The following is a 144,179-nucleotide window of genomic DNA, read 5'->3' as shown; positions in this document are numbered from 1 at the left end:
TACATTAACCCATGCTTATGCTAATCTTAGATGATGTTTGGAGAGATTTAATGTTATTCAAAAAAAATATCACAGCTGGAAACTCAACCCCCATTAAGCACTACTGTGTGGTGGTAATGCAGTGGGAAATACACTACTGCATGCCATAACATAGTCTAGGGTTAATGGACATCAAGCACACTGGATTAGGAAGAAATAATTTAATAACATGCAGCAATGAAGATTCCTCTGACATAAACTCACAGTTTAAAAGGAAATGTACAGGGTGAATATATATACATGCCAATGCTTGTGGGCAGACGGCCTTATTCCAACTGGGCATGACTGTTTGCCTGCATTCCTGCTGGAATCTCAAATGATGAATGGAATTATATAATTATAAATTAAGTGATTTTATCACAGAGTTGCCTTCATCTGTTGATATAGATCTATACAAGATTTAGGCCTCTGCTACACTTTCAGATCTGTGTGTCAGCATATGATGTCATACATTGGTGGTAATGACTTGTAATATGGCATAAAAATGAATCAAGTATATGTGGCACAGATAAAGGATCTCATACTCCATACCACATATAAAGACATCATCATTTTTAGATGATCTCTCACACTCCCTTCTTGCACGCTGTCTGATCCAGCATGAAGGAAGGGACATCTCATTAATTTCTCATCAATCACTCTGCATGGAGGGAGAAAGACATATACAAACTGTTTGGAGTCAAAGATAGAACAGGCAAGCTGTTTGGGGCTAAGATGGCACAGACAGGCTGTTTGGGGACAAAGTTGGCACAAACAAAGCTGGTACTGTGGGTCATATTGCTCAGTAAAAATTTACTAAGGCCCCGGAGCAATTTTTTTCAACTGGTCATCGTGGTTTCTAATTACGTCCCTGAGCGGTTTTAATCGGAATAAACAAGAGAAGAGATTAAGTAGGAAGAGAAGGGAAAATATGAAATGAAAGGTGGTGTTATTACTTGGAATCAAAATATGGGAAGGATATACTCGATATCATTTTGAGTAGTTATTAGTCCTATGCACAAAGTGAAAATTGTGACAAGGATTAATATAATTAACTTCACTTGTAGCTCCAATTGTACATTAAAAATGCTGACAGAATTTGGTTATCTAATTTTATGGCCACATACCTGAAGACACTTAGAAACAACTATTATATTTGAATTTATGTCAGTAGTTTCTACTTTATTTACTAATTTGAACACACTAATATGTGAGGTTAACACAAACAGGTGGTGTAACTGGTTATTCTTTAATATGTATCCCTCAAAAGGAAAAAAAAAACAACCAACAGAAGCTGCAGCCCTGCTGCTGCATAGTTTGATGATTCTTGCCACTGATTTGCTGTTATTTTTTCACCATTTTTCCAGTGCTCATTAATTCTTCATAGACATTATTCAATGTCCAAACAAAGGTTTTTGCATTGGAATTAGACTGTTTTCATTTACAGATGATAATATAATATTATAATATTTTTCTTAAAGTAGAGTACTAGGTTGCTTCCATCAACACATGAAACAATGTGTTTGTTCTTGGAAACTTGTAAGCAACATGAGAATATTGTTTAAATTCTAAGCTGGTTTATTCACTAAACTGAAGGTTTGTAGCGGCAACATCCAAAGTCTAACTCACATTAGTAGCTGTAAAAAACTAACTCTCAGTTCACATACAATCTCCTGGGGGAGATTCATTAACTTGTTGACTGAATTGCCTGTGGATTGGATCCCACGCGGTTGTATTCTCAAGCATCAGAAAATGAAATACCCTTCTGGGTGTTAAACTCAGCGGAACCCTTGAGCGCATATTGATGCTTACCATCAGAATATAATTCATATAGTGCATATTTGAGAGGAGGTACATATCCTGCAGTTAATATTTTAGTGATTTCAATGCCTACCCTATGATTATTTTCCTAGGGTATATTGCCTGATCCTCGACTTTGCTTTGGATGCCAGATTCATATAAATTGATATTGTATATGTGTATGTGTTATGATTAATAAGGCACTGAATCTTACTGGTAAAAAAAAGAATAACAATATTTCAGTTGGCTGGAACACTTTCCACTATCATAAACTTAATCCAGAAAGATGGTAAATGTGATGCCTTTTCATAGATCTGCTCTTGGCAGCAGATAAAAAAGGCATACTCCCAGCCCAACAGTCCATGATGTTAGAAATAACTGTTCTGGTGAAAGATGCTAACTAATGATATGTGCATTAAAAGTATTCACTATCATGTTTCTTCATATGACAGTAGCTGGAAATTGGTGATGCAGGGGTGTAACTAGAAACTACAGGGACCCGGTACGGAAATTACCCCCAGCCCCCCAACTTGACCAAGTAACATGTTCCACAGTACCACTTTTGCTCCCAAACAGCTTGTGAGTGCCACCTTTGTCCCAATCAGCTTATTAGTACCATCCTACTGCCCAAACAGCCTGCCTGTGCCATCTTTGCTCCAGCTTATCAGTGTCCCAAACAGCTTACTTGTGCCATATTTCCCCCAAACAACTTGTCTGTGCCATCATTGCCATAGATAATCTATGAATATTTGGCATGAATCATTAGTGGTGAAATAGTGAGTAGTGAAATAGTGGGCTAGAATTGTCATTCTATTTAAATATACACTATATTGACAAAAGTATTGGGACACCTGACCATCACACCAACAGGGACTTTTTCAATAAAAATACTAAATACATAGACATTAATATGTAGGTGGTCCAACCTTTGCCGCTATAACCAATTCCACTCTTCTGGGAAGCTGTCTTTCCACAAGATTTTGCAGTATTTCTGTGGGAGTTTTTGCCCACTGAGTTTTTGGGGTTGAGATTTGTGCTCTGTGCAGGCCAAGTTCTTCCACACTAAACTCATCCAAACATGTCTTTATGGACATTGTTTGCACACTGGGGCATAGTTATGCTGGAACAGAAAAGGCCTTCCCCAAATTGTTCCCACAATTTGGAAGCATAGCATTGTCCAGCCCCTGAAAAACAGTCCCATTATCCCTCTTCCACCAAACTTTACAGTTGGCAAATGTAGTCAGGCAGGTAATGTTCTCCTGGCATTCGCCACACCATGACTCTCCTATCAGACTGCCAAACACAGAAGCTTTATTCATTACTCCACAGAACATGTCTCCACTGCTCCAGAGTTGGCATGCTTTACACCACTGGATCCGACGCTTGGAATTGTACTTGGTGATGTGAAGCTTACATGCAGCTGCTCATCCATGGAACTCCATTCAATAAAGCTCCCGCTGCACAGTTTTTGTGCTGATTTTAATGCCAGTGGAAGTTTGGTACTCTTCAGCTATGGAATCCGCAGAACATTGGAATTCTTTATGCATCATGCGCCTCAGCACTCGGTTACACGGTCTTCTGCTTCATGGCTGCCATTAATAATAGCTTCCACTTTCCAATAATACCACTTACAGTTGACCGTGGAATATCTTATTGCAAAGGTAGCATCCTCTCACAGTACCATGCTTGCATTCACTGAGCTCTTTAGAATGAAGTGCAGACCACGTGGCTAGGTGCTTCATTTTGTATGCTGTGCCAATGGGTCTGAAACACCTGAATTCAATAATTAGGTGTGTCCCAATACTTTTGTCTATATATATATTGTGTGTATATATATCTATATATATATATATATCTATCTATATATAGATATACATATAGATATCTATATAGATATAGATATATGTTGTGTGTTTCTTTAAATGAGAAAAATTTATATGGCCCAAGAGAAAATGGTCTCAAAAACTTTATGCAACTAAAGCAAATTTAGCCAAGTGGTCTAGTAATAAAGCGACCTTCCAAGTGTTTTACCATGTTAAACACTAACCCATAAAAATTAAATCTCCACATTTCTTTTATGGCCGTTACACTCTCCTAGATATCAACTATGACATAAAGAACACAACTGTGCTAAAATACAGTACCGATTTCCACAGTGCCCTTTCATTGTGGGACCTGCTTGCTTCTTACTCCTGGGGGAAAAAATAAAAGATACATCAAATAATCAAGATATGAAATACAACATATATTTTGTGGGAGTTTTTTGTTAATGAAAAAGAATGATTGTTCTATTTTACTAGTTGTATTATTTTTCCTTGTTTCTGTGGTGCAAACGTATAAAAGAAACTGAAAGTAAAATGACTTCATCTAAAGAATTGACAGAAAAATCAGACACATCTACATTTGTTGTCGAATTATACAAACATGGTATTAAATCAGCATTTTCTATTGATTGCCACTTTTCTGCGTAAAAATGCAAATCAATTTAGCCAATGCATGGCTGTTAGGACAAATTGATCTTCAAGCTTACCTATGTTGGGTTATTTCATGAGACAACGAACCTGATGGATTTCTGTCTCACTCATCCACATCAAGTGTCTTGTTTAAGTTTTTAACCCTTTCTGTGTAAATTATATGCTATTACTAGGTACTTTACATTTTCTGAAGACATTTGAGTAGTGCAGAATTTCCCACACACAAACTCTCTGTAAGGGCATGGCAAAGCTGGAGGCAACGTTATTTTTTTTTAGAACACAGGAACAGGCAAGTCAAAAAATGATTCCTTTTGAAAGTATGGATTTACTGTTCTGTTCTTGTCATGATTTGAACATGCATGGGAAAGGCATTACGCTATGCTACATTTAAGACATGGCCAAGGATTGATTAAGGTCTGAGTCTCTACATCAAGAAAACGGTACAGACTGGATGGCTGAATGATTCTTATCTGTCGTCAAATTCTATGTTTTTATAAAAGTTTTCACTTTCGGTAGTTCTGTTCCGAAAGCCATTTACATTATTACCAGAAAAAAAAACATTTTTTAATTTTCTCACCAAAAAAAACTTAAACTATCTATTACCAGTTATTTGAGTTGGCTATTAAGTTGAGTTAAAAAGAAAGTGATGAAAACCAGTAAGAAATGGGATATTCAGAGAAAAACTTAGTAGAAATAGTTGAGTTACCCAGATGAACGATGCTAAAATTGGTTGGAATGGTACAAGTTGTCTATTCTCTGAAGTGAGTCAAATACAGTGAAAGTGAATCACCCCACAACTCCCAGTGAAAAGCTTAAAAAGAAAGGCAACTCATCTGCTCAACCTAAGTTAACAGTAAATGTAATTGTTCAATTTCACAGTGTTAACTACTTATAAGAACTTGAGTTGACCCAAAACTCATTAAACTCAACAGGACAATAGGATGAAACACCACCCCCAATGACAAACCTGGCAACAGCTGTTGACTTAAATTTTATCTAAAATATACTCAACTTAAGGTTAGACTGGCAATACCTAACTTGACCGTAACTCGAATGTTGCTGAATAGAGAAGTTGCTGTTTGAATTGGTTTCTTTGAGTGGCTTCACATTAAATCATTTGAGATACCCCTGTAATGAGTGACTATTCCCGGCTTTACCTCCAACACATATAAGTGGATCTTTCACTTTCCCAAATATTACATTTTGCAGTGTAGTATACTGGATTTACTAATGTTATGGTGTTCACAAGATTTGAGTGATTACTCTTCCTTTTTGTTAAACTGCTGTCCCTTTCTGGTGTCATCTGATTTGTTCTGCTCCCGATCTAAGTGTGGCAGTATGTAAATGAGATGAAATCAGGACAGGAAATTGATAGTTTTAGTCTTTTGTCACAGATTGCAACTTCCATAAGGTGAAATAGTCCTAAAATGTTAAACCAAATGTCACCAAAACCATTTCAATGAGTCAGCAAATGAAAAGCATTCAATAAGGTAGGTAATACACAAATAAAAAATAAAGATTGAATATAAATATGTTAAAATCAGTGCATATGACAGATTTAATGTCATAGTATGACTTAATCTTATAAATTACTCCGTGAGACATGAGGAAACAGTGTTAATATTTGCTTACAACAGTAAAGGATACAAATCTTTTTCCAATAATCACAAAGGGTAGGTCTATCATCTAAATACCATAATAACTAAAATCAGTAAATGAAAATTAATGTCGACACCCTGTCAGCATTACTGACTCAGATTATTTTAATTTTATGATTTTATTGATGAATCCATAGCTCGTTCCATATTCAAGCTCAAGATGTTAAGACATGAGCAAAGATATGTGCCCTTGATATGTCTGTGTTGAGGAGGAGTTGAAAATATATGATTGCTTTAGTTAATAAATGTCCTAGATATTCATACCTGAATTCAAACTTAAACCACTGCCATATATTCAACCTTTTTAGTTCATCCTTCTCCATTTCTTTTTTAGCTAACCAATCACATGGGTTTGACATTAGGACATCCCGGGATATTGCACAAGGTTCTCAGCAATGTGAATAAATTAGTGTAGTATTATGTCCACACGGGTGGCAACGTTTCAACCCAGTAGGGTTTTTGCCAAGCTTGTATCTTAACAGCAGCAGCATCTCTAGCAATCATATTTTAGAAGGGGCACATGGGGGGACAGGGACAAAAGTAGGGGGCAATTATGAAATGCTCACACATATACACAAAGACACAAATATTTGCAAAACTGAATAACTTAAAAAATAAAGCTCATCATCCCAGTTCTTTTATTCAGTCGCATTAGCATTATCCCCCTATCAAGTCCCCAATCACACCAACAATTATTGTGGATGGGGGATATTAATGCTAATGTGACTTAATGATGGGCATTATTTTCAGAAAATAAAACAGGATATTTATTATATTTGCTTATTTATTAGGTGGGAATTAAATTAATCAGTATAGGCTCACGTTGTGTTTTAAGTACCTTCAAACTATAGGTTTACTGGGATATGCTCAAGAGTATTAGTCTGCCAATTACCCTGATATATTCAGTGCTTTATTCCTATTTTATGTATGCAGACTGCTATCCTAATTGCAGAGTAAAAGAACAGGTAGAGTCAATGCTGGAGACAGATGCAGAATAGAGTAGAAACCAGAGTGAGCGATCTTCTAACAAAGCAATTGTTGGTTACAGAATTATCTAAATTCATTCAATTGTGTATTATTTGCAAGACATAAATGGGATTAAGAGAATGGAATATTTTATGCAGCTAGAATCAAATAAAACAAATGCTTAATAATTAATACATGAAATATAGTTAATCACTTTACTTGGAAAAAAATGTTCACTTGATGTATATTGAATTTTTAATGACTCAATGTTGAAATGATTATTTTTTTGTGAACCTCTGTGTGTATTAACATCATGTGTAGACACACCACTCACTTTCCATGACTTGGATGGAGGGGGCTCACAATTCTGTGTGTGGATCTGCTTTTTGCCTGAAGTTAGCAAAACTCAACATAGCTTGAAGATTGTTCAATAGTTATTGATTTCAGCTGTTTTGCCTTGATAAGTTTGCTGGTACAGTTTGTGCTACCACAGTAGGGAGGAGGGGAATGGAAGGAAGAGAGGGGGTGAACGTGCATAAAGCAGGGTTTGGCATGAAGATGAAAGATGAACCCGTATATATATATATATATATATATATATATATATATATATATATATATATACACACACATATATGTACAGGCAGATTTTTTAGAAACTGACTCCCAAATGCATGTATGTATATATATATATATATATATATATACACCTTTGGGATTGTTTCTTAACTACATTTCTCACGCAAGCACAGTAACCCTGGGCTCTACCTCTTTCAAAGTGTGTCAGATGAAACTCCTTCCTTACAGTATCACCCATCCCTCCCTAACACACAAGGTCCATAATCCATCCCTCACTCACAGTGCTCACCAATCTTTTTTTTTTTTTGTAGTCATAATGTCTAAATCTATCTTCTTTATTTTCCCAGTTCCTCATCTCTCTTTAATTGTTCCTTGCATTCTGTGCTCCCATGTGTTCATCAATATGTATTTCCCCTTTTTAACAACTCCTTAAAAATGGAAAAAGCAGCATTAAGACCCCTTCTTTTGACAAACTTTTTTGATGACCTAATCAAGGGAAGCAAAATTCTGTGCGCCTATCAGCACTGGTCTGCATGTCAACTCTCCACTACACCCAGGAATGCTGAAGTCAGAACCCTGAGAATGACGGCAACTCAAGGGAGAGATATCATAGAGCTTTGTACCAACATCTGCACTTATCTCGCCCTACCTTGCTGTTTACTTCACTGGGCTGGTGAGAGATCTTCCTACCAGGTATACTTCTTGGCATTCTGCATAGTGATTTTCAGCTTGTGTGCAGTTGATTGACCAGAGAAAGCCTTTTCATGAAGCTCCTGATGCACAGGGCTTCCAGAGGTAGTTTGGAACTCTGAAGTAAATAATTTTTTATGTGCTATGCTCTTCAGCAATGCTGCTCTGTGAATGTGTGTGGTCTTCCGCTTTGAGGCTGAGCTGTTACTCCTAGACTGCTGCATTTCACAATAATAGCAGTAACAGTGGACTTGGGCAATTATAGCAGGGCAGAAATTTCACGAACTGACTTGTGGCAAGGGTGAAATCCTGTCAGTGGTGTTGGCAAGAGGGCAGAGGGGGGTGTGCAAGCTGTGCAGCCACAGCCAGGCGGTCATCCCATAACCAAGGCCACTACGCTGAGGGACAGAATGCAGCACCCCTCAGTCTCCTCCACGAGACCTCGGACTCGGTGAGGGCGCTTCATGCTGATCGTCAGAATATGACCAGTCATATCCCAGCGCTCAGTAGTGGAGCCGTGCGCACCGAGGCAGAGCAGCGAGACAGAGGCCTCGCCCTCCCACCATAGGACTTAAGCAGGGTAAGTGAACTACAAAGGGCTGAGGGGGAAGAAAGGGTAGATAGTGAGAAGTGGGGGTAGATAGTGAGAAGGGGAAGTGGGGGTAGATAGTGAGAAGAGGGGAAGAGGGGGTAGATAGTGAGAAGTAGAGAAGAGGGGGTAGATAGTGAGAAGGGGGGAGAGTTAGCTAGTGAGAAAGGGGGGAGTAAGAATATTGAAATAAATAAAGAGTGAGAATGAGTGAGAGAATTAATTACTGTGTGAATGAAGGAGAGAATGAATGAATTATGTGCGGATGAATTGCTGGAATGATTTATGAGAATGCAGTAATCAATATGTGTCAATGATTTGTGTGAATGAGTGAGAAAATAAATGATTGTGTGAATGAATAGTGTGAATGAATGTGTGAATTAACGACTAACTGTATAAGTGTTTGTGTGTATTATAGATGTTTAAAATGATTTCTGGAAAGGCAAAGATGGCACAGGCAGGGTGTTTGAGCCTTGGGAACCAAGATGACAAAGGGCAGGGTGTTTATAGGACAAAGATGGCAAAGGGTGGGCTGTATGGGGACAAAGGTGGCTCACACTGGGCTGTTTGGGGGAAAAGATGGCAAGTCCTATTTGGGTGCTGGTCTGGTTCTATGTGGTCAACGTGGATGCAAGTGCTGGCCTTTGGGGTGTGCAACCTGTGATCTATAAGTTAGGTTTTTTAATCTTTACCTTTAATGCTGAGTTTTTATGTGAATTCCACTTGATTTATACCTGCAATGCTGGGTTTTTGTGTTATTCTGTTGGATCTATTTCTGCTATGCTGTTTCCATACATTATTTTAGTATATCTGCAAATACAGGGTTTGTATGTCTTATTCAGTTGATCAATACCCGAAGTGCTGTTTCCATGTGTTATTTATTTGATCTATACCTTCAGTGCTGGGTTAACATGTGATTTCCAGTTGATCTATACCAGCAATGCTGGGTTTGTGTGTTCTGATGATCTATACCTGCTATGCTATGCTTCCATACATTATTATTGTATACCTGCAAAAATAGGATCTGTATATGTGATTCTGTTTATTTCATCTAGACTTTCAATACTGAGTTCTCATGTGAATTTCAATTGATCTATACATGCAAAGCTGGTTTGTGTGTTATTCTGTTGATCTATACTTGTTATGCTATTTTTCATACATTATTTATATATACCTGCAAATGTAAGGTTTGTATGTCTTATTCAGTTGATCTATACATGCAAGTGATGTTTACATGTGTTGTTTATTTGATCTATACCTGAACTACAGGGAGGAAGGAAAAGAGAGGTGTAGTTTCGTGAATGAGGGGACAAAGGGACTCTGAGGATGATTACAGGGGGAGAGGACCTCTCAAAGTCAAGGTAGGGTCAGAAGGACGGAAGGAGGGAAGACTGCACTGACTCTCACAGTCCTCCCCTAATCTGCAGTCAGTGTGGCAAATATTTTTGGTATGTAAGTGGAGGAATTGATTGCATGCTAGGGAGAGTGGAGGGGTGCCCCAAGGAAATGCTTGCGTAGGGTGCAATTTTGAATATGAAAGCTGGAGACGCCACTGCATCCTATGGTGCCACATTTAAGTCACTAAGCTCCTCAGTACAACCCATTTTACTGCCAATGTTTGTCTCTGGAGAAGGCATGTTTATGTGCTTGAATTTATACACCTTATACTACAACGGGTGTGGCTGAATAAATACAGTTCAAATTACTGGTCAAATAATAGCAGTATATACATTAAAAAATTACATTTTCCTGATGGGTGCTCCATGAGTAACATAGACAAATGTCAAGGAGTGGAGAAATGATAGGGGAGGCATGAAAGGTGTGATTTTGCCTACCAGGAGAGGAGGTGTACCAGGATCAACATTGGGTGGCCACATACAATAAAGATTGAGCAGAGGTCAATTTGATCATATCATCTAATTTGCTTTAAGTGAAAACACTTTTTCACTTTCCTTTGAAAAACCTTTTACTCATCTACAAAAGCTAATGGAAAAGTACAAGTAGTGTTTTCAAAATGATTTTTTTCCAAATCTGGTCATTCTGCCCCATGTGCTATTTGGGACATCTTTGAATCTGGCCAATGCAATTTACCCCCATCAAAAAATGTATCCCCATACTTTTAAAAACTAGACATCCCAACGTATTTCTAATGCTGACATTTTTACCCATTCCATGCACCAATTCTACTACCAACCTTTGTCAAACTTTGTGGTAGTAATTTATTTTGTGTCTTTTATCACATAAATTGTAGTTCAGGTGTGAATTTACAGCTCCTGGTATATGTCACTGTAAAATAGAGCCCTGCGCGGGACTGCTTTTTTAATCCTGCTCCCGCCCGCTCCCGCTGATTTTTTGCCCAATCCCGCCCCCGCTCCTGCAATGTGAGTGTTCCACTCCCGCCCGCTCCCACCACATTTGGGGCCAATCCTGCCCGCTCCTGCCACATTTGTGGCCAATTAAGCCCACCTCCTTACCTGAACTGCAGATTTCCCGCGCAGTCCTGCAAGGCTGCCCTCGAGTTGCTCCCTCACAGCATCTCTTCTCTTGCTCCGCCCAGGAACAAGGCGGAGTCAAGGGAAGTGATGTCACATCACGTGACTCTGTTTTGTTCCTGGGCGGAGCAACAGAGGAGACACTGTAAGGGAGCAGCGAGAAGGCAGCCTTGCAGGACTGCGCGGGATTACCGGGACCAGCAGGTACAGTGCCTGACTGCTCGCTCCCGCCCGCAACCCCAGCAAGACCGCCCGCGCCCACGGGACCCGACCCCCAATGCAGTCCTCTACTGTAAAACACCCCAATGAATGGGTTTGTTGGGTTGTTTGAGGCTAAAAGGCCACATTTAGCAAGTATGGTTTTTTTCATTTTGGTCAGTCTGTGCCTATGCCCTATTTGGGACATCTTTGAACCCGGCCACTCCAATTTACCCCATCATTGGGTGTTTGAAATGCTTTTACTTTAACTATTTCCTTGTCAGGATTTTTGGGAAGATGCAGTGCTAACTTTGGCACTTGCTCATAAAAAGAAACGTAAAAAAAATGTTTTAACGTTTTTGGACTTTTTTTTACATTTTGTTGCAACTGGATGGTTCCCCTTATGGTGACATCACTGCATAATAATTTTTTTTGCTATTTTTTTCCATTTTTAAATGATTCTTTAAAATATTTTTCTAATCGATGTAGGAGAGAGAGGTGCCGAGTGGTTTTCGCTTATCAAGTTTTCAGTACCCACTCCGCGCCCCTCTCTCTCCTCTGAGAGCCCTCTATGAAGTCATTTCCGGCGCTCAGCAGTGAAGCAGCGCGCACCGTGGCAGAGCAGGGAGACTCTTGCCGCAGGACTGCTGGAAGGTAAGTGAGCTACAAAGGGGGAGATAGGGTAGATAATAGGGAGGGAGGGAGGGAGAGGGTAGATAATAGGGAGGGAGGGAGGGAGGGAGGGAGGGAGGGAGGGAGAGGAAGGGTAGATAATGAGCAGTGGCGTCGGCGGGGGGGGGCGGCATTTCAAACTTCGCCCCAGGCGGCACTATGTCTTGGGCCGGCCCTGGATGGACATGTCGCTCTTCAAGGCTACTGAAAGATATGATGTAATATATTATAAAACACCATTAATTGGTCAAGATGATCTCTGGAAATGATAGAAAACCACCCAAAAAGCATCAAGTATCCAGAACTGTACCAATATTGTACTCATTCCTTAATACAAACTAAATCTAGCTTGGTGTACTGTACATCATAGCTGGGGCTAGCTGGAAGAGGACAGTTATAATTGACTGTTATGTTGTTAAGATCAAGGTGATCAATACATCAGTGAAGACTTATGACTTTACCTGTCCTGGATGGGAGATTAAGTCTGAATTAAGCTTTTTACCAAGTTCTCATTGATATAGTTGCTTAATTTTGGGTTATAATAGGTTATATATTAGAAAAAATATACTGTAATACCTGGTAACAGATTAATAGGACAGAAGTGATAGTGGTTATCTTTACTTCATTACAAATATATGCATCATGTTTAACAGAGAAAATGAGTCGGTAGCTGAAAATGAAATTCTATTCTATTTTGAATTCCTTAGGTAGTGGTACCTGGGGTTCAGGTTTAGTATCACACTTTACCATGACCAAAGAAGGGGATGGAGCAGGACGTTTTTACAGGGATTTTGAGGCTACTTGATTGTTTAGATTTTTCTCCCTGGTCTGCAAATCGTTGAAAAATTAGGTACAAAAAGATAAGGCAATAGTAAGAGTGAGATAGGTCTGTGGTCAGGGCAGACGGCAAATTATATTAAGCATTAGACTTGTGCATTTGGATTCGTACAAACTTCCTTTTTAACAAATGTTGCCAATTTTATGCGTTTCTATGAATCTCAATGGCCAGGAGGACCACTAACGAAAAAAAAAAAAAAAAACCGATCATCAAAACCTCCAAAATTGTTTAAGATCCATTCATTCTTATGGTTCTTAAGGTTCAAAGTGGGTACACCTATGCAAAAGTTTTAGGCAGGTGTGAAAAGATGCTGGAAGGTAAGAATACTTTCAAAAATAGACATGTCAAGATTTATTTTTCTCATTTAACAAGAAGTGAGTGAACAGAAGAAAAATCTAAATTTAAATTAATATTTGGTTTGCCCACCATTTGCCTGCCAAACAGCATCAATTCACCTAGGAACAAGAATTAGACTAAAATATTCACAAAAACACAGGGAAATTGGGTGCAGAAAAATGGCAGCAGGTGCTTTGGACTGGAAGTCAAAATGTGCCTGTAGCAGAAGGGCTGAAGATCGGTTCAAGAATGAGTTTCTACAAGCAACAGTGAAGCATGGTCGACAAACATTGATAGTGAAATGGGCCATGCTAGAGAGCTCAGTGACTTTAAATGTTGCATTATCATAGAATGCCACCTTTGCCACAGGTCAGTTTGTGACATGTATGCACAGCTAGATCTACCCTGGTCCACTGTAAGCGTAATTATTACACGTACAGTGTAAACTCAGTGACTGCAGAGTAGTCAGTGAGTAGTCAGTGACTACAGAGTTTCAAAGTGCCTCAGAACGCAACATGAGCACAAGCACTGTGTGTCGGGAACTGCCTAAAAATGGGTTTCCATGGCCAAGCCGCTGTGCACAAGCCGAACATCACTGTGCTTCCAAATTTTGGGTCCGATTTTAGGAAGGTCATTGTGCACAAAAAATGGCCAAAGAGGACATGTTTGGTGTAGAGGAACTCGAGAGCACCATTTAACACCTTTAAGATGAATTAGAACAGCGATTGCGAACCAGGCCATTCTCATCCGACATCAGTGCATAACCTCACAAATGCTGTTTTGACTGAATGACCACAAATTCCCGCACACCACCATCTTGTGGAAAGCCTTCCCAAAAGAGTGGAGCCTGTTATAGTTGCAGCTCCATTTTAATGCCCATGATTTTGGAACGGTATGTCCAACAAGCTAAAATAGGTGTGATGGTCAGGTTTCAACATACTTTTGGTCATATAGTTTATGCTGGAACGGTCTCTACATGATTCAACTCTGTAGTGGAGGTCTGACATAGTGAACATGATATAGAAAAAGGAATGGGAACATCTGTATTATTGGCACTTAAAGATCTTATGACATTTGGAGACACTGTCAGGGTTAAAGTGGAATCATTTTACCAACACACACACAAATATCTCCTTGGGGAGTATACAATGACTCTACATAGATCTATCATAATGCATTGAGGGAAGGCTAAATTTCTGAAGGAATATGGTTTACTTTGTACTGGTACATAGTGTTTAGCAGACTAGTAAACCAGTTCAGTTGAATGTTTATTGCTAATATCTGCTCTGCATGTTGTAATATGTTTAGAAAATAAATCCCATTCGTTCTGGTCCTGCAGTAAGATGGTCTTACATTATACAAGAGCACAGTACTGTGTGATTTATTTTCTTGGTCTTCAATATTTTCTTTCATTTGAATTCTGAGCATCATTCGCTTCTTTAATTTAAGAATCATCAAAATGTTACAGCTTTCTTTATATTCACCATAGATTGCTTCCCAATATCTTCAAATTGATTTGGCTGTGGAAATGCATTGGGATACTTTGTTACTTTCAAGCCTTATGTCCGTCACTTTAAAACAAAATACTTTTTTCCTATTTTCCTATGTTTTTAGAATTTTTTCTCTTGTCCAAACTGTTCACCCAAAGCCTAAGACTGCCTTGATTGTCTGCTTTCTGCTGTAACCCCTATAATTTAGATAAAGTCTGCACTGTTTGTGTCTTGATAATTTACTGTGCCAAACATGATGACCTGGATTCACATTATTAAAAAACAATTTCAGCATTAGAATGAGGTTGCCACAGTACTGAAACCGTCATTCTCCTTTGGCAAATGGTCCTGATGATGTCCATAAATTGGACTTTGCTTGCGCACCAGTTCTACAAACGGGACCAGGGTCTAATTTATTTCTGTCTTTAACTTGGCTAGTGCATCGCGTTTGCTAGCTTGCCCACCTTTATTTGCATTAAATATAAAACCAGTATAGTCTGAGCACCACCTGAGTCTCGCAAGTACATGCAAAAACATGCTACTCAGCACAAAAATAGTTAAAGATGCTTTTCACAAATGAGCTGTGTTAGGCATTTACTATTTTAGTGCAACCCTTGAAAAAAAAAAGTTTTCGGTCTCATATTAATAAGACATTTAGACTAACAGGGAACTTATATTCTATATAACGTTTGAAGATAACGACTGATATTTCATCGTCAGGAGCTCACCGTACAAGCCTCTGACCAAACCAATCCTGTCAACCTTGCATTAGACTGAAAAGTCTGCACTGTCTGAGCCCATCCTGACAATCAGTAGTCAAGAGTTTACCCTACATTAGCTGTAGGGTTATTGAGGTTTGGGAAGATATTTCAGAAGCGTTGTGGCTGTTGGAGCTGATTTGCTAGGTCTAGCAGGGCTGGATCAATATAATGCCAGGGGAGAGGCTTTTACTCGGCCACTGCGGTCCTTGTTCTTCCATTGATCCGTCCTCTCTGCTTCTATCTGAAATCCATCTCTCTCCTCGCGGACTGTTGTTACCAAGCAACAAGGAAGGGTGCTGGGGGGGATGCATGTGAAGAGGGGGTTGCGGCCTGTGATTGGTTCTTACATCCTGTGTCCAGCTAAGTGACCAGTTGGCTGGACTGCTGTGTGTCCTCGGACACTGGCTCTAGGGTCACAGCTTAAAACCAAGAAATCAATGTAATCTTTAGGTTAACCTTTATCAAAGTATTGAACGGCTGCTTATCGTGCCTGACCACCGTTTCCTTGTCACTGGGCTGTGTGGCATTGGGGTTTGTTTTTTTTTTGGATTGGGTAAAGAAAAATAGATGAAAACAGTGAAGTATTGAGATTTGCTTGCGAATCGAGGGGGGTGAATTTGATGTGTGTGAGATAAAAAAAACAAATGAGAAGGATAGAGGGAGAACTACTGACTAAGCTATAAATTTTAAAGCGCCATGATGCCACAAAAGTAACATCGTTTTAAATGTGGCTCAGATTATAGTCTACATCATTATCAAATAACCCCGCAGAAATCATTTTCTTCTTTGTACAGCGCTGCGGAATCTGTCGGCGCTTTATAAATAAAGTATAATAATAATAATAATTAAGTAAAATAAGATTTAATAACGTATTAAAATCATGGCGAAGAAGGTTGGATATGCAGCCATAGGATTTCTATGTGCAAAGCAGTGTGAAATTAAACTGGCAAGTCTATATGGATAACCCTGTAGACTAATAATGCCAGAGGGGGCTATGCATGGATATTTAATAAATTAACTTTACATTTAATAATATTTGCATAGATGATTCTAGGAAGAAAACTACATATTACCAAAAATGCAATTTAGTAAAAAAAAAAAGTAATCTTTGTTTTATAATTTTTTAAATTTAAGCCAACATTAAGCGTTTTTTTAAAAAAAAATTCATAGTTAAATCAAAAATGAACACTTTACTGAAGGGTGAGTTCAAGTTCTCAAGACGAGATACCAAAGTGGCAGTAAATAATAAAGCTCACCCTAATATTGTGTCTAATAGTATAAATAAATAATACAAAAACAAAGAAAAGGAGATACAGAAACTAATGATCAAAATAAATCATAAACATTGCCCAAGAGGGATGCCGGGACATTGTTCGTTTCCATGCTGGGATACAAAAAAGGATGGAAGTGGTTTTACTTGATCCTTGGAGTTGAAAATTGCAGATCAATTTTGCGATTGTATTGGTGGAATGGTCCCACTGGTGAGCATGTCCCGGACCACGCTTAGAGTCTTAGAGACCTTCTGGATCACCCGGGTGAGATCCTTCCTTCTGTTATATCTAAAAATTTAGACTGATGGAGTACGTTATGAACTGTGTATACTATGTAATTATCTTGAGGACATTGTATGGGGAAACCATGTGACTATAAGAGGAGACAAGCGAATTTGAGACTAAATCATAATGAATGAACCTTGCTATGAGATACTTTTTGTTTTTTGCACCTTTTTTGATTACGAATTATGTGTATCTAAGACTATGATTTTTTTCTAATGAATTCTAATATCTAGTATTTATACTGAAGGACTCTATGGACTTTAATTTGCTGTTTATGATTTATTTTGATTCTTTGTTTTCTCTCAAAAAATTTTTTTGCTTTTTGTATTTATTTACATAATGAAGAACAATATTAGGGTGAGCTTTATTATTAGAGAAACTCACTATTCAGTACTTTATTTTAAAAAGATAGAAATTGTTACCCCTTTTTTGGATAGCTAACAGGAGTTCTAGCGACTTCTTGAACACACTTATATTGTAGGTCTAACACTAGGAGTTAAACTCGTCCAGTAGCACCCCTTGCATGTAGCTAAGTTCTAGGGATACTCTATTGTGACATATTTTTATTATTAGAAACAGTTTATTGTAAATGAGAACAAAATGATGATTTGACCTTTTCCCTAATCATATAGGATCTGTGGCTTCAAACAATGTAAGTTTTAACAACTGTCAGAAACACAGGATTCCTTGGTAGGCAATGACGACTGAGCATATGGTGAAGTCAGCTTCTGTGTTCTTGCCCCTAGAGATGGATTTCCAACGCAGCAGACAAGCAGATGACTAAAGTGCTGTGTTTTTAGGGGAATCAAAGTAACATGCAGCCATTAAATACATTAAAGAACGTGTATGGTGCCCTTTTAACCAACCATCCACTGTTTGCTTACACAGGTCCCATTGGCATGCATGCACGGACCTCATCAGGCCCGTACCATCTGGCACACGAGGCAAATGTCCAGAGGGTCACTGCCCAACATTACTTCATACATTCTGGATGGGTATATCGGGTGCTGTAGTGTGCGACCTCTAGCTTGATAATCTCGGCCATGCTCTACATGAGCATAAAAACTGCAGTAATTGTGTTCATACTCATGTTAACCTTTGAATGCCAGAGGATTGTTCAGCGTGCTTAAAACACTGATGATATATGTACACTTATGCATTAAAAATAAAACTCTTGCGACATGAGCTACAATATTGCTATACATTCATAGGCTATTAATTTATGATTTATTACTGGCGAGCTAAAAATAGGGATATGTAGAATAATGACTAGCATGAGTTATGGATTTGGTTTCTCACCCGAGGGGTGGGGTGACCTCTTCGCTTCAGAGCTTTTTAAGGTCATATCACAAAGGGTGTAAAAACGAAAGTGAAAAAAAAATCCATATGTAAAAAACATGCCTCTAATTTTTCATAATTAGCGATGCTCAAAAAAGGGGTCTGCAGAAATTATATATACAAGTTACTTCATCTGAGAGGTCTATTACATTGAGTTACAGAATTGAGTTACAAGTCAGAAGACAAGGTTGTTTCACAATATAGGTTAGATGAAGCTATACACTTCATATCAGTTCCACTTTTATACAGTAATTCCAGTAACATGTATGCAGTCATGCAAAATGAATTGGAAATATTTGTGTGTGTATATATATATATATATATATATATATATATATGTCGATTTGATTTTATATATATATATATATCATGATTGTTAGTACTCTCGCCAGCCAGTCACGCAATCCCCTCGACTGAGAGAGGCTGGAGGTGCCCCAGTGATATGTGGCAGAATCCAGAACTGCTTTGTACTTATACCCTAGTGTGGTCCTGATATTGCGTTTACTGATTTGAATTTGTGTTAGCTATTGTTGACCCTTGGCTGGTGCTACAGACTACAGCACCATAACTGGCTTGTCTAACTACCTGTTCCGTGAACTGACCTCTGGCTTGTATGCAGGGGCGGGCTGGATCCGGGCTGGCCAGGCGGCCAGCAGACGAACATTCATGGCAGCCACAAAGTTAAAAACGAAGCGTCTGCCACCGGGACTGGCCGCCGTGCCGGTAGCGTACCAGGCGGGGGGGGGCGGTCCGCCTGGAGTGCCGCTCACTGAGGGGTGCCGGCATGCCTCCAAAAACGATGCGCGCGGTAACTGTGGCTGTGCGTCAGGACTTGATGTCAAATCCTGGTGCACAAGACTGAAGCCACGCCCACCATCTTCCGCGCTCTCTGCACCGGAAGGACGGCACACAGAAGAGGAAGAAGAAGAGGAAGAATGAAGAGGAGGAGGAAAAGTGACGGTGCCAGAGGAAAGGTAGGCAAAAAAAGTGTGTGAGAGTGATGGGTGTTATGCTGTAGTTTATGATGAATGTTTGTGAATGAGGGTTTCAGATTGCATAGAAGTGTGGGGGGATAGCATGGCATAGGGAGGCTGTCTAGGCATGATAGGAGTGTGATTGCTGTTATCAATTAATTTTTTTTTTGTCCAACTGTGGTGTGTTAACAACACTTATATTAAAAGTAAATTACATACCAAAATTGGACAGAAAAATTCAATAACAGTATTAATAGATATATATGATTGCAAACAACAATCACACGCCTATCATGCCAAGTCAGCCAGTACATGCTAGAATCTGGGCATGATAGGATTGTGATTGCTGTTAATTATATATATGTATATATATGTATATATATATATATATTAATATTGTTATTGATTTATTTTTTTGTCTAATTTTGGTGTGTTACTTTTAATAAAGTATTTTAAAAGGGCTTTTTTCGGTTTTGACCAAATGAATGCTGAATTTTCAGTTTCGGTCCAGAATTTTCATTTCGGTGCATCCCTACTATGTACTAAGCCAGTCACTGAAGTGTTAGGCCTACACCACATCAATGTTTGGCTTAGTATATAGTGATAGGGGTTGTACTGCAGTATTGTCAGTGTCTGGCTCAAAGTATAGGCACACATTGACGGTGGTACAGCGTAATCCCTAAGTATATAATGATAGCAGTTATGCTGTACCACCGTCAATGTGTGCCTCAGTATATAATGATAACAATTTTGCTGTACCCCTGTCAATGTTTGCCTAACCATAGAAACTATGCAGTTTTAAAGTGTGTGTGTGGGTGCAACATACAGGATCTGCCACAGGTGCCAAATACTCTAGGTACGCCCCTGCATCATGCAGCAGTCAGGCCTAATGGCCATTCCTCAGCTCTTTGTCCCACGTCTTAAAAGGGGTGGGATAAAGAGCTGAGGCACGTCTATTGGGCGGCGCGGTGCGTGCACGCTGGCCTCTTTAATTTCGTTAGGCGCCGGTGGAGTGACTGCCGCAATGTCACTCGCAGCCGCTTTGGTGGCGCAATGGGCCACTTGACTAGACTTGCCCCACAGGCCTTAGGCTGCCAGCCCTCCCCTGCTTGTATGACTGCCTTTATTGTGTATCGAACCCGGCTGTGTCTGACCATCCGTCCAATGGTCCATCTGACCATTAAACCCTGGTATCCTGTATTACCTGACTAAGACTTCTGCCTCCAGTTTACCTGTATAGGTATCTAGCTCAATTACTGCTTTGCCTATAACACTCTTTTTCGAACTTTACCTGCCTACAACTGAGCGCCTCACTGTTGGGATCGTCCTTGTACTCTTCTGGGTCAACCCCTTGTTAGGTGAGTCAGAGCTGAAGAATTTCTGCAGTGAGACAGAGATAGATATATATATATAGATAGATAGATAGATAGATAGATAGATAGATAGATAGATAGATAGATAGATAGATAGATAGATATAGAGAGAGAGATAGAGAGAGAGAGCCCTTACTTGAGGGATGTCTCCTTATGTCAAGCTCTCAAAGAAGATTTTGGAACTGAAGTACCGATGGCCTGTTTATACTGTTATTGTTTATTTGATTAACTGCATTTGTGGCCTTCAGTACATTGAAAACACTTTATTTTCCCCATTTAAACATACTCTATCAGTTCAGTAAAGATCATTATTGATGCCTTCATCCCTAGGCATTGAAAACCCTATTGTGCAGGTAATCCTATAAATCTCTATTTGGTGTGGATTGAGACATGTTTTTAGCCTTCAATCTGAAGTTACTTCAACAAGATTCCTTTTGGATCCATAAAATTGGCATGCTGTTTCCTCAATGAAGACTTTAACTACGCACCCCTTTTGAAAGAATAAAATAGGGACCATATGGTGATCGCTCCTTCAGTCGAAAAAGGTCATGTGTGTTCCATACTTATTTGGTTAGGTATAACTAATCTATATTTTCAGACAATTGTATATATATATTTATAGGTTTGGGACTTTTTTGCCTATTTTTGGCAGTGTTAACTATTTGCTTATTTAAGAACAGTTAATTGTCTTGGTTTCAGGACAGAAATATATCTAGCAATGCAACCAATCATTTCTGCAAATAAATAAATAAATTACTCACCTTAAAGTTCTGCATCCCCCTCTGCTTGATCACTGACAGGCTCCGCTGTAAATCTCACACCCTGGAACTGGCTGTCGATGAGTATACTGTGCATGCATACTGGTAAGCTGGTAAGCTGGTAAATGCCTTTTAACCCCCTATATGCCACTCTGCCTCCAGAAATACATTGTACCCCCTACATGCCACTCTGTCCCATGATATGCCTTTTAACCAAGACAGAGTGGCATATAGGGGTATAAGGCATTTCTGGAGCCAGAGTGGCATAAAGGGGTATAAGCCATTTCTGGAGGCAGAGTGGCTTATAGGGGGTATAAGGCATTTCTGGGGGCAGAGTGGCAAGCCTGGAGGCAGATGTGCATAACTGGGGGGGGGGCAGACGTTGGCAAATAAAAGGAAATAAAAACCAAAAAATCTTTTTCTCAATCATAGCTTTTATTAAATATGAAAAAATAGTTTACATAAATTAATATTTACCAGTAAAACATTTTTCCTGTAGGTTTATGTTATATTCAGGCTTTTCTTCCTAAATTAATATTCAGATTTGGGGGGTCGTCTTATAATCAGGGTTGTCTTATAATCGAGCAAATACGGTAAAAAAACATGCACAAATTGTATTTTGTTCCAAACTTGGTGTCCTGAGGCTCTAACTTCAATAGTGCTCACAGATCTTAAAACCCCTACATAAAACTATATTTTCCTGAAAGGTAGACAGCCCAGGTTATTGCACTATGGTGCTTTTGACATGTTTTGTGCATGAATTTCCCAATCAATCTCATTCAAAGTTAGCGTTAGAAAAAAAAATCTGCTTTTCTAACACACTTTGCTGTGTTGGATTCCTTGCCCAAATAATGTTTTTTTTTTCAGCAACATCCCTGAATATAGAAGACAGCAGTGGACCATAACCCACGTGTGGTCTTTTCAGACTTCATGGAACTCTTTTGAACAGAGGAAAGCCTTGTGATGTCATGATGGCATCACTAAAAGGGTTTTCCTCTGCCTCCAAATTGCACAGTGTTTATACAGCACTGTACCCTTTTTTGTTTTGTTTTGTTGGTGTAGTTCTATGTCCATTGTTGGGAAAGGATTAAAGTACATACAATGCCTGGCATGTCCCTTTAAAAGGGAAAGAACATCTGATAAATATTTGTTCAATTTAATAACTCTAAAGTGGTTAATGGGGCACTGATACTTTTCTGGCTGGAAATGTATCAAACGGCTTTTAATTAACAGTATCAAGGGACAAGATATAATGACTGATGCAAACACGGTAAAATATGTTTTACAAATTAACTTTATCAATGCAGGTGCATGTTTAATTTATTTGCTATGGTTTTAAATAGTTAATTTGTCCATGTTATGCTATCTTTAAACTTTTCTGCACACGTTGACTGGTACATTTGTTTAGCCCAATCTAAACATTTCTAGCTTTTGCTTGTAGGTTTTTTTTTTTTTAGAGTATGTATAAACTAGACTTGTGCATTCGGATTTGTACAAATTGCAAAGTTACCCAAGTTTGGCAAATTCTGCGATTTGTATGAAGCCATAAAAACCAGGCAAGATCCCCTATGAAGTGGATGAAAATGAACAGTGGCGGAACTACCGGGGTCGCAGGGGTCGCGACTGGGCCCTGGAGTTCTGCCAGTCAGGGGGTCCCAAGGGGTGCCAAGCGGTTGCTGAAAACGACCGCTCGGCAACTCTTGGGCCCCCCTGACTGACAGAAATCCAGGATGCCTCCGCTGCCCGCCGCTGCTGCTGCTGCCGCCGCCGCCGCCGCTGCCGCCGCCTACATCAGCGCTGCCCAGAGTGCAGTGTTGGGAGCGTGAGGCGTTTGTCTCGGGTGCCGGCGCTTCACGCTGAGCACCGGCATATGACGTCAAACGCCTCACGCTCCCAACACAGGAGTTGACCTACAAAGGGGGGGTAGTGAGGGAGTGGGTAGATCGTGAGAAGGGGGGTAGGGAGGGAGTGGGTAGATCGTGAGAAGGGGGGTAGGGAGGGAATGAGTAGATGGTGAGAAGGGGGGTAAGGAGGGAGTGGGTAGATCATGAGAAGGGGGGTAGGGAGGGAGAGGGTAGATCGTGAGAAGGGGGTAGGGAGGGAGAGGGTAGATCGTGAGAAGGGGGGTAGGGAGGGAGAGGGTAGATCGTGAGAAGGGGGGGTAGGGAGGGAGAGGGTAGATTGTGAGAAAGGGATAGATGGGTTGGGGGGGCCCTTAACAGATTCTCGCACCGGGGCCCTGAGGTTTCTAGTTACGCCCCTGAAAATGAACAAAAAAGAGAGGAATGAAGAACAAGAAAATGCACAAGAGGAAGTGGTCGCCAAAGAAGGTAGGGTAAGGACTTTTTCTTTTTTGTGTCTTGCTTACAGATTCCTATATGTACTTTATTCTTTGCTGTACTGTGTACCATTACCTTTATGTGCTGTGTGTGCAACCTACTGTACATCTATGTAACATTTACTAAGGGGATGGGGGCTTTTAAGAAAATGATTTGGTTACTATGGAATTTCTGGAAACATAATGGGGGGGTTGCATATTTTTTCACTTTTATTATTCATCTAATAAGATGCATAGTTCACCCTAAACTAGATAGCTATGAATAGCTTCATTTATACTAAAATAAAGTATATACAGATTTCTCGAGTTAAAGTATATGCCAGTAACGCTGGATCCTTTATACATTTCTTGTGTCAACCCATGGGAATATATGCTTAAAATCTAATAAAAACTGTTTTTGCAGGGAGCACGCAGATCATGTTTTCTGATGTTTTAAGCCAACCTCGTGTCGTTTGTATTAGAGCCCTGCGCGGGACGGCTTTTTTAATCCCGCTCCTGCCTGCTCCCGCTGATTTTTTGCCCGATCCTGCAATGTGGGTGTTCCACTCCCGCCCGCTCCCGCCACATTTGTGGCCAATCCCGCCCACTTCCTTACCTGAACATCACGTGACTCCGTTTTGTTCCTGGGCGGAGCAAGAGATGAGACACCGCAAGGGAGCAGCGAGAAGGCAGCCTTGCGGGACTGCATGGGATTACCGGGACCCGCAGGTACAGTGCCTGACCGCCCGCTCCCGCCCGCAGCACCAGCAAGACCCGCCTCCCAATGCAGTCCTCTAGTTTGTATGTAGTTGGGTGTTCCTAAATGCTGCTCTCGCATCAGGGAGACAGAGAAGCAGCAATTCACCTGGAGAGCTCCTAGGCATGACACTGTAGATGACTAGGGTTTTTTTACCCAGGCGTTACCATTTTGTGTCATTATTTAATTGCTGAATTCATACTGAATGTTGATGAAAGGGACACTTGTCACTGTGATCATACTGTATGTGTGGAAGGTCTGAACAAGTACATTCCAAAACCATTCATAATAGATTTGTTTCTTTTCAGTATGGTAAACATGTTAAGGTGCCCTTCAAACAAGTTTCTCCATTCCCTTGTCTCCTTTCCCTTGTCTCCTTTCCCTTGTCTCCTTTCCACCCCTCTTCTGACATAAAGTTTATATGCTGTTGGCGTGTTTTCTGGTTCTCTTTCCCTCTCCATTTGATGCTGACCTCAGACCTACAAGATCTGTGCTAATCAGATTCCCATGGAGCTCCCAGATAGGAAAGGTATTGACATCATTCTCCTTCACGCACTTGTCAATTTTACTGTCGACTTCATTAAAACTCAAAATGGATCCAAATTGGATGAAGCGTCTGGGGCATTATTCTTTTCAAAATATTTATATATTAAGTAACCCAACCATCTGAACATTTTAGTATAGTGAGGTGTTTTTCATGAACGGTAGCTTACCCAGCCTTCTCTCTGCTTGCCACCCAAGCAGATGCAATCCCTTGCTAAACTCCTAGGAACTTACTAGGGAAGCATGAGTGGGCCATGACCATTGAGAGTCATTCGGGCCTTTTAATCTCTGAAAGCTTAATTTAGAGGTATGACTCTTTGCATGACAGTTTATGTATATTAGTTCTGTAAAGTCCACCGTGAATATATATTAATTGGATACCCTATAGTGGCATAAAACCAACATGGGGAAACGGTTGTGTGCATCATATCTTTGTTTTCAACTATGTGAACTGGACTTTGAAATAGCAATGGGATAAACAAGTTCCAGTCAAAATAATAATAAATAATTGCACCCCTGTAATATTACTGGGCTTTCATTTATCCCAGCTGGTTACTGTTTAAAAAAAATATATTTCTATAAATGAAACTACCCTATGCAAAGTGTTATTCATTGTGATATATTTCAAATGATGACCTTCTTCCTTGTTAGACAGACAGAACTCTGGACGTCTGACACCAGCGTGGATTTTCCTGGAAGAGACAACATTCTCAAGGCTTTTTATTTTGGTAAATGCAGTTACTGGACTGCATTAACCATATGGGTGCCTGGGACCTGCACTTGTCTTGTGGAAGATAAAGTGAATAATATATTTGAGTTTTTTTTTTTTTTTTTTTACCAGCCACCACAGACTTCTTTCCCCACAGCTCTTTCAAGGCTTCCAGGAACAACCCTCCCCTGCTAGAAACATAAACTCAAGATAAATCCGGCCACTCAAAACATTATCAGCCACAAGCTCCAGTGATAAGCATAACAATTAATTACATTAACCCATGTGGTGCAATGTATTTATTGCTGTGACTTCATCTTTAACTTACATTAACATAGTAGTTATGGTGCTGATTTTTTTTACTTTGTAGCTCGGTTATTCTCATAGAATGTGGGTGAGCATCCTGTGCCAAATGCTTTACAGAGCAACTCTTTAATTTCGTCATCTCCCTTGCTTGACAGTAGGGAAGAATCTTCACCACCACCAACTTGTAAATATCTATATTTTTTATTGGTGCCCCAGGTGCATTGATCCAATATCAAAAACAATAGCTTGACCTATGCCTAACTATGCAAGTTGCGTGTCAGCACGGCGAAGCCTGGAGAGATCCCAGGTATGCTCATGTTCCTGTTTAGGTAGATAAGCCACAATGGCCTGAGCCCAACTGCAAAAGTGGGTGAAATCTTTGGTTCCCACAAAAGTTTTCTCCCCTCTTCAGCCAAAAGGCTAGGTGGGAAATTAAGATTTTACCTGGAGACCCAGGCAGGCCACTTTGGAGCCCTGGAACTTGACTGACCTTCCACCTAGGAGGAATAGCCCAGAACTTACAGAGGGTGATGGCAACCAGAAGGCCAGAACCTGCCTAACCAAAAAAAAGTCATTATGTTCATGCTTTATGTCATAAGACTCAATTCTTACAGAAAGATTACTTAGTAATCTAATTTAAATTTAACAAATTACATCACATACATAGGAGATGGAATTAGACAGTCTGATGTATTTCTGTGTAACTATGGGAAAAGATATGTGTTCTATATTTTTAAGAATAATGCATTTTAAACAGATTTTACTCTTGTTTTCAAATTTATATTCAATTTGCAACTCATGACATGCATACTGCATGAGCAAAATCCCTGATGGCTGGGATATCTAGAATAGAATTGCCTCTGAATTAGAGTTACCGTCTCTGTTTTAGGGAAAATAATATGGTAAGCAAGCATTTTGTTTCCATTAGTTTTAATATCAGCTTGATGGCGACCCTACATAGGATCTATTAATATATTAATCCATGTTTCTGATGCTGAAATAAATGTGTTGTTGCCATTTTATTTACTCATTTACGTTGAAGCTGTTTGCCAGCATCTATACATCCTAATTGTAGCAATTAACACCCACAACTAAGCAGTCACCGGGGAATCACGGGCAGCGCAAACATCCATGAAATTTAGAAATGATAGCAGTTATAGAAATCAATGAAACCAAAACAGATTAAAACGCACTTAGAAAAAAAAAAAAAAACCTTAGTCATACACAGTAAACATACAAAAAAATGTAAAGATTTACTCTTTTTTTTTTATCTCCCAGGAACTTTCTTCTAAAGTGTATTGGTTCTCTAAGGAAATGACAACATCTATCATATATAAAAGTAAACTAGGCAAAGGGGGGAAAAAAAAGGCTATAAAACAGTCTGGTCCCACATTTTTTTTAGCTTTTAGTACAAACTGACATTCATTTTCTGTGGTCTCCAATGCATTTTACTGCATGCAAATTACTGCAGGCATTATTTGATTATTTGAGCTATAACATAAGACTAAGTTGTTGTCTAATTTAATTCCTCCCTTAGCTGCTTGCACTGGAACCAGTAAGCAGCGCATGTACAGTATGGTAGTAGAACATCAGTGCTGAGCTAGCATATATATATGCATCTGAATGCCGCTACAACCATTGATTTTCCTTAAACTTCAATGGTAAGGCTGCTGTGCAAGATATGTACATGCAATATACTGTACATGCAATATACAGTACATCTCATGTGTGCGATTTTAAGGTACTCTACCCCACTGTCCAGCTTTTGCGGGCAGTGGGGATAAATGTCTGGTTGGGGGTGATCTTCTGATCTCCCCTGACTGGTCTAATGATCTGTAAAATCAATGAAGGTAGAGACAAAGAAACACAGAATTCAGCAGCAGAGAAGAACTGTTCAGTCTATATAGTCTGCCTGTTTTTCCTGATGTAAAGACTTAATCCTTAATCTGTCCTTAACCATGTTTTAGATTCGGGATAGCCATTAGTCTGTCCCATGTATGTTTAAATTCCCTTGCTGTATTAGCCTCTATAACTTCTGCTAGGAGGCTGTCCCACTTATCTACAATCCTCTGAGTAAATAAAAACATCCTTACATTACACCTCTTGATAGAGACATAGACCTCCATTGCGGCACCCATGTTGCCAGCTCTCCATGCCCCAGGCTGCATTTGAAGGATGTGCAGCACAAAGTATGTTTGTTATAGAGTAAATGGGCCAGTTAAAAGATCTCATCTCCTCAATCAACCCAAGGAACAGCAGTGTTCCAGGGAAAATGATCACCCAACAGGAAGATATACCCGGGCCTGACTAATGGACACAATGCTGCCCTGGCACTTTAAGGCTAGTGGCCATGACATGCTAGGTGCGACTGATAGATATGTGTGGATAGATATATTTCTGGTGTAGCTTTAGGTGGGTATAGGGTGTTGATGGACAGTGGCCCACCAGGTTTTTGCCTAGTGAGTCATATGGCCAGTAGGGACCTGTCTGGTTATGCAGAAGAGGGGCTTCTGTCCCCTGGAACTGCCACATCAAGTCTAGTCTGCCTGGGCATTCTAAATGTATAGAAAAAGACATAAATTATAGTAGGTTTCTTGCCTGGGGAACTCTTTGGTTAAACACTGGTCCTGTTTAAAATCTACTTTTCCCAACTTTTGCACATTAATGCTTAATCACCCTTCCCTGTGTGCCCAATTATATCTCTGGGTAGATAAAAAAAGGTAATCACAAATTATACAGTGTCTGGCCTCTTGTAAAACTGAATTTTCTACCTCATTGATATATTTCCATTTTTATTAAAATGCCCAAAATAATTTGAAGTACAAAAATATAAATGCATACCTACCTGTCAATGTATATATGAAATCGAAATAAAAATCCATGCGTTCTTTTTCTGTCGATGTTTCTATACAGTAAATGCATCTATTTGAACAAGTTACAACAAATCTTTAGTTTGAAACCTAAAGTACGGGCTGGTTCACAGCTCAATAAAGCGCTTATTGGAGTTTAAAGCTAATGCCGATGTGGCTTCTGCAGATGTATGTAGCAAACTTTCGAGAAGGAAGCTGAAGCGTGAAACGTTTTAATTAGTATGCAATGGGGTATTGCTGAGTGGTCAGAAAATGCAGCTTAACCCTCTCTGCTTCCACGAGATCAGGGCGAGCAGGCGATCGTTGACCCTGTAAGCTTGCAATCTAATCGATATGGTGAGTAGAGCACAGGCAGGGAGGGGCTGGTCCCAGAAAACTAAGAATATGAAATGTATGGTGGCTGATGAAGGGGCAACTTTAACTGCAAGACACATTAAGTGTTTAGATATTACACTCATTGTATGGCTCCCATAAACCGATCTTTGGATTCAGACCTTGCCAACAACACATACCGTATTTACCTCTCAATTGCTATGGAAGATAGTTGGCTGTAGGTTATTGGCCCTGTCTTGATGGTGATAAATGGAACCATATATACATCATTTGCTATAGACGAAGCTGTTGGTTCCCTAACACCCCAACCCTCCCCATCTATACAGTTTTATGACAGGAACACGGTGTTTCAGGCAATCATAAATCTTTTCAGTCCCCTGACACGCACATCCCCGTGTCCACTCTTCTGTCAGGAATCGCACACAGGATATTACAGACCGGTCCTGTAACTCTGTAACTATAGAAATACATTTAACAACAGGGCACACCGAGAAAGCTTGAAATGAATTCAAACAGATGAATCAATTTATATCAACCCAATTTCACCGATTTGGTCACCTTACCAATCCTATTCTGAATCTGTGGTAATATTACTTAAAGAATAGTTGAGCAGGAAACCAGGAAATAATACCAGTTAATGTCTATTTCCTACTTCCAAATATTTGTAACCCGAAATAGCCATCTTCTATCCCATTACAGCCAAGCGACCATCACTTTCAGACGCAAATCTGTGAAAGGTTAAAAGAAGAAACAGTGCCTACAAGTTATAACTGATCTGTAACAATACAATAGAAACATTTTTCGTGTGTAAAAAGAACAGAACACACACTCTCTCTCTCTCACACACACACACACACACACACACATATATATATATATATATATATATATATATATATATATATATATATATATATACATATATACAGAATTTGGTCTGTTACAAACGTCCCAAATATCCCGAAATGTAGATCGAAAACTGTTCACTGCTAACTAAGCATTAAAATGAAAATAGTTGTGTTGCGGGGATTACAGGGTTAAAAGTCACTCCACGATATGTGCTGCTATTGCGCAGAGTCTAATATACGTGCGCCATAAATCCCATTTAGAATACGGTTTACGGAGCTGCATCCCGATGTGTCCCGATTTTTCTGTTAACCCTTTCGTATCTCTCGCATCATAGTACAATGGGCTGAAGAAATTACAGATGTTTACGCTATGTCTAAATATCTATCTATCTATCTATCTATCTATCTATCTATCCATATAGATTCCATTGTATATGGGATTTCTTTATTTTCCTAACAATTGACGATTGGGAGCTATTTTCGTGTTAGAGAAAAATCTCCATAGCACAAGACTAACTGTACAATGTATATTTTAGTGTGACTATATATATATATATATATATATATATATATATATATATATATATATATATATATATACATATATAATTTAATATTCTGGAGTTTGCTGATATTGAAACTGGATCCTTATTTACTCATGAAGTCCAGGAAACCGTGTAAAGCAGTGTAAAGTTCACTCATAGGGGTGTGCTTTTGTTAACTTTTCAAATAAATTGCAAATTAAATAAGGTTGCAAAGTCTACCATTGATTTTTTTCAACCTCACAACAATTTTCCTTTTGTGAAGCTCCTTTGTGGAAAAACAAAAGATCTCGAATTCCGAAAACTACGACTCTTTATGATTGAATTTGTTACTTGTCGGGGTGGATGTTTTTAACATTTTACAAATTCAATGTATCGCTTGAATCGCCACTTTTTATCCTGCCGTGGAAAGGAGAGAGGTGCAGAAAGGTTTGTGATTTTATCCTACTGGTTAATAGTTCAAATTTTATTAACGGGGAGAATGATCGCATTTAATATATATATATGTATATATATATATATATATATATATATATATATATATATATATATATATATATATATATACATATATATATATATATATATATATATATATATATATATACATATACGTATATATATATATATATATATATATATATATATACAATATGTATATTGTATATGTATTTGCATTAAATTAAATGATTGCTTCCAGTAGAATATGCACAAAAATTGATGGAAAACAACACGTTATCGAGTGAAGCGATTTTATTAAATATGAATAATATTTATTAAAATGTCGGGATATGAATATACGCATGCAAGTTTTGAAAGCCTTCAAAGCAAATATTAAAGAAGTTAAGAAAAAAATATACGGAAGGTATGGAAATAAAATCTATGATCCGCATTGTTGTTATACTGTCATTTTACTTGAACGGGCTTGATCTTACCTTCAAAGCATCCCTAAATATTTAGTGGATAATTTCCGATCAAAATGTCCAGTCCTCTCTCCATTTCCATCCCTTTCCCTCTCCATCACTTTCCATCCCTACACATTGATCTCTGAAGTCTTATTTAAAGCACACGTTACTTTCTCACATTTTAAAGCCTTGTCTGGGGCCCTGAGAGTCGATCAGTAGAAATTGCTTGGTTATTCGCGTCAGCCCTGATTGCTGCAAAATCGAAATAATCCATAGGGGAGGGGGGGACAGGTAAATATAGGGAGAAAGAAGGGATCTTAAGGAAAGATAAACCACCTTTTGTTAATCCTTTTTTCTTTCTTTCTTTGCATGAACTGCCTGGTAGAATTGTCATGACTTCTAATGATTTAACCCCCCCCCCATTCATTATATCTAGATACCTTGTTACCTTTAATTTTCGAATGGCTTAAAGTGAAAAAAGTTTCTAATGCTACAATATTACGCTTAGGATAGCTTTAATAGTAGCCACAGGTGATCAGAAGGTTACGTCATAATGTAACATTTAGATTCCAACAATAATGCATGTTCTGAGGAAATGGAGATGAAGAAAACCAGTATAAAATAATACACAATTTACTACGACTTTATTTTATAGGGCATATACAAGTTATACCTGTGTATATCCTTCAATAAACATAGCACCAAAATAATTTCTTCCCTCTAGCCTTACAAGCAATATGGGTATTTTCTTCTTTTCTTTTTTTTTTTAATTGTCAATTTCGTTCAGCAAACCTAAAGGTTTTATGGTCTATTGGTGATGAAGATGGTTACAAATGTGGAATTATTAGATTAACTCTGCCTTCTTATGCCAGGGAGATCTTGGGTTTTTAAAGTGTAACTGGTGGAGGTGTGATGGTGAATTGATGGTGATGGGGACAATGCGAGTGAAGTGAATGAACTCTGGCAAGTGAAGAAAGCTGAAGTAGCGCTGATTTGAATAAGGGGTAAGAATGAGTGTGAATTATAAAAATAGGGATAGTGGAGGCCAGAAGATAAGATGATGGTGAGAAAGAGGGAGATAGAGAAGGGGGTGGGGGAATCGATAGGTGGCAGCTGTCAAGTGGAATAGAAAAAAAAATAAGGACTCGCACCTCACATTTTAAAACAACTATATGACTTTAGAATATGTGGAGCCATATAGCGATTTTTTACTTTAATTAGCGCCTTTGTTGCTAAGGGGCTGGATTTTCAAACTAAATCTTCTGTTTGATTGCTGTAATACATAAGAAGTTAAATAGATTTCTAGCCCTTCCTCAAAAAGCGCTGCGTTCCCTGAAAACTAGATAAAATGAAAAAAACGAAACCCACAAAACATTGACTTTAGATAGAGACTAACCTCAGATGTGCCCCCCTCCCATAGATTAACGACTTAAACTTCAGCTTTGGAGAATTTATTTAAAGAAGCTTTTCAATGGAGTGCTTTAATTTACAGATCATCAGATCATGACGCTGTTTTCTTGTTTTTCTTACAAAAGAAGGGATTTTATATATATATATATATATATATATATATATATATTATATATATCATATATATAATATATTTATATGTGTGCTTGTATATATATATATACATATACATAAACTTGTACTTTGCTAAAAATGTAAACTTGAATAGACTTACTACATTAATCACATTGGTAACCTATTAGTTAAATCGCTTGGAACCAATAACTGTTCTTTGTCAATTAGATTGACTTTTGCAAATAAAACTGATTAATAAATCGACAGACTGATGGGAAAACTGCTAGATTATTTGCAAAGAAATAAAAAGACATTGCATTTCTGAAACTTGAAAGTATGGATTATTTTTTTTAATGGTACAAATCAGTAAATCTATACTGAAACAGTAAAGTATGGACTTTGCTATAGTTCCAGACTTTAATACAAAGTAAGAAATCGGAGTTTGCTGTCATTTGTATTTGTAATAAACGAAGAGCTAGAAGTGTGTTGAAAAATGAATATTAACAGAAAAAAAATCGTAGTATTATAATAGTATGCTTAATCGGTGTGTGGGGGGGGGCAGATCTGACGTATATTTTGTCTCAATTCTTCACCATTGTGATCTTAATAAATTAATAGCGAGACAGACATATAACATTGATGGCATTAATCCCAATACTTCTAATGTGTCAGGCAGATTGAATGAGGATGGGTTAATAGGTTCAAATCTTTCTGTACTGTAAAGGCAGTCTTTAACGCCATCAGCTACTCTGTGTCACAGAATATCCCCGCAAACTACAAAAATACATGTTTGATAACAAGTTATCTAAATATTACATATGTGTTCACCGTATGAATCAATACTATTTTCTGACGAGTTGTTTCACTAATAGATATTGAGATATTGTATCTTCAATTCCATTTACACTCTCCTTTGATATATATATATATACATATATATATATATATATAGCTATATATATATTCTTTATTTCAAATGTTTGTATTATAATTTAGCAATTATTTTGCCTATTTTGAATCCCAGTATACATCTACTAACTCCTCTTACCCTTCCTCCCATCCTCTCCCTAAAATCCCCCCCCACTCTCCCACTGTATATCAGCACATTTCCCTGCCTTTTGCTTAATGATATTTTATTGATTAACAGGGAGCAATGGGGTGTCTCAGAATGGGAACTCACGCTAGCATTGCTCAATTATATTTTACTAATTACTAAAAGGACCTCTTTCCAAGCTCCAGTAGGGATGTTCAATTAATAACTGTCCTCAAGCAAAATTAAGAGCCCCGTTTATTTTAACAGAGTTGGGTGAATTATGGATTACCAGCTAGGCAAACTAAGCTAAATATGGAGAAAAACACAATGTTTTTATAAGTATATATATATATATATATATATATATATATATATATATATACATACTGTATATATATATGTATATATATATATATAGTTCTGGATACCCATATCCCCAGAAGGATATAGTCATTCTGGATAATTCAATGATGAATGTTGTGCAGGGAAGAAATCTCAATATGTAGAGGTTGGGTGAAAAGAGTGAGGGGGGAGGATTTTATAGGAATATGTAAATACTGTAAAGTACAGGAGGATAGTTTATTTCAAAAGAAGGGAAATGTAAGGGTAAAATGTCATAATCTAAATCTAGAGGATATATATATATATATATATATATATATATATATATATATATATATATAAGGAAAGCTTTACTTTACTAAGAGGGTCGTGGAAGTGGAACAGCCTCTCAGCAGAAGTGGTAGAGGCTAATACAGTGATTTCAAACATGCATGGGGTAAGCATAAGGCTATATTGTATATGAGACAACACCAAGAACCGTTAAGGTCTGAGTATTACGAAAGAAATAATGGGCAGATGAGCAGAATGTTTTTTTAGCTGCTGTCAAATTTAAATATGCAAACACACAATATACATATATTGCTCCTTTTCCCGCGCATATCTCAGGACTTGCACTGCTTTGTCAGTGAACATTTAGAAGCCCACAATCTCTTTAAATGCGACTGGTAATGTCCCACAACTTTACATTGAGCTAAATTAAAATTCAGTTAATCTTTTGACCTGAATATAAATATTCAAGTTTTGTGAATGCAGATGCATTTGTATGCAGATATATATATATTTATAGATATAGATATATATATATATATAATTCTGAATGGTTTTGAATGTGAGACACAACTGACTCTGGATTTGAGGTTCCTGAGAAAAGCAGGAAAATCCTATAGATTTTAATTATCTTCTCTATATATATCTAAAGAGGTAAGTTTCCCTAGAGTCCTGAGATCTTCTTCATCTGTTTATTCTCTGCTTTTCTCTGAGCCCAGGATTACTCCTCGCTGGAATCACAAGATACTTTTGTATGTTATCCCCAAGGCCCAGCTTTTGTCTTACCTTTCAGCCATCATTTAAACCCCTAAAATGGCACCTGGGATCCCTGCTGGGCTTTCATATTAATGTGCATTTTTTTCAGTGCACCTTTCTGGTGTTTTCCTGCATTTTGTTTTTTTTTTATTATTATTACCATTGTCATTATTTTGATGGCTGTTTAGTAAAGAGGCTGCACTCTGAGGCTTGCATTTCCAAACCAATTGTATTGATCTTGCTGATAGATTAAGATGCATTGTGAGCAGTACAGTAATATTCTGTAGACATATCCATCTGGAATCAGGCTTTTAGATAATAACACTCTGAACATTCAAGGATATACATTTTGAAATGTTTTTCAATACAAATCAAGGTTTCCTGATAAATACTGAAAAAAATCAAGACAAGAGGCAGGAGGAGATGTGCTTCTCTGTAGCCTATGCATTAAAAAAGAAAATATGTTTTATGATAACACTTCCCCTAACAACAAGACCTTGGTGCCAGCTACACATTAAAATTGCTAGCCAGATTTTGTCTGATTTTTTTAGTACTTAGGTTATACACTGGTGGATTGTAGCAGTGAGTTCATTTGGTTGTATTATTGATTTAAAACATTTTTTGGTTATTGTAGCATACTTAAAAAAAATAATAATGATACAAAAGGATCCAGACATTGTGTCACTTTTTGGGCTGCTGAAAAGGTAGAAGAGTTGGTGTAGAAGGTTTTTAAGTCTGTAAGTAATGGAAGGTGGAGGCAGATTGAGAGAACCTTAGAGGAAAGGAAATATAATAGGAAATACGGTAAATTCACTTTTGTATTGATATAAACGTCCTAGAGGGGATGAGTGGAAGAATATAGATTAAAGGATAGAGACTGATGTATTGAAAGGTATATTTACACTTATAAGTTTAGTGATGCAGTTTATATATATATTGAAAGGTATATCTATATCTATATATATATATATATATATATATATATATATATGTCTGTGTGTGTGTGTCTGTGTATGTGCATATATATATATATATATATATATATATATTTATGTATATCTATATCTATATATATATGTGTGTGTGTGTGTGTGTGTGTGTGTGTGTTTGTGTGTTTATGTGTGTGGGCTATTTGTATCATACGTTGGAATGTTATAATAGAAAGAGACAGACTTAGCTATTCAATAACAATTACTCACAGTTGAAAACTGCACATATATCATCTAAATACGGTTATGAATAGATTTAGTGGTATTTTGGTTGTCTGAATGGTAGGACCTTCTATTATTGATGTTTACTATAACATCTTAGGGCTTCAGCACACCCTGATGCTCAAAAAAAAATGGCTAGTTAACTCCACTAGAGTCTTCAGTGTAAGTTCAATTGACGATAATGACTTAAAATACATTTGAACACATTATATTTTCCCCCAGATATATTTTAATATTAGCAACCATCACGGAAAAAAAGTGTACAATAAAAGGAAGGGGATTTCAAAAAAGGAGAGTGGGTTGTAAGTAATAAAATGAGAATTCAATTAGTTTAGATTCGGTTGAGATTTTTGAAACAGTTACAGTACATATTTATTATAGAAATTATACACTGTGTCTGTATGCAACCCCTGAGACTGTAATGTATCAAATGTCTGTACGAATGGTTACTGCCTTAAACTGTAGAGCTGAAAGGCTAAAGTGAGATGTAGATCTAATATATATATATATATATATATATATATATATATATATATATATATATATATATATATATATATATATATATATATATATATATATTACCTGCATCATAGTACCTTCTCAAGCACAGTATCAGACAATAAGCCCCCATGACAGTTGCTGTCCCATAGAACTGCATGTTTGTGTCCAATAATCATTGATCCTTTTTTCCCATATTTTAACAAGGTATCAATCAAACATTACATCTCTGCATTCTTTGTATTTCTTCTTCTTTTTATTCTGTCTGTGTATCTATAATGTGTGGGCATAAACTACGGCACATCCCACATACATGTATACCACTACAGCAAGAATGAGAAGACAGAGGGACAGATGTCTGACAACAGACTGTGCTTTCATTCATGTGTTTTAATCTGTGGTATTTTTGGCAGGTCTGTTCCCCAATTCTTGCGTTGCCTTTTGTGTTAAGCGTTTTTGGCTCACTCCATCAGTTTCTGTTTACACATCCATGGATGTTTGTGTCTATATATACATATATATATATATATATATATATATATATATATATGTCTGCACACAAATGTATTCAATTGTGTGTAGACTGCAGGACTATGCTATTTTCACTTTTATTCACATCGTATTTAAGCACACTTCTGTATCATCATGTAGGAGGCTGATATATTTATAAAGGACATGACCTTAATGTAATGTACACACACATGCAGTGGTTTGGTTACTGCAGTGTGCGATGTATCCTTGATGAGTTATTTTTTTAAAACCTGGTGTTCTTGCTGATCATTGTATAATGCAAGCATTGTGCTTTCAGAATGCCGGAGGTGGCTTGTCCCAGGTCCTCACACTCTGTGGCGATCAGGAGTAAGACACGGAAAGGTGCTTATCGATGAGCTGAGGGATGCTGACGTCAGGCTGTGCTGGCTGTGAGACTGAGGCTAGCAGGAGGTCTGAGTCTCAGCTCCAATATTATCTGCAGCCTTTTCAGCAACAGACACACCACAGAGCCAGGACCAGCACAATCACTTGAGGGAGAGAGAGAGGACCTCCAGCCAGCAGTAACACACAGCCATTGTATCCAAGGGAAGGAGGGGTCGAGAGAAAGGGAGCAGGAGCAAGGAGAGCTCATCAAGTCATGCAGGATTGACTGCAAAGGGGAAGGTAATCGATGGCAAAGCTTTGAATCTGAATTAGCCTGGAAAGCAAAAGGAGAAGAAAGGAAAGGAGGAGGAGGAGGGGACAAACACAAGGAATCCTGTGAAGAAGATGGAACTTACAATGGAGAATTTAGGGAACCTTCACAGTGTGTCCCATTCCCAAGCCGGGGAGCTGATGAGCTCCTCACATAGCAGGCAGGCCTCCCATAGGAACCTTGTGTCCCATGGTCGACCTGCTATGGTGACAAGCATGGCTTCCATCCTGGACGGAGGGGAGTACAGATCCGAGCATTCCCTTGCTGGTCCTTTGCACCCAGCCATGAACATGTCATGCGAATCACCATCTGGCATGAGCCTAAGTAGCAGCTACACCACGCTTACCCCTCTTCAGCACCTGCCACCTATCTCCACGGTGTCTGATAAATTCCATCACCCACATCACCATCATCACCACCATCACCACCACCAGAGATTGAGTGGGAACGTAAGCGGGAGCTTCACCTTGATGAGGGATGAGAGGGGTTTAACATCGATGGGCAACCTCTATAGTCACTATCCAAAGGACATGGCGACCATGGGGCAACCACTCTCTCCTCTGTCCAACGGCCTAAGCTCGTTGCACAACTCTCAGCAATCATTGGGCCCCTACGGACATGGTGGACATTTAACCAACGACAAAATGTTATCTCCAAACGGCTTCGATTCCCATGCTGCCATGCTTTCCAGAAGCGAGGACCATCTGTCCAGGAGTTTGGGTGCTCCAGGTCCTGGCATGATGCCCACTTTGAACGGAATCCATCCACATGGGCATCATCACGCTTCGTCTAATGGCTCAATCCTCGGTGACAGGGACAGGCAGGCGTCGACTTCAGTGTCTCAGGCTGGTGGCAATGGTCAAGTGGAGGAGATTAACACCAAAGAGGTGGCTCAGAGGATCACGGCCGAGTTGAAGAGGTACAGCATACCCCAAGCCATCTTTGCTCAGAGGATCTTGTGCAGGTCTCAGGGAACCCTGTCTGATCTCCTGAGGAATCCCAAACCTTGGAGTAAGCTTAAGTCTGGACGAGAGACCTTCAGGAGGATGTGGAAGTGGCTCCAGGAGCCAGAGTTCCAAAGAATGTCCGCTCTGAGGCTGGCAGGTAAGAGTATAATTTCATGTACAAAGCATTGTGTATACCAATTTAACTATTTGTAAGTTATTTGCAAACAAAACCAACGCAAAATACTTCAAAAGTGTGAAAATAAATACAATAAAATCACTAAAGTTAATTTAGGTACAAGAAGATGCAGTCATAAATACAAATTCAGTGTTCTACTACTTGATTGGTAGCTTGCTTCAGGAATCATAAACCAGCTGTCACTAGTAGGTGACATGTAGGTGATGCCACCTGCGCTTTGGCAAACAGTTAATCAAATGTAGTACTGATAATGAATCCAAACCCATCCATTCACTATTCTCTCCCTGTCATTTTTATTGTGCCAACTCAGTTTGGCTTCTCATTTTTTTCTGTGGAATGTCAATTAACCCATTCCATGCCAAGCTAGAAAACTTATGAAAGAATGATGTCCGTCCATTAAGAATATATTTCTCTTTACTTGTAAAGGGAAAATGTATTTTTCCCCACTGTCTTGCCTCACTCCTTCCTCAAATATTTCAATCCTCCACTCATCCATGTTGTATTATTGGTCAAGATCGTATTAAAGATATTTTGATAATAACATAATAATTATCACATAGGCTGAAATGAATAATTGGAGATTGAAACCAGAAATTCATTTTATCGGGAAATGCACCATAAAGGGCCAAAAACTCATTCTTCTTGAACTAGATAATCCTGATCAAGGAAATTCGCTTTTCAAAATTTATGAAAAGGGGACACGTATGGTATCCTATACTTCCGACTTTTTTTTAATTTAGAGAATGTATTATTGTGAGGCAGATCTACAGGGTAATAAGGAATTAGTAAGGTTGAAAGAGACCCCAACACGAGGGATATCCAGACGAGAACAGGTGGGTTGAGAAATGCAGAAGATGAGCTGTGAAGCCAACGTGCGCTTCTGCTGTGGGTTTGTCGGAACAAATCAGATAGGAGACTACAAGAACAAAATCATAAGTTTGAGGTTAGTGAGAAAAGGCACCAGGTTAGCGAGGGTTTGTCGGAAAAAAAAAATCAGATAGGAGACTGCAAGAACAAAATCATAAGTTTGAGGGTTAGTGAGAGGTACCAGGTTAGCGAGGTGTGAGGAACCAGGAGGAATCCATACATGGAGCTCCAAGCATCAGAAATATATCAGGGGAGGCCAACCCTGGGCAGATAAGAGGGGAGAAAAGGCTCCCTAGATTCTATCTCAGCTGCTCCTCGGTTTATCGGTTTATCGATCCACATTGGGCCTCATCTTCATCTCACAAATGGCAGATCCAATCAATTATCTATAGCACACAGACAGGGCCACTGGGGATCTGTCCCTCTCCTGTTCCACCAACTCTCATCAAGACACGTCTACTATCTATCTATCTATCTATCTATCTATCTATCTATCTATCTATCTATCTATCTATCTATCTATCTATCTATCTAGCCATCTATTTTACGACATCACACACAATGATTTCATTCATCTGAAATTTAGCTCGGAATAGAAGAGGTGGAGATTTTTTTGGCTTTTTATTTTTTTAGTACAAAAACAGAAGAGGTGCGCTGACTTTTTAATAACCACAGTCAAGTAAAGTTAATAATAATAATAAGCATTTAATTCCACACACAAAACATATTTGATTCCACACAACAAAAATAGACAGCAAACTTAGAAGTCAGAACTGTATTTCGGATACAGAATTGTAATAAGACGCTCAACACTCCAACACACACACATGTGTATACATTCTGTATCCGAAATACAGTTGTAACTTCTAAGTTTGCTGTCTATTTTTGTTGGTCCTTGTCCCTTGTATCTACTGTACCTTGTGCCCCATCTTTCTTCTGGTCACAGTGTTTTTCAGTGATGTATCCTGCAATACCTGTCCTGTATTCCTATGCATTTAGTGTAATTCAGATGGCTGTAATTAGGGCAGGATAGTGGCATACTTTAGTTCCAGTCAATGCCCTATTGAAAAGCAGTTAATAGAATGCAAATTGTTCTGGCTTTACAAGGTTCTGGTAAATAAAGATTTAAACACTGCCACAATTGGCTCTTTAAGTACCTCTCTTGTTCAATCTAATTGAGCAGTTTGAGTTTTATATCTTGCTCACAAATATAAAAATAATCACCTGGAGACCACAAAGATACACGTTCAATGTACAGGAACTGGACAAAGTGCTGCACATAATAAAGATCTATATTATACCCAATCTTAATCGCATGATAATTACTTAAAATAAATAACACAAACCACTATGTGCAGCAATGTATTTGATGAATCCAAAATATATATAGAGAGAGATCAATATTACCTTAAGGGGACAAGAGTTAGTGAATATTCGAATGATGTGTATATTTATTTTCATAATTTGCTTTCTACATTGTTTGTCACTTGGAAAAAACATAGAAATATATATATATATGCATACTCACACCCCTACAGATTTTTTTTTTTTAATCAGCCGAATTTACGTTGCTCTCAGAAATCTTTTTTTTTCTTATTCAATTCCCAGAATCACAATCAATTCCCAAAAAACTTTGGGAGGAATTCCTCTGGTAAAGCGCCTGCTGCAGAATCCCAGCAAATGTATAAAGCGCATTTTTTTTTTGTTTTATTTTAATTTCGAATTGTGTTCACTCACAGATATTTACTAAAGAAATGTGTTGTTATTCTTTGTATGACATTTTAATTCTTGAAAACCTTGTTTTTTTTAAAAGTCGGTTTCAGCTATTTGGAAACGTTTGTAGTGATATAATAAATATACAACATGCATATTGTGTTAGGATATAACAGGCACTCATAAAAAGTGAAACATTAATATTCCATCTATCAATATGTCTATTTACCTATTAATCATCTGTATGGATATGTATACGCAAACATCACACGCACTGTGACCTATGTTTAAACCGATATCCACGTGTTTATTATACACACATCTGTCTATTATATATACACACATACACACACATTTATATCTATATATCTATATATATATCAATATATATATATATAGATATATATATATATAGATATATATATAGATATCTATAGATAGATATATACACACATATAGATAGATAGATAGATAGATAGATAGATAGATAGATAGATAGATAGACAGATAGATAGAGATATAAATATATATGTCTCTGTGTGTGTGGATATAACAAACAAATGTTTTTAAGGAATTTGCATATACTCATACAAATACAATCCGCTGATTACATTTAAACTGGTAATTATATGGAGAGAGAAATTGGTTTGAGTGGGGGATGCAAGAAGTCGAATCAATAAATTCGAATTACTATCCCTAATTCATCACAGTCAGGAGAATCGATTTAATCTTTGGCTTCTTCAAATATTGTTTAGATTGCAAGTTCGAAACAAGTATTGTAAATTTGTAATAGGATATAATATATATATATATATATATATATATATATATATATATATATATATATATACACACACACACACACACACATATATATATATATATATATATATATATATATAAATGCGTTGCATATTTAGATAAGACACCAGAATTTGCTATAAAGAATTCAAATAAATGAGATATACGCAGTCACATTTTATTCTTGCACACAGCCAGTGCCGATTATAAAGACAGTAAAATTGTAATGTGTTAAGAGTTGGCTGGTGTAATGAATCTCTCTTGGCAAGAAACGAGAGATTGGATGTTAATTAGGCAGCAGTGGTGAATCTGTCCCCGAAATTAAAATAAACAAACATTCGTGTCGGCAGGATACGGGTTAATGGGGGAATAAAATATATTCTGTTATATGCGAGAAATGAAGAAAAAAGTGGATCTCATTATGTGTACCAGTTATAAAATATATTTTGTAGTCTATCCTAATAGTGATGATTATTATGTACATGCTACATGTATATGAAATATCGGTGTACACACATATCGCATGTAGCACAGATTGGGGACAACGCTTGAAAAAGCAACAGATTTTTGTTAATGCAGATACACTTATTGGATTGTGATATATCTCCTTTCATTTGAGTGATTGTCATAATATATCCAGACCATTCTTTGTAAGCTTATATGTATACACTATTGATTGCAATTATTCCCCTTACGCCTTAATGTGCCAAAGCAGATCTGCCTCTGAATGCTTTTAGTTTTTTTAAAAATTGAAGTAGGTGGATATGATTTGAATGCATTGTTTTAAAAAAGCCTATATATATATATATATATATATATATATATATATATATACGATATATACCCTATTAATATTCTGCAATGTCTATTTTCCACCAGTTTCTTTGTTCCCAGGAATCTGAGCTTTGCATGCTTTCAGCACTATATATATATATATATATATATATATATATATATATATATATCTAGTGCTCTGTTTTAGAAATGCTCTTATAATTTTAATATTAATGAAAGTATCTTTACAAAACTTTTTTTTTATATTCCTATAATGCTCTTAAAAAATGTATTGAAATGTGATAATCTGTAAATTATTACACATTCTAAATCGTTAGTCTAGCGGCATAGTGCTATTTAGAGATGACTGCAGTTATGTTGGTTGAAATCAGAACCACCAAAGCCTACTGTGGTTCTATAGAACTTTTTCATCATAGAAAGATGTTAATTTAGCAAAACTGGCAGAATGTTTATCAATCTTTTGTTTTATACCTGAATTACATTTTTGATACAGTGCCAGCAGAGTCCATAGTGCTAATAACTTAACAATAAGGTTAAAGTTGACAATTAGGTACCTTGAAGATTCCTAATTTCTCCATGTGTCTGCTCACATTGTGGTAATACCCCTCAACCTCCTGATAATTTATACATTTGCAAGATTTGTTCCCTATTCTGTATAAGTATGCAATAATGCATGTTAATGTTCTTGTTGATTTTCTATATTGTGAGTTTTAATGTTATTCTTCATTTTTCTTTTCCTTATCATAACAGCACTCCATAGTCAACTGGCACCTGAAAAAAAATCCCCAAAGGCAGGCACAATGTCATTGCAGTCAAACAGTATTTCACTGTTAGCTTAAGCTGTTGAATTTGGGAAACTAACAAAATCTATACAGTAGACCAGAGGTGGAACCCATAAATATGTTTACTAATGGAACTGCAGAGTTGAAAAAACATTACTACCAGCACCCTTAAAAACATAGTCTAATGTCCCTGACACCCCTTATAGAAGAATGCATACTAAAGTATTCTGTACGATGCATTTTTCCAAAATAAAAAATAAAAAGTAAAACCCTTATCTGACACAGATGTTATAGCTATGCTGCACAATTCTCTTTGTTCCTCTATGATTTTAATTTTCCTGTCACAGATTGGCTGCTTATGCTGTCAATCAGTGGCAGTAAAGTACTTTCAATTAAATCAATGGGAGTATATTCTGGTCACTGATTCACAACTTAAACAGCCAATCGGTGGGAGGAAAGTGCTCCTAATGAAATCAATGGGAAGACTTTACATATAGCAATGGGATTATAATATACACGTGCATACAGCTTTCAGAGGAGCTAGCACAGGGCATTCAAGTGCATATGATGGCTGGAGTGTCCCTATTAAATGTAATATTCCTTACTTCAAGTAATCAACATTTTGTCTTTTCTGCCTGCAGCTTGAGGGGGGGGGAGGTTTAAAATAAATGATATGTCTTGTAGTTGCAGTGTTTTTTTGTTAGAGAATGGGTTAGACCATAAGTCTGCCCCAAGTCTAGACTTATAGTAAGCACAACTAGACCTACACCCATGTGGAATGGCCTATCTGTCCACAGAAAATGCTAGTTTTAAGTAGAAAAATAATAGTAGTATTTTTTAAATATGTTTATTAAAACTATGAAGTTAAAACTAGGTCAATAAATATTTATTGACCTTGAATCCTAGAAGCCTTTCATGTCTATATCATCCTTACCTAGAACTCCCTGTATTTTCTATTTGTTTTCCAGTTGAGTTGACCTAATGTTTTCTCCTTTTGCACTTTGCAAACTATCTCCTTGCTTTATTGTGTTTTAATAGAGAAAATAAGCACACTTAATCATAATATATGTACCAAGTGTCTTCCTTGGTGGACATCAAACCTAAAATGCAATGAATGAAAGGTTCCCTTGCATTTTTTTGGCAGGTGACCATTATCATAAAATTGATAAAGGCAGCACTGATAAACTATGTAGAGCATAATCAAAATATTGACCTTTCTCAAGTTTTAAATACACCAATCTCTTAGTTGCATCAAGAGAAAATCATGCAATTATTACAGAAGGGTTTTTTTAAAAAAATTATTTTCATATTGATTCTTATCTAGTTCAACCCAGTGCTACAAGCCCCTGTTTCACCTACTCTCTGTATGCACTCTCTGGTCAATGACCTTGAGAGACTTCTTAGGTCTATTCACCGAGTGGAAACTTTTACTGGATTACCAGAAAGCTCAGCTGCCTCAGAGAATAACTTCCATACTGCATTCTGCCTCGTGGGAACCTATTCCCATCATTTCATTAGCATTTTCCACACAAAACGCTAGATGTATAACATTGAGCAAGCTATGACCGCGTCGATGAAAGCATCTTGGCCTGTCCAGCTCAGTGTGGTTTAGTGTAAATCATGTGTTGAATATCACCCCTGTTCCATCAAGCTGTGAGCTGCCTGCAGAGTCTCTTCCAGGCTTGAGCATGGAGATTCATGTACAATGTTACCAATGTATAGCCTTAGAAAAAAATAGCTGCTTGTGTGTTTTTTTTTTTTATATTAAATTGTATATATTTGTATTATTTTTATTTTATGTACCTTAACACCAAATAAGTAATTGTTACTGCTTCAGGTCCTTCCATTCTGTCACCCTTTAACTTCAGTGCTTGAGATGCTTTTATTTCTTTGTGTGAAATGTAATCTTTCAATACTTCACGTGATTACTAAATACATGCCAATCAATCTTCAATGTAACCATACATCTAAGCAATCATGCAGTGACTTTGTTTATATGTATAGCCTTTTGGCTGGCAGTAGTTGTGTTTCTATGTATACAGGGGTATGACAAGTCTTTGCTGGGTCCTGAATAATGTTAGCAGTTGTTTTTTTTTATATATAGGTGTATAGTTAGTTTGTATAGTTGCCCTGGTTTTGCTATCAGTCTATTGCATATCTGCTACATGGCACACAAAACAACGTAGAACCACTACCATGTTCAGGAGGAAATTTAGGAAGTCAATGCATAGAAGTGAAGTGTTATCTAAAATGTATTATTTGCTCAGATGTTTGCTGAATACTTAAATGCTTTTTAATTCCCTAGACTCCACTGCTTCAGTATTAGTGAACATAAGCAGATTTCTGCATTTGTTGATGGGTGTTACAACTCTGATCATGGTAAATCTCAATAAACATTACATTTCCATTATTTAGCCCTTATCGGCAAACACTAGCAACAGTGTGTGGCTGGGGAATGTAGTAACCCGAAGCTAGTGGTGAATTATTATTATTTATTGATTTATATAGTGCCATCATATTCTGCAACGCTGTAGAAATGGGCAAACAGGACATGACAAGTCGTAAATCATGTAACAATTTGGACTTACGGAAAAAAAGGCTGGGAGGGGCTTCTCAAACAATCTATTTCTTATCAATTTTTATACTATTGGTTCATACCTACTTAATTCATCGAACAAAACTGACAATTTTATTAGAAATGTTACAATTGGTTTTGAGTAATAATGCTACGTAAATGCAATGATAAGTCCATTGGGCTCGTTACAATAGACCCAATTAATAACAATAATAAAATTGCCCTAATGGAAAATATGGGTGTTAATAAATATTAGAGCTCTATACTATTATTATAAACGCATAAAATATTTAAATATCCTGAAGGTCTAATCTAAATTAAAATAATGGTCAATTTGTGTCATTTTAAAATGTGTATGTATTTGCTTGGCACAAGTGTAGAGCGTCACCGCATACGAGATATGTGGTTGGTTGCCTGTGCCCAATTTACAACCACGTAGCTTCTTAATTAACCTAAAAGGGTTAATCTTTTACCTAACGATAACCTTCTGGTTTGGTTTAGGGAAAACGCACTTGCTTGTAAGCTCATTATAGTGTATAGCACTGCGGTACATGTTGATACTATAAATAATAACTCATAGGGTGTCCATGCACTGCTGTTTTCATTAACAGGGACAAGACATATTTAATGCTTAAACCATTTACTTAGAACCCAATAGTCTCTTCCAGAAACCATCAGACCTGTTTTTTTTTTATGTACCCATCTATAATAAAACCAGTATCCTCAGATGCTCGCTACTCTGTACAATGGCAGATTCTGTTCACATTGCTGGAGCAGAAAATTGACTCTGCCAACCATCTTTATTCTCTTTTTTTTGTGCTGTGTGTTATATACAGCCGGCTGCTCAGAGACCTGATCTATAGCTGGTTTGAACTGAATCTGTATTGATTTCTACCCAAGCTTTGCAGAGAAAGGAGCCCACCCCCTCTCTATCCACAGAGTCACAAACCAGCATGGCCCCTGCTTTAACTGTGATCAAGCAAACTCAACTCCCCAACCACCTCTTGGAAAATGTTATTACACACGCAGCTAAGGATGTGCAGTACATCAAAATAAGGGTAGTGGGGAGGAAGGAGGTGGCCGATTTATAGACCTATCCAGTGGACTCATTAAGGACCTGCAGATTTCTGTGTTCTGGGATTCAGGGAGATTCTACAACCAAATATTAGATGCTTAAACCTTTAGTTGCCTGAACTGTTTGCAGAGATATGTCCAAGAGTGTTTGGATTAACTTGATAAACAGTTCACATAATGTGTATAGCAGTACACACTGGATTTACTATTGTATTTTTTTTCTTATAAGCTCCTTTCTTTTGATGTGTCCGTTTTTAGGTGTGCACATTTTGATGCAGTGGGAATCTAAAATTTCCTGTTAATACTTTATCCCATTCCAATCCTGATGTTCATGTGTTCACAAACTTAAGACTATTTCTAGTTGTCTTCTCTGTGATCCCTTATACCACACCAATAAATGTTTTTATGTTTTAAGAAAATGCCATACGGAGATAGTACTGAATGGAACCATATAAAAGTTTTTAAACTTCAAGATGCATGGTGTGTACCTTGTGGCTTTGTAGGAATCTCTGAATTTGCCGCAATTCGGTAAATTTGCAATTCATACAAATCCAAATGCACAAGTCTAATAGTTAGTAAGATTTTTTTTTAAAGAAGGCTTGAGTCAAACTGTTCCGCGATATTCCTTATTACACTTGGGCTTATTCACTAAAGGGATAGTTGACAGAAGAGTTTGCAGAGTTTTCGGTTTTAACTCCCTCACTTTACTATTCATTGTGAAGGGCCAACACTGGCATGTTTCTCTAGTAAAAATGCTGAGCTGGCCCTCCATAATGCATCAGTCAATGAGTGAGGAGACTTTGGAGACATGTCACCCATTTAACCATACATTATACAGGGCCAGCCAAGCTCTTCCTGCAGCAGACTCTTACTAGGTGTAGCTCTTCATAATTTGTAGTGAAGCCAGGGAGCTGAAACCATAACTCTCCTGAAAACTCTGCTGTCAACGCTCTCTTTTGCTAATAGACCTCTAGTTGTCTTTGATGATGCCTTTACAAGATGGCAAGCTCAGGCCATGCGTTTGCCATTGAGCAGTGAAATAACAGTACATACTTTCACAAAATCAGAACTATAAGGCCTTGGTTATAGGCAAAATAGTATATGACAGATTTTAATAAAGGTTCCGTACTGTCACAGGTCACTGTTGAAGTTGTTAGTGAAGGATACCAACGGCTCCTATGTCAGTAGGCACCAGAAATGGTTTAGATGAGAACAAAGCCGGTGCACTCCAGAAAGACACAGCTTACTACTGACTACAATAAATGATGCATTGTCATATTGCTGCCACTTAATAGCTTGTGGCTGCTGTGATTTACTTATCTATCCATGTGTTCCAACATTAAATATTGTCAGAAATGGAAGTGACAATTAAACTGACAAAGAAATTTAGAACAATTGAGTCAAATCTAGATAATGATTAAATTAATCATTAAAATAACCATTTACAAATATTACACCATTGAAAAATTGTGTTAATCCCCACAAATATCCTGTGTGTCTTTATCTCCCTGAATTCTCTATACATATGGTCACATAAACGTATTGTTGTGTACATTTGTGCAATGCAACAGCAATGTTTTCTTTTGCCGTAAGCAGTGGTGTTTTTATACCCTGTGCCTCGTGTTTTACCTAACATAACTGCTAGACTATTTCAGATAACTGATATATTTTCCAATACTGGAATGGTGGGCACGTTGCCAGGTGTTTTCTCTATGGTGTCACACAATGGTATTCACAATTGTACACATAATATTATGCAGAAAAGACTGTAGGCATACACATACGTGGTCAAAGATCATCTGGTAACTTTTCTGACTCCGTCTATAAATAAGAGGGAGTATACTGATGCCCATGAACTCTCCTTCTGGAATTCACTGGAATGAGCGGGAAAGGATGCCTGTAAGGCCAATAGCTGCACGCCTGTACTGCTTAGTACACAGAGGTGCTACATAAAGAGTGCTGGGCAAGCACACAGTGCACATGCAGTTCTTGCAGGGCAGGTCTAGGGTTTCATAGATGGAACTCTCAGTGCTGTGTCCTGTAGACCCTCACATGCCACCTTGAACCAGAGGAGGGGGATATCTGAAGAAGAGCAGCAGTAGCTGGATAAAGTGGATACAGGGACAGAGACTGTGGTAGGAGTAGAGGTACACTAAATGGAGGGAGACACATAGTGGCAGGAAGGAATTTCCCAAATTTGGGAAATAGTCCCAATAGTTGTGGAAATACGGTAGTCTTCAAGGGACGGAATGATCAAGCTGCAGTGGATGGGATAAAAGCAGGGGGAAAGTCTGCAGGGATTGACATGAAGATCCACAGGATAGAGTGGGTGAAACAACGTCAATGGATAAGCTGTTGCAGAGATTGGGTGAGTAGCCTGTTTGTATTTTGGGACAGTGTGTGTGATCAAAGGCAACAAGTTAAAGTGAATTGAGGTTGGAATTAAGATATTGAAGAAGTTGCAGGTAAGAAGGAGAGCCTGTCTCAGATATGACAGCATAAACAAAGGCAGGAAAGGGATAGATGTGGCTAGAAATAGTCTTGGGCTTAATTTATGATTGCCTTTGATACCATACGTAGGTATGACATGTGAACTGTCCATGGTGATAAAATCTGAGCAATATTAAGTTTAGGCCGATTTTTAAAATTGTTTTTGGATACTTTTGCTACCTAGTGGGAGACACATTACCATGAGTTGTTTCTTAATTTTGCTGCAGTCAAAATCTTTTCATACTGTCGGTGAAATACTACAATGGAGCTGGCACTCCTTTTTATTTCTATTATCTGCAGTACCTGTGAGGTTGAATCATTTATCAAGTCTGTCTCATGTGTCATCTATGTCTCGAAAATGGCTAATGTGTTCGCTATAAGTATAATTCCTGAGTAAAAAATATATTTTTTTATAATCTTTATCTTAGTAAGAGACAATAGGTACTTCACCCAGGAGTAAAGTTTCGTGCCAAGGGGGTACAGAGAAGATGAAAATACTCCAAAAGAACAGTATTAAAAATTCCATGGTTTTTTCCATGCTTTTTTTTTAACCTTTATACATACAAACAAAAAACACTCCCAAAAATCCAAACCCGACAAATACCTAAGAGTAACACATGAAAAAGAAAAAAGGGGGCTATCAAGTCCATAGATGAGTAAGGGTTCAAGAACCCAAAGAGAAAGACAGAGGAGGCTGTCAAAAGTAGCCATTATAGCATTGTCTTGCTGTTTAAAAAGGTCATTTCTTTTTTCTTGAAGGTGTTAGCAATTAAAGACAAGTTCCAGAGAAGCATTTTTCAGTTGTTCTTACATACTGGTATTTTATCACACCTAGTCGGGGAAGGTGCAGGCGCGGAATGACCTTTGGCTCAGTTTGAGGAGACTCATTTAGTTGATAAGTTGCAGACATCTTCTTAAAGTATGGTTATTAAACTCTCATTGCTGGAGCCTAGTAAAAGGTGTGTGAGTATAATGGTTTGGCATAGAGATAAAGGGGCAAATTAACTAAGCACCATGAAGCCATAACTGAGCTTTGGCAGGAATTTTCTTACAGTGAAAAAAAATCTGTATATTTGCTCTTCAGTGTCTTCACATACTGCTTCTATGAATAAAATGCTATATGATTCCACAAATAGGACAGTGTGCAAATTACATTTCCCTCCTCTTAAAAACCAGGCGCGTTCAACTAGATTATGCTTGGTCAAAGTCATTTTCCATTTATCTAAAGATATTTTACAATTCTTTAGCAGATTATATTCACAAATGAGAAAACTTAAAGGTTTAAAAAAACTTTCCTAGGAAATAAAATAGGTAAATTGATGTTAATCGAACATAGCACCATATAAAAACATCTCTTGTAGTTTGGACACAATGAATGAGGTCACCTATTCTATGGTAGACTTCGGCTGTGGTATAAAAAAGGCACCAACTAAGTTGACTGGATAAAGTCAAGTATTATGGTGGACACTTGATTTGGGAACTGTGACTAGTAGATGAAATTGAGGATACCAGGCCTCGACTAGCCATTTGGCACACTGGGCAAATGCCTGGTAGGATGCTGACCGACATCACTCCACACTCACCTTATCTAATGCTGGAGCTACAGCGCTACAGTGTTTGCCCACTGACTTGATTTGTTTATGAACATAAAAAAATCTTATATCCAGTCATTGACTGCGCTTACATCATTGGCGGCTGCTGACCTATTGACCCCGGAAGGCCTCGTCATCACCAATCTGACCCTGTAGGACCTATACGCTGTATTTGGGGAAATACTAAAGAAATAAGTACATGTATACTAAAAGTGTTATCAGAAATAAACTTATTTTATCTGACAAATAAACATGTCAGTGCTGCTATTTTAAAGGTGGTATTCGATAAAAATAAATTGGCTGCTGAGGACCCTTTTCCCGCCATTAATATTTTTAATGGCAAAGAAAGCAAAAAAGGTTTGCTTCTGAAATATTATTTACCTTTAGACAACTGGTTTTCAAAGGGACAAACAGAATCCATGGACAGAAGTCTTAGTCTCTAAAACAGAGATATCTAATACCCTTTCAAAGGAAATAAGACATTTTGAGAGGATTTGGTTTCCCAGGAGTGACTGTCCCTCCACAAGCTATACATTTGTATGGTATGCAACAAAATTTGACTATGTTTAGTTTTATGTGGTGTTACACATGCTTGTAATTGTGGAATGGCTGTTCATATTAATAGTCAAGTGTTATAAAAATGAAACAGCCGTGATATATCGTGCATCTTGCCCTTAGTGGAAGCATAAAGAAGAAGACCTATGATACAAGTAATAGAAAGAGTAAGTGTATATAAAGCATGTGTTGTTTGTCAGGCAGTGAAATTTTTAATATTTGGAGATGTTTAGTTTACATATTTGCCTAGAGGAAGTTTTGGCCTGTGGCAGAATGTAATAGAACTGCATGCTTTCTCTATTCTCCTCACTCACCCTTACCAAGGCTTTCTGAGTCAATAAACAACAATCAGCAACTTAACAGCAGGGAAGAAGCAAACTAAAGGGGAGAATAGAAATTTAGATTCTGATTGTAATAAATTAAGATAGCTGGTCCCATCACATATAAAAATGTGGGTTTCTAAGGCATATATGACTTAATGTTATCTCTGTACTGTTCACCCACTGTTACAAAAGATGTCTAAACTAATAAATAACAATCGGTAACTTAACAAAAGGGAAGAGACAAATTAAAGTGACGGATTAGACTACACTTCTGATGAGTGAGTGTGAGTCATTCCGAATGCTTTGTTCCTCTGGGGGATATCAGCCTTCCAGTAATTCAGAATCCCACTGTACAAAATAAATTTTGCTGGTGTGATTCTCGCAAATACTAGCTTTCCTACTGTTAAACCACACACACATGTCATTTAATACCCACAAGCCTGAAACAAACTCAAGGGATCACTAATTATGAAATGGATCTCTTGTGTTGATAGCTTTCATACATCGTGTTGTCTTGCTATCCAGTCAGATTTTGCGGCTGCTTGACTTCCAGATTTAAACATGTGATGGCTCTGAGAATTTTGAGGTCAATACAATAAAATGAGAGCCTACTTATGCTACAGCGATTGATTAGGCCTAGCACGTATGACAGGATGTGCCCTTTGTGGTCACTATTATATAAATGTAATGGATAAAAACAAGCAAACAAAATGGCTCCTTTTTTTTATATGCATCTATCATTAATTTGTACGACAATATATACTGACAGACGGTCTGAGTACCTGCTTGAATCATGGAAAAGAAAGGATTGTCTAGTGAAAATCAAATACTTTCCATAATCAATAAACTTAGGAAACCATTTGTGTTTAGCTACAGAGTAATGTCTTGTTTTATAAAGCTGGACTCTACTGACTACCTGAGTTCATAATTCCCCGGTTGTCACCACAAATCGTCAAGTTTGGATCTGCTTAGGCAAACTCACTGTCTATACTGTATGTACACGTAGAGTCATTTTTATGAGCACTGGTGGGGCACAATGCTATAAGTGAAATAACATTCTTAATCTTACCAATTTAGAAATACCCTCTAGATTTCAATTTTATTAATAAAGACCACTTTGGAGAAGAGTTAACCATGGGTATGACATGTATTTGACAAACTGCGTGCGCTTTCTCCAAAAGTACTGAAACAGAGATTGGACTTGGGAGCTATGATAAACTTGTTAAAGGATTTCAGAATTGTGCAACAGAGTGAAAGGGTGCTGGGTCACATAGAACAACTTAGCAACTTGATTTTATATGGATTGCGATATAATTGAATGTTTGAGAAAGCAGAACATTTCTAGAAAGAGTTGAATGATATAAGTGTTACCTTACTCTTCACAATAAGGGAATTGGTTAAGCATTCACAAAATAAACAGTATGAGAACTTATTATACAGACATAAAAATGCACATAGGAGAAGACTTAAAGGCCCGAAGACAAAGAGGCTGATGTTTTATCAAGTTAGGAAAGGCATATGTATGGCGTGAGACTGGCTGAAACTACTATTCAATGGTGAATCATTTTCACATAATTTATTTTAGTGTAGCTAGAGAAGGAGAAGAGTGCTTGGCTTATCAGGGTTTAACTGTCAGGAAAGTTCGATGGTATTGATAACATGATAGCAAGAAGGGCAGTAACTGGAACCCACTCTGTCATTATGTAAAGATTCTCCTTTTAATCTAAACACTAAATTTGTCTTCATTGAGATATAATATGGCATTATCTCATGGGCAATTGAGTTGTATTGTTTGTGCTCTGTTTAAACATTATGCTGATCCTGCCCAGTAGTCCATTTTTACCTGTTGTGGTGTAAATGCATGTATTATATCTTTCTATAAGGCTATATTAAAACTGCCTGCCAATTGCTCCATATAAATATGAACATTGTTAACGTTATGAATGTTCATTATGCTCATGTATTTTATTTTACTAACACACTACAGTAGGGGCATCCAACAGTAGCGGCTTGCAGGCCAAATGTGGGCCGCTGGACCTCGAGGTGCAGCCCACGTGAGATCTGCAGCCAGGGCCCTGCTGCCTACCTGTGGGTTGCTCGCACACACTGTGCAATGAGGTGTCTTTTGTACTGCACAGGGGAAGCGGAACCCAGCAGAGTCACGTGAATTTATATCACATCACATTACTCTGCTCCATTGCTGTTTCCGTTGTGCAGTACAGGGGAAGTTGCTCGTACAGAATGCGAACAACGCAGAGGGAAGCAGTGGCCTCAACGTAAGTCTACGAGCAGCACAGAGAGAGCTGCAGTGCAGATAAGGGAAGGGGAGGGTGTATGAATGAGTATGCATGAATGAGTATGCATGATTGATGAATCTGTGAATTAATTATTATATGAATGAGTGTGTGTGTGATAGCATGGAAGTGGGTGGCATGGCACAGGCAGGCTGTACGTGATGTGCAGACCCCATAGTGCTGGCGGCATCAATACACAAGGGGGGCATCTAGCCAGGTTTCAGCATGTATTGGCTGACTTGGAATGATAGGAGTGTGAATGCTAACAGCAATCACAGTCCTATCATGCCCAGGTTCCAGCATTTACTGGTTGCCTGGGCATGATAGGAGTGTGATTGCTGTTTTTTATTTTATTTTGAAAGTTTCGGTTTCAGCTTCGGCTAAGTGAATCATGAATTTTCGGTTTCGGGCCAGAATTTTAATTTTGGTGCATCCCTAGAGCAAAAAGAATTATTTAGTTTTTACTTATCCAGAATCCTGAATTTGTAGTAACTTCGGAGGAATAAACTTTCTAGGCCCAGAAATCAGTGAGGGGAAAAGTAAAGGTTTTGTGTCATTTACTTTATTTCAATCTGCATATCTAATTTAAGGCCATATTTAGTGAGTGCGACCCACGCATGTATAGAATTCTGATGAAGTGTCCCATTGCAGAAAAAACTCGGACATCCCTGCACCACAGCAACACTGTGTACCACTTGTTGGGATACATTTGATGGGATTTTGTATTTTCTTTTCAGGCATTGCACTGAATGCTACATGCAAAAGTAGATGTGGGGTGAAGTGTTTTTTTTTTTATATTATCAACGCCAACAGAAGCAAACGTGGGGTCAAAACTCTCATGGATCCTAGGACTTGGCCAACAAAATGCATTGAATAGTTTGGTGTGGCACGTGTGCTCTGAATTCAGTTGACACCATACTTCAATGTAAAAGCTGCTTAGCAAATAGTAAATTTAACACTTGTATGATCTGATTGCAAATTTGACAGGTTCACTCTTTGAATTGCATCCAGCTTCAGGGGTCATGAATCCAGTGGAAGAGAGAGAAAGAGTATAAATAGGGCAGGAGAGAGAAAAATAACTGTAGACAGGGAAGAGAGTGGAGTAGGAGTAATGGAGTGATTGAGACTTGAGTATAACGTCTCTGGTATAGAGAGCTGACAGTGGTAGTGAGGCAACACATTATAGGTGTGTTGAACTTTATCATAAAGAGGGGACGTTTTTGTAAATTGTCATCATCATCAGATGACCCACAAATCGATGAAGATTCTGTATATAAGGCACAAAGTGAAAAAATAAGTGAATCAATACATTAAGCTCTAAACAACACACACTTGTCGAACAAGCTACAGAACACAGAAATTATCTGATACTGAAGAAAATTATACTTCTAATACTGTTCTACTAATATGTTGGGCCATTAGCAGCAGTCACTCCAAGATCTCTTGATGCCACATGTTCACCGATCCGATCTGCCTGTTTGAGTAAAGGAAGGAAGTAGTGAACTAAAGTTATGGGCTTTAAATATTACAACTAAAGGCAACAGTGAAATCTATTATTAATAAAATAATAATAATTAACAAATTATTATTATTATATTATATATTATATATATATATACATTCGTCTTCAGCATGGGATTAGAGCCAATTTGAAAGGACACATTTTTTGCCACAAGAAGCCTCAGGGCCTCCATTCACCACAGGAACTGCAGGCTTCTTTGTTAAGCCTCACTTTGCTCAGTAGTAAGTTAAAGGAAGACTTGTGGGTAGTACACGAAGCTCTGATTTAGTTCTTTTAACTTTTTAGATGAACAGAAATGTTACTGACCCCTCAAACTAGATCACAACTAATTGTTGTCACAGGAAGTGCAGAGATTAATGACTGAAGGCCTCGTCAAGACAATTAAATTTTCAGGTGTCAGGGATTTTAACCCTGTCATCCAGCATATGCTAAATACTTGCAAAAAAAAAGATAGCCTTTTCTTCTTTAAATCTGATTTTATGGTATAAATCTGATTGTGACAGATATCAAATAGTTAAAACACTGATAGTGTTTTAGTGATACCAGGGTCTTTTTAGCACATATAGAAGTCTACCATACCTAGCTGAGAGAGGCAATGTTGAGTGCGAATGGATGATTAAGAAAATCTATAGATGAATAATAACACATAAATAAAGCAAACATCTTCCCGTCGCTTAAGTGACTTTCTGTGTATGTGAAGAAGGCAGCCTCCCCATATCTCATTATCTCTGGCCAAGTCTTAACAACCCCTAGACACGTAATTATCAGACCAGTGTGCCAGTAATATCAAACATGTAGTTAACGCTTCTCCAGGGGGTATCAATAAAATTGACAGTTCTAGGCAGTATTGATTCTTTCTTCTTCTCCCTGCGTTTCTTTTATCCCTTCCCCCTCTTCTAGAGACCCAACAAAACAGAGCATTAAATAGAGATAGATAGATAGATAGATAGATAGATAGATAGATAGATCTGATATATCCATTGATGATTCGTCTCTTTTTAGTAAGGACAAATTAAAATGAATGTTCGGTGAAAGCACTGTTTCCATAAGCTATTAACATGTGAAACAGAAATACAAAAATGTGCCGATCATATCTTGTCATTTACATCTTGATCTGCAATGTTATGCTCTTAGATGTCTGGATTATTTTCATATTATGAAATAGTTATGTTTCTCTCATTCATCATCATCTAATTCCTTTGCTGTCAGGGCCCCTAATTTGAGATTGGATTAGGATTTAGCCAATATCTCTTGTCAGTGTATTAGACACTTTCACTGGTGAACCTTTGTCTTTAACATTACCTGGAATTGGGTTTTAAAATAACTCAAAGTAATATACAGTAACCCTTCCACTGAAAGGTTGTGCCATGTTCAAGCATCCATTATGTAAATTAGCATGACCTCAAAGTTTCTCTTTTCGCTTGCTATATGACCTCTCACTAAAATATACTTTGGTGAATCTGTTATCCCAGATCAAATTAATGAATATCAAATCTGTGTTTAAACGCTAAACCCCATTTTTAATCTAGATTGGGAAGGTTTTTAATCATCCTCAAATGTAGGTGATTAGCTACCACATGGAAATAAATCTCGGATATCTGTAAATTGCAGATTGGCTGCATTAATAAAAAATGTAATATATTTATTGATTTTGAGCAAGCCCTTCACCATGGCAACAGCAGAATGCAGTTATCCTTTCTAACATCTTGGCAAGGACACTTGCCTCATGTATACAAATGTATTATTATTTCTTATTTATCAAGCTTTAATAGATTCATTAGAATAAGAGTACTTTATATTCCATATTTCCATATTTCTAAATACAACATAGCTGGAACAACACAAAGGTAGCTCACTTAATTTAACACATTGATTAACTATTTTTAGTTATGCTGATACAAAAGTGTTAATTCCAATTTACTGGGTGCTAAAATCCAAATATGCAAATATAAATTCACGCGTCACATCAAGTTACCCGGTAGGAGGTAAGAACAGAACAATGTTACTTACCTAATATGAAATGGCTGAACATCCATACCACGTTTGTGTAGACTTCCTATTCGTCATCCCATTAAACCTTTATAGGGTCATACCCCTAACATTTCGGGATACTTGTGTTGGGGGGGGTGGTGTGGGCTGGACTGATGCTAGAGAAAGTGGGGCTGATACAGTAGGTGGGTAGAGTGAGGGACATGGCCACTTGCCCACTTAACAGGAAGAGCCACTTCGCAGCTCTCAACTTTACAGTGAAGCGAGGTGGTCACGCGGCAGCTGCAATGGAGCACAGTATGTAGGGAGCTCAACCCATAAAATAGGGGGAGAGTGACTTGCCTTCTTAAACCTCAATGCCAATACACCTTATTTCAAGTAAAACTATTTTTTAGAGTTTTAAAAAAAGGTTGGTGGCCAAGTAAGAGTTCAAAGGGGGACCCAGATCCTTCTGATCCTCTTTCATACCTTGAATCTTTTTGTAGCATTTTAAACTATTTGGTATAACTATTACAAATTTAGCAACAGAGAAACTGCTAGTATGATTTGTCTAATTTGCAGTCAATACAAAAAAGCAAAACTGGTTGTGGAATTACCTACGGATTGTCTATAATGCCTCCACGTCAACCAAACCTTCCACTAAAAAGTCACTAGCTTGACCACTTGAAATGCTGAAAGGTTTATCCATTTTTTACCGAAGTTCCATTCATTTTCTAAATAACTTGTACTGCATTTTTTTCTACACCATTTGTGCAAATGTTGTAGCAACATGGAGCAACACAGCTAGCATCTTTTTTCCGGTCTCAGTTACTGTCCCATTATATACCCTACACATATCTATAGTCAGGGCCGGCCCTATAATGGGGCAGACTTGGGGGGGGGGCGTTTTAAACTTCGCCCCAGGCGGCGTTAAGTCTTCGGCGGGCCCTGTCTATAGTCTCTAAACCCAATTATGTTTGAAGTCTCGTCTAACCTTTGTGAACTATAACATTGAAATGATTTTGCACCATACAATAAGATTTTTGCAAAATGTAATGTTCTAAATTACTATGACATCTATATGTATGCTAAAATTGCTAACTAGGTTGAAAGTTGCATGCCATTACGTAGAGGTACATACTCTACATATAAGTCGCCAACACGTATAACACATGTAATGGTCAGACTTCTTTAGTATAAGAGAGAAGAAAAAAAATACAAATATATATTTTAAAAAAAAAACAGTGCATAAACAATTGATTTTTTTAAGTAGGGTCCTATGTTTCGATTAACCTTGTGCTGTTTAAATTCGTTATTCCTGAATGTGCGGCCTATGGTCTCAGCTGTTTGTAAATAATACAAAAGCATTGATTTGCTATTTAATTAATAGCATTTGCTCTAGGTACAGTGTGCAGATTTATTGGTGTGGTTTGGCATTACGTGGCTCCTTCTCCACTTCCCACATCTTCATTTAAATTTTTTTCTTCTAGCAGCTAAATGGTTAAGCCTTATCATCTCACTAGCTTCTGAACACACTAGTTATCAGATTAAATATTCACTTTGGATTAAATGTTGATTGAAGCCTTGCCAGACACATGAGGAAATAATTCGGGACGCAATAGAAAGGCTGGCTGATTTGTACTAGAAGCCTTCCAGTGTGTTTAAATGAGTCTTGTATTAAAAAAATGCTAGGCAATAAGCCAACATCTGCGTATATTAGGAGGTCAGTGAACAAATAAAGATGTAAGGCAGCGAGGCATCTTGCTATTCCCAACTGTATTCTTAGGTGCAGGTTCTGTTCTGTTCTCATTTTGGTGGACAGACTGTAAACTAAGTCTTATTGTCTTATTTTCTGCTAAATGTTATTTTTTCACTATCCCTTTATTTCATTGCGCTATGGAATTTAATGATGCTCTATGAAAGAATGTAATGCAATGTAATTTAATGGTGGCATTAGAAATTCTGATGCATACCGTACTGGCTCGAATATAAGCTACACTCAATTATAGGCCGCACCCTTAAAGTTTGGTGCTATTTTAAAGAAAATATATATTTAAAGAAAAAATAGACATTAGTGGAATGGTAAAACAGTATTTTATCTAATGAATAGGAATACATGTATTTTAACATTTCTGGTATCTATCAGTTTGTCAGCGTATGTTATATACAAACAGAAAACCAATAACCATTTTAAGACCCCCCCCCCTTAATTCATACTACACCTTACTTTTAGATAAGCCCCTCTGCCCCCTGATATGCCACTCTGCCCCACAGATATGCTTTATAACCCCTGTTATGCCACTTTGCCCCTCATAAATGCAACTCTAACCCCCAAGATATGCTTTATGCCCCTAGAAATGCCCACCTGCCCCCTAGAAATGCCCACCTGCCCCCTGCAGATATGCTTTATGTCCCCTAGAAATGCCACTCTGCCCCCTGATATGCTACTCTGCTTCCTAGAAGTGCCACCCCCAGACTTACCAATGCACCCCCAGACTCCCTGGGTGCGCACAGACAGCCTCTGCTGCCGGCACTTCCGCCGGGGCTTCTGTGACGGAGAAGCACCGGCGGAAGTGCCGGCAGCAGAGGTTGTCTACGCGCATCGCTGCAGCTGGTGAACATCTGCACGATAAGTGTAGACAAACTCCGCTGACGGCACTTCCGCTGGGGCTTCTATGGTTATGTTACGCCGGTGCCCCACCATAGAATCCCCGGCGGAAGTGCCGGCAGCGGAGGTTGTCTACGCGCATCTGGAACTGCATGTCCCGGGCATCGGGCGATATATAAAGACCTAAAGTGTGTGTGGGGGGGTGCAGCCTATATTCGGGCCAATACGGTATTTTCCTTAGTAAATTGAACATTTCTTTTTTAATTTTACTTCTTGAAAGCTAGTGAAGTTATATTCGTACTCAAATTCTAATCTATGTTGCCTTTATGAAAATGTGTGTTGCAATTAATGCAATGGCCATAATGCAATGTGTTAGAAACAGTGAAGGTTTACCTGGAAGATTGAAGCACTACCTGATCGCTTGTGACGCTTACACTCAGACTTCTGGAGACTGAGGGAGAGCTTGCACTTCCCTCCTTTTGAATTGGTGGCACTCATGCGCAGAGTGCACCATCTGAATATGCATTTGCATATTTTCCCAGCTTGCCTCTCCCCAGGGCTGCAATCAGTAGTTTTCTTTTGTTTTTGGCTCATTTGTTTCCCTTTTGGAAAGGGGGGACTCTTTTATTTGGAAGCAAAATTCATTGCCCAACAAAATGCCACTCTCTCTCTGTTTTTTAATTCTGTCTGTGCCTCCTGAACTGTGCCTCCCCCTGTCTTGTATCTGCCCCCCAACTGCTCACTTAACTTCTCCAGCCATTTTCTGGTCTCCTCTGATCTCTCAGCAGAAGCAGAGACCATGCTGAAGGGAGGAGGGAGCTCAGTATGTGAGACACTGTCTTCCTGCAGAGAAAAAAAATGACCGGAGAAAAGGGAGGGATGTAGTGTACTCAGTGCCTGCAACATTAGCTGCCCTAAATTATAATATAACCTTTGCTTGTCATAAGAAGTAAATTCTTTCAGGTGCTGAAAATTGCAAATGATCATTTGCATATTAAGTATGCTCCCCTGAGATGTTACTTTTATTAAATGTAATAAAGTTCTACTTAATATAAGGAAGACTTACTTTACTGATTAAATAGATTAATATAGACTAGATACTCTACATTCCATATATCTAAAAGACAATATATATAGTTTTAAAGTGCTAAAATAGGGGCTCACTTCAAATTCCCTCTTAGGAATGAAGAATAGAACAATGTTACTCAGCTAACATGAAATGGCTGAACTTCTATACCAAGTTTGTGTAGACTTCATATTCCTAATCCCATTAACCCTTCATAGGGACATACACCAACATTTTGGGTTACCTGTGTTTGGGGGTGTGGTGAGGGCAGGACTGATGCCAGACTGATTCACTCTCAACTTTAGAGTGAAACCAGAAGAAGATTTGTACTTTTATTTAATGACATAAAGCAGCACCTGTTACATTTATTGGACCCCCTTTGAACCTTAACCACATTTTCTGGAATTGCTGCCAAAAAATGCTAATCACAGCTTGTTTAAGCCTGCCTGACCCATCTTGGCAAACATCCTAGCATCCCAGAAAATGTGTGAGGTCCCCACTGCACCAAAACATAATGGCTTTTGCATTGCCAGCATTCTACTATTGACTGCACTGGCTTTAAAGCACTGATTACCTGCCGTGGTGGTAAAATACCGGCCGGGTGGCATCCCTAGTCCTTAGCAAAAAGGAATTGCCCACTTAGCTATACAAATAATGCTAAATGTTTTCCAAGGTGGGGATAATTGTAAGAGACTGATCTACTAACACTACACTGAGGTGAAGTAATACTAAACATTATTTGCTACACTGTTACAAACACAAACAAACTGATCAGCCAAATGCTGATCACCCTGAGCAAAACTGCTGCAAACTGAAATGTATTAACCAGCATTTCAGGCCATTGTCTGGCAAACTAGACCAATGATAGCAGCTCTGAGGAGGCGGCAGTCACTGTCCCCGTCCTGCTCCTTTAGAGGCAAAGTTCTTATTGCACCTTGGGACACCCTGGTGGGCAATAGCTTAATGGGTCAGTTGGGGAAATCTGATCTTCTTATCATGAGCCATGATCTGTTGTGGAGGTCTATGCTTCCTGGCAGGTGTAAGTCGACTCATAATTTAAGGGGGAAATGAAGCACTGCCCTAAGCTGGGCATGAGTGATGTAGGTTTAATATAATGAATCTGTTTAACAATGTTAACATATTCAAAATACTTTGGAAGGCAGCGTCACATACAGAGCAATTTTCTGAATGGTGATATAGGGGAGTTGTCCCCTATAGATCATAACGTTTTTTTTTTTGTTTGAATATGAATATACGGTAAATGTAGCATGCATCTTTCATTTGTATTTGCGGCAAACAGCGCCATCTAGTTGCAAAAACACCCATATGAAGTCCCATTCTCCAGCTTCACTGGAAAACAAACCAATACAGATGTTAAGGGAAAGAATAAAAGTAAAAACATATAACCTTTTTTTAACTGTTTCTGCTGTAGTCTTTAGGGGTAACGTTACAAAATATCTCAAAATATATTGCTTTGTAACATATGTCACCACGTTACTGCCCTTGCTATTTTAATCACCACCTAAAAGTCCATATAGTTAGTGGATACTGAAAGCATATTTCTTTCTGATATTGAGGAGCTATTACCAAAAATTTCACCATAATTTCATATGCTTTATAGCTCTAACTTTCAGACTTTATGTTAAGCCACAAACAATGTACTCTACTCAACTTATTCACTAATAAGTACAAAATCAGTACCAGCAGCAGCAATAGTGAGCTAGTTTGAGCAGGGCCCTTCTGACCGTTTGTGATGCCCTATTTGTAATGTCTTGTTTACCCATTGTACATTGCTGTGGAATATAATGGCTCTATATAAATGGATAAATAAAAGTATAAACATGTATCACGGTTTTACAAGAGCAAAGACATGTGAAGGCAAGACCATAGAGGTCCATCAACACAGCCTAAAATGGGTCCCATTATTCCATGTAATGGCACTGACTTAACACCTTGTATTCATCTTGAATGCTTTCTATTAAAAATACCTTTTTTTCACACACATTAATTGAAAATACAATGCCCATGATAGGTATTATCAATTTGCATTATGTCGATATATGTAAAAATGTGCTTAGTTATGCTCAACATCGTGAATGCATTATATATTAGCATGTTCAATGAAGAAGGGGAATAAAAAAATAATTATAGATATATGAATATTTGAAGCCATTTACTGCCGGCTATAAGACCAGGTCAAACATAATGTATACAATTTTGCACATGGCAAATCTGAATAAAAAAAAATTCAAACCAACCACCTCCTGTTAATTAGCATTAGTTTATACATTAGAAGTTCACTTTACTGGGCATGCAAATTAGACATGAACAATGATGACGATGAGTATGTATTCAAATCTTACCATTATGTTAAGGACATGCATTGCATCTTATGGTCAGTCCGCAGTTACGGTATTCTGCATGATATTTCCCAAATGGTTATAAACTGCTCTATTATTGATTTTTCTCAAGACGGTTGACTGGAAAGTCTTATATACAGCATGAGGAAGACATGAAAAGGATGAGTGAAAAACACTCTATTAAATCTCAGGCTGGTCTGCGCATGATGAGTTATATAATACACTAGGAGCCATCCCTGCTTGAAATCTGAGGAGTTTTGTAAATGGAGCAGTTGTGTGGGACAGGAAAATCTATCTTCACACGCATGGTTGACTGGGCCCAAGAGTCTGTCAATACAATGGATCTTTAAGAAGACGCCACAATTGCATTACAGGCAAATTCTCTGCCATCAACTGAAAATCAGTCTCTGGAAACAAAGCCACTGCTATGGTTCCTAAGCAAGACGAAAGTGCAAAAAGAAACAGAGTATAGAATGAACCTCAAAATGAATGTTCAAACGTGCTAGAATACTATGTTCTTAGCATCTAATATTACCTTAATATTTATCAAGCAATAATTAAAGAAACTAATAATACTATGGAAATATGTATAGAAGAAGCATGTGAAAAAGATATGCCTGTATGCAAGATCATAAAGTCAGCCTTAAGGGCAATACCTATGTTTTCTAGTGCCCTAGTTGACTATATCTCTCTTTCTCTGAGATCCCAGCTCAGATGCCTAAGTAGCCACCTAAGTTGAACATATTGTGGGGCAAGCCCTATACAGTATGTCTTAATGTTGATCTTCAGTAAATAATTTGTATTACATACTTATTTCATATGCTGAATGGTTGTGCCAAGTCTATAGAGATGACTATAGAGAGTCTAGGAGAAATACATAGATTTCAATATAAGATACCACACATATTAATGTTAATATTATTAATTTATCAAATATAAAATTGCCAATGGAGCTAATTGGTGTTTGGAATATGTCAGCCTGGCTCAAATGAATTGCAAAAATAGGAAATGTCCCAAATGAATAACATGCATTACACACACACACACACACGTATATATATATATATATATATATATATATATATATATATATATATATATATATATATGCTTCATACATAACCATTGGAAGCATATTTGCCTTGTCAAATGTAATTATGTATTTTGAGCACACCCCAATGTTGACCAAGTCTCCATCATAGAAAAAAAACATTTGTAAATGCTCAATAAAGGATCCAACCCAAAGTAAAAGGATTGACTAAAACATAGTATAGTCAATATATTTGGGGAGCAGTGAAATGAAGGGCTTGTTAGACTTATTTAAATGAAAACAAGTCTTTGTGTATATTCACTTAGGAACAGACTACAATGCTTAAACTACCCACTTAAGAACACCAGGTAATCTTTGAGAGCCATTGGCAAGGCTTTGTATTTTCAGCAAATTACTTGCACTTAACTGAAATGTGTTGGAAATTGCAGGTTATATTACAGGCAAATTGAGTAGGACTATTGCCATGGTTTGTAAAACACTGAAAAGAGAAGGAGTATTTGTGAATGTAATAACGGCACAAAGAAGCAGACAGAGGAGACATAAAAGCCATCAGGTCATCTTTAAATGCTCCATAGATGTCTCAGTGGGTGTTATTATTTGTTCATGGAAGCTGTAGCAACATTACCTCTCTCTTTTACTAACTACCCATCCGCAAGACTTGTTGACTTACATTGTCAAGGACTCTTGAATAAACACAATTGGGGATGGTCAATGTAAAAGCAAGACACCATTATTGATGAGGACGGAGAGATCAGCCACCTGTCTCACACATTTATGGTGCTTCAAAACCAAACAGCGCTAACCATTGTAGGTGGGTCCAGTTATCGGCCATGGGAGCATAATATTATGTTATTGCTGGTGATTATTTTGAAATAAAAGATAATATAACCACTTTAAGAAGGGGTCGCTCATGCACACATGAACTACATACGGTATTTCTGCAAATAGATTACCAGTTATGTGACCATAACGAACCAGCAATCCCAATTTTTCTGTAAAGTTCATTCTTTAGGGTTTCTTTGACCAATGGTTTTAGATAAAATAATTTATCACAGTGACGTTACCTTTGCATTTTTGTAGCTGAATTGTTTATAGGATACGTATAGGATAATTAGTATATGTGTATTCATATGTATTATATTATTAACGTTAGAACTGGCTTCACTGGTGTAAGGAAATGAGGTAAGTAACCTAAGCAGGTGGAATTAAATATATAACAATTAACGGAGAAAAAGATAGTTATTTCAGTAGCTTATAGGACTTATTGTATGCTCCTTTCAATAAACCCGCCCATGCCATCACCTCAGGTTATGTTTTCAGTGTTGTGGTTAAACAAAGAAAGTCCATATCTGCATTATTACTTTTAGTTCTGTCACAGACTCTAAGCCATATTAAAGAAAGAGGTGCACATATAAACGCAAGTTTGTCTTTTGTCCTTTGTCATGTGGTCTGACACCTTCACATCCCAGATTCAGCTGTAAGTATATCTGGCCAAAGTTATCATTGATTTTCTTTGTATGCAGCTGTAATAAGATGGATGGAGGAAGAAGTAGCTTGTGCGGTGTCAGCAAAAAAAAAAACAGAAACAATGACTGATCATTGAAAGAACCATTTTAAATGACTAAAATCATTTGTTTTCTTTTTACATATGGAGATATGCATTAATTGTATGTTTTTTATGGAAAATAGCCCTTATATTAAACTGTGTTATGTTACACCTGGGAGGTGTTGGACAGAAGAAAGGAGAAGTAAGATGAATAAATCCATGAGCCTGCTGGTGTACACCATGTATGAGAAATAACCTTTGTATCTAAGAGCTCCTGGCAAATCTAACGAACAGATTTGTTTACTGAATACATTTTCAGCAGAGATGGTAAAACATATTATTTAGTAAAGTCCAAAGACAGGAGAGTAAATCCTTGAATAGAAAAATGTGACTAAATCAAGAAAGAGATTTTATTGTAACTTTGTTACGCATTGATAGCAGGCACGGGGGGACAGTCCCTGATGGTGTCTCCCGTATACCTTTATTGTTGCCAATGCGTCCAAACCCATCCTATAATGTGCGATTGCCTAGACATACCTTGTGGCCACATGTTTCTAAAGAAGCTGTAAGCTATGTCATAAAACTTTATGACACAAGACATATTATTTCATCCTCTATTACATGCTCTAAATGAGAAAGGACATAATGATACGTCTATGGTTTTTGCTTAGGGAGGGACATTTTCCCCGATGGTACACAGGAGATCAGGCTAGCTTCCTGCTGACTGATCTGGTGTAACAGTTCCAGTTGCACCAGAATAACTGAGAATGCCCATACAGAAGCTACAACATTCTCTGCCAAGTCCTCATACCAGTGGAAACAACATTAAATGTATAAAGGATATATCTAGACCCAGAGCCGGCCTTAGGCGTTGTGGCGCCCTGTGCGGACTACTCCTCTGGCGCCCCCCCTCACTACCCCCCTCTCTGCCCCTTTAAACTACCCCCCCTTTCTGCCCCTTCAAACTACCCCCCCCCAAACTACCCCTCCCCTCTGCCCCTTCAAACTACCTCCCCCTCTGCCCCTTCAAACTAACCCCCCTCTGCCCCTTCAAACTACCCCCCCGCCCCTTCAAACTACCCCCCTGCCGCTTCAAACTACCCCCCCTCTGCCCCTTCAAACTACACCCCCCTCTGCCCCTTCAAACTACACCCCCCCACACTTCCCTTGTTGCCGGAGTCCTGCGGTGAGAGCGGGAGGCATACGTCTTCTCGCTCTGCCGCAGTGCCGGCATTTCATGTTGAGCGCCGGAATAGTCCGGCGCTCAACATAAGATGCCGGCACCGCGACGGAGTCATGGAGAGTAAGCGGCGCCAAGCTCGGCACCCCTGCCCGGGACTTAGATTAAAGCATCATTTTTTTAAAAAAAATTTAAACTTTATTTAACATAAATGATGTTAAATAAAGTTAAAAAAAAAAAAACACGATGTTTTAAGTTAAGTCCTGGGCAGGCGCCCCTGCTACCATGGCGCCCTGTGCGGTTGCACAGGTCGCACACCCCTAAGGCCGGCCCTGTCTAGACCCTCCTGAAATGTCTGATGGTACTGTGATCAGCAAGCAGAGCACACTGCTACACAAAACATTGGACAGGAGAGGAAATATTTTTCAAAATCAAGAGTTTATATTTTTAAGCTAGAATACAGCTGACAACTGGTTTTATTAGTATTTTCCATTATGTCCTTATTTAATAGTATTCCTTGAACATCTGAACATTACGATATTGATTTTCATCCTCATGACTATCCCCAGTAAATAATTGTCTTTTTTTCTTCCACTGTTCAGCTTGTAAACGTAAAGAACAAGAACAGCAAAAGGACCGTAACCTTCAGCCCAAGAAGCAGAGGTTAGTCTTCACAGACCTTCAACGACGCACCCTTATAGCAATCTTTAAGGAAAATAAGCGTCCTTCCAAGGAAATGCAGATCACAATCTCTCAGCAGCTTGGCCTTGAGCTTAACACGGTCAGTAACTTCTTCATGAATGCACGACGACGATGCATGAACCGATGGCAAGAAGAACCAGGGGTCAATCCTGGCATACCTTCAGCATCCACAAGCACTTTCTCTAAAGCATGACTTTTTCCCAACTCCTTACATCCTTCAAGAAATCCCCAGTTTCAGCTGTCATAAAACTCACACAAAATATTGAAAACCAAATTCAGATACTATTAACTTTATTATGAAATAAGGCAATTTGTTGTAGGCATTTGAGAGCCTGCAAGAGGAAACCCTCACTGGAGCTGTTTTTTGTTGCTTGATTGACCAAAGAAATATTACTTTGCTGCTTCATATAATTTTGCATTTTTAATTTCAAAACCAACAATTCCATAAATAATGATGGTTAAACGGTTTTGATGTTCAATTAACTGAGCAAATGTGACTATGCAGATGTATTGCCAACATAAAAACATGACTAACATAAATATATTGACACTGATGGAGCTAAAGGCATGCAATTAGTTGACCGTTACCAGGCCTATTTGACCCCAGCTGTGTCTTGATTCGAAAAAAAAGGTTTTAGGTTTTTTTTTTAACCAAAAAATCTCCAAAGCAGGTGGAGATGAAGACTAGAGGAGTTTCATAACTTACAGATTCTACAAGCACATTTTAATTAGGGACAGACAAGGCTCCTCATGTCAAGATTTGGTAGAAAGTCCAAAGTAATAGATTTGAAAAAAAAATATATTTTAAAAAGATAACCAAGATGTTGGCTCGTCAACTTACTCAGAAAACTTTTTTTTTCAGTTCTCAACTACATAAACCAATAAGTGGACGTATTAAACAAAAAACAAGCTTCAAATCTATGGAAACTGGTGGATTTCAAAGCAAGATGATTCATTTTGTGCCAATAACAACTGCCTTAATGCAATCCATAGGAGATGGTACTGTACCAAAGATACACTTCCTCAGCCCCCTTAGGGCAATGTTTTAGAAAATTAAATCTCTTTTAAGAGCTGGACAGCTCTGCATAGCTCTTGACACCTAAAGAAGACAATGTTGCAAAACATCCCTTCTTCAAAACTCAACAATGACCTAATCTCCATCTTGGTTGTAGATTATTTTTTTTCTACAATTGTGAGGAATGGATTATAAAACAGGACATGAACAGACTTAATTAATTGATGCGGGTAATATAAATATAAGTATAAATGTTATATACACATATAGTACCATCTCAAGTGTGTGTTTAAAAGTAGCTTATCTTCAGTAGACATTAAGGTGGATTCTGTAGCCAACAAGTAAGCACCTTGATGGATATATATATATATATATATATATATATATATATATATATATATATATATATATATATATATATATATCTATATATATATTACAGAAATAAGCAAACTAAGAAAAAAATCCATAAAATGGTTCTGAATGTGATTTTATTTCATTTGCTACATTTGTTAGTACCGAGAAGGGAGTAAAAGATTCTTTGTTAAAAATGGACATAAAAGGACTGAAGTCAAGCATTGATCTTAGCTATAAAGATGTGAAGATATGAATTCAACCACTGGCTTGCGCCTTTGCCAAAAAAGACATTTGTTTCCCTTCAGAATCTATCCTCACTGAAAATGATATTGTTGATCTCTGATAATGCCATGGAGGTAGCAAGACAAAGAAATTCTACTGCCTGGAGCAAGACAATGATGTTTACCTCTATGCTGTTCTAGGTGTGGAAAAAAATGAAAAGACTTTTAAGACATTTCTAGTGAGAACCTCATGGATAAGGCTACCTCACTCAGATTTTCAATATGTGATTGAAACGAATCACACCTGATACCAAAGATTTGTTCCCACTTGCCTGGTCTGTGCTGAAATGCACTTTTCTGAAACATTTGTGCCAGATATTCGTTTTCGCCAGTCTGTGCTTTACATTTTTTTTTTCCTTACACAATATTTGGTTTAATTTAAATTCACAAAACTCTATATCCCATAGAAATGCCACAGTAAAAGTAGTAAAGGTTGATATGTCATAAATAATGATCGTAAATAGAGCACAATCTAAGAGGCCACAGGTAATACACTAATTTACTGAAATATTTCACTGATGCATCAAATCCAGTTCAAAGTTTCTTAGTAGAATGCAATTACATTATTTTATTGTGTGGTCGCTGCAGCTTTGTTATGTTAGAGTATAATGTATACATTGGCATTTTCTTTCAGAGTATGCTATTAAATATACAAAAAAAGGGGTGCAAGCAACTTGGAAAGCAAACAATATAAACACCAATGGGGCAATATAGAAAACATTTAAGTGAGCAGTGCACATGGTAGACAATTAAATATAGCAAACATGTTATTATCATTATATTTTAGAATCCCATTGTCTCTATTAACAAAATAATATGATTATTATATGATTTAGAAGTACTAAATCATATTTTAAGAATGGTGATAAACTTATGTGAAGGAAAATTACAGCCACTGTTTATTTTCTTTGGTGTGTTTAGTAAATGGATAGTTGGCAGGATAGTCTGCAGACAAATTGTGTTTCAGCTCATTTACTTGAAAGTCCCCAGTTAGCTTCTGCTGCAGGAAGCCGTTGGGTGGCCATGTGTAATGTATAGTTAAATCTGTGAGATTTCTTGGGTCTCCTCACCCACTGGATTATGAATTATACAGGGTCCTTTACACTGGAGAAGCTTGCTAGTGTTGGTCCTTTATAATGAATACTGAAGTGAGCCACAATTTAGCTGCCCACTCTTCTGTCAACTCTCCCTTTAGTGGAAACCCGTTAAATAGTTAAATTTTCCATGTGGAACGCCTGGCAAATTTCACATCAACCAAAAAAAATTCACCACAACGAAGAAACCACACAGCAACTTTTTTTCTTCAGCACAGACCTCTCAAGCCTTTGACAATTTTCTCTGAAATACCTCAAATATGTATTGTATAGTTTATGTTAGAATACTTAGCTAGTTTTGGAATTTGTGACTTGAAGCTTTCTACTGTTAAATTATAATTTTTTTTGCAGAGGTGTGTGGCATGATGTTTTTTTGATGCTTTAAATGGGAGACATATTGAATGTTAAATGATATACACAAAGGAGAGACGTTGATGGATGGCCCATTGAGTTTACATATTTAAACACTGATATCATTCTGACCACTTTGCTTCTTCTGGATTTGATGTACTAAATCCCTCCATAGTGCAAAGGGTCAAAATGTGTTCTTTCTTTTTTTTTTTTTTATCAGTCATCTTACTTCATAACTGTCACTTGTTATATGACAGTATTTATAAATATGTGTTATGTGCTTAAAATGTCATTTGAAACGGGTGGAGGTAAAAGAAAAACGAAGTTATAATTTAATGCATGAAAAAAAATGTACTGTAATGTAATATTTTTGTTTTCCCCCATTGTAGGGCGGGTTGGGTATAAAAGAAGGACCAGGGGCAGGACTATGGGGCATTGCATGGAATTTGGTTCTCATCTGATTTGTGAAAAAAAACAACAACATTGTTGTTATAATTACATCATATTGCACTGTAAAAAAACAAAAACAAATCAGAATTCAACTTGAGCACAATTTAAGAGAGCCAAGGCATTATAACGACTGGATCATTCTAGACGATTCTGGGAAATGCACATTTAACTATAAACTATAGTTATAATATAGCCTTTTCTGCCTCTATCAAAAAGAACATTTCAGAACATTCACAATTATATATACAAACATGTCTGTACCTTGACACAAGTTTGTAGTTTTTTAAATTAGGGGTTTCATAAGGGGTTAAATAATTTATTAGCAGATGGCTTATGAGTGAGCAAACATGAAGAGCGCAAAATAAATTACAATTTGTTTTCCTAAATCTATGTGAATTTCCGGTGCAGGGATAGACCACTCTCTTCCTCTTAGTAAGGAAGTTGTAGTTGAAGAAGACCCCATTGTTTTCCTTCATGCCTTGCTGATATTGAGTCGATTTAGTCTGAAACATACCGATGGCGCCACTCAAACCACATCAGCAGGCCCAAATATAACTTGTCGCAGAAGACTAAATGCATAATACCAAATTAAGATTGAGATTTGTGATCTTTTTTATATGGAAAACCACCACTATGGATATATACATTTAGTTGACAATGCTTATATATATATATATTTGTGAATGTTTTAGAAAAGAAAATACAAAAAGAACCAGTTTACATTCTTACAGTGTTTTCTTAAAGGTGCATCAGTTTTCTCCATCTTGACTACTGCTTGCTGTACAGCTACATATTAGGGCTAATGTATAATTTCGTGAAGAGTAAAGACTTTGGCACCATGGTGATTTTCATTCCTACCTGTATTACCTGCCTATTAAACTCAATATGTGAATGTAAATAAGGACACAGCTTTTACGGTACATTTAATAGAATACTCTGTTTCAATATCATTTTCTGTATGATAAGACAAAATTGTTTAACCAATGTTAATGTCTAATTTATGTTAGCCAAGATAACTATAGTTCAGATAGAGCGTTAAGCTGGCCATGGCAGAAAGACAAGGAGTTGCACTATCTATGGTCTTTCGTTAAAGTATCCACTTTTAGATACAGCATGTCTAAACTGTGTCTGTGTTAACTGTGTCTAAGGAGAGAGGTAAGGAAAGGACAATCAGTTACCAAATATCTCTTATACTTTAGAGGATATGCAGCTATTTCTGAGACACAGTACTCCAACAGGAATCAATGACACAGTATAAAAGTTCTACTACTAATAGGATGAAGACACACGACCTTCACAAGGTCATTTCCAAGGAACTATACCATTTTGTGACCCCTAACGTGAAGCTCCTCATTAAGGCCCCAACTCCAAATTATATCAATACAGAATGGCTATTTCCACGTAACCTCTCTCCCATGTGGTTCTAAGTGACATTTAAGAACAGTTGCAAGAGAAAAGCCATTTGTAAAGGAACGAGATGAAAGAAGCCAACAACGGCGTTAATAAGAAAGGCTGTTAATGCACTTTCCAAAACCTGTATCAACTTAGTGTTGAATGCCCTGGATGCCCCAATTCTATACGAAACCAAAGATAACATATTCATAGTACTCGATAACACCCATTTCCCTCAATAGATGTGATGCCCAGTTTATAAAATGACTTCAGGATCCTCCTGTTCTAAACCAAAGATTTCTCAATACTGACAATCCCTGCTAATCATAAAGCAATTCTTAACCCTTTGGGAGTTCCTGAAGACTTTTATAATACATGGGCTGCATAGTGAACCAAAAAACATATTTACAAAGAAATAAAAATAAGCATTGCTTCCAAAAAGTAATGGCCCAGTTGCTCTTTCATACTCGTTCATATTGCCAATCCAAACCAAACAAATATGAAATGCCATGGAAAATAGTGCATACGGATATTCTACTGCCCTGGCTACAAATGCATTTTGGTGTGTTTTGCTTAATGATGTAGTGTAAAGTAATTTATTTATTTAGTAATTTATTCTGTACTATAGAGAACAAGCAGGAAGAAAGGGGTACGCAGACAGGTTGAATATTTTTCAATGTCTATTATAAGTCGATTATAATTTTCATGGCTTTTGAATTCTTTTGTTTTAGTAATCCATCCAGAGTTTGGCCAGGAGTGCTTTCCAAACACGCTGCGGGCCATAAGATCTTCTAGGGTTTGGTGCAGTCATCAATCATAATAACTTCCTATGCTGTGGAGTTTTTATTGCAAATTATCACTGTGTCTGTCACAGAGAATACAGGATCATTTTATGAATTAGAAAGACCTTATCATAAAATAGTTTCGAACGATACAAATAAAAGAGACTACATATATTTCATGTTTACTTAAATTGAAATGCATTAATAGAACTGATTAGGAAATGCATTCATATATTCTTCCCCCTGACTCCCAAGTTCACCATTATTATTAACACAATTCTGGGCCAGCATTCCCATTAGGCAATCACAAACAAAATGTTAAAACATACAACACCACAAATGAACGCCAGTTTATTAATGCGGGCCTTATAGGAGAAGATTTGTTTTAAACTGACCAAGCAATATGTACGACAGTTAAAAAAACATGTATGCCAATGTTTTGTCATGCTTTGAAATGCATGCTTTTATTAGCTATTGGCTTCATCTGATCATATGTGTTTTGTCCTTGTATGGTGAGTAACCATTGACATTGATTCGATTTTGTCACGACATTCTTCTCATCTCTCTGAACGATTACACTGTCTCGGTAAGTAAGAAGAAATGGCCTGTCCCAGTGTCATGAAAAAAAAACCATGAAACTTGTGCTTATCTTTGGTTGCCTTGTATATAAAAAAAGGATTGTGAAATGTCACAATGAGCTGGATTCTACATAGTTTTCAAATTGCTAGATTTGGGGTAATGTCATTGATAAATGTTTCCACTTATTTAACCCCTTAATGACAAAACCCATACATGTACGGGCTCAAAATGCATTGTTTTCAATGGATTTAGGGACCGCCCATTGTCCTTAAGGGGTTAAAAAAGAAAACAGGAGTGCCGAAAACAATATGCACATGGTGTATCCTGCCCTGCAATGGCATGCTGTTAAATAAGAATGATAAATTGGCGAGATCGCTCTACAGTGAAAACATCTGTGCTATTTGATGTAAATCTCATTTGGAATCTAACAGCATCATAGAGGAGTCATCAACAGAAACATATATACAGATGCATACACCAGATGCGCTACAAATTGAAAACCATGAAAAGACAAAAATGTGTTTTTTTTGTGACAATCTCAAACCCAAGTCATCCTCTTCTGCAAAAACAATATTGCTGAAAGCTTTGTTTCTATGTGTTACAACTTTATTGTTTGAGAAATTTATAGTAGAAATGTCCTACGTGTTTGGCACTTTACCCCAAACTCTACATGTGTTCTTCTTGTCTTGTGTGAGGTTTCTTGACCTTACTGTAGGATGTAGTCTCTAAGGGTGACCACTCTTGAATCCACACTGACTCCTCACTGTTGTGCATTTTTTATATAAAAAAAGTGCATCTTACATGTGTACATCTCTTCTGGTTTTCCAGTGTGTTGTATGTTTTTGCAATTTATGTTTAATAAATTTTTTAATCATTCCATTGATGGTGGTTGTGTTTTTTTTCCCCCCTTTTACAACGGCACCTCTGGAAACATTGTAGGTACACAAAGTAGATTGATTTCATTTACTTCAGCCTTTATGAAGGGAGAACATTACTTTTATACAAATCATTGCAGCACACATTGTACATTGTACTAAGGCCGATTGCGAAATAATGTAGACTTTATATAAGAGACACAACTAAAAATGTTAAAATATTGCACAGGAAATAGGATTTGTTTTTTGTTATACACTATTGCCAAATTATTCACAACCCACAGAGCTAGATTGCTTAGTCTTTACTGTGCCGTCCACTGTGCCAGACACCCTGCGCAGACTTCTACCCGATGTGATAAGATCAGCATAACCTTCTCTGTGTGAAAAGGCATAGCTTGACCTGCGGTGTAAAGTTCCTCTTTTAAAAGGTGTCCCCATTGCAACTGTATTTACCTCTGGCTTCTTCACTCTGTAGAAGTCTCTCTGTTAAGAAAAAAAATGCAATGCGGTTTAGATATGATGAATCCAGAGCCCGGTGAAGGCTTGTAATTAGAATTTGCAAGGGCATTCCCAATTAATCTATAATTTATGTTCTGTATCTTAAAATCAACATGGTGCATATACAATTTGAACCCCTTAATGACAACGTCCGTACATGTACGGGCTCAAAATGCATTGTTTAGGGACCGCCCATTTTCCTTAAGGGGGTATGAAAACAAAAAGTAGCAAATTGGCCAACTTAAGGCGGCAACGGCTTTGTATTCATGATTGATACTTACATGGTGCACTTGGTTACGAGAAATGTGTTTGGTAACGAAACTAACAACTAGAGACGGCAGGAGGCTGATTACAACTGCCAACAGGATGATAAGCCAGATATATGCATAACTTAGCGTTGTTTTGCTGACATCTGTAAAAAACAAAGAATTTTGTAAGAAATGCAGAACCAATACCCCTAATAAAGGTATCCCATTGGCTCAATTCCTTTAGTGTTAGGGATTAGTTTGACATTTGTCACACTGTTAATGCTTTGTATAGCGGCATAACAACACTCGCAACTCCTAACCTAGCCATTAATGAAACAATAAACTATATGGTTAAACCCTAACCTTTATGGATTCCTCCTTTCCAAAAGATAAATGGAACATGCAATTAATAAGCAGTATTTTATCCAAAGAGTAAAAGCAACCACATAGTTTTAATGTATGGGTATTTGTGAGATATGGCAAAAGTCTGATAATGTCTTTGTTATTTCAGTTCGGCTCAAAGGTTTGTCATTAGTGAGATTGCTTCTGATATTTAACTGTAAGAGTGAAATACAGTAATTACGCTGCAATCTTCTCAGAGCACGAAAGATATTATTTTATGAATTTTACATTGTTTTCTTCTAATGTGTCACTTAAGAGGGAAAGGCAACTGACCACAGGTCCACCCTTCTGGATTAAGGCTAAAGTTCTTCTCAACATTATCAGAAACTCGCAGAGGAATCTGCTGAGTCTGCTCTGGAAACTGCCAATATGATCATATATATGTCAGGACATGTGTAAATCAGACTCACTGTTCATTTTATAGCTTCCCAATAAACCAAAACACAATGTACAATAAAAACCAGATTCTTTACACACATTTATCAGAATGGAAAAAATACCTGGGGCCAAACAATGGTACCTGTATGGGTTAATTATTGATTTAGATTGTGATTGTAGATAGGAATGCATTTTTTTCTTGTGGTAGTTTAATGAATATCCCAAACATTCTTTATTTATTTTGCTCTGTGTGCTTACACTGCGTCCACTGGAGACCACAGGCAACAAGAGACCATCAGATCAAGGGGGGCATAAAATACAAGGAGGAAGGGTGCTTTCCCAAACAGTAGCCAGAGAAAGCCTGAGAATTTATACATATGAAGTGAGTTATTCTTTCCTGAAAATGAAATCTATCTTTGGTATTAAGAAAAACAATTCCTAGAAGTAAGTGAATGGTCCCCCACAGAGCCCTGATCAACATCGAACCATCAAGAGAGAGGCATCTGAGGTTGCCTAAATCAACAGAAGAACTGTGGTTGGTTCTTTCTACAAGATGTCTGGAACAAGCTGCCTGCCCAGTTCCTTAAGATATTGTGTGCAAGTGTACCTACAGGAATCGATGCTGGTTTGAAGGCAATTAACATGTCTATTTTTATAAGCATTCTTAGTGTATGTTGCTAGAGTGAAGGGGTGATGGAGTAAGTCCGCTTGTTAGTATTTGTGTCTTAGTTACATTTGGGGGGAGCGCTATAGAAATATCGTACCCAGGCACCACAAACCATAGGCTCACCTCTGGCTACCTACCCCATGCACTCAATACCCACTGGCCGGAGATAGTATCAGGCCTTCTATATATCCATATCATAGGACATGACTCCTCAGGGTTGGTAAGCAGAGGCTATGAAGGAGATTGCAGGAAACTGTCTAGTGTCTACCTAAATGTCGAGATCCCTGGTGAGAGCCATTTTGGATAGCATGGGCTGAGATGAAATAGGTTTGAAAAAAAAACACTACAAGCATTGCAAGACAAGTCTAAGTCACTGCTTAGGAGTCTTATGCTCCCCAACGTTTCATTTGCTGGGATCCATGAAAGAGTGTGGTTGTGAAAAAGCTTGTTAAACTGGAGTCGTTCGTGTTCTCTTGCGGCATGCCGCAACTCCAAATACTTTTATATTCAATTTTCAAATAAAATTATTTTAAAAATGAAGTTGACATTTTCCAATAACTCTCCATTGGAGAATATTCTATACAGTAAAAACAAAAGCTGGAATGGAACCTGATAAAAACAGGAATAACTGCAACCATAAAATGGCGATTGAAAATGTAACTACAATTTTCTTCTACTAAACTTTGTGCTCTGGCAGGCAAGTTCATTTTATTCTGTACCTAAATATCCTTTTTACACACAGCCATGAACATGAATCCATCAATCAAGGGTCGTTAAGTATCATGAGGACAACTAGCCCATAAACTATGCTAGGAGCCAAAACGTGTGATTCGTCACAAATTCCTGAATCAAAATTACAGAAAAAATGTAAGTTTCTGTAAAGGCATAAACTTACCTAAAGGAAACATACATACTTTTCAGGACAGTTATTTATATAAGGCAAGTTTATAGCAAAGCATGAATCACATCACATGATATGTGATCCAGGTGCTATAATGGCACTCAAAATGTTAAACTGCATTTTCAGGATTTATAGATTTATAGAACCATTACATTCTCATCCCGTGGACCTCTTCCCTTTTCTACAGAATGTTTTCCTTAATAAAGCAACCATTTTATAATAATAATCCCTGCCTAGAAGGGAAATTGCATCTTCTAGACTGCTTAATTCTTACCTAAAGTACATAGGAAATGCTGTATGGGTAATATGTCAATGCAAGTAACCAACTTACAAGGCATACACCAAATGATACTAGGAAACTTTAAAAAAACTTAAAAAATTAATGATAATTACAGTACTACACTTGAGATTTTTTTTTATCTACAGATTGTAGAGGATGATCATTCATTGCAAATAACAATCCTCAAAAATAGTGGCAACCATGAAAGACACAATGAAAATGGCATTCAACTAAGGGTTATTATTTTGGAGTAACTGCAAATCTTTGTTTTCAATCTTCAGGGACCAACTGTTTTGTCAAAACAATGTAAGACTAAAGTGAAAAATATAGATCAAAAACATAAATTTGGACATAGATAAACAGCTTTCAAAGTGCTTAAAGGAATAGCTTTATAATTGTCCAGGAAGCTTATTTGTCATGATCCATGTAAGAAAGTAAGGCAGTAGATTTTTCTAATTATCTAGTCGCACCATTTTTTTCTGCTTAAAGTATGCATGCTTTGGATTAGAGGACCGCATTGGGAGGCGGGTCCCGCGGGACCCACCAAAAAGCTTGCGGGCGCGGGCGGTCTTGCTGGGGCTGTGGGTGGGAGCGGGTGGTCAGGCACTGTACCTGCGGGTCCCGGTAATCCCGCACAGTCCCGCAAGGCTCCTATCTTGCTCCGCCCAGGAACAAGGCGGAGTCACGTGATGTGACATCACTTCCTGTGACTCTGCCTTGTTCTTGGGCGGAGCAAGAGAAGAGACGCTGTGAGGGAACAACTCGAGGGCAGCCTTGCGGGACTGCGCGGGAAATCAGGTAAGGAGGCGGGCGTGATTGGCCACAAATGTGGCGGGAGCGGGCGGGATTGGCCACAAATGTGGCGGGCGGGAGCGGAACACCCACATTGCGGGAGCGGGATTAAAAACAGCGGGAGCGGGCGGGAGCGGAATTAAAAAAGCAGTCCCGCGCAGGGCTCTACTTGGGATAAGAGAAACTAAATAAAAGCATTAACAGGTGAGTGAGATTACCAATATTTCTATCAACTGTTCAGCTGAAAGGCTCAATCGTGCAGTTAGCCCCGATCACATTACGAGGTCTTCAGATGCAGCAGGGCTACTATTAAATTCACTATTTTCAGTAATGATGTCACCAGTAGTAATCTCTGGAGACATCCCTGATGATGCTGAAATTTAGGGGTGGCTCTGGATTTTAGGAAGCCGTAAAGTTTATAGTCTCTTAATTCTTTAGCACATATAATGAAAAGAATAATGATGCTAATTAGAGGAAAATAGTAATGACCATAAATGTATTTTTAAGAAAATATATTACAGATATAATTTTATGAGGGATCTGTGTCACAGATTTATGTATCGCCTTCAACCTGTAGGCTAGTGAGGCACTAAGCAGCTGTTTAATGGGCTTATATTACCCTGACAAAACTTCAAAACCATCTTTGTCATATATGTACGATTAAAATAGATTACAATGCCACAATCAAGATTTGGTTGAGATCATAGCTAGTTACTCTATGAAATATGTATCGTAACAAGCAATCTTGTATCTACTCCAGTATCTAAGGCAGTTTCCTGAAATTAGAAATGATGATCTTCAAACGCACATATTTCATATCACATACTTGATTATATTTTACCTGGGAAACTAAACATTGTAGGCAAGGCTCTGAACAGTGGATACGTTTGAGTGAGAAGCGACATCAGGAAGTAAATCACAGGGCTTAGGAGAACAGCAAGTACGGATAGTAGAGTCCAAAACGAGATCTCGAAGGTGATCTAATGAATTAAAACAAATAAATAAATATGTAAACATACATTAATACATAGGTAATACATAATTCTTTGTACAGTAGTCTGCTGGCGTGTGGGAACATGCTTCATGACATACATTTTGAGCTTTTTATATCACAAATATGTCACTATATATATATATACACACACTCACTGGCCATTTTATTAAGTACACCTGTTCAATTGCAGCAACTGAATGCATTCAGGCATGTAGACGTGGTCAATTCAACCTGCTGAAGTTCAAACCAAGCATAAGAATGGGGAGGAAAGGGGATTTAAGTGACTTTGAACGTGGCGTGGTTCCTGGTGCCAGACAGGCTGGTCTGAGTATTTCAGAAACTGCTGATTTACTGGGCGTTTTACGTACAACCATCTCTAGGGTTTACAGAGAATGGTCAGAAAATATCCAGTGTATATATTTACAGATTTGTTGCAGCTATATACATATGTTGACAGACACTGGGAATGAGGTGCACTGGCGAACCACTTTCATATTAATGTAGATAAAACTTTTCTACTAGGTTTCCTGACCTTCATATTAAATACATTATTTATAATTATACATATCTGATTATCCTTTCAGTGAAGTTACGTATCTCTGTTTTGTATTGGCAGTGATGGGCAGCCATATGAAGTAGGAAATAAATGTCTGTATATGTAATGGTATTACTGGGCACAGTATTCTCTTTAATAGACATTGAACTTTGTATGCGTGTCTTTTTTCTTTCTTCCTGGTGGTGGCAGTATTGTAGAAGACATTGTACTCCGGTATTCAATTTTATAGCAGATTATTTAAAGAGCAGGCAATTTATTTATATACATACACATACATTTATATACAGCATGCCGTGTGTGTGTATATAGAGTCATATTTTCTGTTGTATAAACGTCTACCACTGATCATAACATTTAGACAACAGTTGTACAACTGCAGTTTATTTAGGTTGAGGGTAAAGTATTGCTTAAGCATTTAAAACAGTTACTCTTACTGTAACACATCATTATTTCAGATACATTATTTATAGTCAATTTGGTGTGGGATTATAGTTAATTAAAGTACACACACCAATATGAATCAGTTTTAATGGTTTAAGTATGGTACTCACTTTTTACATAAACATCTTCTTTTTCAACATTACCAAATGATCAATAAACATCTCATTTTAAACAAAACACAGATAACTAAAAAAAGACACTTACCATTGTACCATATTCGGAATTTCCTATTACGTTCACCAACGTGTGAATACTAAAGCCACTGCTTCCAGATTGGAAATTCTGAATATGCTATAGATAAGTGTCTGTCTTTTTTATTTTATTTGTGTTTTGTATAAAATGAGATGTTTATATGGTAATCTTGAAAAAAGCACGTGTGTGATCATCTGTCTGTTGCTAAAATAGAATGTATGGCTCTAAAGTGAGTTGCCACACGCTGCTACACTCTCTTCTGTAACAGTTACTCTAGTGTCAATGTTTCATGTTACAGCAGTTGGAGACCAACACACTTTGCGCCCATACATCCTCTAATAGGCAGTTTATTTAGGAGTTTATTTTAGCGAGAATTAATAAAATTGTGGTTTTAATTTAATTTCTTCCAGTCCATATTAATAGTTAGTTGCAATCTCCCATCAGCCTAGAGCTCTCTCCTGCCTTCCATCACATTAAGGTTGGTTTCTGACCATAAGAATTAAAGCTCTGTATTTCAAATGTCACAAAAATATAAGTTACCTCCAAAGTGACAGCCAAAATCACAGAAGTCGCTGTTGTTACTGCAAAAGCCTGGTAATCGCATATACCATCAGGACCAGCAGTGTCTACAAAGGCTCCAAATGTAACAAAGAATGTTGCCATTGATGTTATAACTCCCTTCAGGAAGGACCAAGAAAAAGTCTTGTAGGTGAAGAGCAAATCAGACTGCCCTACTTTATATAATTCTGGCACCTGTAGGCTTACTTTATCACTTACATCCTGCAAAAAATAGAAAAAAAATCAAACTTTTTTGCAAGTTAATTAAAACAATTAGCAAACTTACAGGTTTAGACTTTACTGGCACATGTGGAATGTAAACAAATGCGAGGACAACATCTCTAAACTCAATCTAAGATGTCCAAGTACAAATGTGTAATACTCACTTACCTGTTCTAGCAATCCTAAAGACAGTACTGGAAAAGCAGTAAACAAAATAGAATAAAAGGTAATGTACCAGGGGTCATATACAACCTATAGAGAAGAAAAAAAAAACATTATTTACTTATGAAAATTCCTGTAATTACTGTAGAATTGAGAATAGGCATTAGTTCAACGGCCAACCCTTTATTTGTCATGTGCACAACGGTGGGTCCATTTCCAGAGTAACAAACAGGAGAGGGATACGAGTAGACAAGGGGACTTGTTAGTTAAAGGAGGACCTGAAGATGTTTATGGCTTCCCAATGCTATACAAATTTGACTAATGTGGAATATGTCTTTATCTTAACTAAGACATGATTAAGAATATGCTACATTCAATAATACAAAGCAATAATTACCTGCTCACATTTAATCTATGATACAACTCCATTGTTTATTGAGGGTTTTCTAAAGCTATGTATCTTGTCACTTTGTGATGGTTTTAGGATATTTACACAAAGTACTGTTCCACACAATCAAAAACAAAATAATCTCGTTATCTACAGATACTGAAGGCCATGTACACTACAGATCATCAGCTATTTGCAATTTAGTCAATCTTATGCTGCTATCCAATGGTTAAATGCAACAGTCTCCTGCTATAACTGACTTATAGACTTTGAAAGGCATGATTAAGAAATGGCAATTTACAATAGGCCACAAGTACCAAACTTGGGATTTTTGGAGCACACTGCAGTATGCTTCTGATGATAGCTTCAATTTTGTATTGCTGTCATACTATTACAAATATAAAGAAAACTAGACATCTGTACACATCCAGCATCCCTCACACCCCAGCAGCCAGCACACACCTTCTCCACATGCCGTTCGGTAGCAACAACTGCAACACCATCAAGCAGCACCTCTTCCCTAATTACCCCCCCCAGCCCTCAATACCAGATCCCCTCCACTCACTACTCTCTTCATAGCCATCAATGCTGGCAATTACTAATTAGACTGAGCAGTGCTTATTGCAAAGGTCCAATCCTACTTCACCACTTGCACCACTAATTGGACCTCCACCTTAAGCCTCATGCAATGTGACTGACAAGTCCCACAGTGACAAGGCTATTATACTTATGTGTGTTTAGAATGCTCCATCTAAGTTTACTAACATAAATCATAAAAAATGTAATACAAAAATAATTTAGCTATAGTGAATTTACCAAAGCAGTGAATCCATTGAAACATGCAAACCATACATGGGTTAGGACAGAGGCAAATGTCTTGTAGAAAAAATAACGTAAGAACTTGGCGATGCGGAGGTAAGACCAGCGTCCATGGACAAGAAGTAGCCGTTGAAGGAAGCAAAACTGAGCCAATGCATAGTCGCTGGACTGGACAGCCTGGGTCCCTTCCAGACCGCTAATACCAACCCCAATGTCTGCAGCTATGGAAAAATATCAAGAGATACATGATCTAGGGTAATGTTAGACTAGGTACTTTTGCTACATAGATAGTAAACACAACATGCACATTAGTAATGGTGAAGTACAGAGTTATTCTATTTATCTAGCGTGTGGGAGATCAAGGAAAAGTAAATAAAGTATTATTTTCCCATTAGTGCAATAAATATGTCCCTCATGTTTCTTTGGAAACATTTTGGGAAATAGATACATGCTGTATTTCAGTTTTTTCTCCATGCAGTATTAACTGTAGATACAACAACCTAAAGCAAATGCATAATGTCAAATGTGCTTCTTTAATTAGTGAATATTTGCTGTTAAATTGGTAAAATGTTACTTAACAGGGACTTTGACAGGTAGTAAGCAGTTCTCCTGAGTGCACCTGTTCATACTAAGATTTCATTAGTGAATTAGGTAAATGTTAACAGTAATTTAAGGGTTTTACGCTACTAACTGCACTTGAATGATGTTTCACGATCTGGAATGCTAACACTAGCACAACAATTCTCATATTCATTCAAATTAGAGTTGTTTGCGAGAGCATGCAAATGCATATGGCTTTACATTTTACGAGTTTCAGGAGAGGGCATGCAAGCTCAATGATAACTCATCACCCTTGTCCCACCTTGTGTGAGATGGGTAATTAAAGTAACCCTGGGGTAAATAGTCCCCAAATATTTACTTGCTCACACCTCGCAATGCACTGTGGTTAATAACGTTCCTGGGGACCTGTGTTTAATTTTTAAGGATGTTTGAAAAGAGGAGTGAGTTCCAACTCACAGATACACAAAGTACCATCAGTAAACAAGGAGTTAATGATTTTCTGAGTTGCTTGAATTTTTCAACTTGCATACACTTGCAGACTTGCAATTTGTGGGTGCCTCTGCAAGTTAGCTTTAGTGAGCTTAGACGTTTGTCCAACTTGTTGTTTGTGAGTTCTTTGTGTTATTGGCAAGTCTAATGACCATTACTGTATTTTCTTACATGAACTAATCCTTCCAGCTTTACCAGATTTCAATGTGATGGTCATATATATAGCAATAGTTTGCTGATTAATTAGTACTTGTTAACCTAAGTAATTATGTACCTAACTTTTGGGAAAACCTAGTGAAATAAGTATGTTATAGCATGAAGAAAGCCCTTGTTATGTCTAGTCTCTGCTGACTTCAGCTTACACGGAGCTTGATCAAACCTGGAAAGTTCTTAACATTAAACTGCTCCACACTACTTGCTCTCGATTTTACTATGTGTACCAGGGTTAAGAACCATGTTTAGCCCATTAACAATCCAGAAAGAAGACACTAAAGAATTTGGCCTAGATTGTGACTTGAATACCATAATGTTCAAACTGGCATTTACACTTACTTTTTATCATGTTGACATCATTAGCACCGTCTCCAATGGACAGGGTGGTAGCTTGTCTATATTTCTTCACAAGCTGAACTATCATAGATTTCTGTTTTGGGGTGACTCTGCAGCAGATAACTGTCTGGCACTGGGAAGCCAAATCCACAAATGCCCATTCCCTTAGGCTCTCCTCGCTTTCACTATGACTTATCCGTCTGGTGCAACATTTTTCTGCTAGTCTTTTCAAAAGCGAGTGCTTGTTATCCTTTTGGTTGCAGCTGCCTAAAATTTCATTCTTATGGGAAAAAAAATGAGTTAGTAAATATTTTATTGTGTTATTGCTAGAAAGTGATGTCTTAAGTTTCTTATACTCATAGCTACCACAATTTGTTTTCCAGGGAAGATTTCATGAGTGAAATCCTTGTGTATGTCTAAATTCATAGCCTTCCTTTGATACCTTGATCGAATACAAGACTCCAGATAATATATTGTTCATTGAACTATCATCAGTTTTGAAGTTTACCTTCTCCAAGCCTGTCATTTGCCCCAATGCCTGAGGTGTCAAGGGCCCCCCACTTGCTGCTTAGATGCTGTTGTGTCAATTACATTTCCCCGCAGTGTTGGGTGAAGTGGGCCACTTGGTGCATGCCTCAGGAGCATTTGCAAAGGCACAGACTCCTTTTCTGGATTATGATCAGTGATGGTAGAGGGAGCTTCTCAATTTCTGTCATGTGACAAAATCAGTATGTAAGAAGTTCCTTTTGTAGTCACATCACACTGTCAGTAAGAGTGGAAGCTGCTGTCTGCTTATAAGAAACAGGCAGGGGTCAGCGTTACTGTGTCAGGATCTCCTGCCAGAGGACTACTTTCATAGGAGCAGATATGCTATCTGAAGGTAAGAGCTTACATCCATGTGTCTGGTGAGTATACATAAGCATACAAAGGGATGCATTATCAGTGGCAACCTCCACTTGCTGCTCTTGCAAGAAGGGATGAGTGGTCTCTGCATTATTGAAAGGTAATTAAGATTTCTTAAAACTCTTCTCTTTGATTGGACTATACATTATGCTGTGCCAGCAGGAGAAGCTCAGTGGTCTTTGTTCTTGCAGATGCCTAGTAATGTTTGAATAGTGTATGTATTGCAGATCACTGTAGAAGCATGAGAAAAAAACAGCACCTCTGTTTCCATGAACACAACATACAATACCGTGCAAAAGTTTTAGACAGGTGTGAAAAATTACTGTAAAATGAGAATGCTTTCAAAAATAGAAATGTTAATTGTTTTTAACACAAGCCAATTTTTGGTGTGACCTCCCTTTTAAAACAGCATCATTTCTTTTATGTTCTCTTGGACTAGGTCAGGGATTTTGTAGACATATAGTTAGGAGTGTGATTAAACAATTATACCAAACAGGTCCTAATAATCAAGTTAATATGTAGGTTGAAACACAATAATTAACTAAAACAGAAACAGCTGAGTAGGAGGAATAAAACTGTGCGAGGAGCCGCCAAATTACTAACAATGTGAGGTTGCTGAACAGATCACACTTCCATATAAATGAAATTGAATAATAGTTTCAACATGTTTTCCCACTAAAAATATTGTTAAGGTTTATCTATCTATCTATCTATCTATCTATCTATCTATCTATCTATCTATCTATCCATCTATCCATCCATCCATCTATCTATCTATTTTGTCATTTGAACATTAATCCATATGCAAATTTGGTGATTTCTTAAAAATATTTTTAACAAATGTTATTTAAAATGAACATTATCTTTCTAATTTGTCGTGTACAAAAACACTTCAACTGTCTTCGCTATGAAGCTCGTCCCTATATAATGCACAGTCCAATCAATGACACTCAGTAGTAATGAGCAGATCTAATTGAGCCATTCTTCCAGAATGAATGTGTCCGTTATTATGCATAGAGATGGCTGGAAAGTTGAAATGTTCAATTAAACTCCAGTAAACTAATACTGAAATGAATAAACACACAATCTTCTTGAAGTGTATCTCTTTGGAGGAGTGATACAAATACAAATGAGGCATTAACCAACAAGCGACAATAATCATGAAACAAAAGGGGGCCCTGGTCAATTCTGTCTGTAAGTCAAGGCAAAAGGGACAGCTGCCCATATCTAAATCATTCGGGTAGTGTGTACACAGGAGTGTTCTGGCAAGGGGAGCATCGAGGAATCTATATCTCTACATAGACATCATATACACTTAACTGCTCATATAGCTCATACCCCCTAAGGATTAGGAAAAGGTTACAGAAATGTAACCTGCAAAGCAGTGGCGGAACTACCGGGGTTGCAGGGGTCGCGACTGCGACCGGGCCCTGGTGTTCTGCCAGTCAGGGGGGCCCAAGCGGTTGCTGAAAACGACCGCTCGGCAACTCTTGGGCCCCCCTGACTGACAGAAATCCAGGAGGCCTCCGCTCCCCGCCGCTGCTGCCACCGTTGCCGCAGCCGCCGTCGCCCTTAACAGATTCTCGCACCGGGGCCCTGAGGTTTCTAGTTACGCCCCTGCTGCAAAGGGACATTGATTCTGTGTGATCGGGAGATGAATGAGCACTGAGATATTAAGTGGTAGAAAAGGTGGAATGGGAGCCAAAACAAGATGGAATAGCTACAGGAAAACAAAATTTAGGCTTACCAGAAAGTCTCCGTTGACCACCAGGCCAACTTTCCTACCCTTCAGACTGTTCCCATGCTTCCTGAAAATGTTGCGGCGCAGAAGATCCAACCTACTGCTTGACAAGCTGTTGTTATTTTCCCAGTAAGAATTCAGAGTATCACTATAGGGGGTATACAAATATCATATGGTAATATGGTGCACTGTGATTCATACAACTTGTACACAATCTCCATGATAACAATATTTCTCATTAGGACAGCTGAGGGCATGCACATAAAACACCTGTAAAATCGTAAGGTATTTTTTCTAGAGATTTTGGTGCTTATTGTGCATACATTTTTATATACAATTGCATATTGCACTTGAGTTTTTACTGCAATAAGCAAGGTAATTAGGAGAGGTAGATGGAAATTCATGAGCACAAATAAGTGGAAGTTTGCAACAGTTGGATCAATTGACCTGATTTAAATGCTGAGAACAAACAATAGTATAATAAGAACTACAGAACTGAGCTGGGAAAGCTTGAAACTATATACAGTTATGCCCATTTCAAGGCTCTCTTCTTATCAAAACAAAAATCCCCATCCAATCAAGGTCATATGTAAATGGTTCTTCCAAATTATTAATATTTATTTTTACATTATGTAAAAATATACACATTAAATAATTTTTCATTTTCTTTTTAAATTTTTTTTTATGTCATATACAGTACATAGGTAAATCCTTCGGCAGATTTTTATTTTTATATACCGTATTTGCTCGATTATAAGACGAGTTTTTTTCCAGAGCAAATGCTCTGAAAAATACCCCTCGTCTTATAATCAGGGTCGTCTTATAATCAGACCTCAAATAGGTCTGATTATGGGACTAAGATCCAGATCCCCCGCAGCGATGCAGGGGACCTGGATCCTCCTGTGTTAACCCCCCCCCCAACTTACACGTGCTTCTGAGTCCCCGGTGCTTAGTCCGGGCTGCGTGTAGATCTCTACGCGATACAATCGCGTAGAGCTCTACACGCTTCCCGGACTAAGCACTGGGGACCCAGATGCAGGGGACCTGGATCCTCCTGTGTTAACCCCCGACCAAACTTACCGGTGCTTCTGAGTCCCCGGTGCTTAGTCCGGGCTGCGTGTAGAGCTCTACACGATACAATCGCGTAGAGCTCTACACTATACAATCGCGTAGAGCTCTACACGCTGCCTGGACTAAGCACCCGGGGACTCAGAAGCACCGGTAAGTTGGAGGGAGGGCATAACACAGGAGGATGCAGGGGACCGGTGCTTCTGAGTTGGGGGGGGCGCATAACACAGGAGGATCCAGGTCCCCTGCTTCTGAGTTCCCGGTGCTTAGTCCGGGCAGCGTGTAGAGCTCTACGCGATTCGCGTGGAGCTCTACATGCTGCCCGGACTAAGCACCGGGGGCTCAGATGCAGGGGACCTGGATCCTCCTGTGTTATGCGCCCCCCCCAACTCAGAAGCACCGGTAAGTTTGGAAGAGGGAGGGGGAGTGTTAAATGGGGGGTGTAAGGCATTTCTGGAGGCAGAGTGCTCTGTGAAATGCCTTTTAACCCCTTTAATGCCACTCTGCCTCCTGAAATGTCTTTTACCTCCCTATATGCCACTCTGCCCCATAATCTGCCTTTTAACCCCCTAAATGCCAGAGTGGCATATAGGGGTATAAGGCATTTCTGGAGGAAGAGTGGCACATAGGGGGTCAAAAGGCATATCATAGGGCACAGTGGAATATAGAGGGTTAAAAGGCTTATCATGGGGCACAGTGGCATTAAGAGGGTTAAAAGGCATACCATGGGGCACAGTGCCATATATGGAGTATAAGGCATTTCTGGGGCAGAGTGGAAAGCCTGGGGCAGATGTGCATAACTGGGGGGGGCAGGTTGGAAAAAAAGGAAATAAAAACAAAATATTTTTCTCAATCATAGCTTTTATTGACAAACAATTGTTCACATAGTTTACATGAACTAACATTTACTGGTAAAACTTTTTTCCTACAGGGTCGTCTTATATTCAGGCTTTTTCTTTTTTTCATAAGTTAATATTCAGATTTTGGGGGGTCGTCTTATAATCGAGCAAATACGGTATATATATATATATATATATATATATATATATATATATATATAGCCACAAATATCACATCTAATCTGAAATTTGTAATTATTTATGTTGGCATAACATGCCTTTAACTAAATATAAAATATTTCTTTAGCAGTATATGACAGATGCTAGATCACATACTCAAAAAAAGAAAGAAGACAACACAGCGCTAAACCTATCCATCAGCTGCAATGTGAACCTATGTAACCCCGCGTTACACCTTTAAATATATACCCTTTCACAGATAGAAGCCTGTGAAAGGGTGAAAGGGCAAAATGCGTTGCGGAACTGCACTGATTCTCATGAAACGTTTTATATCTTTTTTTTTATTTTATATATATTTTAATATTTTCAATTTCTTGTTGAAAAATAAATGTTATTTATATATTTTCTTTCAACTCTATTTGTGACCCGGATGAATGATATAGCAATCCGATTGAGAAAAGTCTTTTTTTCTTCATGCCTACTCCTGGGGGTGTATTGAAGGCTACTCCACCATAAAGAAGATATCCACCTACCTTTTGAAGTACCTATTGAATCTTGGATTACATGTGAGTGCATCTGATGCATATTTAAATAATCAAGATTTCATACAATATTTCACTATTGTTATGAGCAAACACTAGAGGTCTCAAAAGTCTCCTCTGCATAAGGAAGTTTCTCACAAGATTCCCTGAAGTGTCTGCTTTCTTTTTGGGCAAATGTGAGTGCATTTGATGCAAAATTACCCTTAATTAGGATTTCTGGAATACTACACTATGTTTATCAAAAGGAATTTGCTTTCAGAAACAGGTTCAATATTTTTTATTTTTGATCACTATAAGTGCATGAATCACTTTTTTGTTTTTTTGGTACAAAGCACATAATAAAACCTCAACTGCTAACATAACATTTTCACATGAGCCGTTGCCAGCAATCCAGGTGTTTGGGACTTAGGAGGTCAAGTGGATCTGGGACATAAACTGCTGACACGGTCTAAACCAAATCTGCACTGCTGGCAACAAAACTTGGGCTTTTTTTTCAATAGGTGTTTTTTCACGTTTTACCTTTTTACATTGAATTCATGTTTTAACACAAGAACATAAAAAAAGCATTCTGTTACCATATTTGTCCTTCGTCCAAAATCTCCATGTCATCAGAAAGTAATCGGCATGAGAAACCAATATTGATGGCTGTTTCTAAGCAAAACATGAAACACGCAGTTTTTAGATCATAATAATAATAAGGAATGTATTCCTGTGTAACTACTTTATTAATGCTGTATTTTATACTGATATTTCATTTCTTAAGTGTATAACTGGGAAATATTAATAGACCATTAAACATTTAACCCCAAATCTATATCAGTAAGAAAAAAACGTGTTAAAAAGATTAAGACGGGTATTTATTAAAAAAAAAAATAAAAAAAATGGCATATTTAATTAAGCCATGCCATCTCCTTAGACTCAAGAGATCAGCGACTTTAATTGTGACACTGTTAGTGGATGCCACCTTCGTTTTGAGCAATTTTGTGAAATTTCTTCCCTGCTATATCTGCCCAGGTCCAGTGTAACAGATATTATAGTGGAAGCATCGACAAGTGACAACAGCTCAGCAACAGTAGACCATGTACACTCCACTGCATATTCTAGACTATTATATGCTTCCAACTTGGTGGCACCAGTTTGGAGAAAGACCCTTTCCTGTTCCAGCACGACTGTGTCCCTGTGTACAAAGCAAGGTCCATAAATACATGCAAAATATTAAATACTATAGAATATGCTTTTAGTTTCTTGGTCTATGTAAAAATTAAGAGACTACCTTAGTACAGTTGAGTTCAAAGGCTTTTGGTGGCAAACCCCACATAATTAATGAACCCTGTAATAGGAAGCTAACATATCTGCTCACATTCATATATATTACTTAGATTTATTGTTTGTAAGCATTGCATAGCTATATATTTCACTGCAAAATATAGTATTTGAGAAAGAATTATATTTTTTACACCTCTGTCCCGGTAAGACAATGACTGGATAAAGTTGAAACTTTAGTAGGACTGTGACCTAGGAAGACTCAGCCGGACATATCTTGATGAGAACACAAACTAAAGTTATTATTAGAGATACATCAATGTTCATTAATGTTCTGAATTGTTCAGAGTCTATTTTTTATGCAAGAATCAGTTGTTAACGCTGATTTTGTTTTTGTAAGAAAAGGTTTATGTTGGTGAGCACTTCCTTTTACCATAGTGTTTATTTGATCCAAGACACTCTACAACCATCAGTGTCTTGCGCATAATTGAGTCCCTAATGTTTTGTAACTACTTTCAAGACCTTCATTGGTCTTTTCAGGGTGTTTGGTTAAAAAAAAAAAGAAAAAAAGAAATATATAGATATATTCAGAATGCTAGACATCAAAGTTACTGTTCATCTTCTAAAATCAACCACTACTGTGTCACCCCCTATTGCTATGACATACCTTGCTTATCTCCAGTAAGTACCCATACTTTTATGTTTGCATCTTTGAGTAACTGGATTGTTTCTGGAACACGATCCTGTAATTTATCTTCAATGGCAGTGGCACCAAGTAGCTGGGGAACAGGTCAGAACATCAACTTAATCACTAATGTCCATCAATGTAACAATATACCACCTAGGATTACATTATCGTGTTTTGGTCTGTGGATGACACGCTAACAGAAACTGATTACCAGCTGTCAGAATAGACTGGCAAGAACAATCAAATGAGCCAATAATTTTACGACAGGACAACACCCAAAGTTCACCATAATCGCACAAGACAAGACTGCATATTTACATCTGCTTTATGTTGTAACTAAATACACCCATTTATTATGGCCCTACTATTCTTGTAAAACGTAATGTACATTTTTAGATTTAGGAAATTGATGGAGCATGATCTTTAAGGGCAGGAAAGAGAGAAAATTTTTCTATGAGAGCCATCATGAGGTCATTTAAATGTTACTTACACCAAATCATTGTCATCTTCTTACATAAATTTACAAGGGAAGCTGTAAAGGTCTAGCCTACCCATCCAGGGCAACTACACACAAGTGTGAAATAATGTAGTTTGAAATTCGCAGTTAGTGGTCAGATTCCTGGATCAATAAAATATACTGCCAATGGTCTATCATATTCTTGCTTTTTGTTCCCCTGCTTTACTTGTTCTTGTGTCTCTGCAGTCACATAACAAAGATTGTTAACGGGCGCCACCATCTTGTGAGAATCCTGGAGTGGGTTTTCAGTGCCTTACTTAATACCATGATGTGCCAGGCATGTCATCGGTCATAAACGGAACATTTTTAAGTGACGTGTCTGGCAGATTGGATACATGTGAAATTGCAAGATAAACACAGAAAGCATCAGGTATTGGCCCTCTTCTCAACCACCATGGCTTGAGAATTATATATTTATATTAAAGTTACCTCTACACCTTGTTGACGTAACAATTAATGATGGGATATACCAAATAGGATACAGTTTGCATCATAATCCAATACAGTTATAAATTATGGATATTTGATTTCTGTCCCCACCCTACCAGAACTTAGTCATTAATACTGAACATTTATAAGTTCCTAGAAATACCTACAGTGCTGTAAGTATCGATCGCCTCTATTTTTGCTTATTTGTCACATATAAATGTTTCTGATCATCCAACTAATTTTCACATAAGACAAAGTCAATGTGAGTAAACACAAAATGCAGCTTTTGAATTATTATTTCATTTATTGAATATCACCCATATGAAAAAGTAATTGCCCCCCAAGCCTAATAACTAATTGTGCCACCTTTGCTGGCAACAACTGCAATCACATGTTTGCAATAACTGACCATGGTTCTTTTTCATCACTGTGAAAGAATTTTGGCCCAATCTTCTTGGCAAAATTGTTTTAATTCAGGCACATTACAGAACTTTGACTACGCCACACCAAAAACTTCCATTTTGTTTCTTTTGAGCCATTCAGAGGGGGACTTGTTTGTGTACTTCAGATCACTGTCCTGCTGCATAAACCAACTGGGCTTGAGCTTTAGGTCACAAACTGGCATTTTCCTTCAGGATTTTGTGGTAGAGATCAGACTTCATGCTTCCATGAATTATCAGCAAAGCAGCCCCAGACCATCACACTATCACCACTATGTTTGATTGTTAGTGTGATGTTCTTATCAGGGGAGGGCTGGCAGCCTAAGGCCTGGGGGGCAAGTCAAGTGAAGTGGCTCCGCCCCCTCGCACTCACCTTTCACCCCTCACGCTGCTCCCATCACTATGCGGCCATCAGACTGCTGGAAAACTTATCTAAACGGCCGCTGGGTGCTGATGCCACCGGCCGGAGCTACTTTAATCCTTTTTATATTTATTTAATATGCCGGATCGGCTTGCCATATTAAAAATAAATAAATAAAGTATTAAAGTAGCGCCGGCCGGCAGCATCAGCACCCAGCGGCCGTTTAGATTCGATTTCCAACAATCTGATGGCTGCATAGTGATGGGAGCAGCGTGAGGGGTGAAAGGTGAGTGCGAGGGGGCGGAGCTTTCACCCCTCACGTTGCTCCCATCACTTGGCGGCCATCGCATACGGCCGCTGGGTGCTGATGCCGCCGGCCGGCGCTGCTTTAATACTATTTTTTTTTCCATTTAATAGCCGATCCGGCCGGCGGCATCAGCACCCAGCGGCCATTTAGATTAGATTTCGGGCGGCCTGGGGGGCAATTGCCCCCCTGCCCCCCGGCCCAGCCCGCCCCTGGTTCTTATTGTGGAATGCACTGTTAGCTTTATGGGACCCATGTCTACCAAAAAGTTCTACTTTTGACTCAACAGTCCACAGAATATTATCTCAAAATTGATGAGGGTCATCAAAATGTTTTTTGGCAAATGCGAGACAAACCTTTGTGTTCTTTTGGTCAGCAGTGGTTTTCCCCTTGTAACTCTAACATGGATCCCATTTTGCTCTTTCTTATTGTGGAATTGTGAACACCGACCTTAATTAAGGAAAGTGAGCAGTGCAGTTTGTTACATGTTAGTTTGCGACCCCCTGGAGTCATCAGAGCACTTCTTGGAGGAATTTTGGTAGGCTGACCACTCCTGGGAAGGTTCACCACTGTTCCAAGTTTTCTTCATTTGTAGATAATGGCTCTCGCTGTGGTTTAGAAATGGCTTTGCAACCCTCTCCAGAATGACAGATGCCAATTCCTATGTGAATTTTTCTAGATCGCTGGGTTAGCCTACTTCAGTTTGCAAGACAGGTTCTATTTAATTGATGTTTAGATTTAACAGGGCTGTCTGTTATCATGCCTGGGTGTGTCTAGCAAAATTAAACCCAATTATCAATAACATTGGTTAATTGGTTGATTTTGTAACTCAAGGGGCAATTACATTTTAACATGGGGCAAAACTGGATTTGGTGTTTATTCAGGTTATCTTTGTCTAATAACATTAGTTTGATGTTATAAATATGCAATAATAGAAGAAACTGGAAAGGGGGATATACTTTTCACAGTACTGTATATCTTCTTTAAAATTACAAAAATTAATAATATTGCAAAAATATAGGCAATCATCCCCAGCCACATTATATCATAAACAATGTACAAAATCAGTACCTGTAATTTCACCTCCATTTCATCATAAACCATCTCTAGATTGCCTGCACGATTCAGTAGTGATACATTCGCCTCATGGTATCTTTTACTCCATTCCATGTAAAAGGAAACATCAACTTCTTTGTAGGCCGTGCACAATGTTCTGAGGGTTTCATTTGCAAACAACTGGCCAAAAAAATGAAATATTGATTTTTTTAATGTTAAGTTTTGCTTATAATTTTCACATAAAGGTTATGCAAAAGCAGAAAAAGCCATAATGAACAAGTCATCAAGTTGAAAATCAGAAGGGGGACATATGTGAAAATGATAACCTACCCACCTCCCGCCTCTGCAAGAAATAAAAGTGCTCTCTCTGACAACAACAATAACATATACTTTGGCGAAGAAGCAAAAGTATAGAAAGAGAAAACAAACAACATGTTTTAAGTGGACTTACCAAATATGTAAATTGTAAAGTAAAATATAGTACCGTATTTGCTCGATTATAAGACGACCCCGATTATAAGACGACCCCCCAAAATCAAAATATTAATTTAGGAAAAAAACAAAAAGCCTGAATATAAGACTACCCTATAGGGAAAAAGTTTTACCAGTAAATATTAATTAATGTAAATTATTTTCATGTTTAATAAAAGCTATGATTGAGAAAAATATATTTTTTAAATTTCCTTTTATTTGCCAACCTGCCCCCCCCAGTTATGCCACTCTGCCCCCAGAAATGCTTTATACCCCCCTATTTGCCACTCTGCCCCATGATATGCCTTATACCCCTGTATGCCACTCTGGCATATAGGGGGTTAAAAGGCATATCATGGGGCTGAGTGGCAAATAGGGGGGTATAAAGCATTTCTGGAGGTATATAGGCATATAGGGGGTTAAAATGCATTTCTGGAGGTCCAGAAATGCATTTTAACCCCCTATATGCCACTCAGCCCCATGATATGCCTTTTAACCCAGCATGTACTGGCTGCCTTGGCTTGATAGGAGTGTGATTGCTGTTAGCAGTTTGATATATATATATATATATATATATATCAAACTGCTAACAGCAATCACACTCCTATCAAGCCAAGGCAGCCAGTACATGCTGGAACCTGGGGATGATAGCAGTGGGATTACAGCCTCCATATGCCATGCTACAACCCCCACCCCCCTTACACATCCATGCTATCACACACACACTCACACTCATTCACAAACATTTAAATACTCATTCATTCCCTTAATCACACACACTTCACACATACTCAAAAACCCTCCCCCACCCCCTCACCTGAACTGCAGATCTCCCACTCGCAGACTTCTGCAGGGGACCGGCTGTAGCAACTTCTCTGGCCCCGCCCTCAGAGGAGGTAGGGGGGAGATAGAGTTCTGTGAGGACGCTGCAAGCTTCCTGCCCTGCTTCTAACAGAAGAGACGCTGCTCGCGACCGGTAAGCAGCATGGCGCCAGCATTTTTTTGGGGTCTGATTAGAAGACGACCCCGATTATAAGACGAGGGGTATTTTTCAGAGCATTTGCTCTGGAAAAAACCTCGTCTTATAATCGAGCAAATACGGTATGTACATTTACATTACATCCAATAGAACAATAAAGCATTCATTTTTATTTGTATAAAACTCAGCTATAGAATACAGCACTTACATCCAGAGCTTCCTCTGTTATTTCTTTATCTGAACAATACGGATGGAGGCGTGCTAGAATGACATCATCTGCACCTTTAGTATAAAGCTTAATTTTTCCATCTGGGTCTTTCACTGTAAGAAGAAGCATTTAAGTCTTTTGCTCCTTGATTTCCTCTGGTAAACTGTGCCATTATTTGTGCCAAATCCCAAGGAAGCTCACCTAAGACAGACATCCTTTTGCGGACACTGTTGAAGTCAAAGAGAGCCAATATTTTATATGTCCTCTCCACTCCAAGTTCATTTGTAGTAATGGTATCTTGTGTTCGGGAAATAAAAACATATCCCATATTTCTGGCTGCTGTTACCAGTGCCTCTTCATCAGGGCTTGCAGCTTGGTAAATGAGTTCATCTTGAATGATGGGGAAAAAAAAGGAGAATTTGTGAAAAAAAACTGGCATGTGAATGGTATCTCTTATGCTACTAATAACAGAAGTGGGCAGGGATGCTATGAATGACATATCTAATGGGGTATGTATGTGGGCAAGATTTAAGTAATGAACAGAACATATATCCACTGTTGCATGTATAATTGCAACTCCATTAATCCTATCCTACAATTCTCATTGCAAACATTCCAAGATAAATAGGCAATGGTGAAAAGCAAGCCTGGGGGCAGATGTGCATAACTGGGGGGGCAGGTTGGCAAATAAAAGGAAGTAAAAACAAAAAAAAATATTTTTCTCAATCATAGCTTTTATTAAATATGAAAAAATAGTTTACATGAATTAATATTTTCCTATTGGGTCATCGTATCTTCGTTCTTTTTTTCCTAAATTAATATTCAGATTTTGAGGGGTCGTCTTTATAGTTTGAGCAGGTCCCTTCTTACCTCTTGTTTTTATAAGTTGAATTGTTATGTTATGTGCTACTTGTTATGTTTACCCATTTTACAGTACTGCAGATGATAATGGCACTGTATAAAACAATAATTAATAATTTAAGAAGAAACTCCCATAATGCATTCATACAGGGATTCACTTTGTCCACAAAATCCAAATAAAAATGACCACAGTATAAATTCATAATACAATACATAAAATAAATGTGAGAAAAAACTACTGCAATTGATTCTCCAATCAAAGTTTGCACTGCTTCTGCCACCTTGTGAGAGCAGCACCCAGGGGTGTAACTAGAGACCCCCAACTTTAACAAACACCTTTACCCCCAAACAGCTTGTGAGTGCCACCTTTGCCCTAAGCAGCCCAAGCAGACCAGCAACAGCAAAAACGAGCCCCCACAAGCCCTTTGATGACTCCTGTAGGCATGGAAGCCTACAGCAGTCATCAGAGACTCCCCCCTGCAATGGCTGGTCTATAGACCAGCAATTGCTTCCCAGCTGCCAGAGGCAGCTTCAGTGACAGGGGGAGAGGGTTCTTTGGTCTCCACATGAGTGTGGAGAGCAGGCCCCAACACCCCCCTGCTGCCTGATCGCTCCATGAGAGCAACAGTGCAGCGTTAACCCCTTCAATTCCACAATTGTCTATAACACATTCGTGGCATTGCAGGGGTTAACATTTGTCCCCACAAGCTTGTGGGGACTAAATATCAGTCAATGCTGTGCTCCAATGGAACATCAGCATTGAAAGCGTTAAAAAAAATATATATATATATCCAAAAAAATAATTTAAAAAAAACAAACAAAAAAAAAAAAACAGCACTGACCTGAAAGTCCAGGGTACTTCCAGGTCAAATGCTGTGAGTTTAGTAAGTGGGCTGATGATGATCAGATCACTCCTGACCAACTGTTAGTTTAAAAAAAAAATTCTGGCTCCTAACTTTTTTAGCTGGCGCCTAGATTCACAACAAATTTGTCAAGCCCTGGTATATAGTGAGCATGAATATAGCTTTGATGAAGTAGTTGATCAATCTGGAGAAATGAAGGCTCCAAGGCAGAGGTTGTAGATCGATTTAACTTTGCTGAATAGACTGAGTGGCCACTTTGGACCTGTGTTTACTTTTTGGAAAATAGTATTATCCGTTCAGTAAATATTAATGTAAACTTACTTAATTTGTTAAATATATTTTTAATTTTAAATTGGTGGCTGCCACCTATAGGGTCTGACTAGGGGCCAGATACTCTAGGTACACACCTGCATGAATCCCTTTGGTTGAGCCTCCAGGTGCCTACCCAGAAGGCATTCAATTATCCAAAGGCTAGAGGCAAACAGGTGAAGTCCAAATATCATGCCAAAAGGTCAGGACAGGCTGAGTTCCAGTAAAGCACAAATATTATGGCAATCGTTCAGGCCAATAAGTTCTAGGAAGGTCACATGGTAAGCACCCAAAAGATAACAGGATTGTTGCATGTTAAATAGTCATTTGGGAACAAATTGCCAGATGTGATCATGATGCCTCCTAAGGCAAGATGATAATCAAGCCCTTACACTCTTCCCACACACCTCCTTTATAGCTATGGCTAATCATGCTCAAAAGGTGATGAGACTTCCAAAGGCAGTCTTATTAAACTCTGGATAAATAGTTAATACTTTAATCTCAATTTGTACCAGGTCATAATAGGAACCCACCCTCCCTGTAATAATTTGTTGGTTGAATGGGTCAGTAGATAATATTCAGGAACTCAGAACTGTTAAGTTTCATCTGGCATCATATCACAGTGCAGCTCCACCTTCATCTTTTTTTAACCTTAGGCTCTCCAAGCATCATCTGATTGCCCTGGCTACTAGTTCATATGAATATGTTCTGACTTTTTATCGATAAACATGATGCCAGTTTCTAAATTTCGAATTGGGAGAGACTCTTGAGTATTTTATGCATCTTAATTTTAGCAACTTTTTTAGAGTGTGATCGATCATTTTAACATTCCTATTTAGAGACCAAAATTCTTACCTCCCTTTCGATTCACCATTACTGTGTGGCATATTGCCAGTAACCGGAAGAATTCCCTTAACAGCTCATCACCATTTTGCCGAACCATATCGATTAGAGATTGGTCATAAAAACAAAACTTGTTATCTGCATATTTATTCCAACTGAAATTCACCTTCTGGAAAAAACATAAGTTACTTTGTGTTGCGTGAGATGAGGTAATTAATTGTCTTTCTTTGTAAGCTACAACCAGTTTAGAACTACGGTATGTCTAATGTTCTTAATTGATGGAAGTGGCTTCATAGCAGATAAACATAGAAAGTGACAGCAGATAAGAAACATTCAGCCCATTCAGTCTGCCCAACGAGTGAACGTTGAGATGACAAGAAATAAAATAGGGGATTCTGAATTCAGATGATATTAGTTTCTTAATACTACAATAAAACAAAAAACCTAACTAGCCTTAAACATATGAAATCAATAAAACAAAGATCTAGTATTTCTTTATGATTGATATCAAGTGTTCCTTTTTAATATATTTTACGATTCTCCTTTAGGTTGGCTTAGTAAATACAAATTATATGAAACAAAATATATATTCATTAAACGCATTATTTTTTCACCCAAATACCTGAAGATTCTTCTCATCTTCTGTGTTTGAACCTTTAAAAAAAAAACAAGCATGCATTAGAAAATATAAAATATTGCTTTAAATTATATTAAAAAATAATAATCAAATATTACATGTTGAAAGATAAAAAAGAAGGATGATAGACAAGCAAATTCAGGTGCAAGATGAACACAAGGTTTAAAGGGAAACTCCCATAATACATTTTTATCCTTTTGGTATTGTTCTATAGTTGTAAGGAATAAGAAATATTTATTTGTCCCAAATAGTCACATAAGTAGTAGATTTGTATTTTTTTTTAAACCACTGGTTCTTGATGTATTTAAATGTTTGGCACATCATAGGTGGTAGTAATAGCGGCAGAGAACACCTTTTAAACAGCAAAAAAAAAAAACTTCCTTATTTTCAGTTTAGGAACAGTGTTGTATTCTCTTGAAGATACTAAAGTATACTTGTACATTTTATTTTGGTGTATATGATGTTTGAAAGCGTTTTGAAAACAGTACAGAGCTACAGATTATGCTGGTGCTGCATAAAACAATAAATAATAATAACAGAAAAGTGTATAAAATATAGATCAATAATTACCATAGATTCTTGTATTAATGCAGCATTTTTTAAAGGTCATAATATTCTGGGTCAAAGTACCAGTCTTATCAGAGAAAACATATTCAACTTGACCAAGAAGGTCATTCAAGTTAGTTGAACGAGCTTTGGCTGGCGTGTTGTTTTGAGAAAAATACATCTCCACATCCCAGTCAATGAACAAACTGTGGACCAAATGGATGAATTCAAGCCTGAAGGAAGATAACAGGAAAGGTCTTTCAAGAAATAACTTTATATATGGGGAAAAATGATATTTTACACACTGAACCTGATAAATAGGACATGAAATTACCGTGTTTGTTAGATTATAAAATGACCCAGATTATAAAACGATCCCCCAAAATTTTTATATTAATTTAGGAAAAAAAGAAAAAAACCTGAATATAAGACTACGCTATAAGAAAAATGTTTTACTAGTAAATATTTATTCACATGTAAACTATTTTTCATATTTAATAAAAACTATGATTGAGAAAAATGCGTTTTTTGTTTTCATTTCCTGCCCCCAGTTATGCGCGTCTGCCCCCCATATAGGCCTTATACCCCCCTATATGCCACTCTGCCCCCCAGAAATGTCTTATACCCCCTATATGACACTCAGCCGCCAGATATGCCTTATCCCCCTATATGCCACTCTGCCTCGCTGATATTCCTTTTAACCCCCTATATGCCACTCTGCCTCCCCAATATTCCTTTTAACCCCCTATATGCCACTCTGCCTTCAGAAAGCCCTTATACCTCCCCAATATGCCACTCTTACCCTCCCCCGACTTACCAGTGCTTTCCTAGACTTCTCCCCGTGCTTCAGATTCCTTGGTGTCTAGTGGGGCAGCAGGTGTAGTTCTGTGCATTGTGCGCAGACAACCTCAGCTGCTGCTGCCAGCACTTCCGCCGGGCTTCTATGAATGAGCACTGGAAGGTCACGTGATGCCGGCGCTCCATCATAGAAGCCCCGGCAGAAGTGTCGGCAGCAGCGGAGGTTGTCTGTGTGCATTGCACAGGTCTGATTAGAAGACGACCTCAAATATAAGAAGAGGGGTATTTTTCAGAGCATTTGCTCTGAAAAAAACCTTGTCTTATAATCAAGCAAATATCGCATATTAGACAATGACCTTTCCTGTTTACAGGGGCAGAATTATTTATCACTTGCCACACAATAATATTCGTCATTTTAAAAAGGATCATAACTGTTACAGTTAAACAAAAGCTGGAGATTTTCTCTTGATGGGTGAATTTGGGTTCGGCAGATGACACAAGAACACTACCTACTGGATTGGAAGGGAAAAGGGTAGTGTTGATGCTTCAGCATTTTGGCAACAATTTGGGGAAGGCCCTCCATTCCAACATGACTGTGCCCCAGTGCACAAAGCAAGGTCCATAGGTTTGGTGTGGAGGAACTTGAGTGGCCCGCACAGAGCCCTGACCTCAACTCCATCAAACACCTATGGGATAAATTGGAACACCAATTCCGAGCTAGACCTTCTCATCCAACATCAGTGCCTTACCTCAAAAATGCTTTACATATTCCCACAGACACACTCCAACATCTCTTGTTATGTTTTCAAAAGAAAAACTGTTGTACACATTTACACCACAGACACAGTACTACCAGCACATAGAGGCCTATATCACAACTCAATAGTACCCTCTCCTGCAAATCATCCAGTATTATATATTTCATCATGTATGTACGTTGTCCCAATATGGGACTTTGTGTAAATGAAACTGTCCAGACCCTAAGACAATGGATGCATTTACAAAGATGTAATACTGTATAAACACAAACTACCAAAATAGATTCAGCATTACAAATCTTGGTGTATTGTATTAATATTGAGCCCTTAATTCTGGTTCAAACATTTACACAAATAGTATGTGCCACACTATCCACATAATTCATGTTATACAGGAACATAGGGACAGTTTATAGCACCAGAATTTGCCAATTGCAAAATTTCACACTGACATTATAATCATAGACTTGCATTGCCCCATGATATCACTACGCTAATGTCAATTTCACAATACCTGTACCTTATTGTGACTGCATCAATATCACTGTATAAATGTAAATGCAGTTTCAGTTTCAATGTATTATATGCCTGGACAACAGACCTAAGTTGTCTCAAAAACGTTTGCATTCTAATGCAATTCAGCCAATAAACGGATTATAATTACCAATTTTCTTGTTTTCCTTCCATGGATAACACGGTAAAATTGTATAATACTATGTGAAAAATGTGGTACAAAGAATGGGCATTGTGAAATGAGAGGTGACTTAAGGAGGGTGTCCTGGGCCAAGGGCATTAATACAGCACTAGCCTTCCGTAGCATGCTCAGAAATGAATACTCCACTACCCATTAGCTTGTTCCCTCATGTTTACGGTTTCAAATCTATTATAGTAATTCAGATATGAAAGTTCCATACGTGATATACATAGACAAAGGCACAATGCTGCTCATCAGTATAATATAACCCCAGAAGATAAGGAATGCACTGTGAGCCGGTGTAACATCTTGCAGGGAAGGGATATAGTGGTGCCTTTCTTCAAACCATTTGGCCCAACTTGCTGCAGTTATAGCGAGGCATAGTGTGCAGAAAATCAGAATCCCAAAAACCTAACAAAAAAAGAAAAAAATTAAATCAATAATGATGTGGTAATACACGGCGGGAGCAGGGATGACAATATGAATATGTCTAAGACATGCACATAAGACACTTTTATTTACATTTCTAAAGGTCAGAAAAATAAGTTGAAAGCTTAAAACTAAACGCTGTTATTAATAATGCACATACAATTTTGTTTTTGAGTTGTATGAAATATATCCCCTAGAACTATACAATATACTCACAATAACCACAAGGTTATCCATCTTATGATCTAGCTTGGTCTTTTTTATTGCAACCTTGCCACTGTTTTTCATGATTTTGGTATCAAATCCTGTTGGAAAACAATATATATATGTAAACTATATTATATCCAATGAACTGAACAAGTTATTTGTAGTATCACCATTTAAATACGCTAACAACTAAGGTAATGACAACTTAATGATAGGAATAAATCTTCATAGGCAAACAAAGAAAATGTGAAATCTTTAAGATGTTGTTGGTTAAATATACTCATCAATACATACCCCTTGGAAACATATGTAAAAGTAATAAATCCATACACATGTAGTTAAAAATAAGAAAAGAAAGAGAAACACATTGAGGTACCTTTAGTTAATTTGTCAGGAAGAGAAGTATTTATTTATTATGTTATTATTCATTTAATAGCACTCTCTACAGTAACATTTGAAATAGCAATTATGTGACATTCTTCGATTGTGGGATGTAATTTAGCCAGGGCATTATGTGGCCCTTTGAGCAGGGTCGGGCTGGGCAGGGTGCCCCTTTGAAGACGCTCAACGGGGAGGGCTCACACAAAACAGCTGCCTGTGTCAGGGAGAAGAGCACGTTGGAGGAGAGCCGTCTGCAGGGAAGGAAGGCAGCAAAAAAGTAAGTATTAAAAAAAATAGTTGGGGTGATAGGTAGAAGGGGACCCATATTCAAAAGGGGGGCTGCCTTGGAACAACAATTAAATACAAAAAGGGGGTGGCTGGGGGGTATAGGTACACTACAGGGTGGTTGAGGCAGAGCCTGTCCTGATGTGTGTGTGTGTGTCAGTTTGGCAGAGCCTGTCCTGGTGTGTGTGTGTGTGGTTGGGTGTCGGTGTTGCAGAGCCTGTCCTGGTGTGTGTGTCTGGCTGTCTGTGTGGCAGAGTCTGTCCTGGTGTGTGCGTGTGTGTGTGTGTGTGTGTGTGTGTGTGTGTCTGGGTGTTGGTGTGGCAGAGACTGTCCTGGTGTGTATGTTTTGGTGTCAGTATGGCAGAGCCTGTCCTGGTGTGTGTGTGTGTTTGGGTGTCGGTGTGGCAGAGCCTGTCCTGTTGTGTGTGTTTGGGTGTCAGTGTGGCAGAGCCTGTCCTGGTGTGTGTGTCGGTGTGGCAGAGTCTGTCCTGGTGTGTGTGTGTTTGGGTGTCGGTGTGGCAGAGCCTGTCCTGGTGTGTGTGTTTGGGTGTCTGTGTGGCAGAGCCTGTCCTGGTGTGTGTTTGGCTGTCAGTGTGGCAGAGTCTGTCCTGGTATGTGTGTTGGCCTGTCGTTGTGGCAGAGTCTGTCCTGGTGTGTGTTTGGGTGTTGATGTGGCAGAGACTGTTCTGGTGTGTGTGTTTTGGTGTCAGTATGGCAGAGCCTGTTCTGGTGTGTGTATGTGTTTGGGTGTCGGTATGGCAGAGCCTGTCCTGTTGTGTGTGTTTGGGTGTCAGTGTGGCAGAGCCTGTCCTGGGGTATGTGTTTGGGTGTCAGTGTGGCAGAGCCTGTCCTGGTGTGTGTATTTGGTCATCTGTTTCCTGGCACTTTAATTTCTGTAGGAATAAATTGAACAAATGTAATTTTTAGTTAGCCAGAGATAAAACGCCCTCCTGAATATGTAGTTACTTCAGAGGACAAAACTCTCAAGGCCCAGAAATCAGTGAGAGGAAAAGTAAAGGTTTTGTGTTACTCTATTTCAATCTGCATATTTGATTGAAAAAGATTAGTTGCATTAAATTGTGGGTTCAGGCATCCCATGTATGATGATTTTTGTTTAGTGTACTGATTACTCCCAGTCCCATCACATTACATCAATATGCATTAGAAAATCAGGAGAAGATGAACATGGATGGTGGAATGATTCGGTAGCGCAACAGGCCACTTGACTAGACTTGCCCCCCAAGCCTTAGGCTGCCAGCCCTCCCCTGCTATTGAGTGAAGCTTTTCAAAGGTGGAATATTGATACAATTTTATTAATAAATAGATATGCTTATAAGCAAACATACATTTTGGGAACACAGAGCTCAAACAGCTAAACAGGGCCTATTTCATTATAAACAAGTGCACTTGGGAAGTAAGGTCTACCTTTGCACAAATTTTACAACATGTGCTAGTAATAGTTTGTTCCATTTCTATCCTTACTGGTCTATGTGGGGGCAAAGTAGTATGCTGGGGAAGCCAGTGATCTGCTTAATATGTAGGGATTAGGGGCAAACTAAGGCAGATTTTTTTTATTTTTTGGGGTGCACCCGAGGTCCATGTTCTTCGCTATCTACTACCCTTCATGTTAAAACATGGTGATCCATGCTCCAAAACTGTGTTGGGTCACAGTGGAGCCAAGTCCCAGTCTTCGTCTTCTGGGGCCACACTCCCCGAGGGTATGTGCAGCCCCTTTGCTCCCACCCTAGCAGAAGCCTTGGGTGGGCCTGATCTTCTAAGGTCTCCCGGAGGGCCAGTCTGCATCAACAAACAAAAGTCTTCAAGAGGGAGTGGGGGCCAGAAGGCACATTCCACTCCCTCCACTAATACTTGGACAGAGTCTTCGGGACTCAGTTCCACTGTGACTGTATGCGACCTAATGGTGCTTAACTAAATACCAAAACCTATAATCACACGTGCTCTGAAAAACTGAAACGATACCAGTGCAAATCAAGTGCCAGTAAAAATATCCACAGGCCCCAGCCAATGGCTGGTAGAATAAAAAAAACCTCCACCAGCCAGCCCTAGGTCAGGACAAATTAAGGGTGAGTATAAAAAGTGCATCAAGAAGGGATCCGGGTGTGCCCCCGCACACCTCTCAAATTGGTGAGTGCCCCAGCGGATCTTTTTTTTGTATTATTGAACCCTTGAGGTCAGTGACTTCACTGTGAAGAAAAATAAAAAAGTGCCATAAGGCCACGGTGGACATCAGGTCCCCTTCTTCCTCTTCTTCGGGGGGGTCACACTCCAGAAGGATATGAGGCCCCTTCCTTCCCTCCCTGGCGGTAAGGCCTGCAGGAGGGCTGGATCTTCTTGGTCACTGGAATACTCGCTCACAAGAGCTACCTAACTGTCCTCCTCACCAGAAAAACCGGACCTTTTTAGGGGACCTGGCTCCATCATGGCTTTTCAGCGTTCAGAATACATCTCCTGTGCCGTCTTCAGTTTGTACTAAATAAAATTACAAAAAGGCTGGTGTGATAAAAAAATGTATCCAGTATGCACCGCACACCCAGCCAAAAGGCTGGGGCTATTGAATACAAAAATAAAAGGTGCATGGAGGGGTCCGAGGTGCAAAAAGTGCTTAGCAGGATTTCACACAAAAAAAGTGAAGTGCGCTTCACAACAGTGGTGAACCTTCCTAAGATTGGCCAACCTAACAAAATTCCCCCAATAGCATCCAGGAGGTCGCTGCGGCTGATAAGAGAATCAAAACATGTTGGCCTGGTTGACAACACCAGAGAAAGGGGTTTGTTTTTATAGTTTATTGGTCATTGAGTTTTTTTTATCTTTATTATCATTATTCTCCTGATATTTATTGTGTGTTTATATACTATATTTTATATCTTATAGAACACTGTGGTGATTTTAACACTACCTTATATGTATATTGGTGCATTAACAATATCCTAATAGCATTGATATATTGTATATTTTTGGTATTTACCTCTATTCTGTTCTTTAATCTTGATTTACTTATTATGTATGTATTAAATACAATTTATTTGTATATACATATTTGGTGGCATTGAGTAATTTTAGTGCTGTCATTTTTTTTAATAAATATTTGATTCCTTTCAGTGTGAACAATTCAGCCCAGAGACCAGCAGCTTAATTAACTAATTTATTACATTTGGAGAATCCTCTTTGTCTATTTTTCTTTAACTATTTGGGGTTTGCATAAAATTTTCTTTGTTTTGCCGGTAGTGTGTGCACTTTAGTGCTGTGTATTTATAAAGTTCCATATCACAAATACACACCCCAATGTATTTCAAATGCTAGTATTTTAACTCTTTCCACGCACTAATTCTACCACCAGTCAAACTTTGTGGTAGTATTTTTTTTGTGTTTTTTCCGATTTAGTTGAGGTGTGAATTTACAACTCCTGGTATATGTCACTGTCACCCATATGTCTTCAGCAACATCTCCCGAATACCACCCATTTATGTGTTTTCCTGGCTGTTTGGGGGCAAAAGGGCCACATTTGGGGCATACCAATTTTTTTCAATGTAGAACTTTGACATTTGGTGATCATGTGTCTAGGGCTGTAACTATCGATTATTTAATCGATTAATCAGAAAAAAAAATGAATGTACATTTTTCATTTATTTAAAATAATTTAATAAACAAATGATGTTAAATACAAACAGCATAATAAAAAAAACTTTGATAATACATTTCTTGTCTTTATTTCCCAACCAGCCCCCCAATTTATGCACATTTGAGCCCAGGCTTGCCATGCTGCCTCCCCGACATGCCATGCTGCCTCCCACATATGTCACGCTGCCTCCCACATATGCCACTCCACGCTGCCTCCCACATATGCCACTCCACGCTGCCTCCCACATATACCACTCCACGCTGCCTCCCACATATGTCACTCCACTCTACCCCCACATATGCCACTGTGCCTGATACGCCTTATACCCCCTGATACACCACTCCATCCTCCCCAGACATGACACACTGCCTCCCAGACATGCCACGCTGCCCTCCCCACATTTGCCTTATATACCGTATATGCCTCATACCCCCAGATATGTCACTCCATCCTCCCCAGATATGCCTTATACCCCCCAGATATCTCAAGGTCCCCTCATAGAGTCACAGATCTGTTCACAGCACACTGACACCATACTTTTTATAAATAAGTACTGGGTTAATCTTCACTGCCCCCAGGATTGAGATTACCCTTAGTTTGTCCCCCTTTACCTCTAACTGCATCTTAAGTTAACTTTATTAAATTAATTAAATTAACCCTCAGTCCTCATCATTAAATTAACCCTAAACACCCCATTAACCATAACTACCCCTAAATTAACCCTAAAGACCCCATCAACCACAACAGCCCCTAAATTAACCCTAAACACCCCATTAACCACAACTGCCTCAAATTAACCCCAAACACCCCATTAACCACAGCTGCTCCTATATTAACTCTAAACACCCCATTAACCATAGCTGCCCCTAAATTAACCCTAAACACCCCATTAACCATAGCTGCCCCTAAATTTACCCTAAACACCCCATTAACCATAGCTGCCCCTAAACACCCCATTAACCATAACTGCCCCTAAATTAACCCTAAACACCCCATTAACCATAACTGCCCCTAAATTAACCTCCACCTCCCCTAACTTTCAGCAGCCCAAATATTAATTTTATACTTACAGTTAGATGAGTGTCACAGCCACGTGGTTCTGGCCTTCTAGGAGAAGGAAGGGGCGGGGCCAGTTGTCACAGTGATTACAGGGAGGGACTGGTAAGTAGGAGCTGCTGCTGTGAGTCAGACTAAACGGATTATATAATCGATAAAAATCGATTCAACTAATCGATAATGAAATTCGTTGGCAACGATTTTCATTATCGATTATTATCGATTTTATCGATTAGTTGTTGCAGCCCTACATGTGTCCATGCCCTATTTGGGACATCTTTGAGCCTGGCCAAATGAATGTACCCAATAAAACCATATCTTTAAGGCAGAGAAACAAAACAAGTTAATAGAAGGCAGGTAAGCTATATCTTTGGCTGGTTTCGGGACTTTCAAGCACAAGTACCTGCATAAATCACCAGTCCATAGCATGACTCAGTGTTCCGAATCCTACAGCCTCGTAAAAGAATATGATCATTGTCCAACGAATATTTTTGTGCATTCCATTCCAGTGTTCCAATAAAGGTGTGCATGTTGCTATTGGGTTCTTCACAAGTTACTTTACCTAAAATATGTTAATACAGAGTAGCCATTTTTTTCAGCCAAAGTTGAAGTCACAAAAAATAGTAATATGCATAAATATATAGATTTAACATACACAGCCTGTTTTTCTTACAATCAAACCAAGGCAATTGGGGTTTATTCACTAACTGGGAAGTATGCATGAGAGTTGTGGTTTTGCTATTCATTATGAAGAGCCAACAACAGCAAATTTGTCTAGTGTAGGCTAATCTGGCCCTCTAAAATGCATAATTAAAATGTAAGGAGTCTTTGCTGCTTAAACCATATAACATACAGGGCCAACCAAGCCAGAAATAAAATTGTCACACAAATTCTACTGTTGGTGAATAAAGCCCAATTTTGTTCCAAGGTATGTAATATTACTTTTCCCCTCCTCCTTATATTGTTGTTATTTAACAATGCAAAAAATAAACCGTCAAGCATGAATAATACTGCAATCTATTTGGTGCCAATAATCCATAGCATTTTTATATTACTATTACACTGGGCACAGGCTGTCGATAAAGATGAATGGAGCTAGCTACTCTACATGCTAATTAGAGTTCATCTCATTTCTGAGTTCATCTAAATATCTTATTCTAACATTACCCTTGTGTTTGCATTTTTGCATGATATGCTGATTTGATTGGTCTATTTTAGTCTTCAGATTTTCCGCCCATGTTTTATACCTGTAGTGTATTTTCTATTTTCTGTAGATACTCACCATCAAATTCTGCAACTGATTCGTCTGTGCACAGTCCTTTGTGGGTGACTGATAAGGCTTGTTTAAACTTTAGGTTTGTCTCTCTGTAGTAGATGGACAAACATAATAATAAATAATCAAACAATATACATATTCAATAACAGAAGAGTTTCTGTTGAACCTGTTAAACTGACTGACTAGTCCATCAAGGATAAATATGAAAAAGTCACACTCTATCCCTTCACTGAGACAGTATGGCTATGTCACATAGGTGGCACTGCTGTTGTCTTCAGATCTCTGAGACTCTGTCAGATCGTATACACTAACCATGAGGAAAGTGGCTTAAATAGAGAATGTACTACTAGGGCCATATGCATGAAATGGCAAGGTGGGAGTGGGTATAGACGGTCAGATTGCTGTGATGTAATACATTGGGGAGTGCTTTGGCGAAGTGACATGACCCTGTTTCTAGGCTACTATAGTACTTCAATGAACCATAAGGTGTTGTATACAATGTAACAAAGCAACAGGTGCGGTTCCTTTTACTGCAAGTCTAAAACACCAATAACACTCACATAAGCTCCAGGCTCATATCATTACTTTAACCACGGTGTCTGCAAATGCAACTTACCCGGTAATACCTCTTTCCCGCAACAACAGTCAACACAGATTTACAGTACTTCATACCAGATTAACTAATGAACAACTGGAACTTTGGACACCAATTCAATCCTTACCCATCTAATTCCGCAGTTTCCACATAACACAAGCTATTAGGTTCCGAGCTATAGAGCAAAAGCATGTCTGCCTGGCAAAATAAAATAAAAGTACTTTCATGACATTTTCATAATGGACCAAAGTAACAAATTAACAAGTGTATTTTTCACTATAATTTGGTAATTCTTTGAGACAACAGGTTAACTAAAAGTTTGTTAAAGGAACAATCATGACAACCATTTTTTCCAGGGTATCAGTTGCAGCTTTATTAATATATAACATGAACATATTAACATTACCAAAATTAAAACCTGCCACTTGAAAGATTCCAGATCTGCAGGCAGATACAGTACCATCTAAAGTTAAACAGAGTTCTGGTATTCTGGGGGCTATAAGCTGCCATCATGAACCTCCTCCCCAAGCCCATTTAGTATTGTAGAGTCTTTTGGTTGAAATATATATAATGTAAATAGTTTCTTTTTTTAGCATTTAACAAAATGCAAACTGAGTGAACAGAAAAAAAGTTTAAATAAAATCAATATTTGGATTGACCTCCCTTTACCTTTTTTTACCAAAACAGCATTCATTAGCCAATTGATTTTAAGCATTTCATGTCTTTTTTAATTATTCCAAATGGGTTAATTATTTATAAATATTTTTCGGACCTTATAGGTTATACAGGAAGCAGAATCTTACTAACCCTAGCCATATAGTCAAGGGTTCTACTACAAACACTACTTACTACTTGAATTTCAGTTTTCTGCCTAGGCTGCCTATGTAAATTTGATGCAATTACATGTATTTACTCTTTGAAGGGCGTGGTGTGATAAGTACTATTCATTACTATGTGTTCATTATATTTCATTTCCTACACATTATTAACACAAAAAAATTATACTCACTGGCACAAAATCATCCTTTTGCAGGCGAAGAATATCCCCAACCTGTATGTCCCTCCACCTCTCTCTGCAGAAACTATGCAGTGGTAAAGTTATAAGTTAGAATTAGGGTTTGTTAGGTTTATGTGTTACAGCATGTTTTGATGTTTTAATAATAATAATTATATTAATACACTCTTTTTAAATAAGCGCACATTTCTATCTATGTGTGTATATAGTGCATTTGCTCTGGAATCCTTGTTGAAGCCATCAAAGAGGTTTCTCTTAGTATATATTTCACTGCATTTACCTATATCGTATTTCATTTAGGGACCAAAATTCTTTATTTCCTTTTTTGTGTTTTTAACAAACACATTTACAAACTATTAAACAGTATCATAGGCCAAAATAATAATACAGATAAAAACATAATAATAATGATATGTCAATCATATTAACAGGGGCAACCTGGACAAGAAGGCAGTTCTCTATGCTCTAGGAGCAGTGGCGACTCTAGAAACAGTATATAGGGGGGGGCACACAAGATACCACAGTCAAACTGGGGGGGCATTAATAATTTCCACCATTAAATCATACCACTGAAAAAACATTATATATATATATATATATATATATATATATATATATTGCCAAAAGTAATGTGCTATGGAATGATACTTTTGTTATTGGACAATACAATACTTGATCATTCAACACGGGAAGCCTGAAGCCACAATTTAGTACGACTAATCCTTGAAATCCTTTAAACAACACAATACCTTAACTTTTGCACTAAATGATTTCAGGGCCTAATATTAGATCCTGCTGCCCATATATATTAATATTAGCCCCAGTTGCAGATATATATTTATATTAGTCCCTGCTGCCGATATATATATATATATATATATATTTATTAATATTAGACCCTGCAGGTATAGATCAACACATTAACACACAAACCCAGCTTTGCATGTATAGATCTAGGGCTGCAACTAACGATTATTTGAATAATCGATTAGTTGGCCGATTATTTTGTCGATTAATCGATTAATCGGATAAAAAAATACATTATTTTAAATTGAAGAAAAATTGCAATAAAAAACGTACAATTTACACTTTCATCTCTTTATTGCAATGGCCTCTCTCTATTCACCTTCTTATTTTACTGACATATTAATAAAAGCTACAAGAACCCAAACAAGGTGTTTCTCAAACTAGGTTTTAATACAAAGTTATTAGTAAAGATTAATTCATATGTTAACTATTTTTCATATTTAATAAAAACTGAGAAAAAAGCCTTGTTTAAATTTTTTATTTACCAAACTGCCCCCAGTTATGCACATCTGACCCCCAGCTTGCCACTCTGCCCCCATATATGCCTTATACCTCTTATATGCCAGATTCCACTGTGCCCCCTGATATGCCACTGTGCCCCCTGATATGCCTTATACTCCTTATATGCCAGTGATATGCAACTGAGCCCCCTGATATATCTTTTACCCCCAGATTTTTTATGCCCCCCTGATATGCCTAATATCGATATGTCTTATACCCCCTATATGCCACTGAGCCCCCTGATATACCTTTTACCCCCAGTTATGTTTATGCCCCCCTGATATGCCTAATATCCATATGCCTTATACCCCCTATATGCCCTAAAAATTCATAATACCCCCCATACACCACTATAACTCACCCATACACCACTCTGGCTCCTCCCCCTCCCATACACCACTCTGGCTCCTCCCCCTCTCATACTCCACTCTGCCTCCTCCCCCTCCCATATACCACTCTGCCTCCTCCCCCGCCCATACATCACTTTGGCTCCTCCCCTCCCATACATCACTTTGCCTCCTCCCCTCCCATACATCACTTTGCCTCCTCCCCCTCCCATATACCACTCTGCCTCCTCCCCTCCCATACATCACTTTGCCTCCTCCCCTCCCATACATCACTTTGCCTCCTCCCCCTCCCATATACCACTCTGGCTCCTCCCCCTCCCATACACCACTCTGGCTCCTCCCCCTCTCATACACCACTCTGCCTCCTCCCCCGCCCATACATCACTTTGGCTCCTCCCCTCCCATACATCACTTTGCCTCCTCCCCTCCCATACATCACTTTGCCTCCTCCCCCTCCTATATACCACTCTGCCTCCTCCCCTCCCATACATCACTTTGGCTCCTCCCCCTCCCATACTCTACTCTGCCTCCTCCCATACTCCACTCTGCCTCCTCCCCCTCCCAAACATCACTTTGCCTCCTCCCCCTCCCATACATCACTTTGCCTCCTCCCCCCTCCCATACTCCACTCTGCCTCCTGTGAACCTCCGTTTCTGACAAGACACCAGGGAGCCGGGTAGAGAGGCAGAGTGGCGTATGAGAGGGGGAGGAGCCAAGGTGGTGTATTGGAGGGTGGCTCCCATACACTCCTCTGACTCCTCCCCCCTCCCATACACCGCTCTGCCTCTCTACCCGGCTCCGTTACTGAAGGCACTTTCATTGCAGCTTCATAGAAGCCACAGTGTAAGTGAAGTGCAGTAACGGAGTCTGTCTGTGCGATGCAGATCCTCACCGGATGACAGAGAGGATGATTCTCTGTTAGCCGGTGGGGGTTTGCATCGCACAGACAGACTCCGTTACTCACCTTCACTTACACTGAGGCTTCTATGAAGCTGCAGGGAAAGTTCCTGTCAGTAACGGTGCCGGGTAGAGAGGCAGAGTGACGTATGGGAGGGGGGAGGAGGCAGATGGGAGGGGGAGAGAGACGGAAGAGAGAGACGGAAGTGAGAGACCGGCCGACAGTGAGGGGAATCCAGGTCCCCTGCAGCGTTGCGGGGGATCTGGATTCCGGTGTTATAATCCGATCTCTGTTTGAGGTCGGATTATATAAGGAGAGGGGTTTTTCAGAGCATTTGCTCTGAAAAAAACCTCTTTTTGTAATCGATAAAAATCGATCCGATTAATCGATGATGAAATTCGTTGCCAACGATTTTCATAATCGATTATTATCGATTTTATCGATTAGTTGTTTCAGCCCTATATAGATCAATTGAAATTCACTTGTGATCTCCGCACTGAAGGTATATATCAAATAAACAGAATCAGACATACAAATCCTGTATTTGCAGGTATACAATAATAATATATGAAACGTAGCACTGCAGGTATAGATCAAATAAATACATGGAAACAGCATTGCAGGTATTAATCAACTGAACAAGACATACAAACCCTGTATTTGCAGATATACATAAATAATGTATGGAAACATAGCAGATATGGATCTACAGAATAACACAGAAACCCAGCTTTGCAGGTATAGATCAATTGGAATTCACATAAAAACACAGCATTAAAGGTATATTAAAACCTCCTAAATTACAGGCATAGATCACAGGTTGCGCACCCCAAAGCCAGCCCTGGTGTCCACACTGCCCACATAGAACCTGGCCAGCACCCAGATAACACACATACGATTTGCCATCTTTGTCCCATATACACCCGGCTTGTGCCATCTCAGTCCCCAAGGCTCAAACATCCTGCTAGTGCCATCTTTGCCTTTCCACAATTATACATCTATGATACACACAAACACATTAACTCATTCTCTCCCTCATTCAGAGAATTCATCCATTTTAAGAAACTACTCCCTTAGAGCTTCAAATGAGGGGCTACATGTATTTCTAGGACAAAAGTTGAGTGCACAAATAATGATGGAATATGTCGCTTTGGCTAGAAAATATGTTTTTTCTATCCATAGCGACATGTTCATTTGTGTCTAGCGCACTCCAGGTTTGTACTAGAAACACATTCAGCACCTCATTTGATGCGCCAAGGGATGTAGTTCTTGCAAATGTGTACTTTTTGTGCCATAATTTAACTTCCTACATGAGCAGTAATGCCACGTCAAGGCTTCAACCCTAATTACTGATCATTCACACGCCTTTCATATCTCTATTCACTTGCAGAAGCACACACCATACTTTCCATACATTCACTCACAGAAGCACACACACCATTCTTTCCCCTTACAATCCCAAAGAAATGATGGTAAAGGGAGAGAAAAAAAATCACTTTTACAGCAAAAATAAGTTTTGCAGTAAAAATGCAAGGCGCTCCAGGGATGAGATGGTTACTCACGTACCACACAGGCTAAATGGCTGATTTTAATAATATTTGCAGTTCATCAGGATTTCAAAAATTGCCTCCCTCTACCGTTGGCTAAATTTAACCCCATGATCAAAGGGATCATGGGATTAAAAATTAGCATTGGTCATTTTTAAAAAGGGAATGTGACTTTTCATAGCTATATGATCACTATGGTAATATGCCCCCATACCGCTTTAACTGACAATTGTCAGTTATTAATAAAGTTGCGCAGTGACGTCATCGCGCCGGATCGGGTGGCCCCGGTGATGCCCTTCAGTGTGAGGGGAAGATCGCCGGGGTAGGTGGTGATGGGGGTCCACAGACCTCCATCAAGGTAAGATAGTGCTAGCGACGGCATGGTGCCGTCGTTAGCAGTCAAGGGGACTGTCCTGGGTGGCTCCAAATTCGGCGGGGGGACAACAGGGGGGGCAAGGAATATCCTAGGGGGGGCAATTGCCCCCCTGTAGCGATGCCACTGTCTAGGAGACAGTCACCCAACGAGGTGGAAAACATCAGACAGGATATCTTATCCTTCTTACCTTCGCCCCATAAGGACGTCACATGGCCTGTTGTTTATGGCTGTGTCACTTCTGTGCCGTGCCTATAAGATGTAACATTGGGAAATGCTAATTATAATAATAAAATAGATAGATATAATACAATGTAAACTGACACTAAAAAAATTAGCCCCAAAAATGTACTCCCCTTTTGGTCTGATGATTTGGTGTATTGTGATTACGGTTGAGTTAACAAAGGCTGTATAGTACAAGAATTAATAATAATAATAAAAAATCAATGGCAACCTTAGGCAACTCTATTGACCCTTTTCTGAGGTCCACTTCAGCAACTACTGTAAGATTTGCAGAGGTCTTTGGTATCCAGTTAAAATAAAAGTGGACACTCTTTACAACAACACATGAAGGTTCTATGCTCCTTACAGACATACCTGGGAACTCTCTGGGTTTGATTGCCGGGTGAAGCTCTGTTTCCCCGGTTCTCCGGGTCAAGTCCCAAGTCCTCCGGGTCGCGGGAGCGGGGTCCTGACACGCCCCACTCCCCTTCCATTTTCCCTTTAGATGGGGGTGTTTCCCGCTGCTGTCAGCCTGAATGCCCCTGACGTCAGGGTGAACGCCCCCCAACGTCAGGAGACCTCCCACTGACGTCGGTGGGAATTCCCACCAACGTCACGGGACTACCCGCTGACGTCAATGGGCAGTCCTGGCCGTGTCCCGCAAGGGAAGGAGCTGGGTAGCCGAAGCCCAGAAGTTCCCAGGTATGCTTAAATTTGGGAGTTACTTAAGCCAAGTAGTCCTAGATTAATGCACATTTGACATATTAGATAGCTAAACTCATTTTAGGGCTTGACATCATTCAGATAAAGTCCATTTTATGTTACACAGGATATGGATTTCAAAGACAGACAAGAAACTTACAATATCATGTAGCAGATCTTTGAATCCTCGTACAAACAGAAGGAATAGTAGAGGAATCATTACGGCAAACCATGGCAGAGTGGAAATAGCAGGCACTGTCTGAAAAAAAAGTATTCAAACCCCACAAAAAATGTATCAAATGCACTGAGAAAATGAACATAATTCAAGTAGAAGTCGTTGTCCTGAGGGTAGATCCCGTGGGTGATTAACAATGAGCCTTACTATTATTACTATTATTTACCAAATAGCATGAGTCAAGGCGGTTGTCTAGTAGATTACATGGACTGGGAGGATAGCATTTTTGCAAACAGCGAAAAATTACAGCTCACTGTGAGGCTCAAATTGCTTAGAGAAAGACAGACTCAAGGGCCGGAAAATAATTTGTACTCTGTTCTTCAAGGTATCCAGCCCGTCCTTTCTTTTCTCCTCAAACCTGCCCCTGAGTATGTGTTTCGCTAAGCAATTTGAGCCTCACGGTGAACTTTAGTTTTTGCTGCTTGCATTACCATGGTAACATGCAAATCAAGCAGCAACAGTAGCAGAATCCTTGTGCTGACAGCTCGGTGAATTGCAGAGTGCAGCGGCAGTGGAGCAGAGCAATGTAGGTTCAATTGCTCCGCTGCCTGCTGCCTCTGTAAAACGAGATATATGGGGGGGGTATTTTGTCATTATCCGTTCCCCCCTGCATAATTTTCCTGGAGGGAGATCCGTCCCGGCCCCCCCTGTCCCTGGTAGGTTTGGCTAGGATAACAGAGTTACAACACATTCAAATGGCTAATATGCAGCTGTCGAAAAAGCTAGAACTATTTAAAAAAAGAATAGAGTTACGATACTTTTGAAAGTCTAATTTTAATCAGATTCTTATAATAAGTAAAATGATGAGAGTTCCTGTTTAAAGATGAAACCCCTAAGGGCTTTTAGTGTAGGCTAAGTGGAAATTGTTCAACACAATGTTTTGTTGTTTTTTTTTAACTCCTTAAAGCTCAAAATGCATTGTTTTCTTTTTTTTTTTATTTTATTATTTATAAATAACAATACAAACATATACATAATACATAAAACATTTCATTCTAGCATCATTCGATTAGTAAAATCGATTAGGAAAATGCATTGTTTTCAATGGGTTTAGGGACCGCCCCTTGTCCTTAAGGGGTTAAACATATATACAGACTTGACAGGACATTTCATGATGAAAATATTGGTATTAATAGTTTTGTTTCTAGTTTCCTTTTGTATCTCCGATGCATTCCATAGCAAACTTTGTATATGAAATGGCAAAACAAATGCATTGCAGAATTAGATACTGCAATGGATAACATATGTTTTAAGCACATCATAAAAGTAAAAGTTTACAAATATTAAATCCTAAAATTACGTATACTTAAATTCTTTTTTATTCAGAGTCATATTATATTATCTATTCTTAATTTTGAGATGTGATGCACAGTACAACGCATTCTGTGTGTTTAATTTTCAAGAGCCATACCAAGATAAATGCTAGCAAGGTCTCCTTGTTTTACCAAGCCTCAGGCAGAACAAACAATACTTGTGTTGTAATGATCAGTAAAAACATTAAACACATAACACACTGGGGAACCCTTACCTGTAAGATTACTATTAACAGGAAGTACAGGTTTGCTACCCTGTGGAACTGTTCGAACAGATTAAAAGGAAGGAATGTAATGACGTTGTATTTACTTGTCCTAATGCTGTTGTCCTTGAAAAACAAAATGTGAAGGAAAATGTTAGCATTGGGGACAGTTTGAGATTTCATTTTGCTATTTTTCCATTACCGTGAAAACAAGACCCTATATTACACAACTTACATAACTTATTACGAAAACCATCTTGCTTGCAATATTTATGGTTTCATACCTACCATGTGCTTATTTTAACGAAGACAGTGCTGCCCCAATGCCATGTTTTTGCAGTTAGGAACATCATAGGATCTCCAATGACTGACCCACTGGGCTGTGAAATTGATCAAGTTTTGTGCTTTTGCACCTCAACTGCTGCTCCCGCATCACCACTAAGCGAGGTATTGAAATCGGGCTTTGTGATATAATGTCATTCACTGGCATTTTGCTTCAATACGCAGCAAGATGGCTGCATGTGTAAGGAAGGTGGATGATCCTGCTTCTGGCTTCCCCTGCCCCCTCTAACGATGCACTTTCATGAAGATGTACCACTTTGGGCAGCTGAAATACAGCAAAGGCTGCACTGAAATCCGCCTGTCAGCCTACATATTTAACATATCTCCTGTACTCTATCTCCATAGCTGAAATAGATTGGGATTAATCTGGAATGTGACAGTCAATGAAGCATCGACAAGATGGGAAAAGTTGGCCACCACTGGGAAATTCCTTGACATGACACTATTATGCTGTCTATGTCCAACTCCTTGGACTGGATCAATATTCTGCCCCCCATGGAAATGCTTCTATCAGCATTGATGGATAGTTCCCTTAACTATGTTCCCTTAACATATTGAAATTATAATTTCTAGCAATCAGTATGAAAAATATGCATCTTTGCAGTTATAGAAATATACTGTTCAATTAAACCCTCCAGATGTCCTTACACTTTGTAGAACTGTTTGTGAACTCAAAATGGTTAGGGAATTATTTCAGGCTTCCAATGTTTTTACCTTTTCCCACTATCCAACACACTCTTAACTAATCTTTTCACTGAATATACAGTAGGTATATGATTTCTGCACCAGTTATAAAAAAAAAAACCAGAAAACATTTCAACTGAGACAAAATGAGCAGCCAATCCAGCCAATCGGGAAGCTTTTATTTGTTTTATACTTACAGCATATTTATCTTTCTTGAAAAAGAGAAACCTCTTCTTTTTAAAGGAGTGATGAAACAGTCGGTCATTGGCTTTGACCTGCCACGTGTATTCTGGGAACAGAACAATGCCATGATTTAACACTAACAGTGAACATGTACTAATATTAGTTGTGTGTCTTGTTGTAACGCCCTATTTTAGACTCATGGGGCAAACTACATGAAGCATGCTTTGCAATGTTTTCAGAACTTTATGTTCCCATGAGTATGAGAGCAATACTTCCATTCTACATTCAGTATCCTGATGTGCTGTTAAATTTAAGTTAAAAGAAAACTAGCATTCCTTTACTGCATAAATAACTGAAAATTATTCATATTGAATCTCACACTCTGTTGTATTTATTTAGGTGCAATTGTATGTGGCTTCTTGAGTATTCAGAAAAATTGATACTATGACTGCATTAAAAGTGATATAAGTAGGAATATCATAACCAGTTAACATTTGAGAGCCTGATACATCTTGAAGAGTTACCGGATGATTGTCTTGAGTCCACAGAAAGTTTCAATGGGACTAACGTACAATTGACAGAAACTCAGAAATATTAGACACACCAATCGCACATCACAAAAATGCACACTTTAGCCTATGGGTACAGCCATCTATACATGACTTAATTTGTAATATACGGTAAGAACTGATCTGCTTAATCATGGCCATTCTACTACTGGTAGGACCAAAAAGTAGGATGAAAGTGATTATTAAAACACATTTCAAATGGCATCATTGCTAGCCCAAACACAAATATGTATAAATTTATAATATAGACACTGAATTGATTAAAAACGCACCGGAATTAATATAAACAGAATACAATTTACTTTGTTACCTGATTCTCCTTCATTGTCATTTACTTCTGCCCTTATGCTATTTCTTTGACTCATTTTAGATTCATTGTAAGCATCTAAACAAAATTAAAAAAAATATTAAACAACATTTAGTCAAGATCACTGTGTGTACTTTCTGGCATAGATCTAGAACAGGTTTCTGATATATATATATATTAGAAATATCAAATATATGTCACCGAAAGTCCTACTACTCAAATGCATTAACATACATATGATGGCTAGAGTGTCGCTTTAACCCCTTCACAACAATTAGCGTGCCAGCCATGGCAATCAAAAACTTCCCGTTGGCGACAACTGACGTGCCTGGCAACAATCAATAATGAGGCATTCGGCAACCCCGAAAACCCACCCCAGGACGCACTGTGACCGCTCTGGAGAGTGGTCACAAGCGCCACTGTGAGAAATTTTGCCTCTCGCAAGATGGCAGCGGCCTTTAAAAAATTAACATGTTTCCAGGGTTTCTTCAGACCCTCCTGAGAACTCTGCAAGTCAAAGGAACCCAGCTTACTAATAACAATGTGATTAGTAAAATAAACTAAAAAGAGAAAAATAAGAAAAAAAAATGTAAAAAGTTAAATGAATACAAGCTTTTTTTTATAGTAAGTTAGATGATACAATCAAAACAATGATAAGCCGTTCTTGTCCTGAAAAAAACAATATATGTAACAATGTATAACGTGGGTGGGTGCAGTAAATGAGAAAGAAGAACATTACAGCTAAAAACGAACACTTCAGAATTGTCAAGAAGGGTACAAAAATAAAATCACCCACTGTCACAAAGGGGTTAAATAATACAGACTAATTCCATTACCCCTCTTTTTATTTTAAAAGCTGTGTTTCCAGGGGCGTAACTAGAAACCACCTTGCCCTGATGCAAAAATTCCCCCTGGGCCCCCCAACTTCAGCTTGTTTATGCCATCATTCCCCCTTGCCCCCCTCCTTCCAGCATAAAACACAAATTCCACATACTTACTCATATTCACTAACACACACTCCATCTCACCCACTAACACATCCATGCTCACACATAATTACACATCCATGCTCACACCCACAAAAGTATACATCCATGTTCATATAGTAAAACAATTACAAATATATGCTCACACACACACACACACACACAAGTACACATCCATGCTCACACACACAAAAGTACACATCCATGCTCACACACACAAAAGTACACATCCATGTTCATATAGTAAAACAATTACAAATATATGCTCACACACACACACACAAGTACACATCCATGCTCACACACACAAAAGTACACATCCATGCTCACACACACAAAAGTACACATCTATGTTCACACACACACAATTACACATTCATACTCACACACACACAATTACACATCCATACACACACACAAGTACACATCCATGTTAATATACACACATAATTACACATCCATGCTCACACACACACAATTACACATCTATGCTCACACATACACACAATTACACATCCATGCTCACACACACTAACACAATTATACATCCATGCTCACACACACACATACACAAGTACACATCCATGCTCACACACACACAAGTACACATCCATGTTCATACACAAAAGTACACATTCCATGCACACACACACAAGTAAGCATCCAAACAATTCTAAACAATTTTGAACCGCTACGAGAAGATAGGAAGAAGGGGTCGCAGGGGTCTCAATGGGCCCCCTGGAGGCACGGGCACCAACTCAGCCTATGTCTTTTTATTTAATTATCATTATTTATTGGGGAAAATATAGTTCAAAATAAAAGCTGACATCCACATGTCACACACATTAAATAATTACTATTAAATAATTATTATTTAGGGAATAAAAACATTTTAATAAAGTGTCATGCATAGTTACTGACCTGTCAAAACATATTATTTATATTAAAGACACTGATGTGCTTGATTTACATATCTAGATTCTAATCCCATAGCACTCCCTAAATGGACAACAGAGGACGTCTGACACTAGTAAATAAAAGCAAGAAAAACGTAGGATATTATGAATTGTTTCTAAATAATAGAAAATCCACATTCCCTTACATTGTCTATAACAGAATTCTCTAGCCAGTGCTCAAGAAAATAAGCTAATCTTAGGGTTAAATCCATATACCTTTAATTATATCTGTACAGTTCAGTTCCTATCTAAAAAATCTATCTTCCTTTCATTGGATCACATCCAAAGATTTGGCTACTTCAACTATTCTAAAACATTCTTTGGTAAACTTCATTTGTCTGTCATTCTGCCATAAAACAAAGGGCCCTATAAAATATCTATTCTCTTGGCTCACATCAGACACAATACTCTGTAGGAGTCCTCCTATACATTTAAAACCTCAATATACCCTAATTTATGGATATTTAACGATATTCCTGGTATTCTGCTTGATATGCTTCTTTGATATTCTGTCTAGTAGTATACAGCAGGTGTGCACATTTTTTTCAACCTGACTTCGTATTTACAATTTCCTTACAATTTGCATGGGTAATATGGGAGGCTGATGATCACATATCTTCTATTTACCAGGAACATTTACAAAGATGATATATTATATTACAGCAGTTTTAGAAGAAGATGGCAGCTGCAGGGCTGTAGTTCACCCCTACATGTTAGCCAGCTTGTGGTGGGGAGATTAGCTCAGAGGCATTTCTAAGGCAAGATGGTTCTCCTAGTAGCCAAGCGAGTAGCCTCCCCAGCACAGTTGGAAATAATAATGCTAGGAAGGCTAGACAGGTGCCAATGGTAGTGGATTTAATTATAAAGACGGTAGGTAGACTAATTTGTCACCAAGACCCAGAATCCAAAACAGTATGTTGTCTCCTGGGTGCTGAGAGCATGTTGCGGGACCAGGTAGACAGATTGCTGGGAGGGACTATCACACATTGGTACTAAAGACAAAGTTAATAGCTGGTGTGGGGGTGCCTTCAAAATTATTTTAAGGCACTAGTTCACAAGCTTAAGCAAAGGACCTCCAAGGTAATATTCTCTGAAGTACCACACGGTACATCAAGGAGACAGCAGGAGCTCTGAGAGATCAATGTATGAATGAGAAGGTGGTATACGAAGAGGGAATTGAGTTTTTGGAGCACTGGTTAGCCTTTTCAGTCAAGTACAGCCTCTTCAGCAGTGATGGACTGCACCTAATTGTTGAGGGGTCTGTAGTATCAGGAGAAGGATGGCTAGAGAGATGGATGGTTTTTAAAAAAAGGTTCTGGGAGGGAAGGCAAAGATTGATATGGATTGGTAGCTAGAGTAGATTGGAAAGGGGGTCTAGCTTTGCTAGCGAAAATTAATCTGTCCTGTATACAGCAATGACGGGAGACAGGCCAGGGTAAGCAACGTTAAAGTCTGCAAAAAGGCCATTAAAATGGCTCAATTGGAAAAATGAACTAATTCCTAAGTAGCATAGACCTAAAATATAAATAGAAAAATGCTAAAGGTAGAAAATATTGGTCCTTTGTTATCCAAATGGGAAATTGAGTTAGTGAAGACAAAGAGAAAGCAGATATTTTAAATATGTGTTTTCTTCTTTTTATACTAAAGACTGATGGCTGATTCCCTGCTGGCCGATTTTACAGAACCATTTACGACAAACTTTGGATTGGCACACACAGGAAAAAGTGCTTAAACCAAACGTACTTAAGGAGCTAAGCCTAATTCTGTCCAGACCATTATTTCTGATCGCAAAGCTTTCTTTCAGTTCAGGTATAGTGCCAACAGACTGGTGCAAGGCAGATGTGGTGCCCTTATGCAAACCAACTTAATACAATTCCATGAAAAAGTCAGTAAACATATTGACCTAGATGTGGAGGTAGATGTGAACTAATTAGATTCCATAAAAGTTTCCTAAACAAATTGACAGAAGCAGACAGAGGCAAATGTATGTATGTAGATAGAAAATTGACAAAAATAATGCAAAGAGCTGTTGTAAATGTAAAATTATCAAACTGGACCAAGGTATTAGTGGAGTACCTCAGTGGTCTGTTTCGGGTCCTCTCTTTAAAATTTGTTTATTAATGTCCCATGTTACATTGAGAGTCATGCTGACGCAACATTATGTGCAGTAGGGTTTTCTTCTCTGCAGGGAGATTTAGACAAAGTTTAAAACTGGGCAGGCAAGTGGCAAATGAGGTTCAATACAGACAAATGTAAAGTTATGCATTATGGGAAAAATAATAACAATGCAACATATACTTCAAATGGTATCTCCCTGGAAACACAACTAATGATACAGATTTAGGAATAACTGTAGACAACAGACTTTGCAACAGTGTGTAATGTCAGCAGCTGGAAAGGTCAATAAGATATTGGCATGTATAAAACCGGGGCATACCTAGAGAATTTGGCACCTGGGGCAGATCCTGAATGTGGCATCCCCCACACACAGACACACACACTTTCAAACTGCATAACTGCTATCATTATATACTAAGGCAGACATTGACGGTGGTACAGCATAAATCCTATCACTATATACTGAACCAGACATCACAGTGTAACAGCATAACTACTATGCCTATACACTGAGCCAGTATGAATGATTGTAAAATTGACTAATTGGTTCCCTTCCATGAGTCTATACATCACTTTACCTGTGCTGGTCATCAATATGAAAAACGTATACATGTCCTGCAAAACATGGCCTATGTGGTCACCCTGAGACAGACATTGAGGGTGGTATATAGTGATAGGAGTTATACTGTACCACCATCAACTAGATTGTAAGCTTGCAAGAGCAGATCCCTTCTTTTTTGTTGGTTTGTTATGTGATTTTTAAATTTACTGATGGAATCTGCTGGCGCTATATACATTCATATAATGTAATGTCTGGCTCAGTATAAAGTGATGGAGGATAGAGGATAACCCCCATCACTACATACTGAGCCAGGCACTGACAGTAGTACAGCATAACTCCCACCACTATACACTAAACAAGACATTGATAATAGTACAGTATAACTTCCATCACTCTTACTAATGCTTTCTCACTCACTCACTCACTAGAGGGAGATGTTTGATCTCCCCAATCAAGCCTGCTCCTCTAGAGGCGGACATTATAGTCCGTCTTTGGATGGGTGCACACCCAATGCCAGCCTGGTGGCACCCCCCGGATGAGTGGCACCTGGGGTGACAAACCCCCCACCCCCCTAGGCACGCTACTTGTATAAAACAAGGTATTGATTGATGGGAGGAGGTTATCATCTTTTTTTCTTTACAAAGCAATGATAATGGTGTTTTTTACTTTCTTTTGGATCAAAAGCTAAAAGGATTGGTATAAGCATCTTGAGTATTTGGCACCTGGGGCGGATCCTGTATGTGGCACCCCCCACGCACACACTTTAAACCTGCATAGCTTCTATCGTTAGGCAAACATTGACAGGGGCACAGCATAACTGTTATCATTGTATACTGAGGCAGACATTGATGGGGGTACAGCATAACACCTATCACTATATACTGAGACAGACATTGACAGTGGTACAGCATAACTATTATTATGTACTGAGGCAAATATTGACGGTGGTACAGCATAACTGCTATCATTATATACTGAGGCAAACATTGACGGTGCTACAGCATAACATCTATCACTATTTACTGAGGCAAACATTGGCGGGGGTATAGCATTACACCTATTACTATATACAGAGGCACACATTGACGGTGGTACAGCATAATCCCTATCACTATACATTGAGCCAGACATTGACAATAATGCAGCATAACCCCTATCACTATATACTAAGGCAAACATTGATGTTGTGTAGGCCTACCACTTCAGTGTCTGGCTAAGTATAGGGATGCACTGAAATGAAAATTCTGGACCGAAACTGAAAATTCAGCACTCACTTGGCCGAAACAGAAAATGACCCCCCCCACACCTTTAAAAACAAACAAAAAAAAAACACTTTTATTAAAAGTAACACATCACAATTTTAAATTAGTGTCTGTCTCTGAAAGGGGTGCGGGTGTGGTGGCACCCCCTGATTAGTGGCACCCGGGACATAGCAGGCCCCCCCCCCCCGGCAAGCTGGTCCTAGAAAAACAATATAGAATTTGTGTGGGTAATCTAAATGTTAAAAGTATATTTGGCTGAAGGTAACTTTGGAAGGCTGTGCCACACCATCAGTGACCTCCCCTTTAAACAGTCCGTTGAGAAGTGAGGCTACATCCAGTAGGGTGATTCACTGCCTATTATGCTGCAGAGGGGTTGCTGCCCCCTGGACCTGTTGTCCTGGTCCTCGGCCAGAATATACCACTGACTTCCCAGTCCCAGTCTACTAGGAGGGAATGTTTTTTTTTTTTTTTTGCATTGGTCTAACGTAACATGAATAGATCGCCCTTACAAAAAATTACTGCAGTTTTTCTGAAGTAATACTGCAGTTTTTTGGACATGAAAAAACTGCAATACTGCACTTTTTCTGCAGTATTACTGCACATTTACTGCAGTTTTACTGCATTTGTACTTCACTGTACTGCAGTTTTACTGCATATTTACTGCACTTTTTTTTATATTGCAAACCTACAGTTGTACTTCAATGTGCTGCAGCTTTATTGCATTTGTACTTCCATACAAAAATAACTGCAGTAAAACTGCAGTACAGTGAAGTACAAATGCAGTAAAACTGCAGTAAATGTGCAGTAATACTGCAGTAAAAGTGCAGTATTGCAGTTTTTTCATGTCCAAAAAACTGCAGTATTACTTCAGAAAAACTGCAGTAATTTTTTCGTATAGGGAGACCCCTTGGGCTCTTAATAGATCACAAGGATTACTCTCCTAATGTGAAGAGCATCCCTTCATATCATACATTTACATATTTAGTTTTAAATTTACCTTTTATTATTGTTTAGAATTGTTTTTCATTATTTTAAAGAAAATTACAAAATTTACTGATAATGCAGACCTGAGTGTGTGATCAGCTGCAGAGGGAACTTTAAAGACCCAAAGTGAGTAGATTAAAAAAATACATGGTTTCCCTTACACATAGGGATTCCTCCTATGTTGCTAGGTCTGACATTGCAGAAAAGGAACACACGAGACAAAGTCTGTGCATTTAAATTCTATTTTAGTAAGTAATTATTTACAGATACAAAAAGGATACAGATTATGTAAAATGCCAGGGAATTTTACCTTATAAAAGTCCAACTCTCCAGGCTGCAATATAGGAGGTGCGGGCTATGTTATTTCAGAACATAGTCTGTTAATTAAGCTGTTGTTTGGGAAAAAACCTGTTCTGGTTATAAGCAGCTACTAAAGCACTGCCCTCAACCTGTTCTAAAGATTCTGTGATCCACTAACCCTTGGCATAACTTGAAAGCACCCAAGCACAACACCCTGTTTAGGAGTTTCATTGGTCTTGGAAAAATGCGTTTAACATAACCCTTTGTTTTGAGGCTTACTAAATATAAAAATATATTCACACTTATTTAAAGAATAGTATATACAGGCATTTTTCTTGGGGTGTTTTTGGGAAGTTGTTGGATGTATTTGTGTGGGCAAATTTCTTCTTGTGTAGGGTACACACAGTTCTTCTTAACGCCTGTGTTATGGAACATGATAACAAACCATCAGTCTTTGATAATTCACTTTATATTAAGCAACTTTTAAAATGCTTAATTTATATAATTCCTTATCTGATCCCACTGTGATCCCACTTCTCTACTATTTTCCAAAGCTAAGCCCTGCGTTGAATCTACAATTAATTGTACCCCTCTAATTCAATCACCCCCCCACACATCCTAGTTCAATCTCCTCCAACCCTCTAGCCATTTTCTCCCCCAATACAGCATTCCATTTATCATTAGGGTGCAGCCCATCACTACTGTAGAATCGGTAACTGACAGCAAAGTCCTCCTTGTTCTCTCAAAATCCACTAGTTCCAGTAATACTTCATAAAATATTAGTTTGGATGTCTTTGCCCTAAGCTACCTAGTACCCTAAAATCCTTAGTTATGTCATTAGTACCAATATGTAGTACAACTGCTGGATCATCACCAACCCCTCCCAACAATCTGTTTATCCAGGCAACAACATGCTGAACCTGAGCACCCAGGAAAAAGCAAACTGTATTGCATGTAGGGTCTTGTTGGCATATTACCCTGTCTACCTTCCTTCCGTGAATTCTTAACCACCACTTGTCCAGCCTTCCTAGCCTTTTGGTCCTCTTCATAGGCTACTGACATGGCTGCTAGAGGAATCAGCCTGCTCCAGCAAAGCCTGATCTAAAAACTTATCTGCAGCATTTTTACACACACACACTGGCAGACATATTAGCCCCAATGACGCTATTTTCAGTCTATTAACTCTACTTGAAACTTGCCCTCCACCTCAGTTTTCACTTACAAGTTTGGATTTACAATAATTGCCAAGGCTTAATATTTACCCTGCAGTTATGTTAAAATAGCCAAGAAGAAAAACTCTCAGAAGCGGGATTGGCCTCAAGGCCAATGTCTAGTTAGACCTAGTTAGTATTGGAGGACTGTGAGCCACTGGCCTAACTCCAGTGGTTGTAGACCACAAGGGCTCGTGACTCTAGGGTGCCCCGGGGCAACCCCTGAGACCCCTTGTCTCCTCAATTTTCACACCAGAGCCCTGTGGTTTCTAGTTGCTCCCCTGCTGCGAGCCAATGCTGTTGGCATCAAAATGTTTCTCAACTTTAATGTTTGCCTATGTGCACGACAGGTCCACCTCAGCCAGATTTTTGGATACTTAAAATCACAGTTAAAAACTGAATGACCAATAAAGTATTCTCATGTTTGAAGTGGGGATGTTATATTCCATTACTTAACAGCTATTGTTTTTTCAGGATAAAAGTTTGAGTAGGGCTACTACTGTTCTGCATCTAACAATTTCAACTTCTCAAATTTAAACAAAACACTGAATGTGCATTACATGGCTGAACAGTTTTTAACATAGGGGAAGATTGCGATATCCTAGTGACATTTCTTCAATAAATGCCTTTTTATTGAGCATTAAAATCCGCTGATCTCTTCATTTAAATTTATGGTTTATTCTCATACGTTAAACATCAACAGTTAAACTGTATAGACTCCAGCACCGTTCCTGTTAATATGACATTCCTGCACACATTTGGTAAACATGCATTTTCGATGCAGTCTTTCCGAGAAACCCTTAAGACCTATCTACATTGTAATATTAATTAAAGGCCATATCTGTTCCTAAAGCTCTAATGTTGAAGTCCCTGTGTGTTCTTTCCTGAGCCCTGGTTTTTGGTAGCTGGTTTACACTGTAGCTTGTCTAGGAGGCTGGTGTAGGTCTTGATCAGGTTCAGACCTTGAGCCCAGATGCTAGGCAAAATGCATTAGGAGTGTACCAACACACACATGCTCTACTGACTGTTGAGAAATTAATTTTTTTTCATTGAAGCAATGATTGCCTAGCTTTAAGTAAACCCCTGCAGGTCAATTGAGTTCTAGGTCTTAAGCAGTCCCCCAAGGCTTCTTGGTGTACAGATGGGACTTATGATGCTGGCACAAACATTTGTTGCCTATGGTTTCTGTAGTGCTAATTGTTGTTACCGCAAGGTTTCTTCCCATAAAACATCATAGCAGTGATTTCTCACATGTAATGCAATGACATGTTGTTAGACACCTTTGTGTCCCAATATTATGCACTTTTTCCCATTAAAAACTACATCACTTTACAAATCATGTGAACATTTGTTTTGCTGCTGTAGCTATAGCATATGATAGCTGAATTGAGAGTGCTGCTCAGATTTCCAAGGAATATGGCAGATTTTATATATAGCAATACAAAGTTACATTTACAATTTATAAATAATAGGTACAATTTTATTCCCATTCTGATGTTGCAAAAATCTCTCTCTCTGTCTGAAATTCATTATTGCATAATTGTAATTTGTGATAGCGCCACAAAATAAATCTGGTTTGTGATTGTGTTTTATCTATCTGGATTAGTTTTCGCTAACAGTATGAATAGTTCTGGGCTATCTTACCTGACTGGAGTGTGGTGTGGTAGTCCTCTGTAAAGAACTATCATCAAATCCTTAGGAACTGCAGGATAAAGAATACGGAGGGCTGATATATGATATTAACACTAACAAAGCTCCACCCAACGAGCCTCTCCACAGGTTTCCCTAGACAATCCTCTACCTGCACCTGTCCCTTTTATATAGCACACTGTGCACGCAATGAGTATTTCCCTACAATGGCAGACTTACGTTCTTATTCAAAGCATTCCTTTGAAACAAGACCCTTTTTATTATGTTTGAAAAGATTTTTTGATAATTTCAACACACATAATTAATGAGGGAATTTGATATAGTCTTAGAGTTTTCTTTTTTTTCTGCATTCTTTTGTTTACCTAAGGAACGGTTTGAAAGACGAATAAAAACACATGAATGGGAAGAGGTAATCTGAACGATAAAACATGGAAACAATAAGGGAGTGAAACAGAGAACATGGGAATGGATGTTTAACCATTTATGTTAACCACATTCTAGAATTTATGTATAAAGCGTGTAAGCCTTCACTAGTATCAACAACTAATGTCCACTATCATTTGTAAGGATATGGAATGCAGTAACCAAATAATATACAATAATTTATTACATGTATTAATTACAGCCCAATAACAATGTAACACATTTTAAACTTGAAGCAAAATTGCATAATTCATTGTGCATTTTGTGCCAGAAAATATCTCCCTATACCCCGTGCAAACCGTTCTATCAAGAATGTTCATGTAACGTTCATGGTTGCCTAATTCTATATTTCTAAATGAAAGCAGATGCTGTAAAATGCTGAGTATGGTACTCGTGATTTTGACACAAGGCTGTAGGAAAAAATTGGCAGTGTAGGTAAATGCTTTATATACTGTAGTTGGTAAATATTCTGACATGCTATAGTGTTGTAAAATAGGTTCTTTACAACAAATCTGAGGTTAAGCTAGAACCATCCAAGGTCAAAGAAGAAGATCAGACAATACAAAAACAGTATCAACGGTAAAGTCAGAAAACAGTTGAAAGTCGGAAATGCCAAAGCCAATGAACAATCTATGAGCATTTTCACAAATTGGATGAGCGGAATGCAGAGGTATACGTTAGAACAATACTTCTAGCAAAATGGGAGGAATGCAGGGCAACAAGTTGAACACGTGTTTAGGCTGCTGGGAAGGGTTCTATACCTGAGTTCGGTAAAAAACTACCATGGTGTATACCTCCAGTAACCCAGCGTTGAAGCACAAGGGACACCAGTTATAGCACTTAATGGTTTGGCACCTCCATGGGCGGCTCCCACCATCCTCCTAGTGCACATGCTTGATGCCCAAGGTATAAGGGGCAGGGAATTCACATGACACGCTTTGGATGTTCCACTGAGCATACAATACAATTAATTAATTATATAACTAATTAATTAATTATATAACTAATTATATAAAATGAGTCATTTGTAGAATTGCTTATAAGCAAAAAAATATTAGAAACTGCAACCAGTAATTGCTCCCAGTAATCGCTCAAAAGTGTCATTGTTCATATTCTCCTTGACCCGTGGGATTTACTTTCCTAGAGGAATTGAAAAGAGATCACGAAAATTCTAGTTTCTCCTTAATTATAAGTGACCTAAATGGGCTGTAATGTTAAGTTTCCAAAAATGGGGCTCATTCATGTTTTCCAGTAGCTACTGCCAATTTCCTGGCAGTATCTTCAGATGTGTGAATGCAAGTGTACACTTTGATGCATTCTGACCTAGCCGATTAAACCTGCCAGTTCCTGTCCAGTATGCTCCCTGGGGACATTTCACATAGAAACTCACTGTTGGAAACGATGAGGCTGCAGTTGATGTTAGGTTTGAAAAAAATGACTGTTCATTCACTAACAAGGAAAGTATCAGGTAACTTACAAGAAATAGTGGTGCCTTCATGACTACTATTCTCTCTGAGAGTTTTCCAAATATCCCAGAATTTAGTCGGCCCACGATGATGGCATATAAAAGATGCCCGTCCTTGCGTGATAAACTAGTCAAGGCTGACATCTCTACTACCGAATCTATAGACACACGAATACACAAAGGTAATGTACCTTGTTACAATTGTGTCTCTTGCCATTCAATGATCCTTGGAAAGCATTTTTTTCACCCTCATGATGGTAAAAAGTATACAATTAAACATCAGGTTACTTGTAATTCCACTTTTGTGGTATATATTTTAAAATGTCCTTGTGGTTTAGTATATGTTGGACAAACTACACAGCGTTTTAAAGATAGATTTTCAAAACATAAATCCACTATACGCACTGGACTTACTGATCTCCCCATTCCTGCACATTTCAAAGAGAAGAGACATAATATATCACAACTAAAGTTTCAAATTATTGATATGGTGCCAGAATCTATCAGAAGGGGAGATAGGGTGAAAAAATTATTATATAGGGAGGCGTTTTGGATTAAAGAATTGGATACCATCTTTCCTAGGGGTCTTAATTATGAATTTGACTTGATGCCTCTTATTTGATTTTATTTAAAATTTATGTTTTTTCTTTTAGTCTTCATTTTTTATGATCAATTTCTATTTTCTTTTCTTTTTTAGATTCAACTTCTCTACTCTCTGCTCTACATGTGCTGATGTCGTTTTATATTAGTTTCAGACCCTCATAATTCACATGATCTCATTGATAATTTAATAGCACTGTGTCACTTTAAGGGATTCTGTGCAAAATAAAAATGTTCTCCTTTTTTTAAAATACATCACTGAATGTGTTACACTTTTTTGCTGACCTTTATTAACAATGCACTTTATTAACTTTTTTAGAATTGGTTACATTTATATCTACTTTGCACTTTATTTGATCGTGTCACATTATAATATACCATTGTATATTAATCTAATTTATGGTGATTTGGCCATTTCTTGGTTTTTGTAAATATTCAAGTTTGTTTATCTATATTATAAGAACCAGTGATTTTTATATTTTTATTGTTTTATTCACAATATGTGTCACATAACTAACTATTTTTTCATAATAGATCGTTTTTAACATTTGTCTTATCTTTATGAGAACAGATGGCGATCTGATGATATATGCACTTGATAATGCTATTGCACTTTATGAATACACCTGCACTATTTTATCAAAGAGAATGCTCTAACGCATGCATGGAGTAAGCTTGCGCATGCGCAGAGCGTCACCACGCTTTAGTGCTGACAAATGCTTGCCCTTTTTTCTTATTTTAATCAACATTTTTGCTTTTGTTGATTTGATGTTTTGGTTTGATTTAATCCACATTTTTTTTGGAGTATGAACACTGATTGTGTTTACATGGAACTGCACTAGTTAAATCTCTGTAAGTGTCCATTACTAACACTGATTGCACACACTTTATGGGTATTTTCTTAATATATCTTTTTTGGTTATTTAATATATATGGATCTTAATATATTTTTTTATTTGTCACTGGTCTCTTTTAACATCTATAAGTATCATGTATTATGTGATGTATACTTTTGAATATTTACTTATGTTAATACATGATTATTAATTATACTACACATGGTGCCAGATTAGATTGGTTTTTTGATTGGTTATTCATTGATTGATATGTGCTATTTAAACCTTTACTTTTTACTTGTGTGGTTAACTTGATAAAGACCTCATTGTGAGGTCGAAACGTTGTTGTCTGTTTCCTACAATAAATCTGTCTGATGGAACCCCTGCGTGCCTGGAGCCTTCTTCTATTTTTGATTTACTGGGGAACTGGCCCTTCCTGGCACAGCTAAGCACCTGAGTTCCTGTGGGGAGTGAGTGCAGATTCCTAATTCTGGTGACTTGCTAATTTGGGCCTATCGTGGAATTTATTGCACCCCCCATCTGCACTTCTAGTTATCCCTGTGTGGGATTTTGAACATATATTGGCAGTATGGAAGGAGACACGACGTTTAGCACTTTCTCATATTCTGAGGAAGAGGCATCGAGAATTCTGTCCTCTATTGAAGGTAATTTCTCCTTCTTACAAACCCCTTGTTCTGATGCTACCTTTAAGATGTTGGAGAAATGCCAAAACAAACTTCTCAGTTATAATTTGCACAGTGTTACCCTAGCTGAATATGTTAAAGTGCAACGTATTCCTCGTGGTATGAGGATGAATGTCCAGCCAACATTGTTTAGAGATAACAAGGACTATTGTAAGAGACTTGAAAGTATCCTGAATAAATGCTCAACTGATTGGATACTCCTGAATCTTGAATTTCTGAGAGAGACTATAACAGAAACTAAAAAAGAATGTACTAGACTGGAGTCGGAACTTTCAACCATCCTAAAAGGTGATGAACTAATAAATGCTAAAAATAAACTGGAGAGGAATATACAAATGCTGAGAAGGGAGACTGAAAATAAAAAACGTGATAAATTCCAGAGAGACCTTGAGGATTATAAAAGTGGGCATGTCTATAGATGGCAAAGACAGACTGGCATACAAGATAATCTCCACAACAAACGGCATTTCAGAAGAGATCCCCCCAAAGAGAAACCTAGTATGAAAAGAATGGATGGATCACGTATGAACAGGACTTCAGAACAGCCAAGTACCTCCTCTTCTTTTTTAGGCACTACCCCCCTGTTCAGGGGGGAATCAAGCGAAGAATCAGAAGGGGCAGAGGACATAAGAAAAAACATGAAATTACCCCCATTATGGACACAGAAGAAAGGAGCATCGAAAAGGAAGAAATTCCAATAATAAATTTATCTGACATTGAACTCTCTTCTGATGAACTGTCACTTTTGGGTAAAGGTTTGTCCTTTTCTCCTATACATACTTCCAACCGTGTAGATTTGGACATTGATTTATTAAGGTTCTTTCGTAATTTAAAACTAAAAGTATTTTTTGAAAAAATTCCATGCACTGACAAGTCATCTGTTACAGGGTCTATGCTTACTCTGAAACATTTTGGCCTCAAGAATAAGAGTGTGTTTAATCCTATAGTAGTAGATCATGCTTTGGAAACTTTTGTTAACCTTGTTAAAAAAGATATCCAGAGGGTTGGTACTTTCTATCCTGTACACAATACACCCCCTAACATGACTAAAGGTGAGAGGTTAGCACTCAAAAGATTACAAACAAATTGTGATCTGGTTATTAAACCAGCGGACAAAGGGGGTGCTATTGTGTTACAGAACAAAACTGATTATATACAAGAAATCCTGAGGCAATTGAATGATAGTAACACCTATAAAATTCTTTCAAAAGATCCTACTATTGACTTACAAAACAAAGTTCAAATTTTACTTAAGGATGCTTGTATGAGGGGTATTATTGACGGTGATCTGAGTAAGTTTTTATTTAAAATTAATCCTGTGGTCCCTGTTTTATATGTCCTGCCCAAAGTCCATAAATCATTGCAAAACCCTCCCGGTAGACCAATTGTGTCTGGAGTTGACTCTATTCTCTCACCGATTGCTACATTCCTGGACCATGTATTAAGACCTTTTGTATATGAAACTAAGTCCTATGTGAAAGACACTTCAGATATCTTGAACAAACTGAATAATATGTCAGAAATAGAGGATCTTTACTTGGTTACCTTGGATGTAACTAGTTTGTATACTTCTATTAAACATTGTCAAGGATTGGGTGCTTCAGAAATTGCACTCAAACATCTAGGATACACAGGTGATACCCTTTCCTTTCTGATGAGATTACTTGAACTGGTTATGGTTGATAACTATTTTTTATTTCAGGATAAATTCTATTTACAGTGCCAGGGAACTTCCATGGGTTCCAATGTGGCGCCCACATATGCAAATATCTATATGGCAGACCTTGAAGAGAAACTGATTTACTCCAGTGACCTTTTTAAACAATGTGCCGTCAAATGGTGGCGCTATATCGATGACGTGTTGTTGCTGTGGGGTGGCACATTGGAATCCTTGGATATGTTCTTTGAGTTTCTAAACACTTGTTCTGATAGTATCAAGTTTACAATGTCTTATGACTTTATATCTATTACATACCTGGATATTTTGATCTATAAAAAGAATGGTAGATTGGAGACTAATTTATTTAGAAAATCTCTTGACAGGAACACCTTATTACACTATTCAAGTTTTCATCCACCTGCTTTACTTAAATCACTTCCAAAGAGCCAATTCCTTAGGGTTAAGAGAATTGTCTCCCAGGAAATGCAGGTTAATGATCAGTTACAGGAGATGTCACAAAGATTCTATGAAAGAGGTTACCCAGAGGAAATTGTAGAGTCACAACTGTTATTAGTGAATGATTTGAAAAGAGAATCTCTTTTAAACCCTTCTAAAAGGACTGTTACACAACCTAGACTCACATTCGTTACCACATTTAGTAAACAATCTTGCTCCATCAAAAAAATAATTTATAAACACTGGCATATTCTCTCTGAGAGTTTTCCAAATATCCCAGAATTTAGTCGGCCCACGATGATGGCATATAAAAGATGCCCGTCCTTGCGTGATAAACTAGTCAAGGCTGACATCTCTACTACCGAATCTATAGACACACGAATACACAAAGGTAATGTACCTTGTTACAATTGTGTCTCTTGCCATTCAATGATCCTTGGAAAGCATTTTTTTCACCCTCATGATGGTAAAAAGTATACAATTAAACATCAGGTTACTTGTAATTCCACTTTTGTGGTATATATTTTAAAATGTCCTTGTGGTTTAGTATATGTTGGACAAACTACACAGCGTTTTAAAGATAGATTTTCAAAACATAAATCCACTATACGCACTGGACTTACTGATCTCCCCATTCCTGCACATTTCAAAGAGAAGAGACATAATATATCACAACTAAAGTTTCAAATTATTGATATGGTGCCAGAATCTATCAGAAGGGGAGATAGGGTGAAAAAATTATTATATAGGGAGGCGTTTTGGATTAAAGAATTGGATACCATCTTTCCTAGGGGTCTTAATTATGAATTTGACTTGATGCCTCTTATTTGATTTTATTTAAAATTTATGTTTTTTCTTTTAGTCTTCATTTTTTATGATCAATTTCTATTTTCTTTTCTTTTTTAGATTCAACTTCTCTACTCTCTGCTCTACATGTGCTGATGTCGTTTTATATTAGTTTCAGACCCTCATAATTCACATGATCTCATTGATAATTTAATAGCACTGTGTCACTTTAAGGGATTCTGTGCAAAATAAAAATGTTCTCCTTTTTTTAAAATACATCACTGAATGTGTTACACTTTTTTGCTGACCTTTATTAACAATGCACTTTATTAACTTTTTTAGAATTGGTTACATTTATATCTACTTTGCACTTTATTTGATCGTGTCACATTATAATATACCATTGTATATTAATCTAATTTATGGTGATTTGGCCATTTCTTGGTTTTTGTAAATATTCAAGTTTGTTTATCTATATTATAAGAACCAGTGATTTTTATATTTTTATTGTTTTATTCACAATATGTGTCACATAACTAACTATTTTTTCATAATAGATCGTTTTTAACATTTGTCTTATCTTTATGAGAACAGATGGCGATCTGATGATATATGCACTTGATAATGCTATTGCACTTTATGAATACACCTGCACTATTTTATCAAAGAGAATGCTCTAACGCATGCATGGAGTAAGCTTGCGCATGCGCAGAGCGTCACCACGCTTTAGTGCTGACAAATGCTTGCCCTTTTTTCTTATTTTAATCAACATTTTTGCTTTTGTTGATTTGATGTTTTGGTTTGATTTAATCCACATTTTTTTTGGAGTATGAACACTGATTGTGTTTACATGGAACTGCACTAGTTAAATCTCTGTAAGTGTCCATTACTAACACTGATTGCACACACTTTATGGGTATTTTCTTAATATATCTTTTTTGGTTATTTAATATATATGGATCTTAATATATTTTTTTATTTGTCACTGGTCTCTTTTAACATCTATAAGTATCATGTATTATGTGATGTATACTTTTGAATATTTACTTATGTTAATACATGATTATTAATTATACTACACATGGTGCCAGATTAGATTGGTTTTTTGATTGGTTATTCATTGATTGATATGTGCTATTTAAACCTTTACTTTTTACTTGTGTGGTTAACTTGATAAAGACCTCATTGTGAGGTCGAAACGTTGTTGTCTGTTTCCTACAATAAATCTGTCTGATGGAACCCCTGCGTGCCTGGAGCCTTCTTCTATTTTTGATTTACTGGGGAACTGGCCCTTCCTGGCACAGCTAAGCACCTGAGTTCCTGTGGGGAGTGAGTGCAGATTCCTAATTCTGGTGACTTACTAGTTTGATACTGGCATCCAGAAACAATTATAACATCTATGGTTAGTCTTAAACAACTTAAAAAAAGAGACTGCAGGTTTTCTGCCTACAACAGGCCACTTATTTCAGTTAAGCCTCTGGATACAATGACTGCTAGAACTTAGCTGATATGAGAAGATGTAGGCACCAAGTGGAAACCTACACTCCAACCAGAACCATATAAAGTAACCTCATAGCCCTCAACAGACTTCACCAGCAAATCTCTCTTTTCTTTTCATCATGTTTCGACTGCCCAGGATAAAAAAATATCTAAGCTTGGTCCAGAAAGAGGGTGGAAAAAGGGCTGATGAGGATTAATCAAATGATAATCACCAGGGCCTGACTGAGAATGAAGTCTAAAAATGCATAAAACAGTCTTATTCGTAGAATGATCAGTTCTCTTTAACTGTTTTTAAGTATTTTATTAGGCTATTGAACAAATATAAAATACATAATCAACCATGAGATCAAATTACAAAAATAGCAAAATAACAAAAATCAGAGGAAGACAGATAAAGAGAGAAAAAAAAAATTATAGAAAGGGTTATCAGGTTTATTCAAGACCAGACGCTTACCAACTGTGCCAGTTTGACCAAAATCTATCATAGAACTATTTTGTATTCTTGTCTTTATTGAAAAAAGAGAAGGCCTGTGTGACGGAAGCCTCCATCACTGGGACCACTGGAGAAGCCTGACTGCCACCCTCCTCCCTATTGACTATGGGCCCTGGGTTTGTAAAGGCTTTTGTGGCTACCCCCAGCAGTATCATCTCATCACTGGCTGAGGGGATTATCTCCAGCAGACAGCCAGGATCTGCCACCAGGGAGTGACCACCATTGTTTCAGTTTAATGTTGTATAAATCAGTCTCCCCCTATTGTATTGTTAATCTCGTTACTGCCCCTGTTGTCTCTGGGAGGCAGATTAAGGAGGCGGTTTGTGTCCCAATATCTTGTTTTATGTTAACCCCTTCAATCCCAGGGGTTTTTGGTACCTCAAAGCCCAGAGCAATTTTGCCATTTTTGGGGTATGTCGGTTTAGCGATTATTCTCTGTTCCTGTGAATAGTGTACATATGTAAACTATATATTGTTTTTTCAAGGAGAGATAGAGCTTTCATTTGATACCATAGTTGGATGATTAGCAGAAAATTTAGAATGAGAAATTTAGTAAAAACTAGCGAAGATTAGAAAAATAAACTAATTTTTTTTTACATTTTCCCTCTGAATCCTCACAAAATAAGGTAAAGTGATGGAAAATCCCCTCCAAGTTTATCAATTCAGGTTTCCTGATTTCAGAAATACCTAATTTATAAAGATTTTCCAGACTTTCCCAGCACCAGGGAGCATACTATTAGGTGTACAATTTTGTATAATTTTTATGCCTATGGCTTAACGGGTTTGGGGGTTGTGAACGGGGGCAGGAGGGTTATAATGGCTAGATGTTATGCTAGGGCAATGGGATGTAAGGTTTTTTTAAGAATTTTTTTATTATCTTTTTTTATATATTTTTTTTTAATTTTTTTTTTATTTTAATTGTTTTAAATTTTTTTGTATTTTTTAAATTTTTTTTTTACACAGTAATGGTAGGAGGTCCTCCTAGGGACCTCCTGAACATGCCAGTGATGTCACAGTGACATCACAGCTTACATTATAAATTTTTTTTGTATTATTTATATTATTATTTTAATGATTTTTTTAATATTATTTTTTAAATGAATTAACTTTTTTTTTTTTCAGCTTTTCTCTTACAGGACGGGAGGGGGAGTGAGAGAGATGGTCTTTCACTCCCCTCCCCGCGATCCCCCTGCACCGATCACACTGTGATCTCTATGCAGGTCCTCACAGACCTGCATAGAGATCCTAGCGTCTCTGTGCCTCATCGGAGGGCAGGATATCCCCGCAGGGGATATCCTGTCCTCCGATGACCTTCCGGGTTACGTCAGCAGTGACGCAACCCGGAAGGGAATGCCCGATCGCGCGTTTGCAACTGCGCGATCGCGCGATCGGGCAGTTTACCGGTAACAGCTTACCGGCTTTCATGCCGGAAGCTGTTACAGGCGATCGGACAGCAGAAAGCCGGCAAAGCCGGCTTCTGCTGTCAGTGGGGAGTCCAGGCTGTCAAACGACAGCCTGGTCTCCCGTGCAGCGGCAGGGATGTGTCCCTGACGCTGCACGAAGGGCTGGACGTACCGGGACGTCCATAGGGGTTTCTTTGTGGGCGTTTTTTGGACGTCCCGGTACGTCTATAGGGGAATGAAGGGGTTAATGTGTGTTGTGCTGGATATATCGTTTGGTTTTACCCTACACTGAGTCTCAGCTAGTGACTGGGGAACCGGGGAAAGTGTGTTGTCCCAGGCTAAGGGAGCACAAGACAGCGGAGGTAGTCGGTCGGACTAGCCAGCTCCGTGACAGCCTGAAAATTGATTTGATTACTAACTTCTTTCCAGGTAGAAATATCCTGTTTTTTCCAGTATCGGGCAAAGCATGTTTTACAGGCTAGTAGTATATTTATTAGTAAATATCTCTCATGTTTAGTCATTTAGGGTAAATCTATATAAAACAGAAGCATCTGAAGGGTGATGATAATATTACTACCTGTAATCTCTCTAAATAGTGTCACAACTTTTTCTTTCAGTC

The 144,179-nt window shown here is 38.2% G+C and overlaps 2 protein-coding genes across 2 annotated transcripts; one reads left to right on the top strand and one right to left on the bottom strand.

Annotated features, from left to right (window-relative positions):
* The first annotated feature begins 38,584 nt into the window (after positions 1-38,584).
* ONECUT3 (one cut homeobox 3) lies at positions 38,585-70,070 on the top strand. Its single transcript, XM_053455838.1, has 2 exons — positions 38,585-39,614; positions 69,418-70,070. The coding sequence occupies exons 1-2, from the start codon at positions 38,585-38,587 to the stop codon at positions 69,708-69,710; spliced, it is 1,323 nt and encodes a 440-aa protein (XP_053311813.1). The 3' UTR covers positions 69,711-70,070.
* Positions 70,071-76,582: 6,512 nt separating this feature from the next.
* On the bottom strand, positions 76,583-123,278 carry LOC128489792 (phospholipid-transporting ATPase IK-like). Its single transcript, XM_053461768.1, has 27 exons — positions 123,209-123,278; positions 122,344-122,435; positions 121,133-121,246; positions 119,530-119,628; positions 118,636-118,697; positions 113,967-114,039; positions 113,085-113,155; positions 112,369-112,451; positions 111,490-111,648; positions 105,734-105,822; positions 105,309-105,499; positions 102,863-103,071; positions 102,278-102,309; positions 101,668-101,824; positions 98,981-99,169; positions 98,780-98,892; positions 97,137-97,301; positions 93,994-94,105; positions 92,639-92,714; positions 89,441-89,582; positions 86,794-87,070; positions 85,189-85,412; positions 83,991-84,074; positions 83,583-83,822; positions 81,701-81,839; positions 77,433-77,603; positions 76,583-77,148 (listed from the first exon to the last, which is right to left on the bottom strand). Exons 1-27 carry the CDS (start codon positions 123,261-123,263, stop codon positions 76,961-76,963), a joined length of 3,606 nt encoding a protein of 1,201 aa, XP_053317743.1. The 5' UTR covers positions 123,264-123,278; the 3' UTR covers positions 76,583-76,960.
* Between the last annotated feature and the right edge of the window lie 20,901 nt (positions 123,279-144,179).

The sequence above is a fragment of the Spea bombifrons genome, chromosome 1 (assembly GCF_027358695.1).
Source record: "Spea bombifrons isolate aSpeBom1 chromosome 1, aSpeBom1.2.pri, whole genome shotgun sequence".
Lineage (NCBI taxonomy): Eukaryota > Metazoa > Chordata > Amphibia > Anura > Pelobatidae > Spea > Spea bombifrons.
Note: the sequence above shows the minus strand (reverse complement) of the source record. Positions and strands in the feature narration are given on the sequence as shown.

Excerpts from the sequence above, each read along its gene's own strand:
- ONECUT3 (XM_053455838.1), top strand. The coding sequence starts at position 38,585 with ATGGAACTTACAATGGAGAATTTAGGGAACCTTCACAGTGTGTCCCAT. Across the intron at positions 39,615-69,417 it reads GTCCGCTCTGAGGCTGGCAG|CTTGTAAACGTAAAGAACAA; the intron begins GTAAGAGTATAA and ends TCCACTGTTCAG.
- LOC128489792 (XM_053461768.1), bottom strand. The coding sequence starts at position 123,263 with ATGAGTCAAAGAAATAGCATAAGGGCAGAAGTAAATGACAATGAAGGA. Across the intron at positions 122,436-123,208 it reads TGACAATGAAGGAGAATCAG|AATACACGTGGCAGGTCAAA; the intron begins GTAACAAAGTAA and ends TTCTGTTCCCAG. Across the intron at positions 99,170-101,667 it reads AATGGTGAATCGAAAGGGAG|ATGAACTCATTTACCAAGCT; the intron begins GTAAGAATTTTG and ends CCATCATTCAAG.